This window comes from Passer domesticus, chromosome 12 (assembly GCF_036417665.1).
Source record: "Passer domesticus isolate bPasDom1 chromosome 12, bPasDom1.hap1, whole genome shotgun sequence".
Taxonomy (NCBI): domain Eukaryota; kingdom Metazoa; phylum Chordata; class Aves; order Passeriformes; family Passeridae; genus Passer; species Passer domesticus.
The window spans coordinates 8193835-8305745 of record NC_087485.1 but is presented as its reverse complement, the minus strand read 5'-3'; the positions used below and the strand labels follow the sequence as shown (position 1 = coordinate 8305745).

Genomic DNA, 111911 nt, shown 5'->3' with positions numbered 1-111911 from the left:
GGCAGGGAAGTGCAATGGCTGCACTCAGCTGGCAGATCAGTGGTGGTGGCACACAGATTAGATTTGGCTCCAAATAAAAACTGCTTTGAAGTATTTCAAATAAAAAAATAAAAAAAAAAAAAAAAAAAAACAGAGAGACAAAAAAAAAGGGGAAAAAAAAGGCAAACACCTCCCCCCCCCCAAAAAAAAAAAAAAACAAAAAAACAAAAAAAAAAAAAAACAAGCAAACAAACCTAGGTTTGGGGGTATTTTTGTTCCAGGTTTTCAAAGGGACCCTTGAATCTGTCTTCAGCCTCTGTACTGCTCAGCTCACACGTCCTCCCAACATTTCCCTACTAGGAAAAAGAGAAACAACCCCCAAGTGGATTTAACTTCTGAGCTGAACCCACCCTCTATTCTTCAATTAGACTCTTTGTAAACACTCACAAGGGAATTAAACGAAAAAAAGCCAAAGTATAGAAGGAAAAGAAAAAGATACTCAGAAAAATTAGTATATTTCCTTTGAAAAAAAAGTTACCGGGGGGGCGGGCGGCAAAGAAAAATCCAGGCTTTTTGCAGAATTGGTGCAAGTCCCCAGCCTGGCCGGGCGCTCTCTCGGCACCTCCGCCCCGTCCCGCCGGAGCCATCGGCGCTCCCGGCCCCATCACGTGCCGGGGCCGGCCGGGACGCGGCTCTTCCCGGCCCCGGGCTCCCCTCTGCGGAGCTGGGCTCTGCTGGGGCCGCCCCATCCCGGCCCCGATCCGAGTCCCGATCCCGGCCCCACAGCCCCGATCCCGGCCCGATCCCAGCCCCCATCCGAGTCCCTATCCTTGCCCCGCTCCCGGCCCCATCCCAGCTCCGATCCCAGCTCCGATCCCAGCCCCGCTCCCATCTCCGATCCCAGCCCCGCAGCCCCGCTCCCATCTCCGATCCCAGCCCCATCCCATCTCCGATCCCAGCCCCGCTCCCAGCCCCATCCCAGCCCCGCTCCCAGCCCCATCCCAGCTCCGATCCCAGCCCCGCTCCCATCTCCGATCCCAGCCCCATCCCAGCCCCGCTCCCAGCCCCATCCCGGCCCTCTCCGCTCGCTGCCGGCGGGGAGCGGCCCCGACCCGCCGCGCTGCTCCGCGCCCCCGGGCTGTGCTGGGCTGTGCTGGGCTGTGCTGGGCTGGGCTGGGCTGTGCTGTGCTGTGCCGGGCTGGCAGGCTGAGCAATGCCTCCTCTCGCTCGCCGCCTCCAGCTGTGCCTGCTGGCAGCGGCTGCACGCCCCGCACCGAGCGGACGCGGGATCGGCGCTGTCGCAGGGGCTGTGAGTATCTGTCCGTGTGCTTGATCTCGGTGGGATGGGGAGGGTTGTGCGGCGGGCAGGGCGCACTGGAGCCTGTCCTGACTGCTTTTCCTTTGTGCTGCTCTCGAATGTTGTTCCATGGGCAGCCTGGACCGCGGTGGTTTGCACGGAGCAGGGCCGGCTGCAGGCTCCAGCCCTGAGACATCTGCTGTACACTGTGCTTTCCAAAGAACTTTCTTAGAATGTGTAGGTTGTTTTTACAGAATTGCGGGCCTTCTTTAGACAATGCCTGCAGTGCTCTGGGACAGGGTTTCCTCCCAGCCACAAACATGTTCCAGTGGTGGCACGTCACATTGACGAGCCATTCCTCATCAGTACAAGGACATGAATCTCCCCCATGTTACACTGTGGTATGCTTTGAGCAAAACACAGGAGTTTTCAAGCTCTAGTGTCACAAAGATAGAAAATAATTTAGCCCCTGTGAAACAGGCAGTTACTGATTATTTTTTAATAGCTTTTTGGCAGTTTCTGAGAAACTTGTGTTGGGTATAATACTGAAATTCGTGGAGCACATCAGCATGTACTCCCCACCCCATCTCCCATGGATGTAACAATACATCCACGCTGCTGCACAGCAGTTTCTTGGGCTTGGGGTGCATTGGGCAAATGATTTATCAGAAGAGGGTCTGGTGAGCACTGCAGCCTGGGGGGGCTGTGAAAGGAAGGTGTTTGTTTCAGTTTCTTACCTCTTCACAAACCTGCAAGGCTTTATTCCCCTGCTGGGCCCAGAAAAATTAATGTTTGGAAGAGAGACAGCAAGCTCCTCGCCTTGGCTGTCTGGGACAGACCTGTCTCCCCAAAGCACTCAGGGTGTGAGTTGGGCTGCTGAGCCCTCTGCCATCCTGAAAATCAGACTACCAAAGCAAGGCTGCACCTGAAGGTGGGACAGCACCTCTGGAGGCTGCTGAGCCTGCAGAAGATTGTTGGGCTTTACCTTCTCCTACCTTGCAGGCAGCTGAGCCCTCCTTAGAGCTGTGGGGCTGGAGTTTCCCAGGTTCCTGGGGCTCAGCCTGGGTGCCTGGCACAGCTCAGTGCTGCAGGGGCACTGCCCCCTGCCCCGGGAGGGACTGAGAGCAGCACGCTCTGCCTAAACGAGCTGCAGCCCCCAAACTGTGCCACGTGTGCCTGAGTGCTCACCTGGGCCAGGGCAGCAGGGTGCTGACCCCCGAGTCACTTACAGGGCCAGGGCAGCAGGGTGCTGGCATTCACCTTCCCTGGAGCTCAGTCCTGCTCCTGCCCAGGGTCAGCAGGGCTCCCGTGGGACCCCAGTCCCCAGCAAGGAGGGCTCAGTTCCTCTCTGGGACCCTGCACCTGGAGACAGACACCTCAGCAGCCCTCACACAGCAGCTCTGCAGTTCCCCTGTGTGTGAGTTTCTGCACTTCATACAAGTTTCTGACTGGGCTGGAAGGTGAAAGGAGGTGACTGCAGCAGCCATTTGCAAGCAGTCATCCAACGTGACTGGCATTGCAAAGGGAAGGCTGGCAGTGCCAACAGGAAAAACTGCAATAAAGTGGGACCAGCCAGCTGGGAAGCTGATCAAACTACATATTTGAGGACTGAGGCAGGCAGGTAAATAAGGCACCCTGTCCTGTAACAGCATGGATCTCATCCATTCGTTTGCTCTGGCCTGGAAAAAAAATTAAAAATGCCCTGAAAGGCAGCTCTGACAGGAAAGTTGGAAATTGTCTTTGGAACAGGGCCTGCATTTTTGTTACCTGCTTCCTCAGTATTTGACTCAACAGAACTTTTGCCTCCAGGTGTTACAGCAAATAACAGCAGCAGTGATGCTGCAGTGCTGTGGCACTGGCCAGCAGTGTCTGAGCTGTGCCATCATGGGCAGCTGAGCCCCTGCTCCTCTCCCTGTGCTCCCTTGGTTCTGGTTCAGGAACCCAATTCCTGGGACAGCTCTCAAGACACTCAGATAATTAAATTCTACATCCTGCTCTCAGTTTGTTTATAGACTTCAGAACTTGTAAGCAGCTGAATAGGATGAGCTTTTATCTGGTAAGGCAGTACAGCAGGTGTTTTGCTCACTTCATTTTTCTTGGTCTTTGCACTTACCAACATACCAAAAGGGGTCTTTGTATTTCAGCCACCACTTCTGTCTTCTAATCAAGAAGATCAAATAATTCAGCATCACTTTATGATCCTGTAACTCCAAATGAGACCTCTTCACAACGATCCTGAAATGCAGAGAGGAGTTGTTCAACACCAGGGTCACTTAAAGCAATAACTTCAATGAGGTTATTGACTTTTCCTTGAGTGGGGTGGTAGAAAAACAAAGAAAGAAAGAAACAACCCCCAAACCTATGAGGGAGTAAAAGCTATTACATTATACCCAAACATAGAAGTGGAGCCTGGCTTCTTCCCCTGCTCCAACACACAGAGATACTTTTCCCCCTTAAACACTTCAAACTCAGCTTAAATTATTAAACTCAGGTTGTTTCATACAAGACTTTTTATGTGGGGCAGAACAAACCCCCACATGTGTCAGCTGACACAGTTCCCTGTGGGTGCCCCAATGAGCCCAGAGGTGTTTTTTGCCAGCACAGGACTGAGAAGTTGAAGTTTTGGCCTTTGCACTTCACTTCAGGTTCCTGTAGAAGGGTGGGAGAAGGATGGAGCCCAGTGCAGCTAGAAGAGAGCAAAATGTGATTCCTCACCCAAAACAGCACTTCCCATGTTGGTGTGCTCAGCAAGACATGTAAATTAAAGTGGAGTCAAACACTCTCCCAGCCCTCAGGGGATGGGACCAAGGGTGTCAGTGGAAGATGCAGCCTCCAGGGCTTCAGGCAGCATCAGCATCCTGCTCTGGTGGGAGCAAGCTCAGCTGCACACGCCTGTTCCACCCAGCCCCAGCTGCAGCATGGGCACAGGGATGTCATTATTGCTCCTTGAACAGTGTCAGGACTCTTCCTGAGGCAGAGGAACCAGGTCAGGAGGATCCTGGGAGTTTGCTTTGCTCCTGCTGAGGGAATCTGGATGGAAAAATTCCTTTAAACCAGGCAGGAGAGGGACACATGCACAGACTTTTCCCCTTGCAGGCCAGGCCAGGTCTCAGTATCCAGCACTGGCTGCTACAAGATGATTTTGTTCTTGTGGAATGCATTCAGCACACATGAAATGAAAACAAATATCCCAAACAAAAGTATCCCCACCACCCAGAATTATACAATCTTCTCTGATGATTGCAAAAAACCCTCATCAAACCCATCAGTGCTGGATCCCCCACACTTTCTTTAGCTCTTTTTATGGACAGACAGATGGACAGCTCCATCAGCAGCCACAGCCCCACACGTTTCACAGCCACACGTTGTCCCTCTGCTGCCCAACCCAAACCTACCAGAGGCAGCTCCAGTGTCAGCAGTGAGGAGGGGAGTCAGGAGGGAGCTGGAAGCACTTCCCTTGCAGCAGGGAGAGGCTGCTCCGAGGACAGCCCACGGCTGATGGATCTTCTGAGAGCCAGGCTGGGATGAGAGGGCAGCAGAGCTCGTTGCTGACTGTGTGCCCCCCTGCTCAGTGCATCATGTTCTCAGCTTGATTATCTCAGCTGCTTTTCCCAGGGCTGGCTGGATCAAATCACTCCTCAAGGCACAAAGCAGCGTGCCAGAATCACCAAGGCTTCTTGACTGAATCTGGGGGCAGGACCAGAGGACTTTTTCCCACCTTGGCCCTGAGCAGAAGTGCCAAGTGGTGGAGATGTGATGACTGTAGGAAAAAAAATTGCCAGGATGGGCTCAAGGTTTCATATCATTCAATTGGGAATGAAGGGCCAGCAATTTTTTTTATCATCACTTTTTTTTTATCATCGCTTTTCTTGCAGCTGTTCTTGGCCATATTTCAGAATCCTCCTCTGAATAAATGAAAACCAGGCAGAGGATTGGGCCCTCTGCCCGGGCGTGCAGCAGCACAGGTCAGACTCCCTGCCTGGATGCTCATCAGAGTGCCATGGCCAGCTCTGGCCACTTCCAGCTTTCCAGCCTTCTATTGTCTCTTGTGCTCTGCAGGCTGTGCCTCCTTGGTTCTGTCAGCCTCTTCCTCCTGCCCAGCTCAGCCCTCCAGCATTGCTGGTGCTCAGCCCAGGATGGAACATCCCCAGCCTTCCCAGGAGCCCTGTCCTGGGGAGAGCAGCCCCATTGTCCCATTCAGAGCCCATCAAGCCAGACTCAGCCCCCCTCTGTATCATCCCCAGGCAGCCAACACAAAGAGGGACAGCTGCCTGTTTTTCCAAGCTTGGAGGACTCAAGAGGCAGTGCTGGCAGCCAGGCCATTCCGCAAGGCCCTGAGTGATGCAGCAGTTTGTAACCCAGCTCCATTTCAGGTTGGATGGAGGTTCCCCACAGCAGCAGAGGAAGCAGAGGTGCCTCTGCCTCAGACACTCAGGGGTGTGCTGTGCTGAGAAACACTGCTGTGCTCTCATCTCTCCTTTGGCATCAAATATTTCCTGCTCACTTTGATAGCCCTGTAATTCTTTTCCCCTGGTGTCAAGGTGGATGAATAATCCTTTTGGCTTTAGGACATAGCAGAGCATCTGCCAGAATCATCAGTCCCTCTGTGTTCGAGAGCAGAACAGCTTTTCCCACACTGACATCCATGGATGGAGCTTACACCACTGTAATAATCAAGGGTATTTTCCTTCCAAAGAAGGAAATACCTAACAAAGACTGGAAAATCCATATAATTAGATCAAGGAATGACTTCAAGGGCTGGCAACTTCGTTTGAAAATGAGAGGTCTGTATTCAGCACTGAACTGTTTTATTTCAGCGTGGAAATCACTCTTTCGGATCCCTTACTTTCAATAAAAGAAAACAGAGGAAAATCTGGGCTATCTGCCCAGGCTTGTAACAATTCAGGGTTTTTCTTGGCTTTTCCAAGGGCACTTATTGCCAGATTCTGAGATGCTGGCAATAAAAAGCTGCAAGCCATGGAAATTACGAGTTTCATGACACACACATTTTATTCCAAATCCTTGTCGATAACATTAAACACAGGAAAAATCCAGGACTTTCATCCAGCTCCTTAATTACCATCTGAAGCCTGGCAGCTGAAATAAGATCAAACTTTTGCATAGAAGAAATTTGCTGTTACTGTGAAGAAAGAGATGGGACTTCAGACGTAAAATGCAAACCAACATCCTATACGTGTCAGGAGGGAGTGTTCCATGAGGCTGAACATGGTTATGAGCCAAGCCACGTGGCAGAAAGAACAGAAACAGAAAACAGATCCTGAATATTCTAAACATTTGAACAACAATTTACAAGGGATCTGAGAAAGTCGTTCAATCCTGCTATTAGTAACAAAGTTATGCCAGTGAAAACATCTGCCTAGCAGAGGAGTGAAAGGTAAACACAAAAAAAGTTAGCAAATGAAGAAAAGCTTCTATCAGAGGGCAGAAAAAGGCAAGAAACAAGGCCTAAGAAAAAAACCCATGGTCATTAGGACAAGGTCAATGTGATTTAAATCCACCAGGAATACAAAGAGCCTTACACCAAGGCATGGATATGGTGTTTTCCAAAAGAACAATTTAATAAATAATGGAGACAAAGTGACTGAGGTCAGTAAACATTTTGGAGCTGTACTTGGGAAAAATATATGCAATAGCAGATGATGATGATGAAATACTCTCTATTTCAACAGTATCTTGGAGGTGAAGTCAACCAGTAAGGAAAGAGCACAGTATTAAATAATGATGTCCAAATAATGTGCATCCAAGAATTTTAAAGGGTCTGGCCAAGAAATCAACTGGTGATTAATGATGAATAATTTTCTTCCTCTTAACTCTTGAAATATTGCTTAGATACCACAGGTGCCACTGTTTTATTACTTCATAATTACAGACTCGTCAATCTAATTTTAAGTTTAAAAACTTAAGATTATGGCTGATACAAAATTGATGGTTAATGAACAATTACTTCATTGAGTGATCATCAACAATTAGTTCATTAAGTGATCCAGGCCAGGACAGTAAAAGGAGATTTGCTGAAAACAGATACCACCAAATTCTTACCAAGCATTTGCACCTTGTCCTGTCACTGTATGCCCTTGTCAAATGTGCCTCTCCAGCTTTTTTATCTCAGAATTCATCTTTGGATATGATCTCAGCTAATTCAGGACAGAGAACTGTAAAACCTTCACAGGTAGCTTCTCTTAGTACAGCACAGGCAAGAGAGAGCCACAAGTCACTCATGAACATGAACAAGATTAGTGGAGGTATAAAATACTTATGTGCACTTGTGGGGGAATTTTTGGGTGGGGCTCAAGTTCCCTTTTGCTGAGGACAGGAGGAATGGTGATGGGGATGGGAATGGGGATGGGTCATGGGAATGGTGATGGTCACTCACCCCCTCCTGGAGCAGCTGTGGGGTCCCTCTGTCAGCTCTGCCATTGCTGCTGCAGACCCAGGGTGATGAGAAGACCTGCTGCTTGCTGCCTTCTTACTTCTTTCATTCTCATTGTGTTTGCAGTTGAAGAACTAATCAAATAAGATAGAAGATCTCCAGGAAAAGTGTAAGTGAGGAAAAATCCTGTATTTCAAAAGGCAGCTTCATCTATTATACATGAACAAAATTCTCCTAACACCATGTTCTGCCTTGCTTCTGCATATTGGGATTTATTTCCCCACCTCTCACTTAGGGGTTAGGGTGATTTCACAAAGGAAAAACACCCATGGCCCCTTCTAACCTTTTTAATGGAAGTTATTTACAATGGTTTAATATTTTATAAAGAATACTGGCAGGAGGAAGGTGCTGTGTGAATTCCAGATTGTACCCAATGTATTAATTTTGAGTACAAATCACAGTTTAACAAAAGTTGGCTTCATGTGCAGGGAAACACTGCCATGGAGAGTTTGCCCTTCAGCAGTCAGCTCTGGGCCTCCCTGGTTTGAGTCAAAAAGGATAAAAGCAGCAAGTAATGGTTGCCAAGCTAGAAAAAAAAAAGGTAGTTATTTATGGGAGAATGGCATCATTCATCATTTTCCACTTTGCTTTTCCCAATGAAATCTCTGAAATGACAAAACACATTCAGGAATAAGGGATGCAGGATTTTGGGCTGTGCTTAGAGGGTGGTTTTCAGGATGATGGATGACTGCTTAACCAAGTCACAGAGCTGGCTGGCACTGGCATCAGCAGTAAGTTTGCAACCCTGTGTGCCCTTTGACAGGTTCCTCAATGTCTCTGTGCTTGTGTGAGTAAAATGTGCTTTGCTGCTGGGTTTTTAAATGACATTTAGTCTTGCCTGCCTGCTTCAGACCTGCCAAATCTTCACTGCTGAAACACTCTGTTTATTTACAGATGGACAGTGGTGCCAGGCAGCTCAAACACAGCTTTTAGCAGTCCCAGGAACACCGGAGAGACAATGAGAGTTCGCCTCAAAGGGGATGTGATCTGCACCCTCTTCCTGCTGGTGGCGCTTTGTTCTTTGCTCTACTCCCAGCTGGAGCATTTAGTCCCGGCAGGAAAGAAGGAGCCAGCACAGAGCAAGCCTCAAGTGGCACCAAAAACATTCTCTGATCCCAGAGCACCTCGGAGGCTGATGCCAGCAGAGGCAACTGCACCCCGACCTCAAGTTACCCCTGTCATGAGACAAACAGAAGTGGCCAAAACCAGGGTCCAAACCACAACTCCACCCCCACTCACTGATTCTGCCTTCAACTTCAAGCTCTATCTCCTAAACAAGGATAACAGGAACTTCAACCTCCTCATTAACCAGCCCAGGAAATGCCGAAAGACAGCGGGCGGTCCCTTTCTGCTCATTGCTATCAAATCTCTCGTTGAAGACTTTGACAGGCGTGAGATTGTCCGGAAAACTTGGGGCAGGGAGGGTTTGGTGAATGGGGAGCAGATCCAGCGAGTGTTCCTCCTGGGAACACCAAGGAATAGGACAGTGCTGGCAACGTGGGAGACCCTGATGCACCAGGAGAGTCAGACATACCGGGACATTTTGCTCTGGGACTTCATGGACACTTTCTTCAACCTGACCCTGAAGGAGATCCACTTCCTGAGCTGGGCTGCTGAATTCTGCCACAACGTGAAATTTATTTTCAAAGGCGACGCCGATGTCTTCGTCAACGTCGAGAACATTGTTGATTTCCTCAAGAGGCACGATCCCACTGAAGACCTCTTTGTTGGGGACATCATCTACAACGCCCGTCCCATCCGCGTCCGCAAGAGCAAATACTTCATCCCAGAGACCATGTATGGGCTGAGCATCTACCCCGCCTACGCCGGGGGAGGAGGGTTCCTGCTGTCCAGCTGCACCATGAGGAAGCTCTCCAGGGCTTGCAGGGAAGTGGAGCTCTTCCCCATTGATGATGTCTTTTTGGGCATGTGCTTACAGAGAATCAACCTCAAGCCCATTTTGCACGAAGGGTTCAAGACCTTTGGCATTGTTAAGCCTTCTGCTGCCCCACACCTGGAGACGTTTGATCCCTGTTTTTACAAAGACCTCATGGTGGTTCATAGCCTGAAAGTTGCTGAGATCTGGCTGATGTGGAACCTGCTCCACAGCCCACGGCTTTCCTGCACTCAGAAGAAGCAGGTGAAGAAGCCTTTCCAGTGGAAGAGGAAAGCTCAGATAACAACACCAGCATCACCCCCCAGATAATGCAGGCAGAGGGCAGCACACACAGCAAACCAGCCAAGAAAGGGAGCCTGGAACTGGCACTGCCCAGCAAACCAACCTCCTGAGTATTTTAGCACATCTTATTTACAACATTAAGAAAAGACAACAAACAATTGCAGGAATTTGCCCAAATTCCACATTTGCACATGCATATCAAGTGGGTCCCTCTGTACTAATGAGTCCAAATAATCATAACATATATATATATAATTTATTATTATTTATTAGGATTATAGTAGTGCTTAGTGGGACAATGTGTAAAAGCACATTGAAAAATGCAGTCCTTGGACATTTTTTCAGCATGGTTAGAAGTGTGAGAAATGAAAGAAGACACAGGCTAAGAACAGACACCAGGGAGCAGAGGGATCCTTGTCAACTTGCTACTTGACTTGGACTCATTGAAAAATGACCAAACAGGAACTAGGGTACAGGAAATTGAGTCCCTTTAGTGTCTGCTCAGATCACATCACTGCTGCCTGCTTGGTTTTCCACAGGCCTTGTAAGAAGAGAACAATAACAGCTCTTGAAATGGGGTCCTACAGCTGCAGTTCAGGTGGATTACAGGAAATCAAACTGGGTGCTGAGGCTGGTGTGGCTGGTGGAGCAAAGGACAGGTAAGCAGATAACTAGAAAGGAGCAGACTTACAAAGGGTCTTTAGAGAATGGACAAGAACTTCGAGTTGATCACTTTGAGTCTTGATTTTCCATCATTCTTCTCAGTTCAAATACCTGCTCTATTGACATACTCAAGATTCAGGGGACCAGTGGAGCAGGTTTTGGCACTTCCCTGAGCTCAGGCTCTCTGCACTGCACTGGCTGACGTTCAGGGAAAATTCAGAAGTCATCAGCAGGATCTGATTGCTCTCATGATCTGACCCAGATTTTCAGAAGATTTGCATGTGGAGAGATCCTTTGGCCTTTGCTTATAAGCATAACCCCACACAGAGCTGCTGCTTGCATCACATTTGGGAGCTGCTTCAAACCAGAGTGGACTGGGCTGGTTTCTACAGACCTTGGTCTCTTGCTCAGCACAGCCAGCTGCAGAGGGCAGCCAGGACTTTCATACTGCTGCGGGTGTCTTGTGAAGGCAGAAAGTTTCCAGACAAAAGGACTTCAGAATAAAAGTCCATCTAAATTTATTGCAAGAAATCAAAACCACACAGCAATCTTTCTGTTGGGCTTTCCAAGGTTCAGTCAGGAACTTTTTGAGTATTTTAAGCATCAGACAAGAACACTGAATTGCTCAGTTTTTCAAAGTACAGTCCAGACTTTGATGCATTTTGTTTTTCCCAACAGCAGACTACCTTAGAAGAATATACTTTTATCAGACATCAAAGCAGAAGTGAATTCCTCTAAATCAGGGTTACAAAGCTGTGAAATTCATGAGACAAAGAGCCTGAATTCACCTCTGATACTGTGTTTGTTAATTCTTTTACAAGTTTTTACCCCCTCAACAAAACTCCTGTCCATCAGAGAACCCCTGAGGATGGCACATCCACACAGCTTCAAAGGGAACTACAATCAGTCATAAAAGCCCCAAGTTCCTTTTCCTTGCACAGAGCCTGCAGCACAGCTGCCTTTCATATCCGTGTGTGAGCTCCCTCCCTGCCTCCCTCCCTGCACAGTTTGGGCTCAGTGCTGGCACTGACAATGCACAGAGAGAGCAGCAGGCTGGGAAACAGCCAGTGGACAACAGCTTTACACATTGCTAATCTTCATCATGAGTTCAAGCCTTACAACAATGAGTTTCCAAGAAATCAGCTTTATGGAAATGGAAAGATTTCTACATTTGAGATATTTTCAGGATGCAATCCTGAAATACAAAATGTTCACATGAGCTTCACAAGGAGCTTTGCAGGGTGTGGAACTAAGCCAAAGCCTCACTGGTAGGACAAAATCACCCCTGCCCCTGTCTGCTATCATGTGTGATACTTGTGTATTTATGAGATTGTACAAAATGTATTACCTGGGAGTAGTTTACAGTTTGGGAAGTTATTTATACCATCATTAAAAGACAGCATGCAGATGTGCCTCTAGTTGTCAGAGTGAGTTTGTCAAGTACACCTGCACACATGTTGTAAGACTAAAACCACAGGCATTTTTCATTAAGACAGTAACATGAAAAATACATTATTCATTATTTTGGATAACTTGGTAAGTATTTCCTTATGCTGGACTTATTTTAATGGCAATGACAGAAAAATAAACAGAGTTTACCTTGCAATTTCCTAAGAAGCAGCTAGTCAGGTTCAGCAGTCCTTATTAAGGTTTTCCTTTTACACTTGAAGATGCTGAGATTGGGTCCTCCCTCTATAATGTCTTGAGATCTGCAATCTATCCACAACACAGCATTTATGAGTGCATTTTGTCCCAGATCAAAGTTGTTGTTCAACATCTGTGTTGACACAGTCTGTGCCAGCACACACCCTGATGGCAGAAACAGAACTGGAGTAAACTGTTCACTCCATTATCTTAGTCTATAGGATAGCTCATTGCTCTTATCCAGTGAATACCAGAGTCTCTCTTGATGAAAGATCCATCTGGTTTTGTTCTCCAGCCTCTGCTGCATGGCCTGTTTGACCTGGCTTTAAGTTTCCATTTGCTTCTGCAGTTGAGCTGGAATTTCACAGACGCCACGTGTGAGCACAATGCTCTGGGGAAATGCTGAGGGCTGTGCTGCAACCCCTGCAGTTTATTGAGTTCTGCTTGCTGCTATCGTAGGCAAAGGCTTTGACTTCACCCAAGATTGTTTCCTTAAGGATGAAGGTCTTTTCAGAAAACCCTAAAGCCCCAGGTGTTTATGACAACTGGCAGGAAGGACCCTCTACCAACCTTTCTGATGCCTCACAGAAACCCAAACCCCTCCATTTCAGAATAACATTCTGAGTAGGTTTTATTAACTGGCCAATTGAGTGCACCACTCATACTTGCTATAAATCTTTGCTTGACAATTTTTTTCATGACTAACCCAGGACAAGAAAACATGAAAACATCCTAAGTGGGTGCTACCAGTGGCAAACAGACTTTCTCAGTATAAACTTCTGAAACTAATACAGTACAGTAAGTTTTATGGAGCCCCAAGGATCCACACAGAGTCAAGTTTTGGTCACTATAATGAGCAGAGCTGGCTTGAGCCTCACATTCAGCACCTCCAAGTGCATCTCTGGACACACAAACTGGTGGGAATGCCAAGATCCGTCATTCAGTCAGGCCACTGCAGACAGACATCACAAAAAAGGAAGCCAAAGAGGACTCTGAAGCAATTCAGTATCAAAATCTTCTGCTTCCTGTCTGCAGCTGAATTATTCATCTTTCCACAGCAGGTTCTCAGAAGCAAACCTCAGCTGCACACTCCAACAGTACAAAATAATCAAACGGCTCAGAGAACCTTCACTACACATCAGCACTGAGAACATTCCCTGGGGAGTGCTGAAAGACCATCAGATCAGAGAGAAAAAGAAACCTATCCCAAAGGCCAGCATGAAAATCTGCTGATCTCCTGGGTTGTACCTCTTGCAGCTGGACTTGCAAGTCTCAGCAGCCCAGAAAATCAGCCCACCCCATTTCCCTAATGATGCTACTAACTGCAGTGACAGTTTTAAAAACCAGTAACACTTTTAAATACAATTTTTCATTACTTTCTAGGCCTATGATCAGTAAGAAAACCATACTGAGAAATGAGGGGGGAAAGCAAAGAGAAAATAAACCCAAAGGAGGAGCACAACTGAGTCCCTCCAGGAGTGGCAAACGCCTCCCCCACCATTCCTGGCCAGCCCAGTGCTCTCTCCAAACCATTCAGACTCAGCTCATGGATATTCTCTCCCCATCCCTTTCCCAGCCCATCTGTTGGCAATCCATGGGCTAAAACCTTGGAAAAAACCTAACACAGGTTTGCAGTGACAGCCTTGTCCCAGGGGGTGCCTGAGCTGGGTGGAATCAAGGTGTGACAATCAGACAAATGGTGACTACAGCCAGAGAGGCAGAAAAGGGTGGAACAATCTGTTTAACCTCCCTATTGTGGATGCAGCAGAGCTTACCCAGCCAGGAAAAGGGATAAATTCAGGATTTCAGGGCTGCAGTTTTTCCGAGATGAGCAGAGGGGAAAAGGGAATACAGCAAATCAGGCTGGTTTGATTATTTAGTTGATTAGACTGCACATTGCATAATCATGCAGGGGTTTTTTGTGATTGGTATTTAAACTGTCTCTCTGAAAGATAATAAAAGAATGAAACTAATGCACTCAGTGGAATTATATATAGATATATATAGTGTAGGTGTAAAGCATTAAGGCACTTAAAACCAGCTTCCAGAATTGCAATATGCAGTACTTTAAAATAACTAAAGGAGTAAAATTTAAAGGGGAATTCATTAATGTATGAAAAAGGTTACATTAAAGCATCACAGCCAGTCCAGAACAAGTTACTGTAATAATGCTGTCTTACACCACAGTGAGTGCCCAACTCTGCAAACTCCAGCTCACCTTTCCTGCTGCTTCAAGCACTTGTTTTTTCCAGATCATAAGGAGAAATTATTTCACCTGCTGGAAAAACAGACATGCCCACAAACACCACAAAAGCTTGGGATGTAAATTTTGACAGATAAACATTTTAACAGGGACTTTATTTACAGCAAAAATTCACGTAGGCAAAGAATGTGGTATTTAAGTTGCACCAGAGCCCTCCAAGTAACACATACACTCCCCCCAAAAAATCCTTCATGGGCTCTGCTTCACTGAGCCTATTTTTAATGCTAGTTACATCTTCAGTAAGATCCAACTTTCATTTTCCCCTTGTTTTACTTTAATTTCCCCTTTATTTTACTTTATTTACTTCAGCCTTACCTTCTCTCTGAAACAACCTGGTTCACATTTACATGCAAAGAACCACCAGAACTAAGCAGTATTTTAACTCCACAGACACACAGTGAGGTGTTTATTTGGCTACAGGTGCTGTGTCAGATTGTGGCTGACAGAGAGGAGGGGGCTTTGCACTGCTGTAATCAAGGTTTGAAAAAAAAGGTGTTTGTCAGGCAAAAGATGACACAGAACAATTGTAACTAGCATGGAATAATGTTTCTTGAATTGTAACACCAAAAATTATTCTGAACACAACCAGCCCATGTGAAACTGTGCCAAATCAGACAACTTGGTCTTTGCCCAAATACTCTGGAGAAAGCAAGCAGAGGGCTTAGACATAACATTTCTTCAAAGTAAGAGCCACACTGACTCACACATGCAGATTTACTTTCAGTGTACATTTTGAGCCACCAAACAAAAAAACCTAACAGAAGTTCTGACTTAGAGAAGTTAAGTGACTAGCAGGTTCTAACACCAGGTAGAGTCAGTGTGCAGGGAGCAGCAACACCCTTGATTTCCTTCTGGAAAACAGCAGCAGGCCCCTAACCTCCAGCCAGCCCCAAAGCAATGATGAATCACCAAGTTCTTGTAGTGCTGAGAGATTTTGTTTTAAACAGGTTGGATGGGAGCTCTGGAATGTGAGCGATCATGATCACATGAATCAGTTCTCACACACCATATGATTAGTCTTTCAGGAAAAAAAAAATCTGTTTAGAATTAAAAATGTGGCAGTTCCTGGCAACAGAAGATTGCTTTTTCTTGTCAGAACTGCATTTTGGGGAACAGAGGGTTCTAGTATTACACAGCAGCACTTATCCATACAGCACTGCCTGGAGCCATCACAGGAGCCCAGGGATTGCTGGAAGGCCTGAAGAATAGGTGAAGAAATGTCAGCTTCACCTCCTTAAAGAAGGGCACAACAATCAGTATTATTGAGTATAAACAAATGAAATACTGTGGACAGTACTGCAGTATTCAAGTTAAGCAGACACACACAACAAACTCCTCACCTCTTTACAAAGGAAAACAGCACACATCAGAAGGGGATCATATGCACCACATGTTTTATTAAAAATGCTATTGTACTTAACTTCATATCAAACAGTTTTATCACATGAATCCAAAATGGTGGACCAGTGCACATGTTGCCAACATGCAGGATCTGTATCAAACCACACAGATTATCACAAGGAACAAGGCCAGCTGGCAAAGTGGGATCTGAAGCAGCCCAAATCTCAGTTCCTTTGGGAGGGGGAGGCAGAGCTGGCCTCTTGCTGCCCCCTGAGCAGCCTTTGCCCAGAAGAGCTCTTGGTTCAGATCAGCTGCCTCATCCATCCTCCCTTCCTGCCACACTGCCATCCTTGCCTTGTCCCCCAGAGCTCCTCCACTCCTCTTTCTGATTCAAACCATCAGTCCTCTCTACCCATTCCTCAACTTCTCATGCCAGCCAAGTCCTTTAATGCTCCACAGTGCTTCTCTAATGCATCAGCTCAGGAACAGCTTGGCTTAGTCCAAAAAGGAACAAACAAATCAAAACATCTCAGACACAAGAGAGTTGTGAACAGCTGCATTCACAAAGGGTGGGTGAGGAAATCCATAAAAGCAGCTCCACATTCTCTCTCCTGGTGCTTCTTCAGATCTGCCTCTCCCAAAAGTCAAATGCTTTGAGCTCAGCCCAGCAGCAACAGCCAAGATGCAAAATCACCTTTGATTTTTTATCTGTGCAGAGAATTCTTCAGTATCAAGAGGCTGACCTAGAGAAGTATATGGGTTGTTAAGAGAGAACTGTTAATTACCAATACTATTTCAGTCACTAGGTCTCACCAGAGCATTACAAGTGAAGCTGGAAGCCACTGTAGTTATTAAACACCATAGGTTACTGCTGCTCCTGCTCTGTCAGGGTTCATGCTACAGCAGCAGGCCTGACCTCACTCTTCTGAAGAACTTCAACTCAACATGCTTGAGAGCAGGATAGTGGTGGCATCTGCATAGCCATTACTCAAATCATCCCATCAAGGACTTATCTCCTCTTGCAGCTTATCTGGAGCCTTTATTAGAAAAGGATGGATTAAAATTAGTTGAAGTTAGCATCAGGATTGCTGTCACATTTTAGTACCAAGAATCAGACCACAGGACTCTGTGAGCACTGAGCCCAGCAGCAGGCAGGGTCAGCGTGCCCTGCAGCACTGAGGAGGCTGCAGGAGGCTGAGGCTCTGCCTGCCCACACTGCCAGTGCAGGAGTCCCCTCCCTGGTGCCCTGCATTAACCCAGGAGCTGCTTCAGGCCAGGGAGACTCCCAAAGCTCTTCTGTCAAGTCCCTTGGGGCACAAGAACACAGCAGGAGAATTCACATTTGCAGCTTTCACTGCAGGCATTTCCTCCCTTCTGCTGTGCAATATTCCCCCTCTTTGAAGCTCAATTGATTTCCATGATCCCCAAGGGCCCACAGGAGCATAACAATCTCATTTCTGAACACAATGCAGAGCCCACGGTGCTATCGACCACAGTTAAAGACTTCTCCACTTCAGGGCAAAACCTTACAAAATGCTTCAATGTATCTTTCAAGTTATGTTTGTTACTGTTTCTTGGAGAACTTACTGAACTGGCTATAAAGTCACTATACACTAGTCAGGTACTTCTAATACAACGGCTGAAAACCAGTAAAAAAAATAATGGATAAGAAAACAAAAAGCAAGAACATCCATGATTTTATTACAAAAACACCCAGCAACTGTATTTAACACAAAAACAGTAACTGAGAGTCTCTTTTTATTTTTCTTTCAGTGTACATGCTCATTATTATTCCATTTAATTTACAGAAGGGCTATGTAAAATGAAATTAAAATTAGAGAGGAAACAAAAAGGAAGATTGAGGCATAGAATTTTCTTAGCAAGCAACGATCACAGGAGACAGCACAGATTGAACAGGGATTCAACAGGAGTGACACCTAGGGATAAAGGTAAACAGTAACTTTTTCCTTATCCATTAGATTCTCCATGGGGCTTTTTTGTTTGTTTTAGCAAAACAGTTTAGAGTATCACAGTATACAGGAAGACTAAATGGCAAAGAACATCTCACACACACACACACATTTATCCCTGCTACTGGTCCAGGATCCCAAACTTCAGTTAACATTCGATTCCCTATCTCTCATTCATTGATAAACTATACAGGATTACACTGTACATGGAGTTAAAATTACAAAAATGTCATATTTACAAAAATCTGTACACACATAGTAAAACTCACAAAATTGTCATCTATGTATCACAAGTTGCGACACCAAAATATTAAAAATGGGATAAAATTATACATTTCTCTTGTCCATTTTTAAAAAGGGTTCATTATTTCAAAGACAGACCACCTATTTCTCCCAAATAAGACTGGTAAGAGAACTAGAAACCTAAAGTATCCTCCTGGGATAAAACGTCGCGAGCAGCATCTCCCAACTAGAAAGAAGCCTCTATCCTGTCTGCTGGGGTGGGGTGTGCAGTTAGCATGTATGTACAGAAATGGTGAAACTACAACCAGCATGTCTTTGGCTAAACCTTTGGCATAAATTAAAATCATACATCAAAAGTTACAGAAAAGGTTATCTTGGTGATGGCGGAATTCCAGAATTTCTTTCTGAGATACCATTATATACAGCTTTTCTTTCTCTGAGGAAATAGAGTAGGAATAAAGGATTTTGGAACAGAGGCAAATGAGGCAACATTATTTCTTCGTTAAATTTTTCACTAGTATGAAAAATTGTATCAAATCTTTTCATTAAAACATAATTCAGTCATAGAAATAACCCCTTCCAGAATTTTTTTTTTCTTTCGAAATTGCATATGAAAAAAATTAGTAAACCAGCCATGACAGAAAAAAATTGTATCAGCATATCAAGTACATATTAGTGCAGGAAGGTGGATAAATTTGATCCACTGTATAAATAAGCTTTATGCGCAGTGTACATTAAATAACCACCACACCCCACTCACACCCAGTACACAGATGCTCCTCAGTGAAGATAAACGTTTATCAAGTAATTAAAGTGTATGTAGTGCAAATGTTACAACCAAGTATTATGCACATGCTACTTGCTTGGTTTAAAGTTACACGAAGATGTGGTGCCTGAAATCATGGACATATATACATCCTTGTCACACTTGGTACAATGTCCTAAGCCACAGAAATACCGAGGTGTTTAGATCTATATATATATACACACACGTTTTCTTAAAATGTGACCACCACATCAATACAGTAACACAAACAGACTAAAATCAATACCTGCTTCCAGATGCTCCAAGGCTCAGAAAGTTTGTGCTTCTAATTCTTGCAGTCATTACGTGCCCCTCTTCCATTTCCCCCTTCTGCCAGCTGAGAAGGAGGGACAGTCTCTTCAGGTCTGTGCTGCATAGGATGAGGGCAACGGAGAGGAATAAATGACGGCACAGGCACCTAAGCTGCTTTCCTCCATCAACAGTTCCATGCCCCATGATGAAGGGTTGAGAGAATTTCCTCTCCACACCGCTCCAGGGTGGAAAGGCTTATTTGAAAAAATAAAATAAAATCATAACGTGCTTTCCATATTATAAGTGGCAGCAAATCAAGGCACGCTGTACTAATTCTGTAGCATTGAGATTAGCTGACTTTGCAGGGGATGCTCACTGGGGAAGGTCCGACGTTCTCAACTGGCTGCTGGGCCGTGTGGGGCCATACAGAGTAACAGAAGCTATGTGATTATTCTGCATCACCTGCAAAAGCACAGCAGGGAAAAGGGAAAGTAAACCAAGTGCTACAATAAACAGAAAATCAGAAGTATTAGAATGGTGAATACAGAAGAGATCTGCCTGAAGAAAAAATCCCAACAGCAAATGACAGCAACAGGCTCTTGGCTAGTTCCTAAAAACAGTCTCTTAGATTTCCACGACAACACCATCTGCTCCAACCAGCCATGTGAATGTGTCTCCTGCTAGCACAAGTTCCAGGTGACAAACTTGAAGTTTCAGCTTTAACATGCCAATGTATAACCTCAGAGAAGAGGTTGCAAAGATCCCTCTTTCTGCCAACAGGCCCTAAAATTATACCACTCCCATGCACTGGCTTTTATTGCAATAGGAAGTAAGAAGCCACTCATAGCAATAGCAAACTCATCTTCCCATGCTCAGACAAAAATAAAAGTTTTTTTTTCTAACCTCAAAGATCATTCGTTGCAGTCCAAAGCAAAAGGTTGACCCAAATGGGTTAGTGTTGTTTGGAGATGATGACCTGAACAGAAAAGAGGGGAAAAAATTTAAAATGGGTATGTGAGGATCAGGAACATCTTAAGGAGGAATAACTACTCAGCAACATAAGGTGAATTACAGCATCTTTATCATGGCTTTCACCCAAAGAAAGCAGCTCTACATTATGCAACACCATTGCTAGACTCCAAGTGAGCCAAAGGAAACTCTGTTTGATGCTACAGAGCTATTAATAACACTTGGGGATAAAATGGAAAAAAAAAAAAGCCACTAGTGACCTCTACAGGAAAACTCTCCTGCACTTAACTTGAACAGAAAGAACCCTACAAAACCCCCAGATACACAGGAAGAGAGAAGCACTATGTTACTAAACATTATTTTTGTGCAAGATCCTTTCCTTTGTGTCTCAACCTCTACCATATGTATTTACTATATGTAGTCTATTATTTATATTTACTATACACTGTCTACTAATCACCTGGATTTAGCATGTTAAGATTAACCTATATGATGCTGAAATAGAAAAATCCAAGTTTTATTAAACAGTATTTTTTACTAAGATCTATGTCCCCCTTTCTTCCAGGTATTTCTGGATTCTACATTGACAATTTCTGTTGACTGCAATGAATTTGAGATTACAGCCAAAAAAACCCCTAATGAATATTTACCTTTTGTCCTTTCTTGTAAACTGGTCAGTTTTTCAAATTGCATGTCTGAGCCATTTGAGATGTGCTCAGTAAAGCGCTCTCTGGTTGAACTACTCTCTACAACACAGATGGAAAAAATAGAAGGGCTCTATGTCATCACTATTTCACCTTAGCTTTACTTCATTCACATGGCTTCTGCTCTAATCATCTCACTGGCATAACACAGGAGTAAAGGGGAACAAAGGGCACAATGATTAAGGGTGGGGGAAAAAAAGAAAAAATCAAAGTCAAAATCATGTGAAAGTCTGATAAAAGTACATTAATTTATCTGAAATTGCTGTGGTATTTGCACAGTACCCATCACTTACACTTGCACTGAGATAAAAATCATGGTTTCACATCATAAAATGATAACTCTGCAAACAGATAATGCCCATTTAACCCAGTAGCCACCTCAACGCCTGCAGAAACACAGGAAATTTAAGGGCTATTCTCTCTTCAGTCAGCCTAGAGGAACTGTAGAACCACATATGTTCATAAAAAAAAAAACTTCTTCAGACAGACTGCTGTTGTATATGTTATCATATGCATATATACTGTGCTATATAATGTCATGTTATTGAAATACTTTACAGAAAGTATAAAAACTATTTATTACTCATAAAGAAAAAGACTTGTTAATGCATTGTTCGCTCTGAGATCTTCTCTGGATTTTGCATTTCAAGAAATTTTGGAAATGCTTTCACTTAGCATGTCTGTTTATTTCCTCTGAGTGCAGCTATCTCATCTTGTTAGTGGCCAAAAAACCCCTGAAACTTTAACCAGCAAAGCAGTAGAAAAGTAACCAGAGCCATAAACACTCTTCCTCATCCTCTGTTGTCAACCCAGTCCTTGCCAAGCAAAATAAAGAGATTTTTACCTGTGAAGTACCACTGGCTTCTCTACAGGGTGCCCCAGTAGATCCTGAATACTGTCCCACTGTAAATATATCAATGAATTTGTGTTAAAATGAGGCACAAGAAAACTCTTATTTTTATCTAGGAAGAGTGCCATTCACATTTGTTTGTTGAATAAACCTGTGGTTGTATTTACAGAAGTATTTTGTGACTGGAGCCATACTCAGTAATGAACTATCCATTGCTAGGGCTAGTAAATTCTCTAAAGGTATATAATTCTCTCATTTTTGTCTAAAATAGTTCGGAATTAGAATTAATATAAATATTTCTATTGGTCTTATGGATAAAATGTTGCTGGAAAGTCTTGTGGCATTTTAGGGGTACCTGAGAGACAAAAGCAGCTGTAGGAAACTTCAACATAATATCCTCTTACATACCTTTGCAGAGAGGAAAAATAGCCCCACTGCTACCTCTCCCATAAGTCTTTCCTTGATTTAAGCAACAGTATTGGAGAAGAGGAAAGCTGCACTATTTAATGATTGGGAAGTGTCCAGCAGTTTTCCTCCCCTGAACCAGACTCCAAGAAGCTGCAGTTTCACACACAAGACTGAAATAAGTCAAAGCACTGAAGGGAGTAAGATAATTCAAATCAAAAAGCATAGAATGGCATCTTCCAGACTGCTGACTCCAATTTTTCTTCCCAGTATGGGACCCAAAATTCACCAAGGAAAGCCTTCATTTGGCACCCCAGGAACCCAGAGAGCAGCAGCGACCGTGGCTGAATGCTGACTGCAGAGACACTGATGAACAGTTTTTGAGAAGTTTTTCAACTCAATGCAGCTGTCAAACATGCAGCAGCAGCTGCCCAGCTGGGAAGTTCCTTTAGGTGGTGAGGCTGTGGAGTCTGCTGTCATCAGGAGATGTCACACTGGCAGTGACATTTTTGAAAGGCTGCTACCAAAGAAACATCCCATTACTGGTGCCCTTCAGGAGAAAGTGGAAGGGCACTGGACTCTCCTGTTCAATAGTCCATGTATTCAAGAGCTCTGTGAGAATTTTCTTTAGGAACATGTCTCCAGCTAACATTCAGCCACCACTGCTGTTGTTTTCCCCTATCACTTATTTCATTATTTCTACCTGCAGCTGTGTTAAAATGCAAGCTATGCCATAATGCAGTAATTTAGTTTACTTGAGGAATGCCATTACAAATTAATTAAATCTTTTAACACACCAAAATATTTAAAACACAAGATACACACTAACTTTTGGCCTTCTACTATTCCACTTTAAAACAGCTTGATACCACTGCTGTAATTTCTTTGAAGTGTGTTGTAAAGTTGGCATGAAATCATCAGATGGTTTAAGAAAATTAGGAAACCACTCAGTTCTGCACAGGCTTACCTTGCTGTATGTTGTACATGTTTCTGTCTGTGAATCAGCACTATCTATGAAACAAACAGAAAAGCTTTAATAGCTAAAGCTTGAACAGTCCCCTACAAAATCCTTTGTTTTGGCATGTTAATTCAGATAGGAGGAGACACAGGAGCATTAGATCAGGTCATATACAAACTTATCAGCATTCACTAGCAATCAGAATTGTCAGTAACACTGACTAAATGCCAGTTAAGGTGATAAAGCAAACCTCCCTATTTAGAGCATGTCCCAACTTTAAGACTATAAAAGCTTAAGCTTTAATCTTAGATGGAAGAACACCACTGTAGAAGAAACTCCATCTCTCTGCACTAAGCTAACAGGCTCAGCACAGCCACCCCAGGAGGTAACATGATGTGCCACTCATTAATTCCAAAACACTCCACTGCACTTGGAAAGAAAACTGGCTAAAAGTGACATCTGGGGACTCAGGAGCTGGCAGGCCTGAAATCAGTTAAAACATCACTCTTCCAAAATGAAGATGGCAGAGAGCTTGGGAATCACAGCCTACCTATTAAAAATAAAAGGTCAGCATTGCATTTACAATTACAGCCTTTAAACAGGAACTGTTTGCTGGTGGTTTCAAGTACTTTCATACATATCTTACATACATATAATTTGGGTACTCCTAAATACTGAAAGGATGCTCCCAAAGCAGTGGGGATGGACCTAGACACTAAACATGTCAGACAGAGTTTTCAGTCAAGTTAAAGACCATTTGCTCCTCTGTATTTTTCCCCTCTCTAAACATGCTCTTTGTGCTGGGAGTTCAGTGTCTGTGCAACTTGAACTCTGGCTCTTAAGTTATCATCTGAACTTGAAGTACAAAAGGGAACTAATAAAACTGCATCAGGCCCTGCCACCAGAGGGAAGAAGATAGGTTCTTCAAAACTGTTATAACATCTGTTCACAACTTGTTGCATGTCCTGGATATAAGCTAGAGGCCAGAAAAGCTGGTTAGAAATGCCAAATAAACAAAAAACCAGACATTAAAAATTAATTCATAATGCTACTTGAATAAAATTAATCACAAATTAATGCTTTGATGTACAATAACCTAAGGGAAAATCATTTTAGAAATGAGAGTCTTCATGCTCATTCTCTTGGCTGAAGTACAAATCAACTTTCATGTAAGCCTGTACACATAAACATTGTTTTTCCAGGTTTTTAATCCTCCATATGCTCAAACTGCTGTGACAGCCACAGGAGGACTGCACTTCACACAGCAAGCAAAGTGGTTGCAGTAAATACCAATCAGAATGGGGAAAACATCTCTGGCCAAAACCTAGGCAGCATCTGGCATTCCCTGGATAATCCAAATACCTTCCCAGTACACATTTTTTCTGATGTTGAAGAAGGCTACTCCAATCACTGATCTTCAGACAGTGTTCCCCTACTTTGCTGAGATTAGTTACTGCACAGAGCTGGGAATATCTGAGTACCTTGCCAAACCAGCACTACTGATTATAGATTTCTTTTTTCAAATAGCAATTTTCAGGTGAACACAAACAGACATACTTTGTAGCACACAGAGCCAATCTGGATGTTTATATTCATTTTCAGATAAACCAGATTATATTAAATACCAGTGGACTGGACAGATGAGCTCAGACTAACATTGCCTTACAGATTTTGAGCCTCCAGGTACAAGGTAATTTATTTTAGCAGAGCAGCAGCATTACAGGATATTGTGATGCTGCAGCTAAATATGTGCATGATCCAAGTAAGTGAAGAGGTAGTGTAAGTAAAATCAGAGAACTGCTACCTTGCCCTGAAGTGTCTTTTTCACTTAAACAGAAACTAATCCCAAAGCTTCTTCTGTCTCAATGACTGTCACTGTTAGCATCCTCTGATAATGAAGCACAGAGCCAAGAACTGATCCCAGCTCCCCTTGGAGCATTCTGTGCCCCTGCAGCAGGACAGCAGGGAAATGCTCACCTCTCTTAATGACGAGTGGAATCTTGAATTCACAGCGATGGTAACTAGAAAGTGCAAATAATAAAGCTATTAGAGAACAGAGAAGCCAAGATAAACTGCACAGCCACACACTTACAGCTCTTAATAATCCCTTTCATGAAAAGCCATATCAATAATAAAGTGAAAGTGAGGATCTATGATAGCAGATTAAGTTCTCAGTTAGATTTTCTACATCAAAAGAGGCAGCAGCCTGGGAATGTCCTAATACAATTCTCTAGAGGACACAAGAAGTCCTTCAGCATCAATTACTCTATTGTTGCACAGAGTGGATGGAGAAATATTTAGCTATGAAACAGCACTTAGATTTTTCTGTCACTAACTGCTTTAATCAGACATCCAATCACTAACTCATACTCCTCCTCTAAAGAGTTTACATTTAGAAAGTATTGAAAACATGTTCAGAAGCATGAGATTTTTAATCACTAATTGAAATCACATTAGGAAAAAAACAGCAATGTAGCTCCCAGAAAATGGTAAGACATTTAAGACATACTTGCCAGTATATATAAATGCATTTAAAAGTAAAAAGATGTTACTAATGATATCTGCAACCTCCTCAGGTTACTAGATAAACCAAACAGACTTAGGAAAAAATATTGTAATTCTATAAAGAGAACATAAGATTTCCTTTTCAGTTGTTTTAATGCACTCTTTAATAGATGAGTTCTGTAGACTCACATGTTAAAGTTGTAATGACCAGGATAATTTGTATGCAGGACAAATTTCTTCACTTTGTGAGTGTTTGCATCAAAGAGAATATCCTGTTGAAGACACAAAACAAGATGAAGCAATTTGGGTGGGAAGGTGATGTTCCCTAAACTAACCTGCAATTACTTAAAATAGCCCCTGTATAGAGTGACATACACTTATCTCACTGAAAATGAATCAAATTATGAAAAGTAGTATTTGAAAATAAGACTATTTGTAAATTCAAATAACACATTTCCTCCAGCACTCAATCACAACTGCAGCTTCATTTGCTAATGTTGGAAAGTTTTCTAAGGAGGTCCTGTTTTTCTGCATATTATTTATAGTAATGTAAACTAAAGCAAAACAGCTGCAAGGAGGAACACGAAGATTTAACTACACCCCACAGCTCAGCAAGCTTTCACAGCTGATGCTATGGCACACTTGCCTCAGCCCTGTGGGACAGGGCATGGATCTCAGGAACAAGAATTAGTTACCTATGCATCAGGTACTACAGAAAAAGGAGAAAACCTAAGAGGCTGCCAAAGTGCAGAGAGCCCTCCACGTGGAGATACAATGCTGTTGATTAAATTTGCAAGTGTTAAAGTAAAGTCAAGTGTAACTTTTCATATCCAGAGATTCCTAAGGCAGCAGTCAAGAGTTTTGCAGCCTCTCATTTCCCACAGCCTTTAGCCTCCTGCAAGAATTGCTGTGTAACTAAATCACAATTTTACGTGAATTATTGTTCAGGGAAGCTTTCCACTCACCACTCCAAGTGTGAAATAATTGAAGAAGTAGTCATTGCACTTTGATGGAACCTGTTTATGGGGCGAGGGCGAATGGATTTTCATCTGCAAGAAATACATGTTTCAGATGCATTCAATAATGCTTAAAGATAAATGCCTTTAATAACAACTCTACATTCAAACAAATTGCTGTAATCTCATTTGAAGCCTTTGTTCAACTAAAGAAGATACTGTGCTTCATGACAGGATTATCTTGCAGCAGCACAGTGACACATCAGCTTTTTTAGTTATCATAATTAAAATGTTTACTTACATTATGCTGTGTAAAAACATTAGGTAAAGATCAAAGTATATGCTGAGGTTATTTTACATACACTATAAGTGAAAAAAAAATTTGGCAGCACACACTTGCTAAGGCACATTTGGGATACAAAAGCACTCCCATTTGTAACAATTCTTAAACCAGTTAACATTACATAATTTGATTTTTAAAATAAATTTAAATAGATTTGCATCAATTTTGATTTTAAAAAAGCTTCTTAAAACCTATTACATAATGGTTCAGCCTGGTCTATTATGTCAAGTAATATGCTGAGCACTTGTAATTTGTGCTACATGGCAGTTCAACTTCACTGACCTTGCCAAACACAAGCACTAGGATGAGACTGAGACACCAATGAACAAAGTCTGTGCCTGAATGAATTCCCTCACCTTGTCTTCAGACTTGTAGAAGACTTTGTGTGGCGAGCCCAAGGTGCTGAGCACATCCTGGCAGGAGTCACCGAAGTACACGCAGCGCTCAAATACCCGCATCTTGGCATCGGCCAGAACACCCGGGCCACAGCCTGAGGAACGGAAAACAACTCTACATGCATCCTTCCTGACCACAGAACACAGCAGTGAATCAACACCAAGAGGTTAGCATTCCTCTATTTATCACAAACCAAACAGCTGCATTCCTCAGACAACAGTGCCAAACTAAATTTAACCATTTACTTTGCAACAGTGTAAACATTGCTTATCAGAGCAGTGCATGTGCTGGTTGTTGCATGGTTCCCCATTTCCACCTCCAACTTCAGCCATATACCTTCACTGCCTTGCCATTCACATGGACATGACTTGGTTTCCCAGCCCATCTCAATTTGATCAGCTGGCTATTAGCAGTAAATACCAGGAATTATTTCTATCCCTAGAATATTCTGCTTTAGCAGCTAGAGATTTATCTCCAGCTAAAAACATCAAGCACCTGAAGTGAAATCCCTCATCCACATTAACTGTATCACAAAACACACATTCTTTACTCAACTTACTAAATCAATAGCAAGTACATCCCTGTGCAAACAACATTAAAGCAGATCTTATTGAATAGCCATTACACAGATGAATTGCTGACAAACGTTACCAGATGTTAGGAAATGGAAAGATGTTGCAGTTTGTGAGCCCACTTGCTTTCAGGAATGCAGCATCTGACATTTACAAGAATGCCAGTACACATATGCAGCAGTTACTGCAAAACACAGGATGTGCTCTAAATACACACTTAGCTTTCCTCCCTATGCATTATTTATGTAGCTAGTTACCTGCTAAAATAAATCAGAAAAATCCAATTCAGTCATCCTTGATTTCTTAAGCAACAGTAACTTCAAATTAATACATAGGCAGGGAAACTTGAGCTAGAGCAGGTGTGTAATATGTTTTACAAGAATTTCTACAAACTTTGCAAGATAAGAACGGCACATGTCCAGATTGCCTCTCTGCAAGTTTGTCTGAACATCAATGATATTTTAATAATTATTTTACTCATTGATGTTTCGTTTAAACGGCATGCATACACATTTTTAACAAAACTTGACACTCCAAGTGTCCAATTTCTCAAAATCATTTACATAACTATGATGCTATAGCTAACTCCTTCCCCAGTACATGAGGCTAGAGGTACTCTGCACTAGACAGTTCTACCTTCTCTTCCTGTCTAATAAGAGAAGCAAAGTAGGTTTGAAAATATCTGCCCCATTTTCATTCATAATTTTTTATTCTTCATCTATAATTTTCTTTTTTCAACTATTGCATATATTCCTCAATATACATAGAGCTAGCAATCAGGACAGGTGAAAAGCTGAGCCTCCTAATGAAAATTGTTAAAAACTGTTTTTCTTAACATTGTCAAGTCTCAAGTCATGGTAACTGAACAAGACTCCTTTGCAGCTGTTACATCTTGCCCTAATTTCTAAGCACCCTCCCATCCCTGAAAGCACATAAAAAATACAGACTCGTGAGCCTCTTTTCACTTTCACCACTGTCTCCTACAGTAAATGAAAGTAGAACAGAATGAGAAGTGCAGTTTAGTGCTGCAGCATTAATGTAGCCACTTGCTAGCATTTTTAAAGCCTTCCAGATTTAATCACAAAAGTATCAATACCATACAGCTCCCTGGAATGTCAGAAAATGCACACAAACACACACAAGGTTTCTTGGTTTGTCATGGGTTTTTTTAGTGATGTACTGAGAACAGTGATCTGTTTTCTTCTACATATATCTGGAGACAAATTCCATTTCTGCAAACATATTCTAAGGACTTGGAACATGTGAGGGCTCCAGTTCCCAGTAATTTCTCCAGGGTTAGGAAAATGCAGCATCGGGCAGATTCACCTTCAAAAGGATTTAACTGGGTTGTGTTTCCAATAATTCAAAATAAGGTAGATAGAACACTTTGCAATCACTTACTAAATCATCACACATAACCTGTGCCTAATTTAGACAGGTTTACCCTTCTTTCCCTGAGGGGAACAAGCAGTGCAGTGCTCTGAGTGTCTCCAATACCTGCAGTGAGCAGGCGAAGCCGTAAACCTGAGGGTCCAGTTCCATCTCGCAGAACATCGACGTTCTCAGCATACACATTTCCAAGGAAACAGCTGAGAGGCATCAAGGGAGCCCTGAAACCAAGCAAACAAAATGTGCACAGGATTTGCCTCACCTTCAAATTTTCCTGTAACAAGCTGGTACCAGTTCACTGGAACACAGCACATTAATTTTGACAAAGCTGCATGTAACTGAGACTGAAAAATAAAAGTTGAATTAAACAGAAGGATCAGAAAGTGCGGGAAAAGGAAGAGGAACAAGAAAGCACTCAAACACAAGATCTTTACTGTTAATGAAAAAAACAAAGTTTCAAAGACTCCAGGAATCAAGGAACTATAGAAACTGTACCAGCCTTTGGATATCACCTATGAGGTGTCAGCTCAGATTTCTCTCAGGGAAAATGAAGCTGAGGAGATTTTAGAGTTAACTAAATCCTTGAACTAGGCATATCACCCAAATGCAGAGAAGAGCTTTCTCTGTGATGCTCTCACTGCTCTTGGGAAGCTACTTCATAGCCCAGAACATGCAATCAGTTTGTGCAGGTACACCACAGACAACTATGCTGCTTTACTGGGGAAGTTCTCAATTGAATTCAACACCAATATTATTTTAGAAAATAATCACAATCCCAAGTGAGATATTTTTAATGGAAAGGCCTTTTAATTTTCAGCCTGTATATGGTCCCTAAAATTCCCTGTTCTTACGTTCCTTCTTTGGGTGAACGACAAGTTAAAAGTTGGGCTTTGAGCTCCCTCTCACACACAAAACAGAGCCCCATGCAACAATCAGTGCTTTCACTAAAGCTCACCATGTCACAGATGGGCACAGACAACAGCACTTTTCTCAAGTGCACTTATTTCTAATTAGGAGACAATGTCTGTATAAACTAAGCTCCCTCCCTTCTGAGCAGTAATCCAAGGATGTGTTTATCTCCTGGCCTTAAAACTCAACTGTCTCTGCAAAAATACCATCTTATTAGTTTGGGTATTTCTAAGATTAGGTATCTCAGAATCCTAGAATGATTTGGGTTGGAAGGATTAGAACACCTAATTCCAGCCCCCCTGCCATGGGCAGAGACTCCTTCCACTGGGCCAGGTTGCTCAAAGCCCCATCCAGCCTGGCCTTTAAGATAATAAGCTCAGTCAGGTATCTGCAAATACAGTGAACATATGGCAGATTATGCAAATGGCATATATCATTAGTTTTGTTTAGCAAGAGAGTTTAAGACCCTTGATAGGGCCCTGCCATGACAAATATTATCAATATCCTACAAGCTTACAGACTGCTTACACCAAGTTTGATTTGCTTAGAAAGATGTCATCAGCACAAACAAAATCTAGAAGAAGAATAGCCTAAAAATGTGTTACTAAATTCACAATGTTCCCAGGTTTAATTCATTTTCAGGTCAATTGAACTTGCCTACTACAGCTGAACCAAGCTCATTTTACAGCAACATAAACCAACATTTGATTATAAGGTCCGAGTACAACACCTACAGACACCTGGCTGAGGCTGGTATCTAAAGGCATTCTGCACATTATCAAATTAATAGAAGACCCAAAGTGAACTAAAAAAATATACTAATCTATTTAGCAATGGCAAAGTACTAAACAAATGATGGAAAGAGCACAAGCAGCTGCACATACTTGGTATCCTGCAGACTGTTTCCGTTGTAGATGTACATGCGCTTCACAGTCGCGCCATGCGGAATTTGCAGAGAGGCCAGACCATGGGCAAAGTTAGGCTGGGGAAACACAAAATCACTCCTGTTACACAACACAGCAGGCACTTCAGCTTAAGGTCAGAAACTGCTTTAGAGATGCTGTATATACTTACCAATTCAAGCAAGTCTCCATCACAAGACAAGGGGGTAAAATAACAGAAAACCCAACCTCTAGGTGGTGTTTTTTCTGTTCCACCACTCCTGGATTCCTGAGCTGGGGTGAAACACTAGTCTGACAATTAGCCACCATGTGAACTGAGAATTCAAGTTTTTCCTTGGTTTGATCATGGGTAGGTAGCAATTTCCAAGTACTTGTACTGATACACTGTGTTTAAGGTCTAAGAAATCATCTGTCTTAAAGGAAAACTTCCCTTTTTTGTCTCCCACTGCATTAATTTCTGCCTTCTAACATTTTTGCTTATTTCCAAGATGTCTTATCTGATGAACAGAAACTTGTTCATTAAATATTCTTACACATACTGTTTTGACAGAGATTTGAGTGCTCTCATCAAATAGCAAGCACGCTTAGGAAGTCAGATGGACTCTTACTGCACTAGAAGGAATTTCTTTCAATTCTGAATGTGACAGGGCATTCAAGACCAATAACATACTTTGCTGTCACCAGACAGAAAAAACCCTATCTTTGTCACAAGTAGTCAACAAAAACAAGATGCACAATATGCAAACTATTACCTGGTCTGCTTTAGCAGGGCATCATCTAAGGCACACACACACACACACACAAAATTCTCAGGAAAAAAATTAACCTAGAACAATAACTTTCACTGCCGTAGATATTAAGAAGGGAACCTCCACTACTTAGCAAATCTAGAGATGTCCCAATTTCAATTCTCATCCTGAATTTGCCTAGAACATTAATACTTTTTGCTTCTTAAAGTAGTCAAACTTCAGATTACTGAAGTGAGCAAAGGTTTTCACGTTCTCCTCACCTGCAGCTTGTTTCCAGCTATACAGTAAACTCCTAAGTTCCCTTCATAGTTTCCCCATTTCCATAAGCAGAAGATAACACTGCTTTGTTAAGTAGCTTAGCATTCCTATACAATCTTCCCTGAACTTGACAGATTTTGACAGATTCAAATTTGACTTCACTCTGCAATCTTTTCTAATGCTCCTCTCTAAAAATTTCCACAAAGACTTGTCTTCCCTGTGGACTGCTTCATAGTACTCTGTTTTCAAAACAATCCTACTTCTAACCTGTTCCTGGGGAGACTTTGGCATTACACTCTGCACAAAGAACATTCTACTAACCTCACAAGAACAACTGAATGAGACACTTAGAGAATGCAAAGTTACTTTCTTCACGGTTCTAACAGTTTGATTTTAACATATTTTAAGTAGTTCTGCAAGAAGCAGGGAGTTGGTCTCCCAGGTTCCTTCCAACTTGAGATATTTTATGATCTTTTCAAATCTTTGGTGAAACAATTTACTTCCTCAGTAGTTTGGCTATTTCATTCATCAATGCCCTGGGAACTCTTGCATGAAAAGAAACTACTCTTTGTTGGGGCATTCTTTTTGTTTGCCTTATTAGGTTTCTATTCACCTTCCAATATGAAACCCAACTGACCTTCACTACTGCTGAACAATAACTTCCCCTGGTTACCCCCTGTGACATGTCAACCACAACCACTAAAGGACTAAGCTGTGACAAAGAACATGTGTCATCGTGTTGGTTGATTTCTTCTTTGTTTTGGCTCTTTGTATGCTCCTTTATTTTAATGCTTTTTAACTGGTCAGGGCAGATTACACAACTGAGAGCATTTCCATCTTCACACAAAACAAGTTACACATACATTTTCATCAGTACAGAAGGGAACCACAGAGGACCTGATCTTGTTTCCACTTTAGATGGGAATTTCCAAAGATTTCAGAGAATGCAGTAATGCATTTAATCATTCAGTAACTCATCCAAACATTTGGTGAATATGCAAACAGGCATTACAAATAAAATTCATTCATTTGGCTTGCTAGAAGCACTTATACTGAAGGACACTTAAGATGAAAATGTATTTTATGAAGTCTATGCTACTTTAGTTGCATAATCACTTCAATAAGATTCAAAAATATCTGATAAAAGAACAGCCTCCCAGTAGATTGCTTAATATTTATGCATTTGCATAGACAGCACTCATATTTTTAGAAGACTCCTTTCACCAACAGAATTGCTAGTCCCAGTTCATGATGCAAGCAAAACCCCTAATCACACGCCTTTTGTCAACAGGAAGTAAATTTTTAACTTTGAGATGGTTACATAGCATTAATAAGAACACAACAGTGGAGTTTAATTCCTTCCAAATTACTGGTTTCTTTTGTTTGCAAAAGACAGCAAGACACAATGTAGGTGATACTTTGCGAGTACCATAGAGGCAAAAAGAGCATCCATTAACTAAGAACGATTGCTGACCTCGTACTTCGGGGTTTCAGTCCAGGAGTCCAACTGAAAAGAAAATGACAGTCCTCTGAAATTGAGGTGAAAGAGTTGCTCAGCTGAGTTATACACTAGAAGGGAAAAGAAAGTAAAAAGAGAGTTACCAAAATAATCTAAGAATTCTCCAGTTCATATCTAACAGCACCTTCATCATCTCAATGAATTTGTTACATCTCAGAATGCAGGAGGAACACAATTACACTGGTCCATAACAGCTTTGCTTTTAATTTCATACAGTAAAAATACAGCAATAAGAGAAACCATAGATTCATTACAGTTGCCTCTGCAAGCCTGCAGGCACTAACCTACCCCTAACAATACAATTATACAACATGACACAATAAATTATACCTTAATATTTCTAAAGTAGTTTAAATAGCCACTATTGGTACAAAACAATTCTGTTCATTGTTATGTAAAGCATTGCACAGTGTTAACCAGAAAGTCTTTGAGAGAGATGTGCAGAGAACACTGATCATTTGCTCTTTCACACACAGGGAGTTCAAAGGAGAGCTCACCCTGTGACCTGCAGTTCCACCTCTCCTCCCAGAGGAGCTCCCATGCCCCAGTCAGCTCCGTGCACTCCCGGGTAACACTGACACGGCCCAAGGAGGAAATGCTTCAGACACACAGGTCCTAGGCCACTTACAATGATAATTAAAAATAGCATCACCAGAAACAGCAGCCAACCAGTCAGCTCCCACAAAGAGCACCAATAAATTAGAGCACACACAGACTTCCAGCTGTCACCACATCACGAGATGTCCTGATTCATTGCAATCAATTGCACAACATCAACTACAAAAACAATAAATGTCGTCCCAGTACTTACTCTAACAAGACATGCTGTTTTCTGAGACTGTGGAAAGATTAAAAAACAATCCCAGAAGACTGAGGGCTTGGGAACTGTTTTAGGATTGATTTTACAAACTCCAACCTGTGCCCAGTAGCCACTGGGGGAACAGAGTGTTCTAGTAACACACAGGATCTGACAGCTTGAAAACACCAGAGGCTTAAAACAATAAAGAAACCCTCTAAAAGAGAAACTACTTTTTTCTACTTTACCAAAGGAATACCAAAGGCTCAATATTCCTTTTTTCTTATGATGTTATATTTAAAATGACATCGTATAGAGAGAAAATGCATATAAAGAAATATTTTATACCCTCACTCCCACAGTGTCTTTCAAATGTTCAACTTGAAAGACATATCACAGGGTATCTGGACAATGCCAGGCCACCCAGGATAGAAAAATAACAGTTGAGCAATAAGCATTAAACTTTCAAAAGTTATCAATTTGCCTTTTCTACAGAATGTGCTGGCTAAGAGTCTTTTCCACGCTTGTCACTGAAAGGAAAATGTGTGGAGAAAGGGAAATGTTTTGATCGGCAGGAAAATTATACAAATCTCTCTCATGTGATAAATTATGATACATCTTTTCCAAAGCCCACAGCCAGCTGGAGAACTATTTTTCCCCTAGTCATGCCAAGTGTGATATCTGATTATACAAATTGCATCAGTTCCCATCCCCTGCAATGTTTGTCGATGCTTAGGTTTAAAGGGCAAGGAATTTTTTTTTATTCTTGGGAAGTTCTCTCATGTCCCCCTCAAAACCATAGATCACAACCACATGATTGAACAAGGTAAGGATTTTTTGTATCATTACTTTAATTTTTTATCACACAGGTACCCTGTAAATTCCATTCAAAATTGCTGATAGAAGCAAAAAGACTCTTTCTTTGCTACTGCACCCTGGGTGGGGGATAGGAAGGCAGCAGAGTGTGACCAGCTGGGAAATATTTCTGTAGAGCTGACAGGACAACGCCACCAACACCAGCAAGGCTGCAAAGTGGGCACAGCTTCACTAAAAGCAGAGGCAGATCCAAAAGTCAATTCTTACTAATATCAAGCACAAGACTTTTTTGGCACCTTAGGGGAAGGTGAAGTCCAAGATTTAGAGAGCCAGAAGACAGCCAACCCCTCCATCCTTGCAAGGCCACTGTGGTAGGTGGGAGGGAGGACTTTTCCTTCTACCTTAGGACTTGAGTTCAACCCCACAGCCCTGGTTCTTGCTGAATGGCACTTGGGCACAAAGCCACATCCATGAGGACTCAGGACAGGATGTGGTTTCAATAGAGCCACTGGCAAAAGCAAGCCCTTCCCAGCAGGAGGTCACGTCACAGAATCATGGAAATGTGGGATAAAAATCTTGGCTTTGACGAAGCTGTTGACCTCCAAAGTGGTTGTATTTCAATAAGCCCCATGACAAAGGTACTGCAATGTTTCAAACTAACATTAGCCAAAAAGTAATGAAGCTGATTGATTTTTCTGATGACTCTTCTTTTTTAAAACCACTGATCTGGCAAAACCAAAAATGCTCACTGAAGGTCAGTTTCGACACAAAACTGTTGCTAACCTTTTGAAATTTATTTTGAAACTAACACTGTATCCTGTTGCAGGAAAGTTCTGCTGCAACCACCTTGGTTTTAAGTGAAAGACAACATTATGAGTGAAATTCTAGTGGAGGTTAGTTAACAGAGATAAAAAGCAAAATACATTTGAAGTGCTTGCATTGGGGGTTTGGAGGAGTACCAGCACAGAGAAGTAAAGGGATGATTATATTCCTTTAATTCATTAAACCTAGTATTGGTGCTTTGGTCACATCAAGAGGAAGGTTTCTCCTCCCACCCCAGCTTCAACTTTTGTGGGACATGAAAACACCATCACCATCCCACCCCCATGCTGAAACCCCTTCTGCTTCTTCAACTTTTCTATTTCAGAAAACACAAAGGAAAAAGAGTTATCAAAAACTTGTGTTGCATAATACAGTTCAAACTGTTTGTGATAGGCAGCTTAATGCAGAGCATTTACTTCTGCTAAGTAGGCTGTTAATGGAAGAAGTATTTTTCAATGAGGAAACTTGAATAAGCAAATGCACTAGTGAAATAGTAATAGAGGCCAGCATTTTAATAAATACATTTTGTTATCTACATGTCACTAGATGAAAAGATGTTATGAAAAACTATCACCAGATGAAGCAAGCATGCAAGTTTTCTTAATTGAATATGACAAATGCACAAGATCTGCAAATTCAGCACAAGGACACGCGGTGCCAAACTATGTTTTTAAGTGCTTGCATACAATTTTATGCAGTAATAAAATATGCTATCACTACCACAGGCAATGCTTATGTCTAGATATGTATTTTTACACTTCCAAAATTATGATATTATGAACTGTATTTTTACAGTTCATAATATCATAATTTTGGAAGTGCTCCAAAATTCCAACTTCTACATATTTACAAATAAACCATCACAGAACAAAAAAAAAATTATAACCCACCCAGGACATGGAACCACTTTTACCCTTCTTTATTTCTACAGTTTCTTGTATGTATCATTTCCATAATAGATCGAACCATAGATTTCAGAGCTTCTGTCTAAGAGGAACTGTTAATGTCAGGACCAAAGTTTAGAAAGCTTAATTCTGGTCCTTGGAGTATTACAGCTAGAAATGTTCCAAGCTTCATTTATCTCAATCTGATATTCATCTACTACTGCAGGCTTTTATGCAATAATACTGCTCTATCCACATGACCCTCCCCAGTTAATAAATCCTATTCTGTAATGTGCAAGAGATTGTCTGCAGAGAGCAGAGACAAAGGCTGGATATACAATCACCATCCATCACAAAGAACACTCGCCTGTTTGGGATCAGCCTGACTACTGCAAATGGACAGGCTGAAGCTAAAAATAGAAAATGAGGCTCTGAAAATGGTATCTTGACTATATGGAGGTAAAGTTCTTCCTTGTTGTGCCAGTTTGTGGCTCCATTTCTTGAAAGTTCCAGGGCAGTTTAATTATAAAGTTCAAAAGTTTCTCCACTGGCTTATTTTCGTGGCCTAAGAACCCCCTGAAACACATTCCTCATTTTCATACATAAACAAGGAGCTTAAAGACAGTCTTCTTCCTGCTGCAGAGATGGTGAACAGCCAAGGGGCTGTGCAAGAGTCAGAGGGGGTTCAGCCAGCTTAAACAAGCTTCTCCTGGTTCTGCTCATGCTGCACAGACTGAGTGCACACCTCCCCAGTGCCCCCAGCAGAGGAGGGGCTCAGGGAGGTGGAAGCCAGTTACACACAGCTCAGAGTTGCTCCTGCCTAGCAGGGGTATAACCACATCCACAGAGCATGGAGACTGAGCACACAGCCCTGGCTGACTCTGCACAGCCAGCAGCTCAGATGTCTGTGCTCATGGAATGCACAATCCCTAAGGATGCTGGAGAGCTGACCATGCACAAGGACGTGTAACAGCAACAGCATCAACAACCAAGATCCCACTTTGCTGGTACTGGCAGTTCAAAACAGATCATTAATGACATCTGAACACACCACTCTGTGCCAGTGACTCTGCCTCACCATTCCCCTTTTGAAAAGGAGCCACAAGTGAACTGACAATACATTTTACATGATTTCCCAGCTGTAAGAATATGACCACTCTGGAACACAGCTCCAGATCATATGACAAAAGAGCTGCCTACACACTGCTCTAGGCAGACATGCTGGAAAGGTTTCCTAGAAAGAAGTCTGTCAGGCTAGGTGTGCTTCTCAGAAAGTTTTTGGCTTACCTCCTGGATGTGTTGCTCCAAATGACTGATCAATTTGTTCTATGGTTGGAGCAATTGCCTGAGAGTTAAAATGGACACCACTGAAAAAGAAACCAAAATTAATCTGCCTGAAGGAAACCAAACAGATGCTACAAACATTTACTAATGGCAATACCACATCTAAATTGTAAGAAGTCTCCAAGACTGAAGAGTAAACCAGTAATTTAACTGAGTGCCATGCTCAAGAAAGGATGATTATGCACACTCTTTTGTGACAGCTATTTTTGATTTTTAAAATGAATAATTGAAAAAATTAATTCAGGATTTTAAAAAAATTAGTAAAACCAGCCACCCAACCACACAACCAAGAGGAAATAACGGGAGATCTTAAACCACTTACCAATATTTTAACTTCACCTTAGTCAAGTCATAAACTTCAATCACCTGAAACACAGGAAACAGAAACATTGCCATAGTTCAGACACTTGCAAATCATTAGAGGTAACTCCTTGTCAGAAGGCAAGACTAGCTAGTGCTGTTTGCTCCCCTTCTTACAGAACTCTACCAAGATAAACCACAGTGTCAAACTTCAAAAACTGACTCAACAACTGCACATCTGCAATAAGGACTGAACAGCTCTGGCTTCAGGAGAGAACCCCCATACCCCATGTGTATCAGTACTGCCTGCAGGAAGAAATCCAGTCACTCACACATCAGGATCTTGATTTCTACCAAGTTTACTCAAACAAATTCAAAGCAACAGCAAGGATTAGCTGATTAGGGAATCCTCTGATGAATGTCAATGGGCCATTCCCTGGGCTGCTCCTATTTTACCCTGAAGAATGCCTGTGCAGGGCACAGAGGCCTTACACTGACTGCAGTGCTGTAACTTTCCAGCTCTTCTGAAGTAAAAGATGAACACAGCAAGGCTTAGCAGTAATATCCCATTTCAATTATACTTGAATATCTTGCAACCTCACCAAGCAGTACAGAAGACAATCAGAAGCACAGCCCATGAGGAATCAGGGAAGCAGTAACAGCCATTTCTGATATTCAGAAAATGCTTTAAACCTTACTGAATACTCCAAGGAGATTTCCTCTCTGCAGAAAATATTAGATACGGATCCCTTGTTCTGAATACATTACTGCAAACATGCATCTGAGACTGATGTCATATGATTTTTATGACTGCCACTGGATTTTGAGGCTATAGTGGGCTTTAAGCAGATGATTTTTGGCAAGTAGCCATGGAAAAACACAAGCTTCTTCCACCTTACATACATGTTCCTGTGTCAGCAGGAAAAGAAAACACATACAGCTCATAACCACTGTAAAGCAAAGGTAAAACACGTTTTTTGTTTTGTATAATCCGCCAACAAATCACTGGCAGATTCTGGCAGGATGCACTCTTCAGCAAGAGAATAAAGCAGAATTTCCCAGGGAGCTTGCTACCAAGTGTGGCTTTAAAACCTAAAAATATCACCAGCTGAGAAGGAAGTCTTGGTTTTGGGAGATGCCCAGCAAATAACCCTAAATAAAACAACTTGCCATGTTTAAACCACTACCTCTATATATATATTTAGAAAAAAAAATAAATCAACATTTAATGGCATTTCAAAACATAAGCAACAAGTAGAGCACAAAGCAAGTAACAAATTAACATTTTGGCAGAACCAACAAGACAACAAACATTCTTCTTCTTAATAAAATACACTTGGAATTATGCTTCTTGGAAAAACCTAGTTATCTAGTATTTTAATTCAAGTGCAGTTGACATGTCCAGATTTCCTTTACTGTTAAAGCCTATTAAAAAACAAAGGCTACTTTTATGAAAAGCTAGGATTGATTTTACTTTTTTTTTAGTGCTCTTGCACATCTTTTCCCTCCACAAAATTTTTTCTGAAAATAGAGAGCCAGCCCCACCCCAGATCTTGTTTTGCAGCCACTGCTGTGTGCACTGGGCACCCTCCTGAAGTTCCACCAAAACTGGAAGTGCAAAACAAAAGGATAAGCTGAACACCAGGAGCAGTGCACAAACTGCAGTGGCACAAATGTGGTTCCCCCCAGGAGAAACACCCTGAGGGCAGCCAACAGGCACCAGTTTGCCAAGAGTCCTCTTCCCAAGGCTCAAAAAGATCAACTCAAATCAACATTTCCAACAGCAGAGGAATAAAGGGGTAATACTTAGACCAAAATTAATGACAGTCAAAGGATCTCAAAGTCATGAAAGTCATAAGGAAGAACAGGCCAGAGCACTTGACAAGAAATTCTTCTCTAAATTACAGCAGCTACACTGACAAAAGGATCAGTGTGATTCTATGTGCAGAGAACATAAACTGGGAAGAGCAAGGACTGTTCATGATGGGTTTACTACACAGTCAGAAGATAGTTGCTGTAAATGAGTCAAAGCTGATGTTTCCTCACTCTCACTGTTTTGCTAATTACTACAAAGACTTACAAAAATGTTCAGATTCTGTTCCCAGCAATAACAGACCAATGCTATGAAAGCCAACTCTTCCTCCACCTCAGAGGGAGGACACATGAGAGATCTTAATGCTAAAATTGCCTTCAGAACCTGGTCCTGGATCTACCAATTCACATCACAACATCTCCTGCAATGCTTTGGCTACCGAAGGTGAGTCCTCCCTGAAAAAAGGGAGGAAACATCTTAGGAATATTGCTGACTTTATTCCTCCACCAGCTTCCTTGGAATTGCCAAGATATTCCATCTTGGTAGCCTGTATTTCAATATCTTTCACAGACAAATTTATTAGCAAGTGTGTATTTAAAAAAACACGCACAAAGAATAAAGGCCTCCTGATTTTTCCAGTCTTGTTGCTGCTGAGCAACAATGAAAACACAGTCACACCATCTTAAAAACAGGCATTACTTACTTTACACCTACTGTATCTTTTAACAAGTGCTGTTGCTCACTTCTGAACTGATCCTATTGGATTTCTTACAGAAATCTTTCTGAACACTTTTACAAGTATAAGTTTTCATAGCACTGTATGCATTTACACAGCTTGACTATTCATAGTTCAAACAAACAGAAGTATCATTAGACCACTGAACCACAAAAAAACAGAAGAGACTGTTTTTCCTGTATTCTTTTTGAAACAAACCTAGAAACACATGCCAGAAGAGTTTGGGGTTTCTATTTTTTCTTTAAAACTAGTTTTTTAAATACAGAAACGCAAGAAAAAAAGGCAAGAAAAGCTCTTGCTTGGTTCTTAGCCCACTGGATGTGACAAAATCAGACCCTCAGAAACTGGAGATGAAGATACATGGTATGCATTACTTAAGCACCTCAAAAACACTGCAGATTGCAACATTCCCCAGAACAGCCAGTCAGCAAGCCATGTACTTGAAATGATTATGCCAACTTTTAATTCAGTCTCCTGCAGAATAACATCCAGTTAGATTTCATACAGCTGACAAAGAATTTTCAAGATATTATCTTAAAAACAGTGACTCCAGATACACAGTCTGAATAAGTAATGCAAAAACTTGTTAAAAACAAGAATACCACTATTATGGAATGACTTCATGAACAGAAACTTCCATAAGGCAATTACAAACAGAAAGCTGGGGGGAAAAGTGCTCAGCTGAGCTCAATTTAAATTGAACATTTTCTTCAAAATGTGTGTTTTTATAATATAAATTTTTTTAGAAAAATACAAGCATACCATAGTGTTACAGCCTATTCTTAGAGAAGTAAGTACTTTCAACAACTAATCTGGGTTGCTATTCAACAATTTCATATATATACCAAGAGCTTAGGTTTCAGCTGATAGCACATGCTTCTCTCCTACAGTAATTTTTGGGATAAAGCAATGGCTGAACTTTGGAGAGTGGTATTTTTCTGCTGGTTTTATTTTAGATGTGAGTAAAGGGCAGAGAGCTCCACCTACCACTGTTCCAAACCCTGCAAGTGTGCATGTGAGCACCACATTCCAGACTTACCTAAACTGCAAGCATTCATTTTTTTAGTATCACATTTAACTCCACACTTCTGCTTTCACGTGTCAAGCAGCACAGCAGTTAGAGCAGCTCACTCTCACCCAATTAGCCCAATCAACACCTAAACACTTCTGTCACAGAGACATTTACACCCACCAGGTGAGAATCAGTGAATTATTCAGCACAGCTGGTCTGGCTGAAAGGACCACTCTGAATAACTAAGGAGTTACACACAGATATTTCAAAGGTTTCAGTTAAGAGGTTTTCAAAATTTTCTACCAATGTAGTCATACCTCTACAGTCCCACAGTTGCCCACTTTGTATGGATAAAAAACCACCACTTCCATTACAGATACTCTGCAAGGATAAATGCCATGAGGAGACAGTGACTAGCCTGCCTTTTATTTTGCATCTTAACTACACTAAGCATCCTTGAGAGATGCAGATCAACTCTTGGTCACCTAAAAGCACAAAAGCAGAACTGAAGACATCAATTGCAAGAATCAAGACCCATCCAGAACAAACTGAAGTCAGGAGCCAGCTGCTCACCAGAGGCCTGGATGTGGCTTTCTGGGGGAAATCACACTCACAACCACACAAGAACTCTGCAAAGGTAGCTAAAATGAAAACTATGAATAGCAGGAAGTTGAACTTCATAAATAAAATGGCAGCCTAGATAAAGGAACAACGTGGGCAGAAAACAACACTGTCTGGTTTGCATTAATGATGATCTGATTTCAAACCCAAGGCTTAGTTTAGTAAGAGCCTTGTGCACTTTCTGTGCCACTCGAGACAGGATGGGTGAGGCCACACTGCACCATCACACTTCTGTGGCACTGCTACACCCCCAGAGCACAGGCAAGGTGTCTCACTTCCAGAAACAAAGCTTTAAACCCCAAACTGAAGAAATGCAGTTCTTAATCACAGGAGAGCACGCTATGTAAGACAAATTAAATGTCTACAGGAGCCACTTATGCTCTGTTAAGTGTCAATGCACCCCAGGGTTTTGCTGTGCATTGTCTGTTTGCAGGAGGGGTGTTTTATTACCTTAAGTCTCTGATTGAAAGCATCAAACAGCAGTTTGATTCCATCCTGAGTCAGGTTAAGGATGAGGTCATGGCTAAGAGGTGACTGGAAAATAAAGAAAAAGGCTGTTAGGCTTTTAATTTCAAGATTTCTTTGTTAAGACATACATCACTCTAAAAGTAAAAACTGGACACTTCAGAAAAACAAAACTATCTCAGAAAACAATCACTTGTTCAATGAATAAGCATAACTAAAATACCTCTCAAACCTCTCAAACCCTTCAGTTTCCTCATGAAAAGAAACAGAAGTGCCTGTATAATATCTGTGCCCTGCAAAAACTTTAGAGCACTTTGTCCATTACTGTAAGCGGAGGAAAAAACGAAAAAACAAAACTCAAAACAATATAACCCCCAACCCCATTAAAAAAAGAAAAAGAAACAAAACCCCACCTTGAAAATTAACATTCCCAGTCAGCATCAGAGACATCCTCCAGGGACAGCCTCTGTTGCATTCTTGGTGCACAAAAATACCAAGGCTCACATCAGAACCAGGCATGTGCTTGACAAAGGGATGGCTTTCCACTTCAAAAATCAAACTGTCACAGTCTGTTTTAGGCCTCAAAAGGAAGGCTTCAGACTCTCATGTTGTGAATTTAGGTTTCCTTAGTTACTGTGAATCATAACAACTAAAGGCTTAATTTGCAGTCTGCTGGAGTCAATAGGAGACATTCCACTGGCTTTGCTGGTGTCTGTATAGGCTCTACACCCTCCCAGTCTGCTGGGGAAGCTGCTCTCTGCTCCACCAGTGCAAGCCACACAGACACAGCCACTTGGCCCCAGTTCAGCTTTTTGATCATGCACCATCTAAAGCACATTTGCTTCAAAATGCTCTATCCCCCACAGCTGTCTCGTCAGGAGAAAAAGGGTTGAATGGCAGGCAGCAAGATTCATGGCCTAGAACTGCACCAGGCAGTTTCCTAGATAAAGACAGAATGGGGATGGGCAACTGGGGCAAATAAAGGCTTCTAAAGTGGACAGCCACACCATACAGCCCTTTCATGAATTAAGCATAAGCCATCTTTGCTCTACTGAGAGGAGCTCTGGGGTTTGACTGTCAAAAGTCCAATTCTCATCCTTAATTTTCTCACATCAGCCCTGTCTTCTAGCCTTGATACTTTCTGAGCATTTTCATGTGCATGTCCCACCCCTTCCCAAACCACACAGCCAAGTAATCAGGTCCCAGACCTCACATCACTGAGTTAGAACAAGCCATGGGGCCTTCCATCCCCTGTGATGCAGATTTCCTGCTCCTCTGGATCACTGCAGTAGCTTTCCCTGAAGCTGGTCCAGTTTGAGCCCATCTTTCCTGAACACCAGTGATCTGCTGTGCCAACTCTGTCCTAAATGAAACTTTCACATGTCACACAATGCCACCAACGGATGGCACCTCACTCTTGCTGACAAACTTTTATGGCTCTGTGTAGAATTGAAGCAGCATTGCAACAGAACTACAAGCTTGAGATAAAAAGACCTAATGTTGATCATGACAGTCATTTTCTAATCCCTTATAAATCTAATTTAGAAAAGCTACAGATAGAGCAAAAAAGCCTTGTAATCTGGCATTCAAATACACCAGCTGAGCTGTTCTGCTATGGGATATGCTCTGCATTTCATTGGTTTCTAAATAGTTTTCATAAGGTTATTCTAAAATTAATGAGAGCATTACAAGTACTTTTGAGTGGATGGAAAAAAAAAACTCCAAACATCTAAGGAAAAGCTTGGTAATTAGTACAGCAAATAGCTTCTGTTCTATGCTGGCATATTTTCTAATACATGGAAAGATTCAAGGGCACAAATTTAGTTCACGTGACTTTCAATACACAAAACAGAACCTCAAGTATGAAAGATGATGCCAAGAAGCAACAGGAGAGATCTTCCTGAAGGAAGCAGCACAGATCTGCAGTTATATTGCTAATCTACACAAAGATGCAGGAAAAACTGTTATCACTGAACAATGCCATCAGCCACCATCCAGAGGAAGAAGCTCAGGAAAACAAATGCAATTAGTTTAGGCAATTAGGCAACCCCACTTAAACTGACCAAAAATGAGTTAAAATTCTTTTATTCACGGAAAAGGATTCATCAAGCTTTTTTGGCACAGTTTGGGCATCCCATTTATGTCAAGTTAAAGAGAGCACCATGGGCAGATCTAATTGCATTTAATTGCCATATAAATTTTTGAAAGGAAATACTCACTGCTGGAGTTCCAGGATCAGAAATTCAAATTTAGAGATGCATCAGCTTTAAATAACATTTGATCACAGTGCTCAAAGGCATTCTTTTACAAGGCAAAGAGGAAAAACACGAAGGCTGTTCAGGTACAGTTTTTTCAACATAGAAGTTGTGCATGGCAAAGTTAATTTAAGGCTTTGAATCTTTTAAGAACTGAGCTCTTTGTGCTCAGCTGCTAATGAAATGCATGACACTCTGCACAAGGGTGAGGACAGAGCCAGACAGTCAAATGCAGACCCTGAGTGGTGTGCGAAAAAAAATTGCAGGCACTGAATTGCAATAATATACAGGGGAAAAAAATAATAATCAGAACTATTCCAGAAAGATGGAAAGAAATATTCTGTTAGATGATGCAGATGCTAAAACATCCTTACACTTATTACATTTTGGGGAAAAAACCCCAAACCACTGGCTGCAGAGGGGAGGTTTAGAATAGAAGTTTAGTGTACACAGTCAGGAACAATGTAACTTTCCAAGAGGTGTAAAAAACCAAAGAGTAGTACACCTCTGCTTACTAGCACTGAACCACTAATCCTTCTGTGATTCTACAATCTGAGTGGAACAGGAATCCCACCATTTATCTAAACAACTCTAGAAATAATTCAAATGCACTGTGGTATGAAAAACTAAAACCCTCCAAGAATACAAAAAACAAGGAACGTGCTCACTGCCAGACAGATGCTTCCATGCATTAATCACAAGGAGCCAGATCTGCAATTCAGTCATCAGAAAACCCATAAATCCACACACAGTGAAAAAAAAAAAAGATAATTCATTTAGTAACATGAAATATGTGTCCAGCACTGAACACCAGAGTCAAGGCTGCTCTTAGCCATTCGGTACTCACTGCAAATGCACAAGGCCTGAATCCTCATTTTGATACAAACTAACATTGCACAGACTCTGCCTTTTTCCTGATGCAAAGAGCTGTAATTTGCAACATGTGAATATCATCTTCTTATGAACGTGCATTGCACATAAAACATCTGGAGAGTCCTTTGAGACATCTGAGACTCCTTTGTCTTCTCTCCCCTTACACTTCCATCAGAATAACACATTTTACTTGATCTAGCAGAAGGGTTTTACGTCTAGTCCCCTTTTTGATGGAAGTCAAACATATCAGGAACTTACTGCTGAGTTATGAGGAATGATTAAGACAATTATAGCTGGCTTAAATCACTGCACCCACTTTCTGCAGACAAATTTGCAGATGCAGAGAAAAGGTGCAGAAGGTTTTTCATGGGGCTCATCACTACTGGACCAAATACAAAAGCAGAAGTAATGAGTGATTCAGTTCTTTAAATTGCAGCACCACTTCACAATGATAAAGTAAATAGACTAGAATTAAATTGTCCAGCTAATTACATAACATTTCACTACTTAAAGGAAAAACAATGCCACTCCTCCATTGCAAATACAAAACTGACAGTTGTTCAATCACTGTGCTGCTGGCTGAGGATTATTACATCTGACAAGAAACTTCTAAAAGCTGCATCTCTCACGGGGTGGCAATAATTTGGTGGGGCTCAATTTCAAGCAGCCCCACAAGTCTCACAAGATGCACATGAGCACAAAGCATGTCTCCATGCACCATGAGGTGCCTTTCTGGCCAGCCCTGCTCACCTGCTCGCTGTAGAGAACCTGGACGTTTTTGATAATGCGACAGTGCTTCTGAAGGATGGCTACAGCCTGAGCCAACGGCATTCCTGCAAATAAAAACAGGTTTTCTTCAGTGCACAAACCAGTTCACAAAGATTTTTAACAGCAAGGTTACACACGAGGTAACCAAACCACCATCAGCAAACACTGAGTTACAACAGAAAGGTATGTGGTCAACAAACAGGCTGACTTGACTCATGGTATCAGCACAGACCTGGTGTTTGGAAACAGAAAAGTCATTGTTTATCCACCAGTTGCTAGGCATATGTGAAAAAAAGTCTCTCTAGACACAAAATTAAACAGCAAAGTTCAAGCAGAAAAAGCAAAGCGCTTGCCACAGCCTGTGCACAAAATTTTCTGCTTTTTGGCGTCATCAGTCCAATAACTGATAAAATTGCCCATCTCAAACTCCACTAGAGCTGGCTAGAGCACTCTTATAAACATTCAGTGGGCTCCTGAAACACCTTTTATTACACACTTTGTTAACCTTGATGGAGTACTGGGTATTCACACCAGACACACACGAACACTAACACAGAGCAATGACTCTCCTCAAACCCAAGAGGCCACATTAGCTGCTGATATGGCTCTGCTTGTGTCAAGGAAGAAACTTTATCTTCTCAGTTTGCAGACAGGATATACATACTCAAAATTTGGTTCAGTTGAGGCAATACACTTACAGTCACTCAGCCTCTCATACAATTTCAAGGGCTTTTTTTTCTTTCCTTAGTGTATATCTTATCTTTACAATTATGTATTTTTGAAAGCAGAATGGAACAGCTGATTCTGCAGACAAAATAGCACCACACCATCTCATCATTTATCACACCAAAAACCTCTGTTGCCCTTCCAAATGAAATGTGATCACATTCCTGGATTCAAAGAAGGCATTTATAAAGTGAGGTTATGAGCTCATAATTGTGAAGTTTTATTTTCTTACTAACTGCTGCAAGTCAATTTTGGTTAGTTATCAGACATTTTATTTCCATTCCTTGCCCTGTCCTTCACTATTTCTAATTTCTACATGTTAAGAAAGTTTGCCTAATTAGGCATAATTTACCTCAGAACCTACATTTACTACATTCATAACTTTTAGTTACTTGCTACACCAACAAAACTCAGAAAAAATGTCATGTCCTTTTAGACATTATCTACAGTATTAAACTGAGAAAACTCTCTTTCTCTCTTTCCATATATATCTATTTATAACATACACACCTAGCTCACCATGGGTACTGCTTTAAAGTAATAATGGCATAACACTACCATCAACACTGACAAAACCCCAAAAATATAATTTTCATTGTCGTGCCCATATATTGCAGCTTTGCTGAAATGATGAAATCAAGTTTTGGTAAAACAGATGTACAGATTAGAACTACAGTGATTCAATTTGCAAATACCATATACAAACCTGTCTGCAAAACTGGTTTTCACCTTAGCCCATAATCTTGGGGACAATTTGGTTTGCAGCTAAAAATTATACATCAGTAGATGATATTAAGTAAAAAAAGAGTTATTATTTTAATAACAGTAATGAAATTAAAATGCAGAGCCACACAATAAAGCAGCACTGTTTCCTATTACCTAGGAAATAGCAGTTGCCTTGTAGTCTAGGCAGCAGAGTTGGAAGAGGACAGTTATTATGTATTAGATAATATTTTCAAAATGGAACAGAAACATGAATAGCAGCAAGAATCTCAGATCAAAGATGCTGCTGTAGAAGTTCCACATTTCTCAACCTAGCAAAAAGTATGAATCCAGAAAAAAAGTAAGGTTGACTGAAGAGTACAAATCTCACATTCTAAGTCAGTATTCATAGAAGATGTAAAAGACCATGGGCTCAGTTAAAAAATAACCCAGTGGCACAGGCTGTCAGTCAGTCATCCTACTCTTCACTGGCCTCTTCAGAGGCCACTGGCACAGCAGCCGTGGGGATTCACTCAAAAAGCTCAAGAAGTGCAGAAACACCGAGTTCCACGTAAACTGATGCAATCCTGGGCTGCCAAGTGTGCAAACAGAGGGCTCATGTGACTCTCTTACTCACAGCTTTCTCAGGCTGCAAGCAAATGGACATGGACTGCCTTGGTTCAGTTTTCAGTCACTGAGAACCAAACAGATTTGGCCATGCAGCTGCTTAGCAGAGCTACAGTGAGCAACCCAAGTTCTCCAGGAGCAGTTTACAGGACCCAAACTGTGTTGAACAGCCAGTATCCTCCCTCTGCTTCCATTTGCTTCTGGAAAGTCAAAGGAAGAACAAAAAATGGGTTCTTTTTCTCCAGTCTTCTCACACACAACACCCCCTTTTTCCTCAACATTCGTCAGCCTTTGCAGTCAAAGAGGAAAACAAAGAATTCTTTTTCCCTTGCTCATCAGTCAGGGGGAATGGGGAAGCAAACATGGTTTTCCAGACAGTCAACCAAACTGAGCCATGGCAGTATTGCCCACAAAGACCAGTGCTAGGGCTCCTGTGTCACACCTTTCCTCTTCTAAAAGCTGAGTGACACAAGCAGCACAAGACAGTTCTCTCACACTGCTCAGGAGCCTCATGGCTTGAAGCACCAGCCTATGCCAAGACTGTGTGGCTTGAAGGGATGGGGATAGAGATGTGAATAAAAATTAGGAGAAAAATACAAGAAAAATCTAAGATGAATCAGAGTACATTAAATAAATATACATGAAACTCAGTAGGAAAAGAAAGTATAAAGCCCAAGAGAAATGCAAGTAGGCCTTAGAAATTATACATCTCAAACACTAATAATATAGCTATAGGCACTACAGAGTAAGTATTTAATTGTTCTCCTTTAAAACAGCAGGAATGCAGCCCAAGAGGTGCAGTGGCACAGGTATCTAAACTCAGTCTTGGTTAAATTTTTTATGCTCTAGTCACACAGTGAGTCAACACTGGAGCCAGAAACAGAATCCAAAAAGTCATGTACAAAATTTTCCTGGCATTTCCCCTCAGTCATCTCCATCGTGGGCACAGCACTGGAAGCCAGAGCCAGCAGCAGTTCAGGAATACTGCCTGAATTAGTCCTGCTAAGAGCAGAGCTAAACAAAGAATGAGTGGAACAGTGCTGGCAGTGAGAGTCCCATTTACACCAGCAGAGCTGAAGCAGCTTTGTCAGCAGGGACAACCTTCACAGCCCACTGCTGGTGCAGGACAGAGCCAAGCACCCTCATAGCCAGCCAGCCTCCTGCTCTGCACCAGCAGGTCAGGCTAATTATATATGAGACACATCACGTGGTGGCTATGTTTACTCCAAGAAATACAGCTGAGCTTCCTCCCTCTCACAGCTCTGCATGTGTGTGTGCCTGCACATACACAGAGACACCGGGAAATTTTAACCACGAGGCTGCACTGACAGGCTTTCCTTGGGAAAAGGAAAAACACGTTCTCTTTTCTTGTTTTGATAAGGAGAGTGGAGGGGAGCTGGTACTCTGTATTGATGCACAGTCAGGGTATGCAGCTGGAGGTTCTCTTCCCCAGGTAACACAGGCACTAAAGGCTGGCAGAAGGTCACACCAGCTGAGAGCACAGAACACTCAGGGTACAAGGAGCTCACCCAGATTTCCAAGGGTGGGACCTGGGTGCTATAATTAGCCTCCAAAGCCGTGGAGTCCTGTCCATAACCATCAAGCTGTACTTGACTGAAGTGACAGCAGCACAAACAGCCCTTTGTGTTCGATGGGTGTCACACAAACAACCCCAAGGCACAGCACCACTCCCGAGCCCAGCCCAGCTCAGGGCAGCTGTAACAGTGACCTCAGGAACAGCCTGTGCCCTGGCTCACGGGTGACAAGGGCAGCAGCCCAGTGGAGCCCAGGTTCAGGCAGACCCAGAGGGTGACACAGAGCCTCATTCACACCTACCAAACCCACACCCCCACTAACTCCACGCAGAGGAAAACGGAAATGAAAGGGGCCAGCACTGACATGTCACACCACCAGCAGCAAAGGTGACACCTACAGTACCTTCTGAGAGTTTTAAGGACTGCCAATATCTGCCTGGAAACACACACAGGGAATCCACATTATCGCGTTTCAGCTGCTCATTTAAGTGCCCTGCCTGAGCACCAGCCAAATCTGCATCAGCTGGGGGAAAGTTCTTTCTCATCGCAGTAACCAGAGCAGTAACTGCTAGGGAAGGACTACTCAGCAAGATGAAAAAATACAAATTATTGGGGGGAAAACACTTGTCATCCAAGCCTGAGAAAATATCACCAAAGTTTACTTTCTCCACTATTTCGCAACCCAACAGCGACACAAAGAAATTGTGAAACTCGGCTGGTGTTTATGAAGGGTTTGTAGAGAAAAGCAGCAGTCACAGTATCAGCACACAGCTCAAGCTGCCAGTACCACCTGACACACATTCAGGTGACAATCAGCACATTCACGCTTCCTCTTTTCCGAGTTATTTAAAAGAATGACCAGTCCTACACGGCAAGACAAAAGAAAGCACACGAGCATATGAAAGCACACAATCAGATAAACAAAGCGCAAGCTGGCACGCAAAAGCCAAAGGTGAAACTATGAACAAGGAAAGCCTTAAAGCTCGTACTTTAGTATTTTTAGCGACAGCGGAAGGGGGCGAGAGCCAAAGCTCGCCTTTCCCCCTCCAGCTCCCCGGGCGAGCCCCTGCGGCACGGCGGGGACCGGGGGCAGCACACTTACACTTACCTAAGGTGAACTCCCATTGCTCGTTCCCCAGAGAGCGCTCGGGCACCACCTCCAGATCTAGCATTGGCTCAGGTAGCGCGGCCGGGCTGGCTCGGCGGCTCACCGGGAGGCTGCGCCGGACCCTGCGGAGGGACGCGGAGGGAAGCGCGGGGCAGCCCGGGCCGGGGCAGCCCGAGCCGAGCCGGGGCAGCCCGAGCCGAGCCGGGGCAGCCCGAGCCGAGCCGGGGCAGCCCGAGCCGGGCCGGGGCAGCCCGAGCCGAGCCGGGGCAGCCCGAGCCGAGCCGGGGCAGCCCGAGCCGAGCCGGGGCAGCCCGAGCCGAGCCGGGGCAGCCCGAGCCGAGCCGGGGCAGCCCGAGCCGGGCCGGGGCAGCCCGAGCCGGGCCGAGCCGAGCCGAGCCGAGCCGGGCCGAGCCGGCCCCGCCGCCCCCGCCCCGGGGCAGCGCCGCTCCCCGCGCCCGGGCTGCCGGGGCCGCGCGCTCCGCCGCCCCTCCCCGCCCCGCCGCCCGCGCCCCCCGCCCGGTCCGGAGCGCGGGGCAGCGGCTGCGGCCCGGCCCAGTGCCGGTGCCGTTCCCGGTCCCGTTCCCATTCCCATTCCCGTTCCCATTCCCGGGGCCGGGGGGGCTCCGACCCCCCCCGCGCCGCGGGGCCGCCACTCACCTCACTTGCGGCTGCTGAAAAAGTGCTTTGCAGCCGTCGTCAGGCGCGCCCGCGCGGGGGCGGGGAGAGGGCGGGGCTGGGGGTGAGCCCCGCCTTTCGTTCGTGGGCGAGGGGGGAGGGCGTCGGCTCGGAGAGCCGGAGATCCGGGTTCGAGTCCCGCCCGCCCTGTCGGCAGGCGCGGCTCGGAGCTGGATAACCTCGGGGTCCGAAACAAAATAACAGAACAACCAGCCCAGACCAGTACCCAGGGCCATCCCGGCCTCCCAGCTGAAAGGGCAGAGCGGAGGAAAGAAGAGTTCGGGAGGGGTTAGTCAGAGGCACGAGCGGAGTGGCCGGGGTGCGCTCGGGGTGACTCAGCCGGGCATGAGGGAGTGACGAGGTCAGCGGCGTGCAGCGCTGTCTGAGCAAACAGGGGCAGTGCCAGCCAGGAGTGCTGACCCAGGAAAGCCCAGGTTTCCCTTGGGATGGGGCTCAGCTGGCAGGACCCTGCCCTGGTTACACCCAAAGCCCCCAGGTGCCAGGAACATCCACGGAAGGAGGAGGAAACCGAGCTCTCCCGGTCTGCCGGGATGTGCCACCAGCCTGAGCCCACGCCCCATCCCTGTGCCCACCATGTCCCAGCAAGGCCTGCAGCAGGGCAGCCCCATCATGGACTGTCCCACAGCAGGACAGAAAACACCAGGAAAGCACACACAGAAATTTCAGGCAGCCCAACACAGAAATTTGAGGGCTGCATATTTTTTTTTAAATAGTCAGACATAATTTCATCTAGGCTTGCACTGTGGCTCCTTCCCACAGGCAGAGCAAGCCGTGGCTGGCAGGGGGGAATCAAAGCATTGGAAAGGAATCCCAGTCTTGTTTGGGAGCAGGACCTTGGGCAGCCTCTGCTCTGAACACCACATTTCTCAGCATCTCTCTTCAGGTCACAGAGCTGTCAAAGCAGGTGAGAGTTTAATGTATATGGAGTAGAGCAAGCCCCAGGGAAATTAGTTTTCCCTTGAAGTCAGCTGCATGTTGCTCTATTTATTATTCATGCCTTGCTTGCTTTTTTTTTTTCTTTTAATCCAAGCATGGTGACATCTTAATATGCTGAAAAGCACAGAGGTGCTGCCAATGCTTCCCCTTCACTCCAGCCCTCTGACACATCTTTATTGGCTCAAAACCAGGAATTAGCCTTTCCTCTCCTGGGAGCAGAGCTAATCCTTGTGAGCCACTTGCCTCTCTCCAGCTCATGTAGATGTATGGAATACATATCCATTTGTATATTTACAGTATTTGTGTATTTTTATGTGTAAGTTCATATTGTGACACCAATAAGGGGTTTACTTGAGAGAATAAATAGGTGGCTAGAAACTTTGCATGCCTCATTCATTTAATAGAATACAAAGCACAGTTTTTAAAATACTTTTAAGCAGGTCCACAGAAAGTGTAGCCCTCAGGTTGAGGTGCTGGTGGAAAACAGGTGGCTGCAGATCAGGTGGGCTTTGCAGAAACCCTTCCCCACCTCCTTCCTGTGTTTGGTGATGCCCTTTGGATGCCCAGTGCTGCAATCTGGGAGCTGCAACAGTCTGGGCTTTCATTCAAAAATATTCAGCATCTTTTGTAGGGGAGTATCACGAGTACAAGCCAAATTCACCAAGGAGAATAAAGGCCAAATACAATGGCAGAAAAAAAGGAATTATTTCTGAGTGTGCCTCTCCTGTTTTCATACACCAACCCAAGCCCCAGGCTAAGTGGAGAAGGGCTGGGCACTGCCAGCTCTGGCACTTCTGAGGCAGATTGGGCAAAGCACCATCATTTTGGCAATGCTCGTGACAGGCAAAACCTAAATTTTAAAAGGATAAAATTACCTTTCTTACTCTCCAGACTATGGAGCACTTCTTGGAAAATTCAGCCCCAGGGCTCAGGAGGCAATGCACAGCTTCCTGAAAATCATAATCAATTTTTAAAGCCCGGCTCTGTTGTTAGTGTTTCTGACTGAGTGAATGGCAGTGTGTGCACCCATCAGAGGTGCTTCCACCAAAGCCTTGTGATGCCATCACATTTTGGGGTGAGATCAGCAGCTATAGGGGACTCGTGGATTTTTACCGATTTTTTTTCTAAATTCTTTCAGAATTTTTTTAACTTGAGTTATTTTTCTAAATTCTACGGAGAAGTGTCGGCTGGGGGGAGCTGGTCTTTCCAGCCCAGCCGGTTCGAAGCGGGCAGAAAGCGGCAGCCGGAGGGGCAGAGGCGGCGGAGCGGGGGCGAGCTGCCCTCTCCCGACGGGCCCGGGAGCCGCACACGCAGCCGGGAGCGAGCACCCCTGCCCGGGCTGCCCCCGAAAACCGGCTGCGAGCAGCCGTGCAGCGCTGATCCCGCTGGAGGAAAGGTATTTGCTACAGAGCTCTGAAGCTGCTCTGGTTTTTTGGAGGTGCGTTTCCAGCTGCGAGGCTCTGAGCTGGCAATAGGAATGGATCCAAGCAGGGCTGGCAGCTCCAGGAGGGAACCTTGCGCTCTCCGAGGGGGGATTATCCCAGCTCCTCATGGGGATTTATCCCACAGCCGAGGGTTTCGGGTCCCACCGAGCTGGGCAGTGCCAGGCTGGGGCTCCCTGCGGGCAGGGGCTGCTGCCAGCACCCCACCCGACCCTTCCCCGGGCTCCGCTTTTCCGCTCCTCGCCTGGGCTGAGCAAGCCCTGCCCTGCCCTGCCCTGCCCTGCCCTGCCCGGTGGGTTTCAGGCGAGGGGCTGAGGAGGAGGGATGGAGCACTCCCGGGAAGGAAAGGAGCAGCAGTTCAGGCCGGCCTCGGGGGGCTGCTCACCACAGGGCAGCAGCTCCCTGCTCCGCCCCGGGCAGCGCCCCCCGCCCGGCACAATTCCTGTGCCTTCACACAGCTCCAGATGCATTTCAAAAGCTCTGATTCGTGCAGGGCCAGACCTAAACCGGCTCCGGCTTCATCAGAAACAGATGCGCTGGTGTCTCCTTCTGCCCGGCGCGGGCAGGGAGCGCAGCCCGGGCTGCGGCAGGACCGGGGACAGGAACCGGGAATGGGCACCGGGAATGGGCACCGGGGACAGGAACCGGGAATGGGCACAGGGGATGGGCACCGGGGACAGGAACCGGGAATGGGCACCGGGAATGGGCACCGGGGACAGGAACCGGGAATGGGCACCGGGAATGGGCACCGGGGATGGGCACTGGGGACAGGAACCGGGAATGGGGACAGGAACCGGGAATGGGCACCGGGGATGGGCACCGGGAATGGGCACCGGGGACAGGCACAGGGGATAGGAACCGGGAATGGGCACCGGGGACAGGCACAGGGGATAGGAACCGGGAATGGGCACCGGGGACAGGCACAGGGGATAGGAACCGGGAATGGGCACCGGGGATGGGTACAGGGAACGGGCACCGGTGATGGGCACCGGCTCCTTCCCGGGTCACTCAGCACGGAGCCAGTGGTCTCAGCAACTGCTGCAAGGGACCACTAGCCCTTCCAGGAGCCTCTGGCTGCTGCATTCTGCCCAGCCAGGCACTGGGGTTTTAATCATGCATTGGAAACTGGTGGGAAAATTTACCCTAGGGAAAAACACAGGGATTCTGTAAAAAAAAAAAAAAAAAAAAAAGGTAATTTAAAGCACAGGTTTTATGGGGAAAGAAAAAAAAAAAGGTAAAAGATGGATTTGGGGATTCTACAGAATCCCCAAACCCCTTATTGTAAGGGTTCATGGATTCAGGAGTGCTGCACGTGTTTCAGGGCTTTCTCCCAGGCTCAGTTTCCCCTCCAGACACATTTCCAAAAGGGATGTTTGATTGCCACAGCTGATGATGAGGAAGGGCCATGGAGCATGGTATGAGAAGCAGGGAAGAGGGTCAGCCCCTACACCAGCCTGCTCCAGCCCTGGTGCTTGGGGTTTCATCATTAGAAGGAAGGTGAGTCAGAGCTGCAGAGCCCTCCCAGAGCCCCTGGAGATCTCTGCCCATTTTGTCACCAACTTCTGGTGAACCAGCAGTGAGGGTGTGACTCAGATCTTACTCATGGGCTGTGGTGGACAGAACCAACAGCAGAGATGCTCTCTGAGCCTCCTCCCAGTGCAGTGCCCCGAGGTCCTGCTGGCACACCCCTCCCTGAGGCAGAGACCTGGACGTGGAGGGGTTTGAAGGAGCTGGTGATGAGGCACCTTGCTGGGGTGGTGGTTTCAGAAAGTCACGCAGCTGACGGGACCACCAGCACCAGGTCCCGGCAGTCACACAGCAGATGTGCTCTGCAGAGCAGAACTGAAAGCAGAACCAAAAAGAGGATCTGTCCTCTCCTCTGTGTGGGAGATCTGCCGAGCGCCCTGGGCCGGGGCTGTCGCTGCCAAGGAAGTGTTGGGGTTCCTCAGCAGCAGCTCTGACCTGAGCAGAAGGCAGTCACAGGCAGCTCAGGGACAGGCTGTGCATGCAGCTCTGCCTGGCCCTCCCTTCCCTCCTTGCCCTGGCCCCCAGACCTCAAACACAGCCAGAGCAAAGCACCTGGAATCTTCCCTGTCCATCACAGGGGATGGACTAGATGCTCTCTAAGATTTCTTGCAGCCCTGAGCACTGTATGATTCTGTGACCTGGAGCTGGATCACATGCAGGTCTGAGCATCCCCAGCTATCCCCACCCTCCTGGGCCACAGCAGCTGTGGGCACAGGCTCCTGGCTCCATGGACAGGCTACCCAGCTCTCTGCAGGCTGGTGGCAACCCTCTGGCTGGCTGGGACCACTGGAGGAGGCCAGTGAGGATCTGGATGGAGCTGGAAGGGGGTTGCAGTATCTCATCTCCAGAGCAGGTGTCACTGCAGAGCTGCCCTGTGCAGGGGCCATCGGGGAGCAGGGGCTGGAGTGAAGGACAGGCTGTTCTTGGTGGGGTGGGAGGGAACCTGGTGCTTCCTCTGGGCAGGTGGCACAATTCTGGGAAGTGAGATACTCAGCAGCCTTCTGGCCCTGAGGTCATGGCAAGTCTGGTGTTTCTGGGTAGAGCTGCCTCTTTATTAAGAATTGTCTTCTGGTAAGTTGTCCCCCTACACAGCTTTTTTTGCAATCCAGCAGCAAACCCACATTCCCTCCACCAACCTCTCTGCTCTCCTCCAAGCTAAGAGCTCCTGGGTTTTCATTAGGATGTCACTCCTCCTGTACACCACTGCTGTGAGGGGATAAAGCCCTGAAATTCTTCCAAAATCCTGCAATGGTGGCAGCAGAACCACCCCAGTCTTCTGCTTCAGTGACACGCACATGGGAAGTGATCAGGGACAAGTGCATCCCACAGGCAAAGTTGGTTCCCTCACACTGCTTGTCTCTCCATGCCTAGACTTTGCTGGGTTTTTGTAAGGTATGAATAACAAAAGCTGAAAGGGCTGGACATGCAGGTGGGAAAGGCTCAGACAGACTCTCCCAGCAAGCCAGTGGGTAACAGCTGGAAAAGCCAGGAGCTTTCAGGTGTAAATTTTGCCCCATCTCTAGAAGGTCTTTCTCTTTTCAAGTTAAACCCATGACCTGCTCCAGGGAAGAAGATTGCAAAGGGGGAAAGGTGGCAAAGCCACCAGCTCCCATGAAAAGCAGAGAATCAGGGCCTGTAGAACAAGAGAAAGTGAAGCCCCAGGAAAACCCATTCTGGGGTCCTCCAAGACCCCATCATCAAGGACAGAAAAGAGTTACATATCAGAAGAGTTGTGGGAAGCAACAAAGACTTGGCAGAATTCTCACCAGCTGTGGTGAACTCTGGACCAGCCCAGAAAGAGGCACAAAACTGAGCAAGAAGTGTTCTGGTTTCCCACTCCCTTCCCCAGCCATCCACTGTGCCAGGTGACAGCACCAGAGAGGCAGCACTCAGCTCTTCTGTGCTATTCCCCCCCACCACTCACTCCTGAGCTTTAAGAAATGAGCCTAAGGCAATTCTGAAAATTCACTTATCTCAACCTGTAATTGAGAAACCTATTTAATAGTTACTTAAACCCTGAGCAGCTCTGAGCTGCAGCAGTTGATGAATATGCATGGCCTGGGATTTACATTTGGTGGCAGTGTGAAGACAGGATGTCAGGCAAATGAGCTATGAGAAATGTTGCCCATGCAAATGTTCACTCTGCTTTAACTTCTCACTGCAATTCCCATCCTTGAAGCCATTTCTGTCATTCTCTTATTTGCATTGGAAATGTAGTAACAAAATAATGCAACTTCACAGAAACTGGTCCCAGTTCTGTGCAGACAGGATGGATTCTTTAAAACATCTATGACAGAGCGGAGTCCTGAACTAACAGCAAACAAAAAATACATACAAGTCCTGCCAAGGTCATCCCAGGCCGTGCAGTTCTGGAGTTCTCTGAAACCACATCTTCATCCAACTTCCCAGCCCTCACCTGAACAAGGCTTGTTATTAGACAAACCATCACAGGTCTGCAGGAACAGAAAAGCTGCTGTTTTCACTCACAGTTCATTTTCTCAGTTTTCTGCTTTCAGAAAGGGGAGCATGAGCCTGGGACAGCTGCTGTTTCCTTCCAGAGAAACTAGGAAACCTGCTTATCCTGAGGACTTCAGAAAAGGGACTAAACATTGGGAACCCCACTGCAATGCTGCATCCAGCCCTGGGGTCCTTAACAAAAGGACATGGACCTGCTGGAGCAAGCCCAGAGGAGACACAAAGAAGCTCTGTTGGCTGGAGCACTGCTCCTGTGTAGACAGTTCAGCCTGGAAAAGGCTCCAGGGAGACTCAGAGCCCTCCCAGTAAGCAAAGAGGCTGGAGAGAGACTTTTGACAAGTGTATGGACTGGCAGGACAAGGGGAAATGCCTTCAAACTGACAGAGGAGAGGTTTAAATTAGGTATCAGGAAGAAATTCTTCCCTGTGAGGTGGTGAGGCCCAGAGCAGCTGTGCATGCCTCATCCCTGAAAACGTTCAAGGCCAAACTGGATGGGGCTCAGAGCAACATGGTCTAGTGGGATGTTGGAACTAGATGAGCTCCCTTTCATCCCAAACTATTTCAGAATTCTGAGAAACAGTTAATACTCTGTTCTCTTGGGTTCAAAAGAGGTCATGTAAGAACAAGGGCTTAAAAAACACAGCTGGAAGTGACCACACCTCACCTGCAGTGGTTGGGCTCCAGGTCCTGACATCCTTTTCAATTTCAGTGAGTTCCAGCATTTCCAGTGGTCTTTCACTCCCACATCAAGGACAGCCATCCCTAAGGCACTGGATTGTAATGCTCTTGAAATTCTTTTCTGCTGTATGTGCCTCACGCAGGGAGATTTTCAGATTCCCTTTGCTAGTTACACACTTGAGAGGCAAATTCCATCTAGGAAGAGCCAGAGGACAAAGTGTCCCTGTCCTTCACCTTCAGCCAAGAAAACGCTGTACAAGTACTGGACTCATCCACTTGTGATGTGCCTTGGGCAGAAAAGTGAACCCTTCCATGAGCTTGCAGGTAAATGGACAAATTGCCCAATGGCTTTATGAACAGCTGCTTGCAGATACCTTTAAAACACTGCCTGGAAACCATTTACCATCAGCAAGAGAAGCAGAGCAGCATGGCTCGTTGTTTTGTCTCTTTCAGAAACTACCTCCCTTTGACACTGCAGAACATCTCCAGGAAAGCCACAGGTCACAGCAGTGCTGTTTTCCTTTGGTGCCCTCTGGTCTGTTCACAGCCAGGTGGTAAAACTCTAAAATAAGGTTACTTGTTATCCTTTTGCCTGTAAGTATTCCTACAGCATTGTCAGGAAACAAGCAATCCTCTGCCTGATTTCAGGCCTTAACCACTGTCAGTCAGTCAGTGTCAGCTATTTAAAGTTATACCACCTAAAATTTTAGCAGCTCCAGAAGGTTTTCAGGTGTAGCATACAACATTCATCTTTTCCCCACAGAACCTTCCCACATTTCATGAACTTACACGTGTAATTCCCCTGGTTCTCCCCCTTGAACAGCAGCAAAGCAGCAGAATTAACAAGGTTTGGTGGCTGCTCTCACAATGTGCCCACAAACAGCACTCTGTAAGCTCACACAGCCCCTTGTTTGGGGCCCCTGGAGCAGATCCATGCTTTCAGAGTAAGAAGGGCGTATCAGTTTCAAGAAACAAGAATTTTAGGGCAGCAAAATCCACATTTTCCCCAGGGCAGACCCTTCTATTAAAGGCTGCTCCCAGCCAGCAGCTGAGCACGGCAGAGGAGGGGTCAGTTAGAGAAGTGACCACTGGATGTCACCACTGCTTTAGCCACGGACAGCAAGGCAGCCTTGCACCCAAACAAAATATGCCAGCAGGGACTACCAGGGAGTCAAATAAACTTACAGCACCTCGTTTTCACTACACAGAAGTTTATTATGAAAGTTAAACATACAACACAAAAAGTAGCAAAAGCAATCCTGTAGCTTAAGGCAACTCTTACAGGAGATGAATTCAAGAAAGATGATGCAACTTCAGTTTAAATAGAAATTATGAAAAATATCAAATTGCATCAATAACTTAAAATGCACTTTAAAAAGTCTGCACTAACCAGCAGAGGGTAAGGGCTGTGATCTTAATGCCAGCATTAAGATATGGAAAGCAGCAGAATGCTAAATGATGATAGGGAAAGTTCAGTATTTACACAGAGATAGCAACGTTAATATCTGATAGCGTCATTTCCTGTGTACTTATGGTTTAAAACCACTGTCTGAAACGTTAGGAAAACCTTTTAAAATAAATCTTCAGACTATTCCATCAAAAATACACAGATGGCAGAGAAGATCCAAGGCTAGGGATGCGTGCAGATGCATGCGTGTGTCCCTTAAATAACTCTTTGCAGAAACACTTTAGAAAAATTATTTCTTTGGGGGAAGAAGAGCAAGAAGAATATGTGGCCACAGAGTGAAAAAGATTATCTTTCAGGTGAATCACATTTAAATTGAAGTATCAAAATATTTCTATTTGATGACATTCTCACAGTTTACAGTTAATGACATTTTTAAGTGAATGTTAAATATTCATATTATTAACATACAAAGATTCTCCTTCACATTGACATCTGCTTACATTTTTGCAAGACCTCTTTTGCATTAATTGTTTTTCCATTAATGAGGAATGTATAATTGTCTTAATTACAGAATTTAATTAAGAATTAACTGTTCTAACCATATAGAGTTTCTACCTTTAAAATAATTCTTAAAATACTGGATTCAGATCCCTTATTTTAAAAAGGTATTTAAGTGACATTTTAATCAATCAGGCTGTACAGGAAGCACCACATTTTAACAAAGCCAAATGACATCACATTTCTAATCCATTTTCTTCAAATATTGGATGCAATGAAATCTTTGGAGCAAGTCCATTCACCATCACCCCAAATAAAACAAGATTATTTCATACATTAATTCATCCCAAATCTTACCCTGTTAGAAAATGCAATATATACTGCAACAGTCTTAATTTGCATAAGATTTAATAGAAGGGGCCTATGTGCAGTATGAGACTCCTGCACACAAGCTCATCTCAGCTTTTCACCATTCAGCACAACTTTACAAAAAGCCTAAGATATAAAATATACTTAAAGCAGTTATCTTAAACATGATTCAATACATATCACCTTGGCAGCTGATCACTTTTGTTCCCAGTTTAAACGCTGTTGAATCTGATTGTGGAGTTGCAGTATCCCTTTGAAGAACTAGTTAAAAAAATCCCTGAATAAAACAGAAGCCAGCCTGCGACTTCCTCTGAGTTTCAGTAAAGCACTATATACAGGGTATAACAGCCACCCAAACTCACTTGGAACAGAATAAAATCTAAGACAGATAATGGGGCAGAATGCATTAATGCATGAGAATATACATTTTAAGTTTTTTATAATTTTAAAAGTGGAACCAATGAATTGTTAGCAGTTAAACGAATACTGCAACTGTAACGTTTACAAACCCACAAAGTTTGAAAACTGATTCCAACAGCTCTGATTCACTGGGTTTAGCTTGGAAATAATGCAAAATAATGTCAGCAGTTTGAATAAGGTCTTGCAAATTTAGAAAAAAGAAAACTGAAAGAAAGATAAGAATGCATTATCTAAAATAAAGCAGGAACACAATAAGGACAATCAAAATTCCAATAGCCCATATTAAAAAATTAAGCTTGGAATGCATTGGCTTCCAGCAGTTTACAAAAAAAAAACAACAACCAAAAACAAAAACAGAAGTTGTTCTAAATCTGTAATATCTTGACCTATTTTTAAGTGACAATTTTTATTACAGTCGAGAAAAATGGTTTTATAGCTGCATAAGTTTCCATTTCACTAAAATAGTGCCAACAAAAATAAGTTTGCATAGAAAAACAAAATTTCGAATTGCCACTGGCTACATGCTTAAAATGGGAAATGCAGGTATGGTAACATAAACATAGTGCAAACCATGGCAGTTCGTGGTGACTTGGACTGCCGCAGGTCAGGAAACAGACCATAATATACCCAGTTATCACAGTTTCTGGTCTTTTATTCAATCCTTTGCCAAGTAGAAGCAATGCACGTGTGCAGAGCCGTGGGACGCCTGCTGCCCATTAACGAAGTTTGAGATCGTCGCCGCTGCCCAGGTTGGAGCCAGGACTAGGGTCTTGCTGTCTTCTTGCCTGCAGAAACAAACACACAGGATCAGCTGCCAGGAATGAGCAGGTCTCTAATTCAGTATATTAACACAACTAAGACCATAACCCGGCAGAAACTTTACAATTCGAGCAGTACTTTTTAACATCAAAATCATGCTTTGCCCCCAGGTCAGTTTGCCCCCCAGAGCAGGTGGGCTCTCAGGAGGGCTGTGGGTCTGGCAGCCCCTGTCCCCGAGGGGCTCAGAGCCTGCTGGGCCTCCCCTCCCAGCCCAGAGCTCCCAGCAGGGACTGTGTGCTCGTGCTCACACACGTGCACACTCGCACTGCCAGGCTTCAAACATTGCTTCAGCAATCAGCAAGAGACTCCCACAATAGTTAGGTAACAATTTTGTGTCTCTTCTTCTAAAAATAATTTTCTTTTCTGTAAATTCCCTTCTGTTAACCTTTTCCATCAGTTTTAGGGAGAAAGGCTACAATACGAGATAGAGTACATCACATCATTTACAGGTAATTTTATGAGGAAAACATTTACTTTAGCTTCTTCTAGAATCAAGAGACTTATAGTAACATATGAGCACAATTTAATCCATAGATGGACACACATTTTAACACTTCATAAAAGCTGGGATTTTACTGCTTCCTTCTTTGGTGAACCTGCAAAGTCAACAAACTTAGAAAACTGACACAGGATTGCACATCCCTGTATTAAAACAAAAGTAATGTAAGTTCTCCTTTAAATAAATTATTCTGTTAAACAGTTCGAGTTAATGACATTGTAAAGAGGTAATTAAGAATGGTCAGTAACAGTAAAAGACAAAATTATCTATTTCTCTACCTGTACACAGGTACAGCACACACAAATGTTGCACGTAAATACTTGAAAACATTGATTTCCTTAAAATTTTAAAACCATACTTCGACTCTGAGAACATCTAATAGATGCTAGCTGTTTTTTAAGACATTTTAGTACCAGCACTTTTATTTAAGGTTTATAGAGTGAATAGCTGGCACCATGGCCTGTCACTGCCACATGTCCCAGTCTCTGGCCACATTCTCAGCTGGTGGAAGGTGTCACTACACAGGCTTTATTCTGAGCTGCAATAACCTGCCATATTCAGGGCTTTAAAAAATGCAAACCAGTGACAACTTCCCTGTTCTAAAAGACTTTTCCTATGTTCCTGAATGCCTTAACACAGGCATTGTGCCACTGAAATACCCTTCAAGCAATTACCGTGTTGGCACCACCACACTGAACAACACGAGTACTCCAACAGAGCTGTGACAAACAGGGGCACAAGTGCTGCTCTTGGGTGTTCCCTGGGCTCCTGTGAGCCCCAGTTACTGACAGAGAGGAAGCCTCCCCACAGCACAGCAGCTGCCCCAGCTCACGAGGTGCTGCTGCTGCACTCCCATTCCAAAGGGTGAGCAAGCACAGCCTGCTCACTCCAGACCCTCTGGCATGCACTGCTGACACTTTTCCCAACTCAGACCATTCTTTCTTTGTTCACTTCTTCCTCCCTTATCTACCATTCTTCTTGTCTGCCTAATTGTATGCTCCCAGTGCACTAGGTTAGCTGCACCCAGACACAGAACTGCTGCTTCCTTCTCCTATTTAAAAGCCAATTTAAAGTTACATTCTCCTTTCGTGTGCAATGGTCCCTTTCTGATGCACATGGAGTTCATTCAATAAATCCCTCTAGTAATCAGCATGTTTCCAGAGCAGACAATCCCCTCCTGCACTCTCCTTAGTGGTCACACTGCCACTATTGCTTTGGAAACACCTCCACTAACTTAAATATCACAATTGCTACCTACTACATTTATGTATTCAGTGTTGGCTGCACTTTAGATAATTAAGAGTGAGCCAATCTTTTTGCTCTGTTCTATCTGCACTAGTTGTACTCTGAAGGAACAATCTGCTTCTCCTGCTTGCAGAAGAAATCTGAAGGTGAGAACCAACACCACTGCTGGTGCACAAACCCACAGACTTCTCAGTAATCTTTCTGAGGATTCACATTAAAGCAAACTGCTCTAATCACCACACAGCGCTGATGATTTCAAGTGTTTAAGGGCATATTCTTTGAGGTCCTTGAAACAACTTCTGCACACTGTCCTCTTTGTAGAGACACAAGATGGAATTTAATTAAGCTTTTTACATTATTTCCAAAAGCCAAATCATTCAGCTATGACTATCAAAATCACTGAAGGAAGCCCCACACTTCCTTTTTCCTTCAACAGAAAAGTAAACGGTGCTCTAAATATTTTCTTCATAAGAAATGATTGTTCATCAAGCCTGAATAGATACTCCCAGGCTAATTTAAGAGTTGTACCAAGATTAACAAAACAGCAACAGTTCTATTTTGCATACCCTTCTATTGAACAGACTGTGACAAGACTGCTTCTGGTTTTACTGCTGCCTCTTTCCTCTAAAAGGAAACAAAGACATGCACTGTCTTTAACAATTACCAAAATCTTACTTCTACCAATTTGGCACTCAATAAACATTTTTACACTTAACTAGAAAAGACCAGCAAGTTAATTGCTGCTATACTACTGCTCTAAAAACAACAGTGTTTCTTCTTCAGAAAACAAATCATATGCACAGCAATTTTATTGTCAAATTTCAGCAAAGGCTCCAAGATATGAGCATATGGTTGCATTTATGCTTTGCTTAAAGTGGCCTTTTCTTTCAAAGCATATGAAAGAATTTGCATGATTCGTGACCTCATTGCTACTTGTAGAGTTTGCAGAAGCCACTAGTGAACAACTACCAGATTTGCCCTTTCAAGTGAAATGCAAAAGGCATGACAAATGACCCTCAAATATACCAAAAACAGTCATTACAATATCTTACAACAGTGTATGTGGATAAAGGTGTAATTTTGCAATTCTGTAAGTGGGGACTGACAAAAGCAACTGCAACACGTTGGAATGACAGCTCTGACTCAGGCACCCTCCTTTCCTTGTGCTACTACTGTGCAAAAAGACAACGTGTGAAGCAGCCTTGTTCTAGCAGCCACAGCATTCTGCCAGGGCACAGCGTGCTCAGTACACAGCAACTACAACTGGGCTTCCCATGCTGAAAGAAAAATAGAAAAAAATAAAAGATGCTTGGTAAAGACTAGGAAAATCACTTTGTACAAAGACAGGAAGCACACTGTGGAGCAAGAAGCACTGGGTGCTATTTTTGCCCACTGACAATTGGCAAAATACAACTTCCATAAGAAATGTCACGAGATTCTTAACACTCCCTTGCAGGAAGAGTGTGACTATCAGTAGGGTAGTATCTGCTGGTTCTCCTCAGCCTATTACAGGAAGCTAAAACTTCCCTTTTATAGATGTAAACCAGCAATTTCCAGACTTCTCACCACTGGGGGTCCTGGACTCCCCAGCATAGCTAATCAATCCTCTAAACTGCAGTTTTTGCTGTAATTTTTGAAATGCATACCTTTTGCTGCCACACAAAAGCACCAGTATTACTCTCAGTGAATAATGGGCTCAGCTTCTCAAGGATTAAGGAGACTTGCTTCAATTAAGAAAGATGCATTTATCTTTGCCATTGGGAAATGGAATACACTGCTATGAGTCATGCTTAATGAGCCATGAGAAAACAGCAGTTATTCATCTTTTCTCTGTGTATTTCATTTTTTCAGTCAAACGCTGATTTTAAGTTTGAAGAAGCACTACTTCACATGTTCTTCATCTGTTATTTAGTGAAACGATAACAAATATTTGCTTGTGAGAAACTTGTAATTAGTACACAGATACCACCAGAGTTGCAATTATCCTAAAAATGAATGTATTTTAACCAACAATGTCAGCTTTCTTCCAAATATCCAGCAACAGAAGAGTTAACTAGATGGACACATCAGGAGTTTCAACACTGAAAAATACTTAGCACTCAGCTTTCAGAACATGAAGCCATGCAAATCTGCTGCTGCACAGAAGGAATTGTAACTGGCCACAAGCATTGAAAACCTCTAACCCTGGAGAGGGAGTGATGACCAACTGGAAGAATTGCAGGAACGTATTTGGCAAAAAGCCATTTCAAAGCCTCCTATCAAATGCTACTCTAGACTTATTCATGCTGAACTCATACTGCTGGCACCATGGGGGTAATGACTGACAAAAAAGAGAAGAGTTACTAACAAAAGCATTTTGACTTGAGAGTAAACAAACATAAAAAGTGTGCCTATAGTACTTCTTACACTGTTCTCTTTAGCCTCTGATGTCTGAGCTTTTCCCAAGCCTAAATATAGGCTAAGGGGAATGGACTGAAAGCCCTATCAAGAGTAAGATGCAGTAATATTTGCATCATATTATTTTTCTTCTCAATAAACTAGATAGCTTGGAGTCATTAAATCACCAAGCTTTATCATTTACTTTTCTGAACAAGAACCACGTTGGAGGCTTTGCATCTGTTACTGGGGCACAAAGGGAAAACAAATGGGCAATAAAGAAGGTGGCACATAAGCAGTTCCTCCAGCAGCCAAGACAGCCAAAACACATCCACCTCCTCCAGCCACCCAATCCTGCCCCATGCTGCAGTCTATTGTGCTTCCAACTGTGCCAACAAAACTCCTTAAACTGACTTTAAGAAAGCATCTCTAACCAGCCCCTTCCTGTGCATGTTCTGAGGCCTCAAACATACCTAAGGAAACCAACTCCTCTGACCACATGAGCTCATCAGGAAAAGATAATGCAGTCCCACTGTGTGGGTTACATGATAGCTCTGAGAAAGCAGAACCGAGAAAGTTGGAAGCAAATTTAGTAAGGATGGACAGGGCTGCCATGAAGATGGCCCTCCCTTTCTATGAATCACAAAAAGCAGCAGGGAAAACTGGGACCTCTGAATGCCACACACTGAAATGACAAATACAACCATACCCACTGCACATACAACTTGGGACACTGGTGAAGAGGAGGGGAGGAAGAGGGAGCTAATTTGAGGAAGGGCTGTCACAAAAAAGAATAGCCAAAATAAAGAAAGTCTCTCCATGGACAACTCCACTGCAATTCTTTAATTGGATTCTGGCAGCTCTGTCCTGCTGAAACAGACAGAGCAAATGCATTATGTGCCTTGGCATCTGCCATCTATAATTTACTAAATAAGTGAAAAATCAGGCTATGCTATGAAAAACTAAACAGTGAACATTTGGATTCTCTTAGGACTGCCAACCTCCTGAAAAGGGATTAAAAAAAACCCCAACCAACCAAACCTGAGAATACTTTGCAGATACTTTTTAGAAAAGTATATGACCACAGGATAAAAACCACCCAAGTGAAAAAAACAAAACAGCTCTGAAATAAAGAGAACAATGCTCAGAAAAATGACCAGTTACAACCAAGCACACCTTCACATTAGTCCTGGTATCTGAGGCAGACCCACAACAATTAACTGGAAACTCTTTGAGCTGCTGGTTAACAACAGCCTCTCCCATGGAGATTTGAACAAAATGCTGGCCCTGCCTCCAGTAACCTTCACTCAACAGAAGGGCAGGAGAAACTCAGCCTTCAGAACTGGAGTCAGCAAAGCTGGGGCCCTACAGCATAGGGAGAATGTCAACTTCTAGATCACAGAACTTCTTCTTTGGTCACAGCTTGATGAAGCAGCCCATGTGCTTCCTGGTCTCCAGGGGCCTTGCACAGACTCTCACTCTTCACCTCCCAGAGCTTTAGCCACAGCAGCAGCACTGCACACTCATCCATGAGCCATGGCAGCCAGAGGGGATATGATCTTCACCACATTCCTAGCAGGCATAGCTATCAGCATTAGACTCCATGGCCTGGATCCAGTCTCTGCAGTTGCTTTGTTGGCTGCCCATAACATTCATTTTGCTATCAGCTCTCCTTTTCACTGAACCTGGGAAGAAGTAGCCTTGATCTTTCTTAATTATAATGTCAAGCACCACTTAAATTATGCAAATAATGAAAAACAGGCTCTCAAACTTGGCAAGAGATCTGGATGTCAGACTGAAGTAACTGTAGAACTACTACTGCCATGAATTCTATATCCAATGCTCTTTTTTATTCCTGCTTCCATTCCCATTGTCTTTCAAGCTCACTTAAAGTCAAAATAAAAAAAATCTTCCTAACAAAGGCCATTGATAAGAGTTATTTACCACTTATCTCCATCAAGACTTCATTTCAAACTACTATCTACTTCCTAAAAACTGACAGAAAACACACATGAACTGTGTTACCTGCAGAGCCTGCTCCCCCACAGGTTGTGGGAGAGCTCCAGAGCACGACCAGCCAAGCAGCACAGCTGCTTCCTGACCCCGTGCACCCCCTCACCTGAAATCTTTGCAATGGTTGCATCTTTGTTTAAAAGCTATTATGAAGGTAATGATTCTGTGCCCCAAACTGGACCAAGGTCACTGCAAGCCAAGGAAGGAAAAAGCACAGCAGGAACAGGCAGCTCTGAAGAGCTTTGAGTAGAGACTGAAATTTTTACTTTCATATTGAAACTTCTTTTCCAAGGGAAAAAAGCTTAAAGTGCTCCCTTTTAGAAAGCACTGTTTGAAAGCTGGTCTAAAGGTTATAAATTTATAATTAATATTGATTGCCTCTAGACAGTATTCCTCTGTTGCTCAGCCCCTTTCTAACCTTCATTGACTGAAAGAAGACGCTTATATTACAGTATTCCCTGATTTGCAAGATTGATCTCCTCCGTCCTACAGCCAGCATTGATTCTGTACAGCACAAATTGTTTTTCTGATCTATGCATTCTACAGCACTTTTGCACAAGCACCAGCTATTTAAGTTCTTGTGAAGCAAGCAAGCCAGCCATAACTTAAGTGGCTACTTGCACTGGACTGGCACTGCAGAACCTTTTGAGGCAACACACTCCCACTCAAACACCTCTTTCCAAGTTATGTTGTATCCATCCTCCATCTAAACAAATATTTATGATTGTGTACAAGCATATACCAAGTCTACACTACCCACTGCATATGAAAAAATCTATGGGTTGGGTTTCTTTCATCCAAAACCTGTGTTAAAGGTTGTTCTATTTTTCTATCATCATCATCATCAGTTTGGAGAGTACATACAGTAAACACTAATTAAATTAATTCCAGATTAATAAGGAAAAAACCCTTTAAAATCTGATGAGAAAATTTTTTAAAAAAAACCCTGAGCCAAAATGAAAAACAAAAAAGTCCCCACATACCTATTGTAATATTATACTTTCTTCTGAAGTCAGTTGTATTTGAGAAAAATATAATTAGTTAGAGCATTTATTTACACTAGGAGTTTCATCTTAAAAAAAATTAAGAAAAGGAGAATAATTTCACTGTCTAGAACCTTGGGAAGAACATGAAAGTCAGTCCTACTACTTTATTTTCTTTCAACTGTAAACTGTTTACATTTCTGTAACAAAATCCTGTTTGTTTTTTTAAGAGTTCCCAACTTCAGCAAAATTACATGAAATGTGTCTTGCCCATTTCAACTGGTAATTCCCAACAAACAAGAATAATATGTAAAAACCTAGGGCAGGACGCAGTATTTAAAATTTAAGTAAATTTTTACTCCAGCACTTTTTAAAGGGTGGGGTTGGTGGGGGTTTTTGGTGCTTTGTACTGAGAGGGATTGCTTCTGGAAGAAAAACAATTTCCAAAGCAGGGGTTTTTTTCAGCAAAATGAAGGTTTTTAAAATGGGAATTTCATGCAGTTTCCCAAAATGGCTCTGCTTAGCCATTAATGTAATTTATATTTAGCACAAGACCACAAACAGACAGATTGCTAGACTAGACTGTTTTAGGGAGAGCAAACCACTCCGTCTCTTTACTCACAGTGTTGCTAAAATAAAGAGCACGGCAGCAACATAGGAAAGGAACACAAAGTAGAAAAATATGACATTTCAAAAACACTGGTTGAAGAAATTACATTGGAAGACTAAGAACAGATCCAACCCATCCCCAAGTAAAGCCATGGGGACATCCTTAGCCAAGCTCTGGAGAACACAGCTGGACAAACTGCACTCACACAGATCACTGCAAGTCTGAAATTACAGCCTGTCTGTACAAAACAAACCTTCACAAAATACCCCCAACCTGCACACAGCAACTCAGCAGAAGGCCTCCTCTCTTTACCTTGAAAATCCAACGTTTTGTGCCATCTGCTCCAGCAAAGAGCTGTCAGGAGGCACCTGCTTGTGGCTTTTCCTCACTGAACATGGGCCATTACTTTCAATAAATTCTAATTTCACCAACTAGGGGCTGTTTAAATCTTCCCAGGCCCTTCTGGACAGTGTGACACATTTTTGCATCATGCCACTATGCCAGAAGACTGAAGAACAAACAAAAGCTCTTCCTGGAAATTTACGTCTAGACAGCAACCTCACAGTAATTTCTGCAGAACACTTCTTGTCCTGACACTGACTCTGGTCATTCATACTGAAACCACACCAGAGACACTCAGACTGACTCTCAACCACGACCCAAGGAGATAAAGACAGTGAAAATTAAACATCTGCCTCACCAACATCCCTTCAGTCTGCTTGCTCTTCCAGTTTGGCAAAGGAGAGCATACAAATACTTCAAGTTCAAACACCTCATTTTTAAAAAAACAATCTTTAAATGGGGGTAAGGTCTTTTTTTATGTGTATTATTAAACATTCTCTGTCTCAGCATTCCAACATTTTTGTAAAAGTAAAAGCCATTGGGATACCTTATTAATTCTGAAGGCACTAAGAACACTCACTGACTTCAAAAGCATCTTTGAAACAAAAGAATCCTGGACAGCGGGGCTGGATTTGCAGTATCTGATATAACTGAGCTATATAAGTTGATAAAAAAACTCAAAAGCATCTTGTATTCAAAACAAACTATGTTAAAAATGTAGCAGAAGGCAGTTCAACTCAGAGGTGCTTAAAAACTTCAATGAAAATTCCTAAATCCACTCCCACCCTATTTACATCAGAGTGCTGTAATTGCACAAAAACATGATCACCTTTGAAAATTCAAGCACAGCCCACCTCAGATGCCCTCAGATACAAAGAATATGTTCATTAAAATAAAGATCTGGTGTGCTAAACTGGAATGGAAGGGATTCTATATGATGAAAAGACAGTAAACAAACCTCACAACACCCTGAAGGGGTTTTTTGCCTTTCTTTTAGGGGGAAGAATTTTTTAATTGGCTGGGAGTTTTTTAGGATACTTAAAAATGAAAATAAGCAAAGTGTAATTTTTAAATTGCTACTGCACTTGTAGTTTTTTCCCCTTGCAAAGTGTCACCATTATAAAATCCAACTGCCACATGCAAGACACTTTAACATTGTTTTCAATACATTATCACTGATCACTCTTTTGTGGGGAGTTTTAAGTCTACAGACTTTATGTTAAGTCTACAGAAAGACTTAGAATAGGGAAATCTTTTTTACCCAGAAAGCTGTATAAATAAAGAATCGAGTCTGATCATTTTCATATGCTGCCAGGCTTTGGATGGATAACTATTTCCAAAGAGCTGGCGCCTCTGTTTTGGGTAGGAGTGGGTGGAATATTGCAGGATTCCCCTTCCCTCCCCCACTGGAGCAGAATCTGGTCTCTATTAAAGGCATTTTGACTGTAATTCTACTGTCAGAAATATCCTGATTTTCTACAGTGTTGCAATTCTTAAAACCATCATTAACACTGATGAGATCCTGTTCCACATCTGCCAAATCTGAGTTTTACTGTCCATGCCAAGCATGGCAGAAAAGAAAAATCTAAAACTTTCTTAAGGAAATGAAAGCCGTATAGAAATCACATTAAAATGATCACAAGGAAAGTATCTTCATTTGTGTGTAGCATAACATACATAAAAATTCAGTCAGCACACTTAGAACTGGCCTTTTCCATATAAAAGCCTTCAAGTACCATTGCTGTAGTGAAACCAAAGATACTGCTGGCCCCACTGACAGAACAGAAACAGAACACAAGGCAGTCTGGATTAAGGTTTCTGCAGCTGTCAGCAATGCAATCATCAGAAGGGTGCCACTGACAAACTGCATTTCCAAGCTGACTGAGCACGTCAGCATTGGAAAATTCAATACAGGCCACAAATACAACAAATACAGGAATGCACTTTTATGCATCACTTTCTATTGAGAATTCTGTACAAGGATCATGAACACCAAGTGCTTACTGATTGAAGTTCATTTGATTCTGCCCAAATGCTGCAATAGATTGAAAAGAAGGGTAACAATGAATGATTTAGAAATCTGATTCCTCTTGAGGAATGCTTTGTAAGTCTATTTCTGCTCTCTCCCATCTCATCTCAAAAGATCCTGATTTTTATGCAGTCCTAAGATCGAGAGTAAAAAAGCTTGTCTGTAAACATTCCAGATATAAGTTCAGGACATCTTACTCCAAACACAGGAATGAAAACTGAAATGTAAAAACCAATTACAGGCCCACGAGTACTGGAGGAAAAAACATCTGTTGGTTAGACATATCCAAGAGGCACAGTAAAATAAATAGGAAAGTATGCAAAACAATGTATTACAATTATTAAAGATTTGTATTTGACATCACAAACTTGAAACAACCTTTGATAATACTTTTCATTCTACTTAAACATATTTCAAGTCAGTAATTTTTTCTTTTCTTCCTTTCTGTAGGTTATCTATATACCAGTGCTTTAGAGCTGGGACAACTATTGTTGTTTCAAGAGAAAATGGGTACCAACAGCTAATAAGGACATCACTTAATAGCAACTGCCTTCTGCCCTATAAAAAGCAAGAGTGTTTTCAGAAGTTATTGCATCCAGCTCCTGCAGACAGCCAAGAATGTTGCTTTTTGTGTCTCAGTGTCATGAGTTTTGATGTGTGCCATGAAGCCCCAGATGCCCAATATTATCTCAATCTCACTGTTAATTGAAATAGTGTTTTTACACAGCCCAGCTCCAAGTAAGTGTCTTCTACACTTGGAGGAAAATTATGTGTCTTAGAACTCCAAAAGTTATTTCAGGAAGCCTCATTCTTTTTTAACCTTCAGCATGCACATGGCTTAGTAAGAGGAGTGAGGATGAAGGACACAGTGCAAGGAGAATATATCAAGAAAAGTTTTAAGTACATTGAGCTTAAAGACATAAGATTGGACCTAAAGTTCCCACTGTGTTGTTCACAAGCTGGCACAGGTCTTCATGAGCAACTTAAAGCTAATTCTACCTTCCTTCTGAAGTGAACTTACAAGCAGGTTGTAGCTATGCTGTGACAGAATTATTCAGGCAGTCCAGCTGCTGCTCCAAGAATCCAGTGGTAGCAGGGCCTCCAAGGCAAGGATTTTACCTTTGTTACAGCTGACATCCGACCTGGCTGCAGCAGTGTTTGCAAGGAGACACACTCCAGCCACTTCAAAGAGAGAGATATTATCCTCTGTGCCTATCTGCTCCCTCTCATTCTCATGCTCAGTGCCTTCCAGTTGTAGTTGGAAGGAAAGAAAGTCTGTCTGATCATCCCAACTATCCGAAAGAATGCCAGAAGAAAAGTAGCTTAGCAATAACAATAATCAAATTTTCTAAAAACCATAGAGCCAGCAGATTGATCATATTTGATTACAGTTAAGTCAGGCTGTACTGATGAAGGAGGAAGTAAGAAACAGCATTAGTAAGGGAAAGAAATTCAAAGCCTTTCTGTGTTCTCCCTATTCTCTCCTGACCTGCAGCCTGCCTTAACTTGCCAACTCCCCTTATGTATTATTACTTGTCCTCTTACAGCTCTCGCCTTTCTGACATCTCAGAGCAGCTGGTTTCCATTCCCTTTCCTGGCTCTTCTTTTCTCAATCCCAGTAATTTCTGCTTTCATCAAGAAAGAACAAGATTCAAGACTGTGCGGCCCTGAAGAAGCAAAGAATAAAAGAGAGAAACTAAACCAGTGAAAAAAAAAGAATGAGACTTCCCACCCGTAAGAAAAAGGTGAGAAGACAATAAAACTAGCCTGTGCAAGAAAGCAGACTGTGGCATCTGATTAAATTGGCTAGTAATTTTCCCCAAAACATGGGATAACAAGCTCCAAAATTCTGCCCCTGCAGCTCCCAAAGCCTTTTCTGTGTTCGTGAGAAATGCATGATCCCTCTCTCAGCTGTTAAAGTATCGTTTCAGAGAGAAATGGCAACTCTTTGAAGAAATGTCTTTACAGCTTTAGTACCCACTTAAGAAAAGACCATCTACAGAAAGGAAAAAAAGTACATGATCAGAGAATTCTTATCAAAACTTTAAAAAACTTGAAATCCATTTTACAAGAGTAAAAAACAACACATTTTACAATTTTTATATAACATCACTGAACAAACACAATACACGACATTGTACAAACAGACAAATAAATGGAAACAATCTAAAGTTTTGGGAAAGTACTAACCAGTTACTGACAGCAGCTGTGAAACCCTCACCTCCATTTCCTCCCGATGAGACCTGTCTCTATCCTCGAATTCACGAGTTCTTCGGCGAGCCTCTTCAAAGGCTTGTTGTGCCAATGCATCCTCCTGCTACCAAAGCAGATGACACAGAGTGACACAAAAGGTGACCCTCATTGCCACCAAATCACGTTTCTTTTGAATATTAACCACCCCTTGGCAGCAAAGTCAAGTATGTCCTGCAGAACCTGCTAGAACAAGGGCAGGTTCCAGCAAATGTCAATACAGGTTGATGAAATACTACTCACCTTCAATACAGCAGTAGAGATAACCAAATAGTTGGAATGCAGCTACTACTAAAATATATTTTCAAAGGAGAGCTGCTGTTCTAAAGCAGTTTAAATGCTGCTTGTTTTTTTTCAGGCTAGGAATTCTCAGAAGTTCTGTGTAAAAGGCAATACATTTTATTCTCCTTATAAAAGCCATTTTGAAGACAGTACACACAGGTATAGCTAGACAGGAGTCCACTACACAAACAGTGGTAATTTAATTCTCTTGCATTTAAAAGTAAGTATTACCACAGTTACAAACCAAAGAAATCCTTCATTTTATCAAAAGCTGCTGCAGGTGCATCAGTATGAACATTCTTAATAGTTGTGTAACATTTATATTATTTAAATTTAAATGCAGAGGAAAGTGCAAAGCAGAAATTATTCCTCCACCAATTTAGACACATTTCCACACAATGGAGGAGAAATCTGCAGGTCTTCAACAGCTCTTTTGCTTATTTTCAATAATGGCTTATGCACATGAACAGATGTGATAAACTAACACTCAAAAAAAATCCTTCAAATTGTATTTTCTATTAGAAGATGTTTTAAATAAAGTGTTGATAATATGTGGAGCCATTATTAATTGGGTTGGAAGTTATTATTCTTAAGGAGACCTCTTAACACATTTACTGTTCCCCATCAGAATGGAAGAGTCCCACCTGAAGAGGCCCCACAAACCAGGAAGGGATAAACTGTACTGGTTCTCCCTCCTTCTAGCTCTTCAACTGGAATTACTGCTAACTCTACTGACAACTCCCACATACATGCAAATGTTATTTTAAAGTTAATAATTTTAAAAAAAGCTGACCTTGACTGTTAGAGGACACAAACATGCAGAGAGCAAAACTAAGTTTTTAATCTACCTGGGGACTAAGTGCATAAATTTTTCAATTTAAGATAAAGCATCCCCAGCCTGAGAAGATGTTAAATTGCCTTTTTTGCCGTGGGCACCATCGTGGGCCCTGGAGCTGCTCTGTGCAATGCTGTGAAGGGGCTCCCTGGTGGCCCAAGGCAGGGAAATACAAACAGCTGCCAGTCCCAGCTCTGCCTTTCGCCGCTGCTTTCTGGCTTTCTTTTCTTTAAAGCTGCCAACAAAATAATACTTTAACACCATATATCTTTTTAAGATTAGAATTTTGCCCTTTACAGCCATTTTAGTGCTCATATAAGGCAGAGAAACCAGGGTCAGAGAGTGGAAAGCAAGTTTGTTCTTAATAATGCAGAAGGTTAGAGAGAGAACAGATAAGCTCATCTCCCAGATGACTCCAGAAAAGCTGCCTTCATTTTAGTTTACAAAAGAGATGTATGTCTTTATTACCTTCTATTTTAAATCAGACTTAAATAGAAGAAGATTCTTTTTTTTATTGAAGGTTTTTGCATTTTACCATCATTTAGAGTGGTTATGAAATAGAAGGCTGACGTAAAGCCTTGGATGGAATATTTTAAATAAATGGTCATAACCAAAAGAAACTAAATTAGAAATTCATGGGGAAAAAAATCAGTATGTTGACATCCAGAATGAAGATGTGTTGACAGCTGAAACACTGGTTTGCTTACGTCTGAGAAAGGGATAAAAGCATCAGAACTTTTTTAGCAAAACACAGAATTCTGCTCTATTCTTGGTGATACATTATAACAAATCAACCAACAATCCAACTTTATACAACGGGAATTTAACAAAAGTTTTTTTTTAAATGTCACTCAATTCTAGTAATAATAGCCTAGCAAATTCAGCTGTATGAGACCAAATAACTTATACATCTTAGTTTTGTTCTATAAAAATGTTCCTGGTATAAATTTACAAAGAAAAGCAAAAATAAGCAAAATATGAGCAACAGAATGAGCAATCAACATGACAAGAGAACAAAACCAAACCTCCCAGTCCAGAAAATGAAATTTTAAAACATATTAAAAAAATAAGCTGACACACATCCACACTTCCAAGTCCTCACAGCAGCCCAGCAGGAAAAGACTTTCAGTAACAAAAAGTAAGACCACTTAGTAGCAAGACATGGATAGGCTGTGGATTAAGTGGAAAGAACAGTAGCTTAATGGGTACAATTAAAATATTTCAATGTTAACACATGTGGATTCTCTTCCTAAAGTATTTGTTGACCTGGTGAAGGGCTGTATGTTTTCCAAAGTATGACAGCAAAGAAAAGTTTTATTTGATCCCAGCATTAGTATGAGGTGGTAAGAGACAGAAAAATGCAAGAGCACTACATTTGCTTAAGACAAGCTTCCAAAAAATGAGGGAGGTGTGAAGGGCAGCTGGACCTCTTACAAAGGACAGTAGGAACACAGGCAATACCACATGAGGCACTTAAGCCCCCTCTGACATCAGTGTTATTTTGGGATCAAAGTCAGCAGTTCTGTCAACTGCCACTCGCAATATTACAACAGTTTTAAACAAGGAAGCAGTGACAGATACAGGAAAAAGGAAGCTGAAGAATGTAAGAGATTGCCCAGATGTTTACAATACTAACACATATAAGAGTGCAGCTACTCCTGTGTCTGTACAGTTCTTTATGACACTGGGCACCCCTACTGTAGCAAAGAGAGTGACCACTGACAACCTTGTAGTTGCCAAGAATCACAAACTAAAAACAAGTTACACACCTATAACTGAGTGCAAACATCTCTGTAGATTCACACAGTGCAACACCTCCAGCTCAGCACCCTGTACTCACAACTCAGGAAAGCACTGACCCCTGAGAGCATCCCCTCACACACACAAGAGTAAATCACAGCCTCAGTGCACAAACACTTTCTGAAGACAGCAAAAGGGAATTGTTAAATGCTGTTAAGACAGTATATACACACTGGGAAACTAAAGCAATCCAAGCACTTACAAAAATATTTATTGGGAAATTAAGAGGAGAAAAATTAAACCCACAGGTCACCTGACCCCTCTCCTTTTGGGAAGGGTGCCCACCTTCTTCAGGCATTCTCCAGTTTTGGAAAGGGTGACACTGTCTCCTCCTGAGTGCACGTTCCCATCAGCCAGCTCTCAGTTCAGAAGTCCCGTGACTTAGCATTATGTATCAAACTTAGTAAGTACAGATCAAGAACCTTGGGTTTTATGTTACATTCCTCAGGGCTATACACTGGCTGTGTAAGGCACTACAGCCTGAAGGTCTCCTAATGCATGGAGTCCACAGCAGTGACTCTGCTGCAGCTGGAACTGAGTTTGCCCAGGTCAGACACAGCTTTGAAAGAGGTGAATGCAGAGCAAGAGTGGATTTAGAGTAAAAGCTTTGGTCTGTGGCTTTTCTCATGGATTCTCAAAGGGTGGCAGGACTAGTCTCTCTTTCTAGCATCATGGAGGAAGTGTTCAGGGATGTGACTTTGACACAAAGTGTTTCCATTTAATCCCAAACATAGTCCATAAACATCACCTCATTAATGTGCAAATGTTTCTTAAATTAGGGAGAGGCAAGGCACAATAGAGGAGTGTTCTTGGTATTTTGGAGGAATCAAAGATTTGGAGGAATCAAACACTCAAAGTTGTAAATTACAAATGATTCCTGCCCCTAACATTTTGACCTAATGCAGCTAAAGTAGTGTTTTGCTACAACCACATTTCTGAACTTCCATACTGCAAGTTTGCTCTGGAGTTTGTACTCAGAGTGAAGGCAAAGACCGTGTTTCTCTCCAGAAGAACAAACAAATATGTAAGTAGCCAAAGGCAGAGTGTCTTACCTGTGCTCTCTCTTCATCAAATTCCAGGCAGCCCATACCATCCAGTCTCTGGAGATCTATCCAGCCTTTCCAGATTACACAGACACCATTGAGAATCATAGGTGCCTTCAAGTACACCTGGAATAAATGCAAAACACATGCTATGAATTTGCAAGCTCTTACACATGTGCCTGCACAATGAAAACACTGATCCAGGAAGCTTCTATATGTATTCTTAGAAGAACATCCAAACCAGCTGGTAACATGAGACTCCATTTAACAGCTTCTACTGCTTCCTTTCCAAGAACTCATTTTAATCAAGTGAGTGCTTTAACTATTGCCTACTGTACTGGATGGAATAAATTTAAGCTGTGTTCTCATTTTATAAACTGGCATGCACCAGGATTCAGTTAGAATTCTTATGCTTGCAGTTAAACTAGGGGTTTTCTTGTCAGCTTACCTTTGTGTCACAAAGGAAGTGGCATGCTGCCAGTCAGGGAGAATCCTACAGCACATCTAAACAGTCAAATGAGAACTCTCCTTCCTACTCCCAAGAAACACTGTATTTTATCCCAATAAAAGAGTGATTTCAACTAAAACCAAGCAATGGTTTCAGTCCTCCTCAAATTTGCAAACTACTCAAAGTTCAGTAAAATACATGACACACACATCGTGCTAAAAATAAGGAAGTCTTCCTGTGTCAATTCTAGCATGTGTGACAGGCTTTTCAAAAAAAGCAACACCAAGTACAGCACCAACATGCACTGTGCCTTGTGCTGCAGCATGGAATAATGCATGATCTTAAGGCCCCACATCCAGAAAACAGTACACAAAGTGATGTCACAAAGAAACTTAAAAAGAAGCAAATATCAAACTAAATGAGCTTGACATGTTATACTTAATAACATCCCTCTTAAACAAAACAGAGTCACAGTAAAATTACCTGAATTGTACAGAAAAGAAAAAATTAGAAAAATAAACCTTCAATTGCTATTTCAGCCTACTTGGCAAGTCAAAACCTCTCACTGGACAGGAGTTTGTCCATGTTGAATCACCAAAGAGGCAAACATGCACACACACCTACACCCACTTCAGATTTTGTCCACTGAATATGAATTTGGTAATTGACACGACTGCTTAGACATTCCAAATCCATCTGAGTTTGTTTCAGTCTTCAGGAGCAGCTGGGGCTCAGCTAGGTAGGGGAACTTTCAGACAGTGCCTCCTCTAACAGTTCTAAATTAATCCTCTGGCAAATCCTCATCAAAGCATAATTGATGTTTAGCACTATAACACACTTCAAAGCACCCCCACTGTGCCTACTTGCTCAGTTCCACCCTTCCCAGCTAAGGTCACTCAAGCAAAAAAAGAAAGGGCTCCAGGAGGCACAGAGAAAGGGAAGCCCCCCTCATGCAAAGGCTGTGCTGGCAGAATTAAGCACTGAACAACATGAAAGGCAACCCATGAGTGGAAAACGGGGAGCAAATAACATGAATCGAACTGACAAACGAGTAATGTCATTTGCCAAAGAAAACAAACATTTGATCTCTAAACCTGATTTTTACAACTTCTCACACTTTGGTATGAAGCAACACAGCTTTAGACCTTTTAATTAGTACAAAATGCAGCATCTCAATAATGAGGCAATAAATGTTATTTGTTTGAGCATATCTTCTTCCCACCAGCACTTCTACTGCAGGCTCTCTGCGAAAAGCACAGCCTGGTTTTCTGTGCCTGCCTGCACTCACAGCTCATCTGAGAGAGTCATCAGAGCCCAGCCTTGCATGGGGACAGCACACCGTGGGGACAGCACACCGTGGGGACATCCACTGGCCAACAGCCTCTGCGAGCAGAGGTGTCAGAACCACCATGAGTAAGATGTGGACTACCAGGAAACCACCTCCCACAGCCCTCATTTCAAGATTAAACATTTCAAACATACAAAATACATTGCAGCCCTTCAGCACAGTCTTCACCCATTCATCTCACAGGAAACAAATGAAGGACTCAGCATCCATTTAATAGATGCATTTAATTAGTTGAAAAGTGAAAGACAGTTAAAAAAGCCTATTAGAACTGTCATTCTCTTCTAAGGCAAATGAAGAATAATTCAAGAGAGGAAATAAAAAGGCAATATAAGCAAACCATGAGTCTGTAAAGACAAAAAAGCCTGTACTCTAATGCTGGTTATGTTTTGCAGGAGCAAATAAGCACTTTGCTGACTTTCACTTAAGGTTTACCTCTCACTCGACCTCCCCTATCCTTCTGACCCACAACAGCAACCTGGGACATCAAAAGTTACACAGGCCTTCCCACAGATGTCAAAACCCAGCTTTCCAAGATGTCCAGGAATACTTTTTGTTTGTTTCTTTGATAAGGAATATTATGGTGCCACTAAGCCATTCCAGAGGCCGTTCAACTGCCTTGGTCACTGCAGCTGCCAGCGCCTTACACACAAACTTCCTGCAACAGCAGGTAGCTCAGACAGCTGCTGAGGGCTCAAAACCCCAAATGCCTCATGCATCACCTGGAAGCCCAAGCAGTGCTGCAAATTCTATGAAAGCCTTCAGAAGTCAAAGAGGAAACAAGTTGGCAGAGCTGATGTGATTCCTGCTGCCTGCAATCTGCCCTGAGCACGCCGGCCAAAGCCGAGCTGCTGACACAGCAGCCTGGGAGCCTCTGGCACGCAGCCGGACCTTTCCAGATGAAGGAGTCTGCCCTTGCTCCTGAATCTGAGCCCTGGAAGCCTTACGCCACCAGATTCAGGAGGTCTTCAAAACTCTGATAAACAAACATTTTTCACTACTGAGAGCATGAATTCGTTCTCAAGATATTCTGAGTTTTGAAATTACCACACAATCATTCAAACGTAGTAATCATTCATCTTGAAACCCCACGAGCTTATGCAGGAACTTTTCTCTCATTAAAACACAATAATGCACACTGGTACTTTTTAATTTATTTTGAGAAAGGAATTTAAACTCCTTTTCCCCCCTCTCCTCTTTCAGGAAAATGGAAACCACCTAAGATTATAGCCAAAAACGTTTAACCACATATTTCCTTCTTTTCAGATAAAGTCATGTTGGTTCCCTTTCAACTTCTGAACTTAACAGAATTATTAATAAATTACTGCTCTGTCTGTGAACACATTATCTATTATGGCACCTCAAGATCCAGCAAAGTAATCTTCTAAAAAATTTCTGAATTGTCTGCTCTGAAAATTGCCTCAAGACAGTGATGGTAGAAGGCCAAGGGCAAAAGCTGCCTTATTTCTAAAAAGACCCAAAATTCCACCCCGCCACCAATATTATAGAAGTAGGTAAACACCATGTCTTTGTTAGAACAACTCTTTCAAAGTTTTATTGCTAACCCCAGATTATCTGCATTTAATTTAAAATTTAAAATTATTTAATTTAAAATTATTTAATTTTATAAATCCTCCACATACCTCTGGGTACTTTTAGTAATAACGCCTGGCAGTCAGTGCTGTAAATTTCAAGAGACAGGTGAAAAGCACTACAGAACAGAAGGAAGGAGGAGAAGTTGGAAGTCAGGCAATTACCAAATTCATATTCAGTGGACAAATTTAATGCTACGTAAAAAAATGGCATTGTAGGGACATACGAGAGGAAAAGCAAAATTATGCAGCAGCCTCTTCAGAATACAGTCTGTCCTACAAACCAAAGGAAGTATGCTTTTTCTGCCACTGACAGTGGACAGTTGTGCAACTAAGCTAAGAATCTTTGTACACATGTTCAAGGATGAGAGTAAATTCTCTCTCATTCTGCACCCTCATTTTCCACACACTGGCACAGCCAAAGCTTTGTTAGACTAGGAGACCTAAGTAAACTGCCACATACTGAAATATGCAATTTTCACTAGTTTACAGCAGCTGAATTTTTGTTCAGGTGGCTATTACAGAACTAATTTCATCTCAAGTTACATCTTCCATTTCAAACTCCTACTACAGATCAAAGTAGCATTAGAATTTTTAAATGAGAAACATAGACATGTTGCTTTTACATTGGAAACAGGCTTTTAGTATTAGAACAAATATTCTGCTTGCTGACTGAACAAGCAGCAAGAGCAAACACTCTTATCTCCGGGCAGATTATCTGCACAGAGGACAAACAGCGCCGTAAACACACACAAACTTGAGAAGGTGCTGCATGAATAGGCTTAGCTGGGCTCGAAGTTGTTGAGCTGTGTTTGTGCTTCCTCGGCCTCCCGCTGGCTTGTTCTCAAAGATCTCCGTGCCACACCTTCAACATTTAGTGTATCTCACCTTCCCTTTTGTATCCTTGTAACTAATCTGTTATTTCTTTTCATCTGCATTTAAATGAAGAACCCTCCCCCCCAACTCCAATTAACTGGGAATTATCTCTGTTGTTAAGAACAGGCAGGGACATGGCTCCTGTAACACCATTCATTCGTTTTTTAAAATCCAAACTAATTACTTTTTAAAAAGCTACTGTATTTTAGCACAAGACAAAAAACCTCGGTTTCACGTCCTATTTTAGTCATCTAGTAAACCTTTATCTCACACCAGCAGGGCACTTAACTGATCTGCTGGAGGAATGCTATCAGTGCGCTGCATCCACACATCCTGCAGTTACAGAAAATGCTCCTTCTCCCTCCAGCAGCCCAGCCATTTCCTCCCCCAGCGATTGCACACAGTTCTCACCACCCACCAACTAATGAATCAGCAGGCTCTCAACAGCCAGCGCCACCGAGGAGATCAACCTCACCCCCAGGAAACACCAGTCCCCAGTGAAGTGGCGCAGTCCCCTCCCTTGTGTTTTCATTTTCCCAGCACACTGGAGCAAAATGCATTCTTTCAGAAGAGGCTCAGTTCTGACTCACCCTGTGCCTCATCACGCACACATCTGCCCATTCATAACGGGCTGAGCCACGTCCATCCATCCATCCCACTTCTGATCCCACCTTCCCCTGAATCATACCCCATTTTAAACACTTCAACAGCATTCTCTCTGGTGATTTCACATGTGAAACACTGACCACTAAGAAAGAAACAGCTTGAACACTAACTCCAAGAAAGAAAAGTGTTAAGTGGGGTAAGGCTAACCTCACGGTTTCAGCTTCTCTTGACATTATCTGTATACACTAGCAAGTAAAAGGAAACAACCTGTACAAAATGTTCACAGGAGAAATTATGCATTCAACTGTTTCCTTTAACAGCAACAGCATAGGATTATATATATAGTTTTGTAATTAAAACGCTGTGATCTTGCCACAGAGAAGTGGCACGACTGCTCTGAAAGGTAAAGTTGCATCAGTCCCATCCCTGTGTTCCTCCCAAAGACTCCCTTTCATATTACAGAGAAGGGTCTCTAGCCAGGGTTTCAAAGAGGGGGCGAAGCAGGAGAGGAAGCAATCTATGACATAAAAAAAAAAAAAAAAAAATTCTAAAACTTTGCAACGGAACTTTTACACTAAAATCCTCAGCTATTTGGGGAACAAAACAGAATAGTAACTTGATTAGTTTAACACCAATTGAAGTTACAGCAAAGACTGATAACTTCATGCAAGGCTTCACACTACTCTTTCAGATACTGATCATTAGTTTAAAAGAAACTAATGACAAGCAACCAAGTAATGAACAGTTTACAGCATTTATCTGACTTCCTAAATTTGACTGTCATACCCTAACCTTGTAACATAATTTAAACTGGAATGAAACAAACAGAAACAGCTGAAAATAATCCCATTTAGAAAGTGACTATAAGTAAAATAAGACTTCTTAGTGCTTTTAATTTCTATCAGTCTTTCTGTCTCATCCCTTAAAACATATTCTTTCTTCAGACACACAAAAAAATGTCTTCTATTTTAAAAGCTACATCTTGGAATTTCTTCCATTATATGAGAATGAGGTTTTGTTTAGATTCAAACCTTACACTCTTCTGCAAACATGTATGGGAATTGACACTTTCTGACCAAACAAGAGCCTTTCCTAAACACATGTGCATAAATGACCCAGTTGTGGCTTTCAAGATGAACACAGCTTCAAGTTCCTCAAGGGTGGCACCCGTGGCACAGCTGTACCACACCACCACCACCAGGCCCTTGTTTCCTGAGCAGCTGCCAAGGTGGGACTCCTGGGACAGTGCCCTGCCCAGGGACACCTCCCTGGGCCCAGCAGCACCCTTCTCTGCCTGGGACTGCTCCTCCAGCTCTGCTTCCTTGGGATCACACACAGACATTTCACTTGCAGCTGAGGAAAGAATGCACTCCAATTCACAACTAGAAAAACACCTCAGAACATACCACAATTTCCAACTTCACAGCAAAACCTGATGGTCAGATATTACTTTGTTAAATTTTCAAATATGCTTATGCAAGTCATCAGGTTTTACTACAAAGATCAGTAAACACTGAGATGCAACATAGTCCATTTTTACAATTCTATGTAGCAGAAATTCCCATGTACAGACTCATTTCAAAAATATCTGTAAGTAATATCAGAACTGTGACAAAACTTCTCTCAACATGCTTTGTGTACTACTGAAATACTGCAGTGGTGGCGTTTGGTTTCTAAAACGTCAAAAACATGAATAGCTGAAGAATTTTCCTAACCTTACTGGAGAGTCAGAATTTACAAGTCCCTTGTAGAAAACCTGGTATTTTTATGGTTTTTTGGTTGGTTGCATTTGTTAGGTTTTTTTCTGCATAGTTAGCTCAACTATGTAATCATGACTCCTTTTCGAAAGCAGATCAATGTTTCATTAAATTAAGCAGGTTGCTATTTCACTTAACTAAAAACCAAGTCTATAACTAAGAACAGATATGAAGCAGTAAGGATGTCAGAACAAATGTGATTAAAACCTGTGGAGCATTTTATTCCTGGATTAAAATCACTGGTCAGTACTTATGCTCAGAAGCTCAGATAAAAAAAAAACTAAAATGCTACTGCACAGAAATTATACTCATCATCTAATAACCAAGTCTCTAGATACAGTTCATCATTCCAAAATACTGCAATTTCTCGACTAAGCAGAAAACATGAACCAGACTTGACCAAAACCACCAGAAAAAAGCCCCAATACAAAGCAAAAAGTAGACGGCTTCTAGTTTTCACATTGTCACTACAGAAGGGACTCCCAAAAAGAAATGCATGCCATGCTCAGGCTCTATCCATTTGCCTTCAAAACACAAAACCAACCACAGAGCTGGAACTGAAAATCAACCAAAATGCAAGGAGCACAACAAGAAAAATCTGAAAGGCAAATACATGCTGGGGTTTTCCCCTGTGAAACTTTACGGGGTCTTTTATCAGCCTATCTTTACACTAGATTCTGCATGACAAAGATAGCTGGATTTTAAACCTATATTCCCTTTTAATGGAGAGGGCATGTGTTTAAAAAGACCCATTTTTTCTTGCAACAATTAAAAACAATAATGCTTTTGCAGCAAAATATAGCCAGGAGATCGCTGCTGGTTTTGCTGCTCCAAATACACATGCATGCTTCTGCTCACAAACCCAGTAACTGACAGACACACAGTTTTCTGCCACGTTGACAGAATATTTTCCAGACAAATTTCAAAATTGGTTGTGAAATTTGTTCTTCTCAAGCTTTCAGAAAAACACATAGCAAAAAGTAGTTACAACTAGCAACTACAACAGAGGATTAGAAAGAGAGGTTTATCTAAAACACCTCACCTGCCCACCATGCTGCCTGGGTGCAAATAAACAGCCTGCTAATCCTCTGCTTTTGGACTGAAAACTCAAAATATATAATGCAAATACACTCAACTATACAAAAAAGAAGCTTCTTGATTTTGACAATATGGTCAAGCAGGTAATAAAAACATCCAGGAACTGACCCTGACCCAAGCAAGAGAGGGGCAAGAAAAGCTGCTTCCTCTACCCTTTAGCTTCCATGGCCTCCTTGAGCACTCCAACAGCCTCACCCTTCTCCTTAAGCAGGATTAAAGTCTGGAAAAAACTGTTCAAACATTTGCTCAACAAGTAGCGCTGCATCAAGGCTTAAAATAATGTTAGTACTTTTTTGGTTTTGTATACTATAACAACTATTCAGCTTTCATCATTCAATAAAATTTTATAGTGTCATAATTATTCTGTACAAAACTATCAGCTTCTGCAGAGAACATCCTTAGCAATGACTGGAAATTGTCTTTAACAGAGTAACATCAAACTTGTAATTATGCAAGCTAATGAGCTCATTTCGTTACTTGTGCTTTGGACAATAAAGCTTGAAGAACCATTTCAGTAACTTTCAGAAATGACAGTTTCTTGAAGCAAATGTTTCATCATCTTATTGAATTTTTCTTATTTTTAATATGAATTATTAAGTGATTTTCAGAAAGAAGCAGACATTCTCAACAATGACTCTCTTACTTTTCTCATTCATTTAGAAGAACAGGAAAGAAGCATAATATTAGCAACTTTCCTTTGTAAGTGGAGACTGATATGCAAACAAGAGAATTCAACAATCCAACTGTCTGGATTTCTTCCAGCATCTATACTGCAGAGATCTCAAGTACTGCTTTCATCCACACAGCACTCATCTGTCCTTATATATAGCTGCTTCCCAAATGCAAAATTTAGCTCACTAACTCCAGTTTTGTTCCTCTTCTGGGAAACTTTAGGATGATGACATGCGTATATTTGAAATCTTGTCTATACAACTCAAACGAGTGCATTTAAGCCACTGGAAAGAGTTCAAGGTAGTATGACTGAGTAACTGCTTTTAGAATACACAATAAAGGCTAAGCAGAAGCAGGTTTACTGACAGCAGCCCTTAAGTACTTCCACAGCTGGGCTGCAAGCACTGCTCCCAAGCATTGTTCCAAAATGGCATCATCACTGCCTGCCCCAACGGCAGGGACGAGGCTGTGGGCAGTCCCAAAAGGATCTGGAGCATTGCAGGGTGAAAGGATTCCAGGGGAAAGGCTGTGGGTCCTTGTCACATGCGAGGTGCCTGGGGTGACTCACGCTGCAGTGGCAGAGGGCACCGATGACAAATCACTCTGCAGGAACAACTGCCCAAACCCAGCCAGGAGCTGCCTGCCAGGACAACGTGTCCAGTCTGCATCCTCTAAAGATCCCTCTTCCCAAAATCCAAGTTCTAACTGTTCACAGTGCATAAACAGTATGCACATAGAGGCATCTCCTAACTGGATGGCAGAGTGAATAAGCACAGGTACATTATGATTGTGGCTTCAAATGGAATTTGGATTAAACAGCTCTCCTCTATGCAACAGCAGGCATAATGAAGAACATTTTCAAGTATCTAGGCAAAAAAAAAAGAAAAAGCTTCACCCTCCTCTAAAGCAAAAATGGATTTAGGAGCATAAACAAAGATGTTGCTGGGAAAAAAAATACTAGAAAGAAAAAGAAACAGAGAAGTCTCTGCCAGCTAAAGGACTCTTAAGCACAAACACAATAATAAATTCCAGAAACACAAGCATCTATAGAAAACCAATATTTTATTCAAACCATATAGATGATCCTGGATGAAAAATGATCAAGGGGATCATCAAGAGAAGTGGCTTCTTCTCATCCACCAAGCCTACACAGGACTCCCACCAAGCAACTCCAAGGAAAAAAAAAATTTAAAAAATCAAGCAGTTTAGCCAGGCTGGGTACAAACTGGATACACCACCAAACCCATTTGTCTGCTGTGAGAATAACCACACACTGACCTCCTTGTTTGAAGCTCACAGCAAAGCCTGAGAAAGATCAAAAGCAAGAACAGTGATGTGGGTTTCATGAGGACAACACCACTTCCCTTGGCTGGAGCCGGCCAAAGGACCTCGAAGGCTCTGAGCACACAGAGTGATGTCCCTTCTCTCACCACCTGCTGCTCCTCACAGAAGAACCTCTCCCAGCTACCACAATGTTTTGGAGTCACACACCCAAAAAGGTATGAGTAGGAGGGTAACAATTATTTAAGGCTGCTCAGCAAAAGTGGAAAGCTGGTTCTATTGGCTGCCATTTGAATAGGTGTTATATTTTACTAAAAGCTATTTCTCATTACACTTTTGTTTCTGCTGTAACATTTGCAGCATAACAAAGATTTGTTTTTTTCATATTCATCCAAGCAGTTAACACCAACTTAGAGCAAAATAAAATCTAGTTTTGACAAAAAAACGGTGCAAGTAGAAACTCAGCATCTTTAGGAAGAAAATTGAAAATCTTTAGTTATGGCTAGAACAAAGTTAATGGTTAATGAGTAGAAATCCTAGCTACATCACATGTGGCACAGCAGGCACTCTGAATCAATTTAAATCATGTCTGATGTGCTTTCCTCCAAAGCTGCAGAGTTCATGGCGTATTAGAGCAAAGTAAACCCGTGTGGAAGACTCTGGTTTATGAGCAGCTGCCACCAAAGAACAGACAGGAAGTAAAGCTGCACTAGAATGAGATGGAGAATTTTATTATAAAGGGGAGGGGAAGTAAAACAACTTCACAGATTTCATCAGTGACTGGTATTTAAACAGTGGAAAAAGAATAACAGAACTAAAGTTCTTTCAAGTAAGAAAGAGTGGAGCTACAGAATAGCTTGAATAAGAAATGAAAACTGGGGACATTATCTTACTCTAAGAAGTACACAGAATGAATCATGCAAAGAAAGTTGACCAGACAGTTCTCAACAAAGGGACTTTGAAAAAGATTAGATTTTAAGAAGCACTGAAGTCCATACACAGCTCAGCCTTAAGTTCGTATGTGATCAGTACAAAACTGAAATAAAAATTACAGAACTTCATTACTAGCGTAAGTCATTAATAATACCAGAAAACCAAGGTGAAAATAATGCTCTCCATTTAATTGCAAGGTTTAATTATCCAGTATTTCAGGCAATACATGAGGCTACTACACTGCCTATCTTTCAATTTCTTAACATCTATTCATTTATTCTTTACCAAAAAACAAATAAAAACCCCTGGACATTAGCTGACAACACAGAGGATCAGAAAGCCTTGGTATGGTTCAACTCCCCAGAAAGAGGACACACACTGCATCTGACACACCCCACACACGCCCACAATCACAATGAAATACAATGTTCTATCATTTTTACAATCTGGGGACCTATTTTTAGTGCTGCTTTTTCTTCTATGACAAACCTGAAAAATTGCTCAAATACACAATTAAATTTGCTGCAGGTCAAAGACAGCACAGAATGTTAAAGCTATCTCAGAAAATAAAAATTTAAACTTGAGTTTAAAATGAGCAGAAACATTAAATGTACAGTGAGCCATCCAATTTTTGGATTAATGAAGACAGGGTATCCACCAGAGGTCTACCCACCCATTGTGAACATCAGATGCATCAAATTAAAAGGCAAATTAAGCATATAAAAAAATCCCCTCAGTTAAGAAATACCAGATTGAAAAACCTCAAGCCTATGAAGTATGTATTTGCAGAATTCCAACTTTCACAAGTGTTGCTCTTTCTAAAATTCAATCATTTATGCAGCAATTCCAGCAGATGCTGCATTGGTAGCTTTGTCAATCTGTGTACAAAAATGCTTTAGCACAATAGTGACACACTTCAAATCTGGATAAACTATTTTGGGCCATCATTGTTTAGCCAAACACCGAAGCAGAATTCCAGAATAAAAATATTCTAATGTTGGTAAGTTTATCTACATTCTAGATCTCAAACTAATGCCTAAGATAATTATTAACTGACAGCTTCCCCCTTAGCCTTTTTTTATTCACATAATTAAAAACATGCCTTACTGGCATAAATCCAGTGATGAACAAACACACATTATGCACTGCCTCAAGAATCAAAGCTCATAAAACAATGTTGCACAGAGCTACAAAAATCACATGGTTTTAAGAGACTGCTGAAGCCTGTGAAAGAAATTCTTAATTAAGCCAAATGACAAAAATCCAGAGAGAACAATCTCAGACAATTCATATGAAAGGCTTTAACTGTTTCCGTTGATAACATAAAACACTCTCCCACTGCTCATTGCTCTGCTCCAATCATGGGAGTGGCTGACTTTCAGAGAAGTTTAATTCTGTGCAGAGCACAGTGATTTACACAAGCAAGGGCTGATTACAACAGTGAATTTGTGATTTGTTCATACCAGAGCATAACATTATTCCCATTTATCTGTTTGTCCACCTCTAGCCTCATTCAGAGGAATTCTTCTAAACATTTCAGTGAAGCAGTCTAGAATTTACTGTAAACACACATAAAAGAAGGAGTGGCATTCATTAATGAGGCTCATGTTCTATTTTAATACACAGCATACCTACCATGCTCTTACATGATTAAGACAACACAAGAAAATGGATGAAGTAGTTCAGTACTTTAAGAATTCATTCAGAGAAAACAAAGTTAAAAAAAATCATAGGAGTAAATAAAATTAGTTTTGAACTGGCAAGAAGAGAGACTTCAGTCTTCTTACACATTACAAGAAAAATTCCTCATTCAATTGTGAGCCAGAATCAATATTTTTCAGTAAGAGCCAGATTCAATTCAGTTTCCTTAGCAAAGCAGTCAGTACCCAGACAGCCAACTTCACTTCTCCCCCAATTTGTCAAACTTCTGCAAGCCTCACAGGACTAAATGGAAAACAATTTTTTCCAAAAAAACTCATTAACTTGAATTCCACATACCATAACTGCCCTCAGGAATTTTTTTTTCTTCCAATCAAGTTTTCCCACTATAGGAAATATTTATCTTCCACCTAGCAGCATTTAAAAGACCCAATATGCCATTAAACCTGAATATGCTTCAAGTATTTCCTCCAGCCTGGTAGGTTTGGTAGCATTAGCTGTTTCTTGTTACAAGGGTAGGTAAAAAAATTTAGGCAAAAGGAAGGATTTTGTAGTCCATTAAAAGTTTTTTAAAATAAAAAAAATACACAAAAATTAGCCTGAAAGAGAGAAACTACGAGGGCTTAAGTGCTGGTATACACCCACTGAAGAAAGTTCTGAAGAAAGTCTCCTATTGAATTCAGTGATCTTTGGATCAGTCCCAAAGCACCCACATGAGCACAGATAAGAGACAGCATCTATATTTCAAAGGTATGCTTTTCCTGTAAAACCAAACCAGCTGTAGGTGATTGCAGTAACTTTATTCTGATGAGACTAAGCAAGGTTTCTGACTTTAAATCTAATATAGCTTCACAGTAACCATCATTGTCACTAGGGAATTTGAGCTTTCAATATCAGCCTATGGGACAACCACCTCAGAAAAAAGATTCAGAAATCAATTCTGAAAGTGGTGATGCTGCTTCTGTATTGCAGCTGATGGTGAAACTGAGAAAAAGATTCATTCCACTCAGAGCACACTGCCTGCCTGCTGTACCAACTGGCAGCCAAAGACACAACGAAATAACCTGCTAAAAGTGCAAATTTTCATTAGTCTAATGCATTGGCCAAAGTCTAATTTCTTTAGAAGCACCTACACAACACCAAATTTAGACTGTTCCCCAAAATTTTATCATAGCATGACAGTAGAAATATTTCTCTTTTTCAAAATAATGCAAAGCCACCAGTCCTGCCCATGTTTCCCAATTCTTCCATTTGCCTAAACATCAGCATGCTTTAAAACAAAGCAATATTTTATCTTTCCATCTTTCACTTGTACCCACATCACTACCTACCTGCACGGAGGTGTGCAATATTAGAAATCTCACATCACACGTGAAGTCCATACCAGTAAGACCATAAACACAACAAAAAAATTTCTTTCAGTTTCAACAATTTCCTCCTTACCTTGCCTCCTTCTCTTTCAAAGTCAACATATTCCCGGGTCGGTGTCTGTCGCTGCTCCCCCTGCCAGCTGGCCGGAAAAAACTGGAGAGACAGATTGGTTCCTGTGGCCACAAAAGCCTTTTAGAAAAATCAATACAAACAGGATCAGGGAGCAAGACATTACATAAATTATGCAGGCAGTCATTTATTTTTACATCAGTTTATGTCTTAAGCCAGGCAGCATAGAGAATACTTAAAGTCAAAAACATGCACTCATCATTTTTCTTAAGTATTAAGTTACAAACATCTGATTCCATTTTGACAACATTTGCCATTGGCTGCTTCGGATATAAAATACAACATGGAATCAATACTTCTTTCAAATCAGTTTTGCTGACATTAGAATCTGTCCTTTCAGTTCTGTCTGGATACCCTGCACCAAGTTAGTACCTGAAATGTTAAAAACTGCCCATGCTTCTCAAAGAGGCTGCCTATCTCTAAAAGAAGTACTGCTGAAGGAAAATTAACTCCTTAGACCCATTACTAAGGACAACTTTTTTTGAAAGAAAAGGATTTGTTTCCTTTCACAATCTAATTATACCTAGATAGATACTTAACTGAGGGATAAATATTCCTACTTTATCATCTGCTGGCATGCAGCATCAATACACAGTTCAATCAAGCTGCACAGGACAAAGTCCTCATGCCACATTAAGACACCAGTGATACCCAGATCAGCAGATGCTGTGCCAGTGAGAAAAGGCAACTGCAGGAATTCCTCTCAGCTGCAGTCCTTTGTAAAATCATTAAAGGGACTGGCTTAAACCCCTTAAAAAAGCACGCATTGCTTCCAAACAAACGTTTCCTACAATTCCAAATGAAAATGGGATTCAGTTTTCTTTATAAACTCCCTGTATTTGTTAGTATATCTTAACTCCAAGTGATGATAAGTACAACAATTCTTAGACATTAAATAAAAATTATTTTTGCAAACAGAAGTCAGATTCACAGTATTTCTACTCTTCTCTGGTACAGGTGAGCATGTTGTCCTGTAAGCATGTGAACACTCACACAGGCTCACAGCATACCACTCCTATCAAAATCCCAGGGTTAAACATAATTTGTAGCAATCAAATGACAGTATTTATTACCATGATCACGTAGATTTAAATGGTCATTAATCTAGAACAGTTTTTCTTAAAAGCTATACAATGACTGCTTTAACAGTTGGAATTTCCTGACAAGCAGATTTCTTTCAAGCAACCCAGAATTCAGCCACTTCATGGCATAACTGTACTGCTACCCAAGACACTATAGCTACATGCTATTTAAGACAGTTCCAGTTATGGACTGCAACACTGCCACAGGATTAATACCTTCCATTTTGAAAGTAGAAGTGCTTTGTCTTAGCTCTTCCCCCTCCACCAAGGGAGACTAATGCTCTGCAATCAGTTTTGGTTCCAGGCTATTCTTAAAAACAGATTTTTAAAATGTTGTTGTTGTTGTTTTTGTTTGCTTGTTTTGTCTCCTGTAAGCACATTCTCAATGTCATCAGAATTAACAAATCAGTCCTAGTAATGGCAGAAGAATACTGTATTGGTGCATTAATATTTGTTTGCAAAGACAAACATTTCAATCCAGGTAACAGAAGTTTTATTAAGGATACACTTGCACAAACAGGAGGCATCAAACCTGTCAGAGCTGCAGACCATCACTATCAGGCTCACTACCTCCTATTATCCCTTTGCTCTATCAAGGGATGCTATTTAGTACCAACAAAATATACCTATCTCCAAATATTTGTGACTCTGAGTCTTCTCCACTTAGTCTGCTCAATAACTGTTTTCCTACCTCCAAGCACCTTTAGTAAATATGTTTTATACTCCTTAATTTATGCCTTTAAAATATCAAGGAGTGAGATCTTTGAGAGTAAACCAGCTGACCACTCAAGCCCTATGGGCCAGCCAGTTCTGGGTACTGGGTCAAAAGAACTGTACTTGTTTTCTGGGAAAGCCAGCAAGACAGTGAAGTGCTCATGCCTTCCTGCTTCCACCCCCAATGTGTGCTAGAGGGCCATGAAAATGGGAAAAATATCAGAGAAAAGAAGAAGATGAAAGTACGCAAATTCCACATCCTCATACAGTCAGGCAGGCACCATTCAAACCATAAAAAGCTATGTAGATATTTGTTCTCTGGATTTTTGAAGCCTGTTCTCTTCCTTTGAAGAGACAAATTATAAAGTTAAAGCATCCATATGCTTCTCAAATCAAACCATAGGTCAATACTGAAAAACTTGAGAACGGTCCTGCTAATGACCACACAAGACTACATGGAAACCATTAATTTCCATGAAATAACAAATTAAATAAAAAATAATAATGATTTTAAAAAATCACACTAGTAGTTTGGTTTTAAACTTGAAAGCAAGAAAACTCTAGTTTTGCCTGTAGAGCCTTTTAAAGCCCAGTCTGAAAAGCTAGCAGACATTTATGTCATGAATTTTGTGAAAAGCTTATCAGGTAGTACAAGGGCGACCTGACCCACACACAGACAACGTAAATACAAGTACCTTCCAAAGCAAACCAAACACGTGAGGTTATTTAAGTTATCAAAGCTTTGCCAGTAAATGTGAAATCTTATTTAATACACTTCACATTTATTTCTCAGTAATATTGCTAATTATTTCCTTTATTCAATCAAGAGCTATTTGACACACGTAACCAGCAACTTACTGCCGGTTCTACATTAAATCCCCGAGTTGTTCTCTGGGGTTTTTTTCTGCTTCAAAATATGTAAGGTCATTTGCAAAGGCTCCCTTTGGAGATAAAAGAATAAATCCTTGATGTCTGGAAAAACATTCAAGACTTAAAAAAAAAGAAGTAAAATTACTAGCTCTTTTTAACATCAGTCATTACATACACTACATTTCTAAATAAACCTGACTACTCATGCCCTGTTCACAAAACAAAACCAGATGTTTCAGATGAAGAAATATAGAGCCCGTTTTATAATTAAGTAGAGTGAAAATATGTAGAACATGCATCACTGCTTGCTTCCAAGGGATGAAGTTCTGGCAAAAAAAGGCAGCAGCAAGCACAGGAGTACAAAGGTGAAACTACAGCGATTTCCCATTTATATAAATAACTGCACAGGCTGCATTAGAAAGCTAGTTATAAGCTACATGGCCATTTTTTTTTTCTTAGGCAGGGATTCAGGTATATTATGCATTTTCACCTGTACAGGAACTTCCAGTGCTAGTGAACTATGTCGTCCTTACCTACCCATTGTTTCCCTGGTGTTTTCTTAAAGGAAGCAAACATGCACAAAGGAAAATGAATTTTTAAAAAATAGTAAAATTAAGAACCCGTCTACAGGAGGCCTCTTGTAAAATAATATTACAGGTTCTAAAAGAAGAGATAAGCAGGGATAAGATTTAGCTAAAATAAAGTTATGCAGTAAAAGGTAACTGTGTTCTTGAGTGGGTATCCTTTTACTGACAAAAGCAACAGAATGAGATCAGTTGTAGTAACTGGTATCCAAGTATTTCTGGATGTGTATAAGTGTAATTGCATTGTGCATAAGAATAATTTCATTGTGAACTGACTAGCAGTATGTACACCATGTGCAAATAAAGAATGCTCATAAAACCAAACTTGTTGGAAGTGGGGGGTTTATTTTCTATTTTACCTTGTCTTTCACTAGATACTGTAAATGAATAAGAGGTTACTTCTGTGTTTTAATAGTAGAGTTACAAAAGTGACAATGCTATAGAATACTAATTCTACAGAAGCAACCTAGAGCAGAAATCAAACCAGGAAATAGACAGTTCTTGATTCCTCTGAGCCATACTTCACCTCACTTCTTATTTCACAGGGCGACAGTAGTCTCTAACTAACATCAATGAATGAGGAAAACGGAGCTGAAGTTGCAAGTTTCAAAGCCTAATTTTAAAAGCGTTTGATTTAGTTCACAAATACATCAAACAGCTCACTCAGGACTTTAAGCAAGCGCCTTCTGAACAATGTTACTCATTTCTCAAAACTACTGTTTCCGGAAAGAAAAAAAAAAATAAAAAAAAAAATAAGAAAAGAAAAAAAAAGCTGAATACTGAAATAAGCAGCTCGTAGCTGTAGCACGTGCCCAGGGAAGGAGCGCAGCCCGTCCTCACTGCCGGGGGTTTCCTTCCCTCCCTGTCACCCCGGCGCTCCGGACAGCCGCTGCCCCCGCTCGGGAGCCAGCCGACACCTTGGGCTGAACACGGCTATCGCTAAGGCGGGCAGAAATGCCGCCTGTTCACCAAAGCCTCCTTTCCCTCGGCGTTTGAAAGGCAGCCGGTGTCATTCCCCTCCTTGAGGAAAACTCTCCTTCACGGCGCGGCCCCCACCGGCCCCAGGCACCGGCCCCGAGCCGTGGGGCTGGGGCACCGCGCAGCGCTCGCTGCCCCGACGGCTTCCCCCAAACTTTTATTCCCCGAACCGGGCCCGGCCCGGCCCGGCGGGCACCGAGGGGAGCGCGGCGCCACTTACGATCTCGGAGCGGCCGTCGCGGCAGGCGTTCTGGAAGCGGGCCTGCCTCTCCTCGTGCGGCCGGTCCCTGAAGCCGGTGTATTTAATCTGCGGGGAACAGGGCGCGCAATCAGGAGGGGCCAGTCCCGGCGATAAGGGGGCAGCGGAGCGCACTGACTGCGCCTCCCCGCGCCGCCGGCTCGGCTCCCGCCGCAGCTGAGGGGAGCTGCGGGGCTGACCCGGCCCCTCCGCGGCCCGCGGAAACTTTCCCCACGGCGGGCGGAGGGAGGGGGAGCCCCGCCGCCACCGCCGCCTTACCTCGCACTCGCGGCTCAGCTTCCTGAAGAACTCCTCGTTCTCGAACTTGCTCCGCTGGTCGGGGACAACCCGCGGCATGGTGGTGGGGCCGCCGCCGCCGGCTGCCCTCCTTCCTTCCCTCCCTCCCTCCCGCCCGCCCCGCGCTGTCCCAGCCCCAGCGCTCGCCTCGCCCTTTGTTAGCCCCCGCCGGCGGCGCCCCCCCTTCCCTCCTCCCGTCCCTCCTCCTCCCGCGGCGCACGCAGAGCAGCCGCAGCCGCCGCCGGAGCTCGATGCTGCCGCTGCCGCTCCCGCCCCCAGCCCGCTCCCTCCCCTCCGACTTCCTCCCGGCTCGTAAACTCGGCCCGAACAGCCGCGCCATTCACAACTCCGCCGCCGCCGCCGCGCATGCGCCCCGCCAGGCGGGAAGCGGGCGAGGGGTGACTCAGAGCCCCCTCCGCGTCCCTCGGCCGGGCGCTGCCTCGCCCGCAGCGGGGCCGCTCCGCTCGCTCTCCCCGTCACCGCTTCTCCCCGTCACCGCGGCTCGGCGCTTTCCGAGGGGAGCAGCCCCAGCAGTGCGGCGGGCAGGGAGCGGCCGCCCCCCGCGCCCCGGTGGCGATGGGCAGCGCTCCCCTCACAGCACGGCCCCCGCACCTGCTCCGCCGGCCCGCTCGAGGGTGGCCGTGAGGATGGGGCAGGTCGGAAGGGACAGCGCTGGCCTCGCACCTCCGCGTCTGGCTCCGTCTTCTGAGCCATCGTGAAGGCTGGAGGAGCCCAAGGGCGGTCGCAGAGCCCGCGGCTGACAGGGGCCAGCCCGCTGCCCGGCTGCCGCCCCATCCGCCGCTCGGTCCCTGTCCCTGAGCCCGCCAGCCGCGCTGCCCGAGGCGGGGCCTGTTCCCGAGGGAGCGCGGGCACCCATCGCCCCTCAGGATGTGGCTCGGTGTCTTTGAAGTCGTGTCAGTCTAGAGCAAAACCAAAACCCAGCGCTTCGCTGCAGCAGTGGTTGAAAAGTTCACTTTCAGGCTAGAAACACAGCTGCCTGAATTCTTGATTCTACATGAGCACGCATTTTACAGGCGCTAATTCAATCCGAGAGCAGGACATACATCACCTGCCCCTAAATCTGTTTTTTCATACATACCTACTTTATACCTCGATTCTTCATTGCTGTCTACAATTTCCTCGTGAGGGGCAGGCATCTTTGTGTTGTCTCTGTCAATTAATGACAGGAGCCAAAGAAATGGCCCTGAAATCGGGGGAGGTTTAGGTTGGATGTCAGAAAAAGGTTCTTCACCCATAGGGTGGTTGGGCAAGGGAACAGGCTCCCAAGAAAGTGATCACAGCACCAAACCTGACAGAGCTCAAGAAGCATTTGGACAATGTTCTCAGGCACACGGAGTATCTCTTGGGGATGTCCTGTGCAGTTGTTGGAGTTGGATTCTATGTTCCTTGTGGGTCCCTTCCAACTCAATATTCTGAGAATTTTTTTCCCTACAACTACTCCCCCAGGTTTTTAGCAGCTCTGGAGCATCATAAGGATGGCAGCATGAGCCAAAAAAGCATATTACAATACCTATTGCCAACATTAAAATATTAGAGCATATTAGATCTTTTGATAAAGAAATGAGGTTTTCTAACCTCTCAGTATTACGATCTTAACTTTACACACAGTCATGCAAATCGAAGCCAGCAATGCTAAGGTGAGCCAGAAGACATAATTTGAATCAAGTATGAGCAAAATAATAAAAAAAATTAATGAAGTAACTGTAACCCTTAACTTATTGTATTCAGACTTCACAGAAAAAACTTTAGACTCTTCTTCTAAATGTAGAAAATATGCTATGAGAAACTTAATACATTTCTGATCAATAGGAAAACTGCAGACAACTGTTTAAACGGTTTGTTCTGATTTTTGTTATGTTACTGTATTGCAGACATATAAGTAAATTCAGAAGTTAAAAGCATTAAAAGAACTGTTTTAAAAGGGGTTTTTCAATCTCAAAAGAAAATGCACTGAGCTTGAAAATATAAAATATTGTGTATTGTCTTGATCATTTAGATTAATATCCACCCTTAAGTGAAATTTTCGTGAATGTCAGCCACATTTAAAAGGTCCCAAAATAAGACATTAAAAAAAAAAATCCATATCACTATTCATCTTACAACAAGATCAATACCAGGAGCGTAGGCCTGCAGGAGAGCTGCCAAGTTCATAAGGTAGAAATCTGCTCTCTTGACCTCCAATAATCTTTCACTACCCAGTTCTACATCCTCAGCCCCGAAACTGACTGTGCCTTTTTCCAAACAACAGTTTGCAAAAAAAAAAAAAAATTACCAAGGTCAAAAGCCAGATGAGTGGTTGTAAAGCCCTAAAATAAGAAACAGGAGATGTAATCACCTAGCAAGTTTTGTGTTTTGACCTTGGCATATATTTTTCAAGACTTTGGAAACGATATCAAGTTTGACTGCTTTCCCCCATGCAGCTCTTTGTTTAACATTTGTCATCCTGCAATTTTCATCTTTCCAAAGTTTTTGTTTTAAATAAAGTGAGTCAATATTATCAGAAAGTCTGTAAGAGATGAGACACTGCCCATGCTTGTTGCCTCAGTTAGTTGATGCAGAAACAGGATAGCAGGAAGGGGTGAGATAGAGCACAGTGGCACAGGATCATATTATTCTTCTGAATTTATCCAGTTTCTCTACACTAAGCTAGATAAGAGCTTTTGCTCTGAATAATGAATACCTTCTTAGCAAAGGGAACCAATTATTTCATATTCATATAAAGAAAACAATTATTTTAGACATGTTTTGTCATCACAAAAAGCTATAAAATCACAGCAGTTCTTCCTTTCTCTACCTCTCTCAACCCCCAACACTTAACAAGACAATTAGGGTCTTAAAGACAGCGAAGTTCCTATTTTTTTGTTCCTAACTAGATGGAGGAGAGGCACACAAACTAATAAATGTCTTTGCTGCGAGAAAGTCTAGGGCATAATTTGCAGTTATTTACCCTGTTTGGCCAGAGTCACTGGCCACCAGCCAGACAGTCAACACAGATCAGAGGCAGCTTTGCAGGTGGTAGCTGGGGGACATGAGAGGCAAAGCTGAGGTTAACGTGTGAGACATGGGATACAATCTCATGGGAATTCTGCAGCTCACCAGACTTTTTTATTTTTGCTTTTAGCACAACACACCAAAACAAGCTAGAACCTTTTTCCTTGTGCATAACCAAATGCAACTGCTTCCCAAAGGCATCTTGGTGATATCTCCACAAAGCATTTCACCGTGGTTCGAGCTGCTCAGATTTAGTAGGCTTAGCTCAGTCTGCAGATCCCTGGTTTGTTGATTCAGAAGAACTCAGGCTGTTCATCAGTCTCCGGGTGAGTCACCTTCAGAAAACAGAAATGGTCAAGCTTGTAGGCATGCTGCTTTCCCAGTGAATTCTCAGAACAGATCCCTTTCCAAAATAAGATCTAGCATGTTTACAGTGCATTGGTAATTGAGACAGAACACCACTGAAGGATTTACAGATGGAATGTTTTTGAGAAAGAGAGCTTTCTTCAAGTTCCAAGTCCTGTTATGTACTGTTCTTTCTATAACCCTTCTTTACCACATCTTTAAAGCCTCTGGTTTCCCCTAGGTAGCAGCATTTGATGAACAACTGCACGGCACTGGTGTTATATTGTTCTCTAGACTTCACACGTGTGAGACACTAATAATCCAGACTCCTGTGTATCCATTGATCTATGGCAGCTGCAGTATAATCAAACACCAGCATTATGTATGTACAAGCTACTCTGTGATTATAGATCCATTAATAAACTGTTTGCAAGATATAATTATGCACATTAGGTGTGAAATGCAATCCACTTATGCAAGGTCTGTGCTTATGGGTACTACAAAACTGGGGGGGAGAAGGGGGAAGGGGGAGGAATTGAGAAAATTAATTGCTCTTTTGCCCAGACTAATTTTCATTTCCCTGCTACTATAAGTGATGCTCCCAGCCAGAATATCTTCATGGGAGTCACCCCACCAGTGGGGGGGTACTGCTGATCAGTTCATGGACCCACAGACACATGCAGAAATCATCCTGAAATACTGTTGCTCACCCCCAGAGCAGCCTTTTATGTTTAGCCTGCATACATCAGCATAAAGATCTATCTTATCTGAGGACTCCCAAAATAACCCAAGTGAAGGATATGGGCAATGAAAAGGACCACGAGCCATCAGAATTAGTTCATGTCTGTGGAAATAAAGTGGAAGCACTTTATGCAGAGCGGGATGTAGGAACTCCAGAGGCAACAATGTGCAGCTTTCAGGACTTGGCCAAGTCCAAAGTTGATAGCTAAACATCTTACCTAGCACAGAGAGATAAGAGCCATACCACAACAGTTAAACAAAACAATCCAATTTTGCATTATGAGTGGGAAGTTGCCTACCACTTAAAAAACACCAAGCATGGCAGGTATGAGGGAGGAAACAGCACCTCATGTCTCTTCTCTCTAAACCAGGCTACAAGACAGATGCATCTCTTCATTCCAGATGCCAAAGCTGGAGCCTTTTTTCCTAAAAGAAGTTGCCTACAGGTGCTACTCAAAATAACTCTAAGCATGTGGAGTACTCAGCCAGGAGCCAGGACCTTTCCCTCACTGAGGCTGTTGAGGCCCAAGTTCCCACTGTGAGCATCCCAGTCACAACTATTCTCATGCTGGAGAAGCTGTATCCACACCTCTCCTTCAGCCTGGTTGCAACCACAGTGCAAAAAGTCTTCATGGGCAGGCCTACATGAAAAACCAGCAGACACAGCCATCCTTTCCCAGCTGTGTGATTTGGACACCCTGGGATGTGAGCACTGGCACTTCAACAGAGTGCTTCACATATGAACAGCCTTGGTCTCAATAACCTACATGTGCAGCTTCTCCCCAAAAGCATGGCCTGTACAGCCTGGGACACCCACCTGAATACATCCTTCTGACACTTGATAGCCACTTTTTAATCACAAAATGGTCACAAATGTGCAAATATGAACGTGCAGTGTGATACCAGGTTCAGGAAACTGGTGTAGCAAAGCTTGCCTCTGATCAATGACCTTGGTACACAACATCCTAACGAATTGAAAATCTGTTTAAATTCTTTCCATTAACCAGGGGAATACAGTTGGGCTTGGTTTTTTTCTAGTAAAAACAATACAAAATGGAACTTGAGAACATCAGAACAAATTATTCCTCCAAATGATGCAATGAAGCCTGAGTTACACAATTGTTAGAGAATTAAAACAGATTATCCCAGAAGGCTACTTGATTTTCATACTGGTTACTTGGAACAGTGATCGTGATTGCAGTAGGTCCACATTTCTATGATTCTGTGCTATCCATACATGTTTTGGCAATGAAAATATGCAGTTTTTATTTTAAACTCCCTCTTTTTCTAATTTTACCAATCACAGCACAAACTGTTAAAAGAAATATTATCTCAGAGTCTCCCTTGTCTGGCGAGAAGAAGCCAGGACTGGGTGCCTCTTCCAGCTTTGCCTTTGGCCTTCTAAGTGATGGTTTTGGGCATATGGCTTCACCTCTAATGCCTTAATTCGCCCACCTATCAAGCGACTCGAGATCTCCAGATGAAGATCTTGAGATATCTATGTAAAGAGCCAGGCACTGTCATTATCCCAGATGTTGAGCAATGAGGAGAAAGTTTAACTGAGCACAAAATGTGACTCACACAAGCCTAAATACATAAAAGGAAGTGTTTAAGAACTGCCTTTGTGAAAATAGCTCTGGAGATGCTCTTATCAGTACACAGACTGTGCTAATGGCACTCGATTGCATGTTGTTCAGACATAGCTTTTTCTGTGTTACCTACTGTGCTGCCATCGGCCACACTGTCTCCTTACATTGCATTTGATAATCCATTAAAAACTTAAAATCCTTGAATAGTTTGGGCTGGAAGGGACCTTTAAAGGCTGTCTAGTCTAATCTCCCTGTATAATCCATTGATAATCCATTAAAAACTTAAAATCCTTGAATAGTTTGGGCTGGAAGGGACCTTTAAAGGCTGTCTAGTCTAATCTCTCTGTAACAAGCAGGGACATCTTCAACTAGACCAAGTTGCTCAGAGTCCTAGCATGCCTGATTTTGAATGTTCCTGGGAATGAGGCACCCACCACCTCTCTGGGCAACCTGTGCCAGTGCCTCACCACCCTCACTGTAGAAAATGTCTTCCTTACATCTAATCTAAATCAACCTTCTCTTTGTTTCAAATCATTACCTCTTGTCCTATTGCAACAGGCCCTGCTAAAACATCTGTCCCCACCTTTCCTATAAGCCCCCTTTAATTACCAAATGCTGCAATAAGGCTTCCCTGGAGCCTTTTCTTCTTCAGGCTGAATGCTCCTAGCTCTCAGCCTGTCTTTATAGGGGAGGGGCTGCAGCCTCTGATCATCTTCACAATCTTCTCTGGGCCAACCCCAGCAGACTGATGTCCTTCCTCTTCTGGGATCCCCTGAGCTGAAGGTAATCCTCCAGACGGGGTCTCAGCAAAGCAGACTAAAGGCTCCCTTGACCTTCTTCAAAAGCATATGTGTGATTTTGGGAGGTGACATGCAATGGTAGAGAGCCTTTTATAAAATTAAAAACATTAAGCATAACCAGACATAAAAGGGCCAGACAAGATGTGAAATCCTGGAGCTGTTCTGAAAGCGCCTGTGGATTTTCATATCTCAAGGGCTTCCAGACATGGGAATGGACAATGCAGACAGTTTCAGTTCCTCAGATCTAGCACAAGCCAGCTGTAGTATTCAGGCAACTCAGAGGGGATGTGAACCTGCCCACCCAGGATATCTGAAGTCTCCTTCCAAATGAAAGAATCAGGGTGACAGTGGTCACAAGCAGAGACCCTGTATAAAAGGCAGTCAAAATATGCACATGCTCTAGCAGCTTCCACCACTTGAATCAATCTGATAAGCCAAATGCAACATCATCATTCTGGATTAATTATATTTTTTTCCAGTCTTCAGGGGGTCTTGGTCTTTGGTTTTGTTTTGTTTTGGGTTTTTCCCTCTCCTGTTAGCATACACAGCACTGTGAGACATTGGTTGACACAAACTAATTTGGTGGCTGATGTGAGAGAGGGGCTTGTATCCTGCACCAGGGTCTGCTCCTGCACGACCAGCACAGGGCATGTCAGGATTCAAAGCATGGAAGCAAGGCCCTTGTAGGGATAGCTCTTCATGGGTTTAATTTGAGATCATGGGGAAGAAAGCTAAACAGTGACTCAAAGCTCTGTTCTTCTTTCACATGTGAATGTTTATTACTGAGCAAGCTGTCTTACAGTCTGTTATACTTTTGGTTATACTTAGTAAAACAGTTAGAGGTGATTCAGTCTTGGTACAGATAATGTCCAAGTGACTTTTCAGATTTGAAAGAGATTATTCTTGTAAGCTTTGAGATATAATTATTTCCTCTCAGAGATCCAGTGGTTGAAAGAAATTACATTTGTGAATATGATTTTTTTTGTCTTCTCTTTTTAAGGAGTTTTCTGGAAGATACTGTAAGTTAGTCTCCTGCTATTCAGTCATCTTGGTCACTCATATTTATCCACATGCCCGGCTTTAAATTTGCCTTATAAAAAGCAGCAAAATGTTGACTTTTAAACCATCAGATTATTCTAAAAATATTGTTCTTACTTTAAGAATTAATTTCATTCTCAAGGTGAACGTTTCAGAACTGAGCTGAGTTCTGCTAGTTTGTTACACAGTAATCACATCAAAACCTTACATTTTCGTGCACCTAACACCCTAAGCTGCCACATCTCATTGTAACAAATGGATTGTTGGCTGTTTTATTGTGTTTTCACAGAAAACACTGGCCCACTTAGGAGAACCGAGAGACTGGGAGACAAAGTCACAAAATGTGTTGTCTAATTAAACATTCAAGGCTAGAAAGAGCTGCCACCATTTACAGATGGATCACCAAGGGTTGAATCTCTTGCTGAGGCTGATACTGGAAATTAGCAATATTTAAATTTATGTCTCAAACAAAGTCCACAAGGAAATATTCCTCTTTATCAGCACATTCCATCGCGGGCAGGTTTGGAGGGCTCTGGCACAGGGGGTGCCGACCGCTGCTTTCATTACAGAGCCCGTAAAGTTTAAAAAAAATACCTGGCTGATGCTCTGGGGTGCTACTGAATTGTGCCAGGCTCCTGTCAGCTCCAAGAAAGCGAAGCAAAGCCCATTTCTTGGGTGTGTGCTGCTGAGGGAGCTGCCTTTTCACCTTCTTTCCACACAGAGCTGTTATTGTTTTTGTTCGCATTGATCTTATCCTTGGAGAATTTGGAAGGGATTTCAAAAAGGCAGAGTGTTGATAGTAACTTTGTTTTCATGCTTCTCCTCTGTTGCTAGAGCTATTTGTTTTTACTGACTAGGAATTAGGATGGCCCCAGTCCTCCACCTTGATGCAAACGGGCGCGCCCCGGGTCAGAACGAAGCCTCATAGACTTTACCTTGACTTCATAAGGGCACAAGAATTCCCCCTTGCAGATTTGCTTGCACGTTCCAGGTTGAAGGGTTTATTTACAACAGCTCCTCTGCCTTCTTTATGTCCCAATACAGATTTCTCAGCACACTCTACCACAGGATTTTCCTATTAGATGTGGATTTTCCCTCTTTTCAAGTGCTTAGCATTGTAATTTTCTGCAGTTTTGTGCCTTTCCTACTCTGCCCAGACCTATGCTTACAAAGAGGAAGGAGATCAGCCAAGACATCCACAGCCAACACTACAGCAGCAGCAACAGAAGCAAGGCACGAGAGTGGCGGACGTTGCTCTTCACCCCTCAGTCACCTTTGTGGTCTCTGTTAGCAGCTGCAGCCTTTGTAGATGTCCAGTTAAGCTTGAGACTGACCCAGAGAACAAGAAGAAACAAAGGTCACTTCCAGTTTCACCAGAAAGAAATTCCAGTGGCTACTCCAACCCCATAATCCAGCCATGATTAATGTGTATCGAAGGCAGATCTGGTTTCATCAGAGATCCTGGATTTTAAACAGTCTTAACTGTTTGGGAAAGGAAAAAAAAACCAAACAAAACCACTCTGGAAAGCTGAAGGAGGAAAAATACATCTTAAATACAAAGTTGGATCTTGTCACAGGGACACTAACAAATGACAGTGTTCTCCACAAACACGGTCTGCTCTGCAGAGCATTAAAGCAAGGGCTTCCCCAGGATTTGCGTCTCTGTTCTCCCTTTTCACTCATACCACGTAATCTAAAGGGTTTTGAAGGAATTTCTGAAGTCTGCTTTCCCTCCCATGCTCAAATTTGCTTGAGTTTGACCTGCAGACTGCACAGTTTGTGGTGTAAGAGAACAGAGAAGAGGGAAAAAATGCGCACAGGTGTAGTGAGCTCCCACACCTTGCTTTACTACAAGTTCTGTGTCCAAATGAGTTTGTGCTGTGGAAGAAAAGTCCTTTCAGGACAAGAAGAGTAACTCCTGAGACCCTCACAAGGAACATCTCAGTATGAACTGAGATTTCCAGCCCAACCAACCTGTGTCCACCATGGGGAGCTGTCATTTTGGGGGGTTAGCACCCGACTGGTTGATCTTCAAGTCACAGCCCCTCTGAGATTTCAGATCAGAGCACTCAAGGTTTCCAAAAATAATCCCCACTCTAGTTCTCCTGTTCAGCCATAATGCAGCAGTATCATTCCCTAACCTTGTTCTCAGAAACAGCTGAGATTTTTGGCTGCATTCTAAAACAAAAAGACAGTGATGAAGAAAAAAAGCAGGGGGTGGAAAAGAGCTTGAGGGAAATGCCTGGCATGGAAAGGCTTTAGCCTAAATAGCTGAGCTTTGGCAAAGCTGTAAGTAGTCAGACTGCTTCTTAGAGTGAAAACCACACGACACACTTGATGGGTACAAACCCACTCATAGAAACCCAGACACCTCTCATGTCTACAAAAACCTGTGCTCACAGCAGATAGGGTGAGCAGTAATGAATGGGTTCAAGTCACAGCAGCAAGATCAAGATTAGGTAACAGGAGAAGGTTTAACTGTGAAGATAACTTGAGTCCTGGGATAGGATTCCCAGGAGAACTGAACTTCCATCACAGGAGGTTGTCAGAAGCAGATGGAGTGCAATCATCCCTGATATACCAAAGAGCAGCTAAAAAGTAAACTGGGTGACACTTCAAGGCTCTATTTACTCTATACACAATCATCTACATATGCTAATAATCAGCAATAATTCTCTTCCCTTAGTGAAATGATTTTATACATGTTGAAGTGATCTATTTTTACATCCATGTTTTAACAGACAATATCTCTACCCCAGTCTGAAAGGAGTGGTGAAGCAGAGGCCCATGGAGGCTGTGTGACCTCTCCATACTCATAGTAAACTAGTTTGGGTAGGGCCAGTGACCAGTATTTAGAGTTCTGCATTCATCACTTCTCAACCCAAATTGTTCTTCTCCCTGGGAATTTCTTAGAAGTTCACATGCACATTTTTATGGCCACTGATTGATGGAGTTCCTTTTTTGACTGCTTCTTCTTCTGCTCTAGGGTTTCTTTGAGCCCATTACCCTAGGATCTCCTTAGAGCTCATCCTCTCTTCTCCAGCCAGGGGATTTCCACTCTGCTGTCAGATCCAAGGTTGCTTATGTCCCTTTTATCTAGCAGTTTCCTGTGTTTCATCTTGCTGAGGAAAGATCCTGAATGGGAGCTTTTCCTCCCCATTTTCATCATCTGCTTTTCAACTCTATTGCTTCAGTTCCAACCTGGCTGGTCTTCACTGTACAGCTAAGTAGTTCATAAAATGGGGAATCCTGTTTATTTGATGTTTCTGTTCTTTCTTGTTCAAGGCTTTGTTTTACTTGTAGAAAGTCAAAGAGGCATCCTTTGGGATCAAAGGAAGCCACTTGAGCTTGTCAGAAGATTCCACAGATGTCAGAACATCCCGCTGCTGCCTAGCTGAGGATGTCTGGTGGGCAGCTCATGACCTTGGCTTTTTTCATCACCACTTCTCTTTTGCTCTTACCAGCAGCTTCCTTGATGTTATTGTGTAATAACAAATTTATGAGTATCAGTTTTGAGTGTCACAGATCCTCTGGGATCCAGAGGTTTTTGTTTTGCACTCTGCAGACTGATTTCACAGTGTTGGATCCTGGCCCCCCTCACATCTGCTCTCATCCAGTTTGGCAACAAACTCATCTTCCACCGTGCCATCTTAATGGTTCTTTTCTGCTTTTATAAGGAGTCTGCCTTTACTGTCATTGCAGAGCTTTGCCCTTTAATATGTTCTTATCTGGCAGGAACCTGAAGCATGCATTCCCACAGATGAAAACCTGGTGTGCTCTTCATGCTACTGATTCAGGGTCAGGACAGGGTACATTTGGCCACCCACCTCAGGCTTCTGTCTCTGGGAAATGCCAAGTACAGCTTCAAGGGATTCACACCTTAGGCTTCACCAGCAACAATCTGGATGAAAGTGTGCCAGAGACAACCTGCAATGGCACTCAGGGATTACCTTCCTGAGAGCTCTGCCTGCAGGCAGTACAGTTCTTCATCACCTCCAAGGCAAAGCTTGCAGGTTGCTATGAAGGAGAACCCAAGCCCAACTAACTGTTACTTTGCAGCTCTGTCACAGTCAGTGAGTTGTCAGAGCAGGTCTGTTCTCTCTGGGCACCACTCATCTGAGAGGGGATAAGACAATGACCAAGAAAATTGTTCTTAGAAGAATATATAGATTCTAACACTTAACTTTCATGTAAGAGCACCAATAAAGCATTTCAGACCAGAGTACTAAGGTCCAGCTGTACCTGTTTCAAGATCTGTCACCCACCACATTGTGCATTTTGGTTGCTAAAGGCTGAATTTCAGTGTTTTTTCTCCCCTGGCTGGAATTTTATCTCCCACAGAAGAAGCCATAGACACCTGAAAGTGTCCCCGGGAAGCAAACTCCCCCTGACAACCACAAAGCTGGGAAAAGCCTCCACTTTCTGTCTACTAAAAATACACTCTAGTAATTTTGAATTCAAGTAGTTCAGTCCCTGAATTCCTTTGGCACATGCTGAAATTGAAGCTGGTTGAGTCATTCTGGTCCTTAGGTAACTAGAGCTCAACGTCAAAGCCACACACCACTGTCCCCACCCAGGCACAGGAGTACAGAGAGTCCTAGCTGTGCTCTCAGTGGGTCTGTTTCCCAGCATTTATCACTAACACTGCATTTAGGAAGAGTGTGATTGTCAGCAAACATCTAACAAAAGCCCAGGAGCAGCATGCAGTGATTGAACTCGCTGCCTGGGAGCTTCTCGCTCCCACGGCTCCTGTCTGCACACCAGCTTTCCCTCTGCTTTATGTGAAGGGCGTGCAAAGTGCTTTGAAAGTCAGGTCTGCACGTTTTCCTCCGGAGCTGCCTGTAATCCACCTTTTTTTTTTTCTGTTTACGTAGGCAAAAGGGAGTACCTCGGGTAACTAGCTGCAGTCCCAAGCAGGGAGGCAGGCTGTTAAAAACATGCTGATGCCCTTGGTTTGGAAGCACCATCCTCCTCCGCTTTGTTTCTCAAACACCGGTATTTAATGACAAACAAGAACTTTTCTCCAAGGAAAGCGACATTGCCACAACACAGAAGTGAGAAAACAGGATCATGAGTTGCTAAGTGCAAGATGCTACGTTTGAAATGGAGTCAAAGCAGAGGTGGGCATGAATATGGACATGAAGATGGGTCTCTCCATCTCGATCCCTCTGCACTGCCTTTGAACTGAAGAGGAAGTGCTCGTGGCAATGCAGGATGTAAAGCTGATTATGCTTTGCTCTTTAAGAAAACACATGTATCCAAGGAGCACATGACTGCTGAAAGATTAAAAGGAGCCTAAAATTCAGCACTTTGTCTTTATCAGCTGTTGCACTAAGTACTTGCTTTTTTCATCCTGCTTTCTCTTCAAAGACTCCAGAAAATACTTTACAGACAGCTAAATGAGCACCCCAAATCCTGAGAGCAGAGGTAGAAAAAGTGAGGTGTAGTTTATTTTCCAGCTCAGCTGCATAAAATGAGCTAGAGCAAAGCAGCAGCTGCAATTTCCAGTCACAGCCCCCATCTGCAGTAGCAGCTAGTTATATTCTCATCAACCATTCACTTACTGCTTTGTGAAAGCTGCCCAGCATTGAACTCTCCCTTGCTTTATCCTCTCCCTAGCTCCCCAGGTGTTTCAGAAAGTCTTGGACCCTTGCAGAGGCAACGTTCACACTCTTACTTTCCTGCATTTTCCATCAATCTGCTCAAAAACTACTTGAATAGTTTCTTTGTCTTTTTGATTTCCTAATTTCCATTTTGAGCACGTGAAGCCTTTGCTATGACAAGCGTTCCCCAGCAAAGCTCCTGTTTCTCTGCTGATGAACCTGTAACTTAAATATAGTGCCAAGCACCTGTGAGATGCACGTGTTCAAAGAGACAATTACAGCTCCTTGGGGTACTAAGCCAGCAGCAGCTATTAAAAGTTATCTGGGTCAGAGAAGGTGCTCCAGCTGCTGATGGCTTGGGAGGCCAGGAAGGGACCACTCGTCCATTTCTGGTATTCCTGGTGCAGGCAAGGCACACACACCTGGCACAGAGCTCAGAGGTGCTTCAATTGCAGTGGCATACAAGCTTCGGCCTAATCTTTCTTCCAAAGCTTCATTACTCTTGTGGGATTTTCCTGCAAGATGTATTGTCCTAACCCCAAGGGGTTGGCTTGTCAGGCACAGCTTTATCCTGACTTGTAAAGGCAGAAATACGAGATCAGGAGCAGCTGCTTTCTTTACATTGCCAATATGTTTCCAATGACTTGTGCTCTCGCCGTGCTCATGGGTACAGCCCCAGCTCAGGAAGACATTCATTCAGCACATGCCTAAAAGCCATTGACCTGAATGAGCCTCGGGCTTGTGCCTCAGATTTGTTCTGAATCAAGGCCTGATAGACGCGATATTTTTTTCTGCTCATTTAAACATTGAAACCCAAGACTGTAACACAGTATATTGAAATGTCCCTCTGCTGCTGTTCCATCAGCTCATGAATCTTGTGGAAAGGCCATCAGTTACAGGTTGCTGCAACCCTGGTAAAAACGGAACATTACATTTATCTTTTCATAGTGTGCATTAGTGATTAAGATGTATGATGTTTTCTTGCTATCAGATTTAGAAAATTT

At 42.8% G+C, this 111911-nt stretch overlaps 3 protein-coding genes and 1 long non-coding RNA gene across 9 annotated transcripts; 1 reads left to right on the top strand and 3 right to left on the bottom strand.

Annotated features, from left to right (window-relative positions):
• Positions 1–1017: 1017 nt before the first annotated feature.
• Positions 1018–11981, top strand: B3GNT9 (UDP-GlcNAc:betaGal beta-1,3-N-acetylglucosaminyltransferase 9). 2 transcript variants are annotated; one of them, XM_064387347.1, is made up of 3 exons: positions 1018–1288; positions 7794–7836; positions 8622–11981. In XM_064387347.1, the coding sequence occupies exon 3, from the start codon at positions 8686–8688 to the stop codon at positions 9931–9933; it is 1248 nt and encodes a 415-aa protein (XP_064243417.1). In that variant the 5' UTR covers positions 1018–1288; positions 7794–7836; positions 8622–8685; the 3' UTR covers positions 9934–11981. The 2 variants fall into 2 exon arrangements, with proteins under 2 accessions (XP_064243417.1, XP_064243418.1); XM_064387348.1 differs by lacking the exon at positions 7794–7836.
• A 3872-nt stretch (positions 11982–15853) lies between these two features.
• PHAF1 (phagosome assembly factor 1) lies at positions 15854–52410 on the bottom strand. 4 transcript variants are annotated; one of them, XR_010347004.1, is made up of 18 exons: positions 52332–52410; positions 51675–51796; positions 46959–47041; positions 43066–43149; positions 38456–38499; positions 38077–38156; positions 33427–33521; positions 30928–31025; positions 29243–29355; positions 27134–27267; positions 26444–26527; positions 25668–25750; positions 24951–24994; positions 22983–23026; positions 21605–21663; positions 19991–20063; positions 19083–19549; positions 15854–16854 (listed from the first exon to the last, which is right to left on the bottom strand). XR_010347004.1 is itself a non-coding variant. In XM_064387344.1 (17 exons), exons 2-17 carry the CDS (start codon positions 51736–51738, stop codon positions 19460–19462), a joined length of 1272 nt encoding a protein of 423 aa, XP_064243414.1. In that variant the 5' UTR covers positions 51739–51796; positions 52332–52410; the 3' UTR covers positions 17499–19459. The 4 variants fall into 4 exon arrangements, 2 of the variants coding, with proteins under 2 accessions (XP_064243414.1, XP_064243415.1); XR_010347005.1 differs by lacking the exon at positions 15854–16854 and adding an exon at positions 20707–20802 and having other exon boundaries at positions 19485–19549; XM_064387344.1 differs by lacking the exon at positions 15854–16854 and having other exon boundaries at positions 17499–19549.
• Positions 52411–60619: 8209 nt separating this feature from the next.
• CBFB (core-binding factor subunit beta) lies at positions 60620–97892 on the bottom strand. 2 transcript variants are annotated; one of them, XM_064386440.1, is made up of 6 exons: positions 97762–97892; positions 97465–97551; positions 92960–93076; positions 79259–79375; positions 75230–75356; positions 60620–62908 (listed from the first exon to the last, which is right to left on the bottom strand). In XM_064386440.1, the coding sequence occupies exons 1-6, from the start codon at positions 97837–97839 to the stop codon at positions 62886–62888; spliced, it is 549 nt and encodes a 182-aa protein (XP_064242510.1). In that variant the 5' UTR covers positions 97840–97892; the 3' UTR covers positions 60620–62885. The 2 variants fall into 2 exon arrangements, with proteins under 2 accessions (XP_064242510.1, XP_064242509.1); XM_064386439.1 differs by having other exon boundaries at positions 75261–75356.
• Positions 97893–100892: 3000 nt separating this feature from the next.
• On the bottom strand, positions 100893–109302 carry LOC135279685 (uncharacterized). The gene is made up of 3 exons (XR_010346908.1): positions 109132–109302; positions 106474–106633; positions 100893–101126 (listed from the first exon to the last, which is right to left on the bottom strand). It is a non-coding gene; the product is annotated as an uncharacterized LOC135279685 (long non-coding RNA).
• Positions 109303–111911: the final 2609 nt, after the last annotated feature.

Bases quoted from the DNA above. Each gene is read 5' to 3' on its own strand.
- B3GNT9 (XM_064387348.1), top strand. From the start codon at position 8,686: ATGAGAGTTCGCCTCAAAGGGGATGTGATCTGCACCCTCTTCCTGCTG.
- CBFB (XM_064386439.1), bottom strand. From the start codon at position 97,839: ATGCCGCGGGTTGTCCCCGACCAGCGGAGCAAGTTCGAGAACGAGGAG. The intron at 93,077-97,464 runs GTAAGTGGCGCC...TTTTTCTAAAAG, and splicing joins GCGACGGCCGCTCCGAGATC to GCTTTTGTGGCCACAGGAAC. The intron at 79,376-92,959 runs GTAAGGAGGAAA...CATTTATTCCAG, and splicing joins TTGAAAGAGAAGGAGGCAAG to GTGTACTTGAAGGCACCTAT.
- PHAF1 (XM_064387344.1), bottom strand. From the start codon at position 51,738: ATGCTAGATCTGGAGGTGGTGCCCGAGCGCTCTCTGGGGAACGAGCAA. The intron at 33,522-38,076 runs GTAAGCCAAAAA...TTTCCCTTCTAG, and splicing joins TGGAGCAACACATCCAGGAG to TGTATAACTCAGCTGAGCAA. The intron at 23,027-24,950 runs GTGAGCATTTCC...TTTGTTTCATAG, and splicing joins TCCACTCGTCATTAAGAGAG to ATAGTGCTGATTCACAGACA.